Raw genomic sequence first — 103,547 nt, 5'->3', positions numbered from 1 at the left:
TGTTATTTGATTTTATGTCACTTTTTAGCTAAAGTGCCATTTTATTTCAACTTACATGTGGTTGTTCACTAACATATAACTTTGTGAGTTTGATTCCGCATTCTAGGATTCTTTTTCAACTCATATTTAAAGAATAATATGTCAAACAATACGAATAAAAAGTATATCAAATAATAATAATAATAATAATAATAATAATAATAATAATAATACGAATAGTCAATTGTAAGTTATTTCCTTTTATTAGAACTTATCAATGACGTCACTCCAGAAATAGAACTGAGGCTTCATTCTCTTTTTCATTTCTGGTGTAAACTCTTTAATACATTACGAATTTTTCTTTTTTTTTTTTTTTTCAAAATACAATTTTATAACAGTTTTTGATATTGTTTTTAAATAACTACAAATAAAAAAATTTAAAAAGCTAAACTGACCTCCTCCATTCTTATAGCAGAGATATGGAAATCGCCAAATATTTCCCAGGCCAACGATGTAGCCGATGGCAGAAAAGAAAAAATCCAGCCAGTTACTCCAGTTTTCTCGTTGAACATTTTTCTTAGCCATGACTGGAAAGAAGCAAACAATAATTTTTAAAAACATTTCCAATGTTTTTCTTAACAATGTAAATTTTTGTCTGATCACGAAAACTGAGCGTATCTTTAAATAAATACATAATATTGAAATAAACAAATTATACACACTCTTCTTAATTTACTGTTTTAATTCCATCACACACACACACACACACACGCACGTATATATATATATATATATATATATATATATATATATATATATATATATATATATATATATATAAGGGGGTGGTCACCGACAATGTGTATTTTTTAACATTATCTTATTATTCCGTGTCTTGGTTTTTCATTGAGAATTATGTTTAGATCATTGTAATAATGTTTTTAAATCATTGAAATCGTTTTTAACGCGTTTCAGACGTTCTGTGAAGCGTCCTCTTCAGAAATTATTTTCAAAATTTGTTGGAGATGTAAAAATAGCATTTTCGTAGTTTATTTGAAATGTTTCCAAGAGGTGGAAACGTGTAAGTGTCTACTATTCATTGGAATGTTCAATTTTTATTTCTGTGGACTGTGGTCACTCCTGTCTTTTGTTTCTCTCTCTCTCTCACTCTCTCTCTCTTTCTGCTTGTGTTTCTTCTTTTCCTTTAGGGTAGGATTTGTGTGTGTGTGTGTGTGTGTGTGTGTGTGTGTGTGTGTGTGTGTGTGTGTGTGTGTGTGTGTTTTCTTTTATTGGTTTGAAGAATGTGTGTACTGTTTTATTATTATGAAGTTATTTGCTTCTCTAGGAAGGTAAGGATGTGTGTACTGTTTTAGTATTATGAAGTTATTTGCTTCCCTAGGAAGGTAACTGTGATCCAAGGTCGTTACTAATGTGTATATATGAGGAGTCGAGGGGGCAGCTCTTCTAAAATAAGGGTAGGGTACTTTCATTCTATTTTGATATTTGTTTTTTGGATTCTTAGATTTTAGTATTGTGATTTTTCGTTTCAATCTTAGACTGTTCGGGTATTCTTTATATTATGTTTGTTTAGATAGAGGGGTGTATTTAAAAATATGTATAGGGGATTTTTTAATGTTTCTATTTATTTGTCTCGCCATGTGGGTATGGCAAGACCCAGGATCGGTTCCTAGTGTGGGGAAGATCTCGTTCCTCAGAGGGGAGGGGCCAATTGGAGGGGTATAGGTATGGGAGGGGGGATGATAGAAGGGATGATAGTTGTCTCAGTCATGAGAGATTTCTCCTCCACTGACTGAAGGGGGAGCGAGGTGTTGGAACAGATATTATACTATGGTTCTAGGTGTTTCCTAGTGTTGTTGGTTTCGAGGTTAAGTAGGGTTGGTATTGTTCAGTGTGTTGTATTAGAGATAGGGGTGTTATGTCTGTGTGTGGTTGTATGCGCAGGCGTGTGTATGTTTTAATGTTTCGGTTGTGATTTATGTGTGGGGGTGTATATGTATATGGATGTGCATGCGAGTGTGCCTTGCATTTCATGTTTTTGTGTGTTGATATTAGGCTCTGTTTAGTCCAGGAGTGAATCTTGTTATGAAGTTTTTTTCCTGTGTAAGTAAATAAAAATAATTGTCTGTTTGGAAGATTGGCATTATTTTGAAACTGTTTCCACTGCATGCGTGTACGTGTTTTGAAACATAGCGGTGTCTTTTATCTGCAATTTTGATGTTGCTCTTATGTAAGGCCACTCTATAGCTGAAATTTTTGGTGGCGCCTATGTAGGATTTGTTGCATGCTGTGCATCTTAGTGCATATACTACATTTCTGGAGGTGCAATTTAGATCCTTTTTTAATTTGAATGTTTGTGTTGGGTTTTTGAATGTGTATGTGTTTCCTTCAATTGTTATGTCACATACTCCACATCGCGGTTTGTTGCATTTTGTAACCCGCTTTTGTAGTGTGTGGAACGAGTTTTGAGGAAGTTAGGATGTGTTTTAAGTTTTTGGGTTGGCGTTTGCTTTTTATTATTTTTGTTGTTTTAAGTATGTTGTTTAATTTGTTGTTCTGATTGAGGAGGATAAGTTTTTTGTTATCTGTGTAAATAGTTCTGGGTTGTTTGTGTTGTGTGTGGAGACGTATGCTAAAATTTGTTCTTTGTTGTGTTCTTTTGGGATTCTTAGTTGGTCTGTTGGAATTTTTTCAGCCAGTTCAATACCTTTCTGTATTAGTGGTAGTGGATATCCTCTTTTCCGCAGTGTTATTTGTAGTTCATTCAGTCTAGTCGAACGGAGGCGTCTGTCTGTTACTATGGTGCAGACTCTACGTGCTAGGGAGTAGGGTATTGATTTTAGACAGTTTTTAGGATAGTGGCTTTTGAAGTGGAGGTATTGTTGAGTGTCTGTAGGTTTGTGGTAGATGTCTGTGATTATGTTGTTGTTTTTTATTGTTACTAGGATTCTAGGAAAGGTGGTTCTGTGGGGCTTTGTTCTAGTGTGAAGTTTAGTTTTGGGTGTAGATTTTGTAGCAAAGTGTGGATTTCTCTGATATCCCCCCCATGTGATTCTCCAGAGGATAAAGCAGTCGTCTAGGTATCTTTTCCAAGATTTTATGAAGAATGTTTTTATATTGTGCCCGTACTTTTGCTCTATCCTTTCATAAAGGGTCTCTTCTAGGAAGGCGAGTGTAAGGGTGGAATATTTCGGTGCCATTTTGGTACCCATTGCTGTGCCTAGTATTTGGATGTAGTTGTCTTTATTGAATTGGAAGGAGTTGTTATTGAGGATTATGTCAATGCTATCAATCGCGAATTGTTTATTGAATCTGGGGTGTAAAGTCTGTGTATGTTTGTCAATCCAATATGCGATAGCTTCTTTTCCTAGGTTGTGTGGGATATTGCTATATAGGCTGCTAACATCGAATGTAGCTAGTATTGTCCCATCGTCTACTGTTTGTGGTAGGGAGCTAAGGAAGTGTGTGTCATCTCTTACAAAACTTCTGACTAGATTGGTGAAGGGCTGTAATAGTATATCTATTGGGTTGCTAAGTCTGCTTGTTGAGCATGATGGTCCTGCTACTATGGGGCTGAATGTGAGGTCGTTGGGGTTTGGGGTGCTTATGTATTCTGACTTTTGTATGTTGATAGCATGTCTTACCTGGTTAGATTTATGTATTTTGGGTAGTCCATAGAAGATGTTTGTTTTTGTTGTGAAGTTTGTAAGGAAATCTTTTTCTTTTTTAGTTAATGTACTATTGTATGTTGTGCAGAGTTTTGTTATTTTAGATATGGCTGTGTCGTCTATGTTAGAGCTAATTGGTTTGTAATGATTTTCGTTCCCTAGTGATTCTAAAATTTTTGTTTTATAGAAGTTCATGATAACCACTGCACTACCTTTGTCTGCTTCCTTTATAACTAAGTTGTTATTGTGTCGGATTTTTTTAAGTGCTTGATTTTGTTTTCGTGTTAGATTAATGGTGGGTTTTTCTTTTTGTTGGGGGTTGAGGTTCCAGAGCGTTTCAAAGAAAGTATTTAGTTCTTTTGTGTTGTTATGTTTGTTGGGGAAGTATGTTGATTTGTTTTTCACTAGAGAATCGTCTGTTGTGTTATCTCTGTCATTAAGTATATCTATGAGTCTAAATTTGCGTTCAAATTCTTTAAGGTCTTTCTTTAACTCTGCTATGTTACTTTTGTGAGTTGGGCAGAATTTGAGGCCTAGTTTTAGTACTTCAATTTCGTTTTTCTAGTTTTAGTACTTCAATTTCGTCCTTTGTAAGTGTCTCTGGGTTTTTTGTTGTCTAGTCTGGTGTTGTCATACTGTGAAGGATTCCTAAAAAATGATTGTGAGGGTCGTTAGTTTCGTTGTTCCGGTTGGGAGGTTGGTTGTGTCGTTTTGTAGGGATGTATGGGTTACGATGGTACCTGGTGTATTTGGATTGGTTGTGTTTGTGTGGGGGGGTATTATATATATATCTGTGTATGTATGTATGTGTGTATATATAGAGAGAGAGGGAGACAGAGAGACAGAGAGAAAGAAAGAGAGTGAGACAGTCAGACAGACAGACATATTTCTGATTTTATACTTAAATATGTATTTTTATGGTATATATCCCTTATTATATCATCCAAATTGTTTCAAGTTCGATGACGTCATGTGTCCGCCTTCAGAGCATATATCTATATAATTATAAAACTAAAATGACCTTGTAACGGGTGTTGTAACCCAACATCTGGTTTAAGACTTCCGGTTGCGCATGCGTACATAAACATAAACCCATAATAATCAACACGACAATAAAACGCATTGTTTTACTGTATACATTTTTAGAGTCCCAATTTTTTTTCGCGTTCAAATCATCCAAATAAACAATTGTTAATAATTTTTTTTACATCGTTCATTTCCGTTTTACGTTCAAGTTATTTTCAATTTATTCTCCATTTTTTAATACACCTTTCTTAAAAAACATTGATATGTTTTTCTACACTACCAACATAAATAAATAATCCCGAAAATATGTTTTTTTTAATGTGCGTTACAAATAAATAATCACCGCGACAATAAAACGTATTATTTTACTGTGTACGTTTTCAGCGTTCCAATTATTTTTTTCGCGTTTTAATTTAAAGATATATCAAAATATGAATTTACCTTTAAGTATTGTGGTATCTGTTCAGTGTACATTTACCTATAAGTATGACAAACCACTTATAATTCAATGGTTACAAGTTTGTTTGTTTTTTTCAAAAATAAGCAATTATAAACAGAACGACTCATAGAAATCTATCTATATTCTTTTTTCATTTTAATATACTTTCATATAAATGTTTCTGTTATGTCACAAAAAACAAAAAACTATTTTCTTTACGTCACAAGTGTCACACTCATACATTAATTCCATAGCTAATATAACATAGTGACTCAACGGTTCACGGGTACTCTAATATATATATATATATATATATATATATATATATATATGTGTGTGTGTGTGTGTGTGTGTGTGTGTGTGTGTGTGTGTGTGTGTGTGTGTGTGTGTGTGTGTAAGGAACGGTGTGTGTGTGTGAGAGAGAGAGAGGGGGGTTACATATGAACTTCTAAGCGGCTAGACCGATTTTTATTTTAATTTCATGCAAATGTACTATATGTGGCTGGTAGTATTCTTAGATAGATTTTGCATCGGAATGTTTTCCATAAGTCTCGATAGTCGATCATTAAATAAAACGAGAAATGAAAGAATAGACACTTTTGACTGTAGTTAACACCTTATACAACCTAATACAACCTAACATCACAAATGTATTTTAGAAGTTTTATTACTGCACAAGCAAAAAGGCCGGCATATAAAATTAACTGTATGATCGCTGATATGACAGGGGCGCGTTCGAAATGAATTTTTCTGTTTAGAGCACCATTGAACCATGATACTTGACTTTTTTATTTTAAACTTTCATTCAAGCCATTATAAAATGAACAGTAGGTTCTCTACAGTTCAATGTAAACTACAATGTATTGTAAGTCACTTCGGGGAGACATGTGAAGCTTCCTCCTGGTGGACCGCTGTTGATCCCCAGCTAGAACAAACAATTAATCGATTTGATTCAAAATTGGACAATTTCACCGATTTCCATGACAAGAAGGAGAAAATGTTTGGTAAGTAAATTGTATAGCAGAAGAATAATAAAAAGAATAAACATCCGTGCGTTCGTGTCGAGTATTCATCACAAGATACTCGAGATACTTCATAAATTAAACAAATGAAAAAATTCAAGAATTTGGATTTAAAAAAAAAAGCAAAATGCACAAAACACTATACAGCCGAAGGATGATGTTGATCGACACTATATCAAAAGAAATCGAAAGACGTTTCGTAATTATTGAAGAATACATAGATACCAAAAATTAAAAGAAATAGAGAAATATATAAGGCCATATACAGAGAGGTTAATCATCACAGCCGAAATCAGAACTAAGTGAATCAATGCAGTAAAGATCAAAAGACATGAAACAAAACTGCGACAAAAGAAACCGGAAACGAAAATATTACATAAATTTTTAATATAATCGAATACGTTGAAGCATAGCTGCAAAAAGGACACCTAGTAAATTTGGCGAAATCGCTACTGAGAGCCGCATAAACAAAAATAGAAAATACCCAGGTAGTCATCAAAAGCAGTCTCTATGGACACAGAGACGAAACGATAAACTTCATATTTACATGTCACTTTGGACTTACCATATCCTGACATATAGTCCTAACCTTAATCCTTTAATTTCTATTACAATTATCAACCTAAATCTAACAATTTCCACTACCTTACTCAGAAAGTAGTCCACAGTTATTAAAGTGGTGGTAGATCTCTCCGCTAAGTTGTACCGTTAGAATTTTCCAAAACGTCGGTAAACAAGTTATCGGTCTATAGTTCTTTTCTCACTGTCATTTTGAGTAATTGTGTGCTTTTTTTTCTTCGCCTGTTCATCTCCGTATGATACTTAACGAGGGTCGCGTTTGAACGGAAAAGTTTGGGTGCTTGTGACTCCAGATGGAAGCCGCTAAACCAGGTGACATCCGGAGGAATATTTTCGATCTCCTCGCTGATGAGATTTCAAGAAGAAAAGATGTGTCCAAGGCACTGTTCCAACTAGGGCTTAGTGCATATAGTGTTGATGAGTATAGTGGGACAGATTGCTGAAACAATCTTTCACTTGATGCTTGTATCACTAAGTGAAAGATTTTTATGGAATATTGAAATAACCTGCCCCACTAGTATAGCGATATGGAATATTAAACTCTCTCTCTCTCTCTCTCTCTCTCTCTCTCTCTCTCTCTCTCTCTCTCTCTCTCTCTCTCTTCTTTCTTTTTCTTTTTCCCTTTCTCTCTCTTTCTTTCGCTCTCGCCTGTACAAATAACCTGTCACTCTGATATTTTTTACTGTCTCTCTTTTTTAGTAATCCATTTTATAAAACAACATCGGCGTTCGAGTGATTTTGCATTAGAAGACAAACAAGGGCCGTAGTTAATGACGACACGTTTATGAACGCATCGTGAAAGTAAAAGCGTTACACTTTCATTTTGTGATAATTTTTTTTATGTAGTCTAATTAATTGTTTATGTAGTCTAATTAATTTTTTTATGTAGTCTAATTAATTTTTATGTAGTCTAATTATTTTTATGTAGTCTAATTATTTTTTATGTAGTCTAATTAATTTTTTTATGTAGTCTAATTAATTGTTTATGTAGTCTAATTATTTTTTATGTAGTCTAATTATTTTTTATGTAGTCTAATTAATTTTTTATGTAGTCTAATTAATTTTTTTATGTAGTCTAATTAATTTTTTATGTAGTCTAATTATTTTTTATGTAGTCTAATTATTTTTTATGTAGTCTAATTAATTTTTTATGTAGTCTAATTAATTTTTTTATGTAGTCTAATTAATTGTTTATGTAGTCTAATTAAATTTTTTATGTAGTCTAATTAATTGTTTATGTAGTCTAATTATTTTTTATGTAGTCTAATTATTTTTTATGTAGTCTAATTATTTTTTATGTAGTCTAATTAATTTTTTATGTAGTCTAATTAATTTTTTTATGTAGTCTAATTAATTTTTTATGTAGTCTAATTATTTTTTATGTAGTCTAATTATTTTTTATGTAGTCTAATTAATTTTTTATGTAGTCTAATTAATTTTTTTATGTAGTCTAATTAATTGTTTATGTAGTCTAATTAAATTTTTTTATGTAGTCTAATTAATTGTTTATGTAGTCTAATTATTTTTTATGTAGTCTAATTATTTTTTATGTAGTCTAATTAATTTTTTATGTAGTCTAATTAATTTTTTTATGTAGTCTAATTAATTTTTTATGTAGTCTAGTTATTTTTTATGTAGTCTAATTATTTTTTATGTAGTCTAATTAATTTTTTATGTAGTCTAATTAATTTTTTATGTAGTCTAATTAATTTCTTAGACCAGAATCTATGTATTCTGTCGCATCCAGGTCCTTTCCAGTTCGGCATTTTCCTAAACATCAGTTTGAATTTCTATTGTAATTTCAGTTTCTTTATCTGTCTTTGTTTTTTGTTTTTTAAACTTTTTGTTTTGTTTGCAAACACCTATACTCTGAATAAAGAAATGGAACAAACTAGAAATCAGTATTGGAAAACAGAACACATAGTCCTCCCTTACATTGAAATACAATCAGACAAATTTATCCAAGCAAGAAAAGCAGACATGATAATAGTAACCAAGAATGAGAAAACCTTGCCAAATTTAGATTTAGCCGTCCCTGCAGATCACAGAGTCGAAGTAGGAAGAAAACCTAAACATCTATCATTTGAATTATTTGGATTATTCAGACTGTTGATCTCATCTTTGATGTTATTCTCAGAATATTTCGGCTGATTTAATCTCCGACCTTCAAGTACGTCTTGTTGAACTCGACAATCTTCATCTGCAAGGATCCGTAGCACAATGGATATAAGTACTAAGTAATAATCTGTTCTAAGAAACAGTCTTCTGAATATTAATTATTCAATCCCCAGAAAGGGCGATACTAAGAATACAATAACGGATTAAAGGTACGATCATGGCTGACGAAACGGGCGCAAGCTACCCCGTTGGTTAAATAAAGAGTTTCGTTCGAAATTCCATACGAATTTCCGAGTTCAGAAAATTGCCTTTGAAGAAGGAGGGGGAGTTCATTGGTCGAACGTTGTGATAACATCTAATATGAAGAGCAGTAGTTCGAATAATCCAAATCATCCAAATTATCAGTCTTCATATTAAAATATTAAGACATAAATACATGGACATTAAGAAAGAGTTGAAGAGAATATATTGAGTATAAAAACAACAGTAGTACCAATAATTGTAGGAACAATTCATAAAACACATTCTAAAACAATTAGACGAAATTGGAATAAAAGGGAAGATGAATATTATACAAATATAATGGTATTACTGAAATTAATTCTAAAATACTGAAAACAAGTCATATTCCCAGACAATTAAATGGCAGTGGAGATGTATCAGAAAAATACTATAATTCTCTCATCTCCACTAATAAACGCCTGGTTATTATCAGCGATAAGTCAATGGTAAACGGCTGTTGCGAAAATAGCACATTCGTTACAATGGTGATGAAAATGGTCGGAAACACTGAAAATTTGGTGAGACTTGCTGTCACTGAAACTAAAACTCAAGAGAAATTAGGAAGAGGTAGGACATTATCAAAAGAAAGAATGACAATGTTTCTATTTACGTGTCTCAATACGAAGGCAGTGTCAGACACAAAGTCAGGTTTAAATTTTTAGGGAAATCACTCCTGACAAGTCGTGAAGTCACTTGATGTAATGAGCGAACAAGATGATTATCGAAAAGACAGGAGATGAGCTTAGTCTTAAAAAGGGCAAGATTATAGGTAGGAGTAAAACAATTAGCAGTAAGAAAATTCCAAACGTTTGCAGTACTCGTAAAAAGAAAATACTGGCATAGGATGCTGTATTACAATAGGGTTATCAAAACAACGATTTGATGGAGAACACTAGACTAACGAGTTAAACGAGTTGGAAGAAAAGAAGGAAAAATAGATCAGACATTTCTGAAGAACACGTGCCATAATAGTATTTATAGAAAAGACTGGACTAGCTACATTACGTCTGTGAGAGAGGTTGCAGAGAAGAAGAAAACCATTGTGAGAGATTTAAGAATTTGGGTGAGGACCAGTGATTTCCCGTCCTTCCTACCAGGGTTTGCACAAAAAGTACAACCTCTACTCACCCAAGAATGGCACGATTCAAATATAAATAAATACTTGCCTCCGTTAATCTCGAGAGACAATCGATGCGTCCTATAAAGGTGCTTGAACAAGGAATCTATCATGAAACAAGAGTTGCACAATCCCGAATCACGCTTCTTCTGAATCGTCATTGCTTGAGTCTAGCGACAAGAACTTCAGAGGGAGATTAAACAATGCTGTATGAGGTTAAACATACAGTAGTTTATATGTCCGAATTGCAACTCATTTAGTACTGACCAATTACAGAGCAGGTTAACTTGGGTGATCAGACGAGAACGTGATTATGCTAATAAAGCTAGTATTTAAACGAAATCGAAATTTATTGTCTGTGTGAAAAGAACGAAAGAGTGGATGCGCACACAGGTGTTATGAAGTTAGTTCTGAGTATTGACAGCCGGGAAAAATAATGTAAAAATACAGACGACACTAAGGATGCAAAAGGTTGGGTTTAGGTAAGATTAGCTTAAAGTTGTGGGAAAACATTAGACCCTCAAGTTGAAAAAACTTCCTAAAATAACGAAGAAAACTAGGACTGGCTTAGGATGAAAACAGCAGTACACATGGTTTCTCCCTCTTCGCCGGATAACACTGAAGGTGTTTGTTCGGCCATCACCAAAGGCTTAAATTGACTTCAAAATCAAAACAAGTCCTAGAACTCAAAACAAAATGTCAGTTTCAGTTTTGAGTTCTACTTCCAGCATTTTATTCTTATCTCAAAACTAAAAACTGGAAAAACATTTTTCAATAAAAAATATTTTGTGTGTGTTTTTCTTTAAGGCTTCTTAAATTAAGTAAATTATTGTTTAACTGTGTTTAACACATTTTCGTTTTTATTGTGTCTTCGCTTCTCTGTGGAAAGGTCTGTCTGTTCATGCGATTATTCTGTTACGCATCCAAACATTTCCTTGGTCTGTCACGATTTAATTGAAATAGCATTTCTCATCGCTTTATCGTAGATTGAATGGACGTAACTTATTTAGATATGTCTAAGAATACTTAATGGAAGCTCTGTCCGTCAGTTAATTGCCTGAAATAATTTTTCAGTTTGTCTATCACGCTTACGTTGGAAATAACATTTTCGTTCATCTGTCAGGCTTAAATTTGAAATAGATTTTCATCGCTGAGCACACAAATTAGATGGACAAATTGTGGTCAAATTTTAACAAAGTCGGGGCTAGTTGAAATGATGGGTAGGACAAATATTTCGAAAAATAAAACTTACCTTCGTGACGAAGAAGCTCTCACATCGGTGTGAAAATAAAAAAGATACAAACTATTAAGAAGTTCTCACTTTTGCTGTAATTTCCTTTGAACGTTGAAGGAGGAGGGGTCGAAACAATCTCTCGTTTATAATGAAAACGTGTTACGTTGTTAACAGATTCAACGTTTTTATTCTGACAAACTTTCATTCGACAATTCTTAATGTGCGCTTGTATGAGAAAAATAACGTTCGATTTGATTTGATAACCTCGACAATCATCTTCAATTTTTAACAACCAATCATATTGGCTGAAATACGGGTAAATTTTCAGATTAGGTCCACATCCACAATTTTCTTTTAAATGATGACTTTTAAAGGTTTTCTACTATGCTGAATACGAAAATCTCAATGAAATTTTGCAGAAATAATTAGTTATTGAGATATAAAAAGTTGTATTATGCATCGTATTCTTTGGCGGCCATTTTTTACGCGCGAGCGCGCGGGCTATAAACAAATCTACTCATCTATGACTGACACTGCATGCCCATAAAAATGATGGCCGCCAAAGAATACGATGCTTAATACAACTTTTTATATCTCCATAACTAATTATTTCCGCAAGATTTCAATGCGATTTTCGTATTCAGCATAGTCGAAAACCTTTAAAAGGTGTCATTTAAAAGAAAATTGTGGAGGTGGACTTAATCTAAAAAAAATACCGAAATACGAGATATACAATCGGCAAAGGATAAAGAGACCTGTGGCGTGTTTATCGAACGTCGCGGTTGCAGATAATGTGGCGTGGTCCCTGACTTTGTTAGAGGCTATCTTGGAGCGTCTTTATGCATGGCCATGAACCACACCGACATTTAATATGAATAGGGGTATAAAAGCCATTGTTTTAGCGAAGGAAGAACGTGATGACGATATGGCACCTGCATGCTTGATGAAATGAAATAAAATGAAACATTGAAATAATAGAAGGATCACTAGATACAACGGATACTTAAAACATAAACATATTTTTATGATTGAAAAACAGAGAAATACGAAAGTTTATAAGTAAGCATTTTTATACAAGAAATAAGAATATAAAGGTTACTTTCATGTTAGTAAAAGTTCATAGTACGAGGGACGTTCCAAAAATAACGCCTCCTTTTTTTATTGCGCCCGAGTGGAACAGAAAGAATTGTAACTTGCATTTTTATGATGACTGAGCTTATGCATTCATGACCTAAAAGTTTCATTTCTCCTTTGCAGATATTGACTGTGTGAGAAAGCAACCCTTGTCGTGAACGTGCGTTGGAATGGAGATATGTGTTATTGAATTCACGGAGAAAAAAATTGAACTGATCAACATTCACCGGCGCTTGTTGAACGTTTGTGAAGCCGATGCAGTTGATGTCAGCACGGTTAGGAGATAGGTTCGTCGATTTCAAAGTTCAAACAGAAATATTAGTGACAAAACTCCCTCAGGACTTTTATGGCCGAGGCATCAATTGAAACCGGCAAAAGTGCATTGACAATAGTGATGACTATGTAGAAAAATCAACTCTGGAACACAAAATTTTCCTCGTTTTAGTTGTACCACTCCCGTCTTTGTAGCTCTTTAACGGTTTAGTTTTTTGTTAAAAAATAGGAGGCTTTACTTTTTGAGTGATTCTCGTACAACACGTGTTTGTGTAAAGAAGTTGGGTGAATACTAGTTACAAGTCAATACTCTATGATAATGTATTGGGCAGTGTGTATGCGCGTTTACCTTCGATCTTCTAGTTCGTATATAGCCGTGTTTGAGTGGAAGCTGGAATGTGGGTCACAGAGTTCTTTGTCATAGGTACACGGTGGGGTGTTGAGTAGTACTTGTTGGGTTCCTTTCGTTCGGTTGATTGATGTAGTCTCTTTCTAAAACTGGTTTTCTTGATCAGGCTTTATAGGAATTTCTAAATTCGCACTGGCTCATTACATTTGCATATAGGTGTTTAAAAAGATTTCCATTGGCGGAATATACTTTTGAGTTCACACGTCCATGTTAAAATTTTCTTGCTTTGAGGAGTAGGGATAAAAAAACGAATTCCGCAAAGCGGAAAAAAAATAGTGTACAACAAACATGACCATTTGAATTTTAGCATTCCTAGCAATCAGTTCGCAATTAAGTCACCATAGATTCTGTCTTTTTATGTCTATAAAAAAGAGCATTGTTTACGGCCTAATCAGGTTTGACACACTGGTTCCCGTCAGATCACTGAAGTTAAGCAACGATGAGCCTGGCCAGTACTAGATGGGTGATCATTTGGGATTTCCAGGTGCTGTATGTGCTCTCCGCTTATCTCGGTATTGTTTCCAGTCGTCCTGGACTTTTCCTTGCCATAGGACTCAAACAGGGCCGATTCAGGAGATGTGTGGTTAGGGATTGTGCAACCCTTGCCTCACAATTACACGCGCGGCTGCCTTTGCAGGGGCTATCTTTTGTCTTTCGAGACTGAACGGAAGCATCGAAAAAAGAACATTTTAAATGACCGAATATGAATACAAATTCATATATTTTTTTATGTAGAAAAAAAGCGAGATTGAAAAAATATATAGATGAGGTGTGGGGATGCGGGTTACTATGATAGAATTCTCATGGAAGAAATTACAATGTCGGTACCTTCTTCTCTTATATCCGGGTTCGTGTAAAATGAAAGAAGTGGGTGTTGAAACAATTCTTGTGTCCTTTCCTTTTGACCGCGCGGAGTAAAATAAATGTAAAATAAAATTTAGTAGCCTACTTTAAGCGAGCAATGCGTTCTTCTTGCGTGAACCAGTTTGGTAATTTTATCATACCTTTATGAACTGCCTTCGTTATAAATATGGCTTAACTGTTAGTCACTAAAAGCTTAGCTATGCAAGACGTATCGTTTTGTAAGGACACTACTATATTCTATAAATAAGGTAAGTGTTTGCTCGTGGGTTGTTTCACGCTATGAGAGAAGAAATTCTCATACTAGCTAACAAATCTTCAAATCGACAATTGTTTATAATTATTAATTGTTTCCCGCTAAAAACATTGGCTTGATTTTAGTGCCAATCATCTCCGACATAAACCCAGTAGAAGTCACAGTAAAACACAGTATTCACCTAAGAGATATAGAAACGTTTGGGACCAGCCTCGACACTTACCTCCTGATCATACAGCGCTGTCAATGGCAAACCATTATCAATAATTACAACGCAATAGACTAGAACAACGGTGAGGCTTCACTTGCACATTTTGGAACCGTATATATATGTGCGTATGTGCGTATATGTGTGTGTGAATAGTTCGAATGCAAAACGCGATAAACGCATCTACACACTTCCCCACACTCCAAAGTCATGCGTTATATAATATAATATCACCGAACAATACATCTTTTGCTACCAATTAAAAATGTTTTCAACCAAAGTCTAGATTTGAAAAATTGGATTTATCGCTCTTTGCATCCGAACACTTCGTGTATATATATATATATATATATATATATATATATATATATATATATATATATATATAAACTACTTAATTTACTCACAAAATTGATATACGAAAGTATAGATTTATGCGTAAACTTTAAGTATTTACTTCAAAAGTGCTCAATACGTAGGTAGAGCTAGTTAGTAATTTATAAAATATATATGGCGATTAAGCTTAATCGCCATATATATTTTATAAATTACATTACTAACTATATATATATATATATATATATATATATATATATATATATATATATATATATATACACTTGTGCCCGATATTATTCATACCCCCCCTTGAAAATTGAGTTTATTAGGTTTAACTTTGTAAGAATTTATTGTTTACGTCCATATTGATACATATTCTTAATAAACCTCTTCTGATCATTTTCGTCATTTAAAAATCTCGGGATACTTGTAATAAAAGAAATATACAGCTATTTATAAAATCTGCAATGTTCAAAAATAATCATACCCCCTTATTTTTTCAGTATTAATCGAGTTTCTGACTGTTTGTTTCCTGTTTGATTCTTATTTTGAATGCTTTTATACAACCTTTGATTAATTTCATTTCGTTTTTTGCATTTTTTCAGAAATTAAAATGATATCAACTGAAAACCAATAAAAGAATAAAAATTATTAGAATGGGGAAGAAAAAAGAGCTTAGTAATGATCTTAGGACTAAAATTGTGAATTCACATAAGGATGGTTTAGGTTACAAGTCAATTTCCAAGAAATTTGAGGTCCCTACAGCAACAGTACAGAGCATCATCAAAAAATTCCAGAGCCACCACACAACAAACAACTTGATTGGTAGAGGAAGAAAAGGAAACTGTCTGCTAGAGCCACCAGGAATATTGTAAGAAGTGTTAATGCAAATCCAACCACCACTACTAAGGACATTTTAGAAAATCTGGAGTCTTCTGGCATAAACATATCAAGGAAAACATTGCAAAGGACTCTGCATGAAAATGGTCTGAAAGAAAGAAGACCAAGAAGGACTCCATTGCACACCGGAAAGCACCTTGCAGCACATCTAAAGTTTGCTAGGACCCATGTGAATTCTCCAGAGTCCGTTTTCTCAAGTATTTTGTGGACTGACGAAACAAAAATTGAATTGTTTGGCCATATGGATGCTTCTTACGTTTGGAGGCATAAAGGAGAAGCTTACAACCCAAAGAACACCATACCCACGGTGAAACATGGTGGTGGTAGCCTAATGTTTTGAGGCTCCTTTTCGGCTAGTGGTCCAGGTAGTTTGGTCAAGATAGATGGAACCATGAAGAAGGAGCAATATTTGGAGATACTTCAAAAAAACATTAGACAGGATGCGGAGAAGCTCCATTTAGGACGAAACTGGGTACTTCAATTGGATAATGATCCAAAACATACTGCCAAAATAGTCAAGAAATGGTTTGAGGATAATCAAATTAATGTTTTGGAATGGCCTAGCCAGAGTCCCGACCTGAACCCTATCGAAAACCTCTGGCACATATTGAAAACTGAGGTTAAAAAGCGGAAACCTAGAAATTTGAGGGATTTGGAGAACTACTGCATTGAAGAATGGTCAAAAATCAGTGTTGATGCTTGTAAAAACCTTGTTGATAAATATCCAAAACGGTTACAGGCAGTTATTAAGAATAAAGGGCATGCTATTGACTATTAGTAAGAGAGGTATGAATAATTTTGAACTAGTGCCATTATTGTATTTCTTTGTATAATGTTTCAAACTTGCATAATTTATTTATTTGTTGAGTTTAAATTAAATCTTTATGCTTGATTTATTGTTTGAAATCCCTTTAATAGTGTCTAACTTCTGGTTTGAGCAATATTCTTATAGAAATCTCAAAGATCCGAGGGGTATGAATAATATCGGGCACAAGTGTATATATTGCCTTTTGAATGATTTTGGACCATTTGGAATTTACCCAGTGGATTGAAATTTTAAATTCGACCGTTTTGGATTTTACCACTTTTGGATCTTTACCCTTCACCGGACTATCCATTCATGTGAAATCTTTTTATTATTTTTCTTTTGCCTCCTGTTCCCCTTACCTCACCCTTTTTTTAACCAAGTAAGATCTTTGACTTACTTGAAGTTTCATTAAATACTTTTATATGCAAAATCCGATCCTGCATTTTGCTAATTCCTGCCCTCTGATGAGAAGGAGAGTATTTCTTCGAAACTCCGCGGATTAAGGACTATCCACTTATCTTGTGCTTCCTTTTTTAAAATTAAATATGTTTTTAACTCTTTTTCAAGATGTCTTTTAACATATTTTATTAATCATTTGTTCATATATATATATATATATATATATATATATATATATTTATATATATATATATATATATATATATATATATATATATATATATATATATATATATATATATATATCGGGGATATTATTCGAACTATTCAAAACAAAATTCGAAGTTACGAAAATATATATATATATATATATATATATATATTATGTAAAGTGTGATACTGAACATTGTCGTGAAATAAAAAGAAATATGCAGTATTGAATGTCATGCGCCAATGCAGAGCTGAAATATAGGTCAAGTTAAAACGTTTTTAATCTGGGAAAATATTTTTTCATTAAAATATGGTCCCAGTTTTGTATACGGAAATAACGACGATTGATTAAAATCTTAATCATGTGAAATAACCACGGATCCAGCTGTTGGATAATCGTTAATGAATAGCTATATAATATTTATCTTATCTCATACATGAAGTAATGTGAAGTGCTCCTCTATTACATTGACCGGAATAGCTTATTAAACAAACATTGCATAAAAAAAATGTTGTTTTTTTTTTCACTTTTAGTGCCAAATTAGTTGGTTCAATAAAATATGCACTGTAATTATCATTTTCATTAACCTATGTGATTATCAAGTCCAGGTCAATATTTACTCCGAACGTTGCTCAGTAGATTTAGTAAGTTTTGACAAACTTCGTGGCTTGACCTTTACTCCTGATTTAATATGGAATACGACAATCAAATCCGTTGCCAAGGTCACTGGAAAAATGATGTGATCATTCTATCGATCCAGTAGATATCTACCTGCTGGTGCAATTCTCTACATATATAAGAGTAAGGTACGTCCAAGAATGGAGTATTGTTGTCACATCTGGGCAGGAGCTGTTAGGAAGATCTTATTTTGCCATGACAGAGTTCAGAATAGACTTCGTAGCTTAGTGGGGGATGCCCTTTTCTCTTCCTTGCAACCTCTTTCTCTTGCGAGCTTGTCTGTTTTATCGTTATTGTAATGGCAAGTGCTCGTCTGAGCTCCAATCAATACTCCTTCTCGCTAAATATTTACGAGAAACACTCGTTTGGCTGTAAACACTATCAATAATTTCCCCCCACTCTTTATCTGTGCCTAAACCTAAACGTAGATTTCATGAACAAAGCTTTTTTCTTAGAACTGCACACAGGTGAAACTCTCTTCCATTTACCTGCTTTCCAGCTGTCTACAATATGACCTTCTTCAAGTTCAATATAAACAAGTTCTTGATGAGCCGTTCCCCTTAAGTAATCCAATTTACCAAATTTACAATTCTAACGATTACTATGATATTGTCCTTTTGACCACTGTACACTCTTTAACATTTATCCTCAAGTGACTCTGGGCCTTGATAAGTGGTGATACCTTTGTTCGCATTATAGGAATAATCTATCACGTTTATTAACATTAACGTATATGAATTATGACATTTTAAAAGCTTTACAACTACTTATTCATCTTACAACACACACCTACTAGCTGTGCCTCCCGTGATGTTTAAAACGAAATTTCCTTGATCAGCAGTTCATACCTTCCTTAAGAGTCTTGTATGTGTGTTGGTCTGGCATGCCCTCTCCTATTTGACCTTTGACTCCTTGCCTGTTTTAGCTTGTGTATGTTATGTGCTTATGTCAGAAAATTGTTGCTATTCCTTATTTATTTATTTTGCGATTCTTTCACTTCCAAATCTTTAGTTTATCTGCTTTGTATAAGGTTCATCTTCTTATTCCATGTTTTATATCCCATTCTAACAAATTTTGTGCATTCTCTTCTATTAAGGGAAACTCAAAATAAATGTGAACAAGAAAACTTGTTTTATTCTACAAGAATCATATGAGGCCAGGTGTGGCCGAAATAAAATTAGTAATTTGTATGTATTGGATTTTGTGAATCCTCAAGCTTTAATTCAAAATATTCACCCACGCGCACACATATATAAGTGTTGCGTATATATTTTGACGACTTCCATTTTTTTTTTCAAATCAAATTCTAAAGAAAGAGAATAAAAAAAGATATTATAGTTGTTTACAGATGTTTCAAAGCAATATTTATTTTAAGTCGGTGCTTATGTCAGAAAATTGTTGCTATAAATATATACATGCAAAAATATTTGCGTACATATGCTAACTGACTTAAGGAAGATTCATTTGTTCTTTGAAGATCTTGTTTTTAATTCTTATATTCCTACTCCTTATTGTGTGATTTAAGTGTATCTTAAAGCTATATGTTTAGAAAATATAAGTTTGATCAGGTTTATCTGTTTTACTGCATATCAACACTTTTAGGGTTGTTTAATTAATGTATGCAATCAATTAAACACCAGTTGCTATTTTACCCATGGCTGAGAGGAGATAATTTCACAACTGTATTAGTAATTAGACACAATAGTCGTTTGCATTGTTTTTGTTGTTGTTTTTTTTGGGGGGGGTCAAACTGTTTTCTTAACCATAGCTATTTATTTTTCGACTATTTTTCAGTTAATGCGTTTTCTATAATTCTTCAAGTGTTTGCGTTAGGGTTAGGGTTATTATGTTTCTGAAGGCAATTGATTATTCATATGATTTAAACTCTTTGTGCTACTGTTCTCATCTTAAGTGTATAAATAAATGAAAATAAATAACACTCAAGATGAGAACAGTAGTCCAAAAAATGCAAATCATACGGATGTTTATTTGTGTATTGAATATGATGGTGTTTTTTTGTTTGTTTTTTGTTGACATGGTAGTTACCACTTATCAAGGCCTGGAAGCCACTCGGGGATAAGGGTTATTGCGTGTACCGTAATCAATGGGAAAACACCGCAGTAATCGTTAGTAATGGAGATTTGATAAAGTGTCATACTTAAGGGGGCGGTTCATCAGAAATTTGTTTATGTTGGACTTGAAGACATCTAGGTTGTAGTCAGCTGGGAAACAGGCAAATGGAAGAGAGTTCCACAGGCGTGCACTTCTAAGAAAGAAGCTTTGTTCATGGAATCTACGTTTTGATTTAGGCACAGATAAAGAGTGGGGAAAATTATTGACAGTGGTTTCAGCTTGGCGGGTATTTATCGTGAAATATTGGCGAGGGGGGCAGAGATTGGTGCTCAGACGAGCACTTGCCATGGAAATAACGATAAAACAAGGATAGGCTCGCAACGTCTCTTCTGTTGGAGAGAGGTGGCAGAGAAGAGAAAAGGGCATCCCCCACTAAGCCACAAAGTCTATTTTGTACTCTGTCAAGGTAGGATAGGCTGTTTTTAGCAGCTCCTTCCCAGATGTGGCAGCAGTACTCCATCCTTGGACGTACTTGGCTTTTATATAGATAGAAAATTGCATCAGCAGTGAGATATCTTCTGGAGCAGTAGAAGGATCCTACCATTTTTCCAGCGACCTTGGCAACAGACTTGACGTACGTGTTCCATTTCAGATCAGAAGTAAAGGTCAAACCCAGAAGCTTGTCAAAACATGGAGCCTACCCTAGACGAGAGCCATCCATTTCAATTGATGCCAGATGGGGATCAGAGCGTTTATGATGTAAAGATAGGAGCTTGGTTTTAGATGCATTAAAAGTAACTAGCCACATCTTCCCCCACTGTACCACGTGCTCAAGATCAGAGGAGATAGAATCAGAGAGAACTTGGTCATTTACGGCCTTTGATGTATTGCCATAGATGGTCGTGTCATCAACATAGATGTCAACGAATGATCTAAGTATGTATTTTGAGAGATCATTGATGTAGATCAGGAAGAGAGTTGAGCCCAGGATGAACCTCTAAGGGACTCCAGCATTAATACTGTGGGCCTCTGATTTCTGCCCATCAACCACTACTCTTATGAGCCTATCAGAGAGAAACGATTTAATAATTGAGAAAACATTTCCAGTTATACCGTAGCTGGAAATCTTGTGAAGTATGCCTTTATGTCATACCTTATCGAAGGCCTTTGATATGTCAAGAGCAATTGCTCTAGAAAGGAAGCCTTTGTCAAGAGATTCACTAATCCTATGATATAACCGTTAGCACATCTTCTGTAGATCTAGCAGAACGGAAACCATATTGCATGTCACTAAGAAGGTTATTTCTACTGAGATGGTTAACTACTTCTTTCGATTTTCACAATCGATAAACTGCTAATTCTGATGTTAATGGACGATGAACAATGCCAATCATCCCAAATATTCTGAAAAAAAAAAAACGAATGCAATTGACAGGACGAGAACTTGGCATTTCTGATTTTATAGTGTGCCCCTATAGCAATAGCCGAGGATTTTGACAATAACGTACCTATTGGTGATTCAAGAGAAGCTGACAGTGGTTAAGTGGTTAACGACACAGACTGGGGACCTAAGTGTTCCGAGTTCGAATCCAGTTCGTTCCACAAAATTGCTTTCACTTAGAATGTTGGCAACCTTCATGTGGTCCCTCCCATAAGTACCAGATGGCTTTCTGGAAAGAATTCTGAGAAAAAACCTACGGTAGAGTCTTAAAGCACAATCGAACCATGTTACTTAACTTTTGCATTTTAAATTCTAATTCAAGGCATTATATAAAATAATTTAATAAAATCAACAGTAGGTACTCTACAGTACAATGTAGATTACAGTGTATTCTGTTCTGTGAGGAGGAATATGAGCTTCTTCCTGGTTTACCGCGATGGGTTCCTGAATGGATGAGGTAATCAATTGGTTTGATTGATGAATGTACGATTTCACCAATTTCGAAGACAAAAAAGTATTCAAAGCGTAGAACATTTTTCAGGGATGGCAGTGGCCGCCAACAACAATCGTAGTTTAATTTGCTTTCGAGGTAGGGTCCTTAAACGATTTTGTTTTGAATATGTGTCATGCTTCCACCGGGCAACGCCAATTAATGAGTCCTGCTAGTGTTTAATATTAAAACAAAATATGTATAAGGAAATTGAAAATAAATCAATAGTAAAAGATATTAAATTAATTCCATTGTTTATTAAAATCATTTTTTGTCTTTTTTGTTTGTTTGTTTGTTTGTTTGTTTTTTGTTTGTTTTCTCTTTTCTATTTATTGTCAGAAACAATATACATGCGTATTTAATATTTGAAATATTTAGCAATTTTTTTTATATTTTAAAGAAAATATAATTTTATTCTGATAAATATGAAAAATGTCTTCCATTCGAACCACTTTCTGTTGCGTCGAACTATGATGATAAAGAATGCATCTACCACCCACAATTATGACCACTGAGAGAGAGAAAGATCAGTTAGAAAATGAATCACAATAACAAAAAATAACAATAATAAATTTAAAATAACGGATCCATTGTACTTCACCGAACAGCACACTACTACAGTTAGTTGTTAACCGTCTGTGAGATCAAAGTAAAAATTCAAAAAGATTTTGGAAAAATGGATAAGATTTCCACTCCCACATTTTGTGCATAGTATAAAAACTAGTGATGGGACGATTCCAATATTTCCCCGATTCCGATACAATTACCGATTCTGTTTTGAATTCCTAATTCCGATTCTTTTCAAATGTCTAAATATTATAGAGACTTCTTTTTGTTCTATTTTCAGATTACCATAAAAACCCATGATGCAAGTACAGGAAATGCATTTGTGGTGTAATCTATGAATTTAAGTTTTACTGCTGATTTTAATTCAATAAATATTTGTCATTTTACCATTGGTATCAGCAATGGAAAATTAAGTTTTAAACAAAATAAACCCGAACAATAGACAATTAAAGGAATTGTTTTTGACATTAGAAAATAAGCACAGATTTTCCCGATTCCGATGCCCCAGAAAGTTCCGATTTTTACTATTCCCAATCCACATTCAGATTAATCGCCCCAACACTAATCAAAACCCAAATACAGTGGAGGGTATTTTGTTGTTTTGTTTTTGTTTCGTTTTTCCACCCTAATCTGCTCTAGCACATGAAATTAAATATCTGTTTCTGTGCAAACAACCGTGGATTACATCTAGTCGTTTGTTTATCATACCACATACTAATATCAAAATAAAAATTATAAATAAAACAAACGACTAGATGTAATCCACGGTTGTTTGCACAAAAACAGATTTTTAATTTCACGCACTAGAACAGATTAGGGAAAAAAACGAAACGTATAATAAAATGAAAGATAAAAGATGCAGGGGAGGTAATTCAAGATATAAAAAATTATTCCATGAGAGTGACCCCCCCTTTAAACAGAAGTATCGAGTAATAATACGAATTCAAACACCAAGCAAAACAGGAATATTAAAATAAACACGCATAAATGTAGAAATAAAATTATATAAAAGTATATGACAACTGGAAAAAAAACAAATAGAAAAAAGGGGAAATCAAAACAAGAATAAATAATTAATAAATAAAAAAATAAATGAAAAATAAAAATACGAAACTACGGGTTAAAACGGAAAACTATCTTCACATAACACCAAAAGATAGAGGAAGTGAGTAGGCATGGCTTTGGAAATCTTTTTACCCGAATACGATGTTCATCATGTTAAAAATATACCTTTTGTTGTAAAAAATCTAGTGGATAAACATCTGAAGAAGTTGGTAGGGACATGATATTTTTATGGATACATAAATCGTAAAATTGCCTACCCATTAATGAAACAGCTGTAATGGAAAACCCCAGGAAATAAACGAAGGTTATAAAAAAGAAAACGTGAGTCTTTGAATTTTCAACAAAATTTTACACTATATATGCTCTGCACCTATTAAATAAATACATTGAGCTTAACTCAAAATTAACGGTGACTGGTTTTAAAATAACAATCTAGACCCATTAAACGAAAACGGTATACATTGAAAGTAACCATATTTCAAAAACAAACTTTAAATATATATATATATATATATATATATATATATATATATTCAAGTTTATATGTTTAAATTTCATTTAAAAGGATCAATTTTCAAATAAAATTCAAAATCTATTGCTTGAATTAAAGAATACAAATTTAAAATGTCCTTAACTCATGAGTTTTTAATGTAAGCAGGGGAAAAATTTCTAGCAAAATACTAATATTTGGTTAATCATAATTTTGCTTACTAGCACATACAAAAAAAAATATTAAAAGTGAAATGCCTTTAAGTTACATAGATAAAATGGATGAATGTAGAATTCAAAGAAAGGATATGATGAATGATATCCAAATGCAGAATTATTCCTTGAAAAAACTTTAATATTTATAATGCGTGAAGGTTGGTGAAATGTGGAAAAAAAAATTAGAGTTCTAATATTCATTCTAAAAGCAGGCAGCGAACTTTTGCGAAAATTAATCCATTTCGATAATGGTAGTATCCGAGGATAGAAGTAAGTTCCTTTGAGGACCAATACTCGTTTACATCAGTCGGGAAGGACTTCTCCAAAAAAAAAAAGGTGTCCTACGCACATGTGGAACGAGCACCTTCAACGAGCGGACGTCGCATTACAACACAGACGTAACTCCAGCGATATACATCCACCACTAGAACTAATGAAAATAACTTCTTTATTCGAACGAGAATCCTAACAAATTAAATAGCATTTTCAAAGTATCTTGAACGCCAGAATTTATTTACAAATAAAATGATGATCAAGTCACAAGCATACCATCACACACCCGTTTCAGTTACCACAACTTTAAACTTTCTTCACTATATCAAAATATTTTTATCACCAGGTGCAAAATAAAAAAAAAATATTTCAGCTTTCAATTTCATCATAGAGAACGTGTGGCAACAAGCCCACGGAAAAACTCAAATAGCAATTTTAACGCTACTTCAACTCCAGTTTTCAACAATTATGGAAAGGAAAAACAGACAACCAGCCTCCAGCAACATGTTACGGCACATCAAGCCTTTCTAGCAACATGTTATGGCATATCAACCTTCAACAACATGTTACAGCATATTAACCTTCAACAACATGTTACAGCATATTAACCTTCAACAACATGTTATGGCATATCAACCTTCAACAACATGTTACGGCATATTAACCTTCAACAACATGTTACAGCACATCAACCTTCAACAACATGCTGCAGCATATCAACCTTCAACAACATGTTACAGCATATTAACCCTTTCCAGTAACACCTTATGGCATATCAACCGTCAATAACATGTTACAGCATATTAACCCTTTCCAGTAACACCTTATAGCATATCAACTTTCAACAACATGTTACAGCATATTAACCCTTTCCAGTAACACCTTATAGCATATCAACTTTCAACAACATGTTACAGCATATTAACCCTTTCCAGTAACACCTTATGGCATATCAACCGTCAATAACATGTTACAGCATATTAACCCTTTCCAGTAACACCTTATAGCATATCAACTTTCAACAACATGTTACAGCATATTAACCCTTTCCAGTAACACCTTATAGCATATCAACCTTCAACAACATGTTACAGCATATTAACCCTTTCCAGTAACACCTTATGGCATATCAACCTTCAACAACATATTACAGCATATTAACCCTTTCCAGTAACACCTTATGGCATATCAATCTTTTCTAACAACAAACGCGACGACCAACTCACAAAGATGCTCGCCAAACATTGTACACTTCTGGACCTTACCTCACCAGCTAACATGAGTAACTGCATCACGCACACTAATACATTCATCACTGGGCGTTCATGATCCGTGCTGAAACACTGGCTATATCGATCACCTGAACAATGGCAACACTAATTTCCTTGCAGACTCACTTGCGACCGTATGCACTAATCTCGACATGTTTTTGCTCGCAGACCCACTTGCAACCAACACAAACTAACTTCAACCCACTGTGCTGATCCTTGTGCATGCTTCATAGACTCTGTGGCAATACAGTCTATGACTGTAACACTCGCCCTCATAACTCACAACGTCGTCATAGTGACCATCCCACAGTTATACAAGTTTGGAACACTTTTTTCCTGATATACTTGCACGTCGCAACTTATTCTTTTCACCTTCATGCTTAATAAAAAATTCTTTCTCGTTCTGTACGCAGCGACCACACACACATATACATATATATGCATGTTTTTTCTCCATTGTTTTTCTTTCCTCTAGCTTCCTGCTTACTAGGAGGAGAATAATGCGGGATGAAATCTTCTAGTCAACGGACACACAGACACAAAACGGTACTCTTAAGCTCGATTATCGCCCTTTAACTCTGGTAACACATGCCTTGCCACCAGACGGCAACGCAGCTATGTCACTTCCTATTTTATAGATTTCTTTCTCTTTTTCGCTGGACTCTCGACAAGTCAAGATCTGACAATAATGCGCTCCGGTTGGCATGGCCAGCCAACTAGCTTTCCTGACTGCCATCAGGCTATCAGCAAATATAATATCGCAAGTAACGTTACACTTTTCTCTATCTTTATTCTTTCTCATGTATTTTTATGTAAATAAATCTACATTTATTTGTTATCGTATATCGGTATGTTTCGTCTCTTCATTATGCGACCCATGCTTCTCGATCACCTACCCATTTACAGCATGGAGGATGGGATCGCTAATTAAATAAGCAGACCATCCTATCCTCTACACATCTGAGCGCATCCTATACCTCTACAAAGCCACTAGTCACCCATGCATGGCGTATTGTTACTATATCTGAGCTGGTGCATCTACCACTAGTCTCTCCCTTTTGGAAAAGGTCTAATAAAAGAGTTTCCAATCTTATATGTCCCGCACTGTCAACTAAGCTCCAACCCATGTACCATCGCCGCATTATTGCGTTTCTGTGCCTGTTTTACAAGTATTTTAATGGAATGTGCTCTGATGAACTCATTGCACTTCTATTCTTTTGACGTATATACCAACAAACCTGTTTAGCAACAAAACCTAACTCCTTCACTATAGAGGTTGCAGAGTGAACTATATTCCTGGCCTCGATGATTCCAGTAAGGTGATCTATGAGCAGTACAGCGTAACTTACTACTATGATCCCTTCTCTGCACACACGCTTGATTTTAAAAAATCACTGGTGAGCTCACTAAGCAATGCTAGGAAAAAACGTTAGAGAGAAGTCGTCAGTAACATCGACATGACTTATAACAGCAAGGCGGCCTGGAAAACAGTAAATAAACTGCATGCAGTTAACCAATTACAACAGAGAATGACTGGGATAACTTCTAACCAAGTTGCCCATCAACTGCTGTGGAACAGCAAACTTTTGAACAAAGAAGGTGAATACCTGAATCAAACGAAAACTAAAATGAAGATTGCAATGGAACAATCAGATCACACCTTTCCACCTTTACGATGGAGGAACTTAAAGCTGCCATGAAACATCTTAAACCCAGCAATGTCTCAGTTATAGATGGCATCAATACTGAGATGATATAGCACTTTGGTCCAGGGACACTCGAGTGAGTTCTGGCACTCTATAACAGCTGCGCTACCGAGTATCAAATCCCTAAGATCCAGAGAAAGGCCAAAGTAACTGCCCTTCTTAAGTCAGAGAAAGGCCCGAGCCTGATTACTACCTACCAACTCATATATCTATTCTGTGTCCTATTCAAGCTCTATGAACAGCTCATCATTACACAAAATGCTTCAACTATGGAGTTGCATCTAACTCCTAGCCAATCTGGTGTTCGACTTGGTAGATCATGCATTGGCCAAGTATTGAACTAACTCAATAGATAGAGGGTGGGTTCCAAGCTGAACTGGTTATCGATACAGTTTTTATAGACCTTACAGCAATCTACAACACGGTTAACCATCGAGCGCTTTGGGTGAAAGTTAGCAAAATGGTTAAAAACATCCCAATAGTCTGATATTCAGTTAAAATCGTTTAACAAAGTGGAGCAGAAACTAACAGTAACATCGTTACCCATACATCCTGTACCTGATGCCCAGTTTTTACTGGTCGTTAATGCATCAGGCATAGCTGTAGGGCAAACTGTTTCAACAGCAGCACCAACAACTACAACCTCTTGCTTATTTTTTGAGACAGCTGAACCCACCAGAACAACATTGCAGTACATTTGGTTGTGAATTCCTGGTTATCTCACAGTGAAACACTTTCACATTCACGCTAGAGATGTCAAGTTGTGATCTCCCCCAATCACTGTCCGCTTACCTTCATACTGCATTCTAAGCCACTGGACAAATATTCTCTTCGCTAAACTCACCACTTGAACTTTATTACCAACGATATCTCTGGTGAACAGAATGCTGCCGTAGACGCCTTGTCCCACCTTCCTATCAATTTTGTCCTCACCTTCGGATATTGACTTAAAGCAGATGGACACTTTGGATCTCTCTCTCTCTCTCTCTCTCTCTTTCTTTCTCTCTCTCTCTCTCGTTACCTGAATTTGAAACTTGCCAATTTACATACTTGCCCGTCCACTTCGGACACGCAGATTATCTGTGATACCTCAACAGATTAACTTCGACTTTTTGTTCTAATGACTCACTGTAGGATTATGTTTGATACCTACACAATTTGCCGCACCTCAGTTTGCTTGTAATTTTACAAAAAGTTAAAACATCGTTGCATCTTATTTCTGGCATATACCATTTTTTTTGTTTGTCTGTTTGTTCAATTTTCAAATTTAAAATTTAATATATATATATATATATTTCTAAAAAATATTTTCCAGTTTTGCTAAATAAGCCATTTTATTTTGACAGGACAAAATGCTAACGTATTTCAAATCAATCAAAACAAAAATCTATTTAAAACATACAATTTCTAGGTGAAACAATAAATTTATCATTGATTTTCGTTTTTAACAAAATATTGGATCATTTGTTTTATTTGTAAAATGAAGTTATTTCAGCTGTTGACATACGAATGTGACAGTCGAGGAGGATTCTCACAGTTTCCCTGGGTACACATGTACAGACACCAAATGTTCACTAATATTCACTCCCATGAAATGTGAATTGCAAACAAAAAATTCTCCTTATCATTTCATAGATTTTTGTAACTTTCATATACCACGATGATATGAGAATTTTAGTTTAGTTTTGATTAAATAAGCATTCAATAACACCCAAGATTTCCCCTTTTTGGAAATCGCTTTAGACAAAGTATGAAGCCATTTGATGTAAGGATCTAAAAATAACTTTGCTGAGTTAGATGGATTTCAACCCCAAAAGTGAAAGATGGTTGGTGCAAAGATAAAACGTGCCTACTGACATTAGTATTGACAAACCTCTAAGTTATATTTAGGAAAAACAATCAGCAGAAAGAGGGTTCCACAAGCCTTCAGTTCTTGGAAAAGAGTTCTGAATTTAGGAGGCATCCAAAGCACTACTTAAATCAAGTTTCTAGCACTCCTTAGAAAAAAAATTATATTTCTATTGATTAATTTTCCATAATTTTGGCATTCATACTCATTTTGACACGACAAATAGGTAGTAACGTTTTCACCTGAAATGCTTCGGTTTAAAAGAACCCTATATTTTCTTGTAATTATTTTTCGATTGATTCTTTTTCCATAATTTTTTTTTTAATTTATACTAATTTCAGCATGACAAGTAAGTACGTAATAATGTTTTACTTGAAATGCGTTGGTTTACATGATCCCTAATCTACACAAACTCTCTATGGTTTTATTGTACTTTTATTGATTGGTTGCCTTCTAATTCTTTTATTCCGGAATAATATCATTCTAAATGAAGACTCCAGAACATGGCATCATTGTGGCATCACTAAGACAAATAATTTTTGGCACGGCATCAATTTCAGTTAAAAGACACTTAATTTTCAACATATAACAACAGCAAATGAATCGTCCATTCCTTTTAAGTAACTAATGACTGTTTAGCTTTTATGCTGAAATTAAAACATAAGCAAACGTACATTTACTACTAGAGACAATATGTATCTTCTAGATTCGTCTTTCTTACGGGTAGTTTTTTTTTCTTATGAGTAGTTGTTGACAGATATTATATCAGTCGCGATTTAAGTTTGCTTATTTTTAACCTACACGCATCTAATTTTACATGGTAACTAATTTTTTAAGATAATACTTTCTTTTCTCATTCTGATCCCCTACAAGTGGAGGACGGTGTTTGCACAAAATATATATGCCGCGGTTTGATGAATAATGTTCACTTATTTTTTATTTTATTTATAGATTTTGGACTCATGCATTTACTGAAGCACACTGAAATAATTAGAAACATACATATATAAGTAAAAGAAAAATATACATTACGTCTTTTAACACTCGATAATCGCACAAACATATAAAATTAAATAAACTTCTAAACATGATGCAATTCTGCAAAAAAAAAAACGTATGTAGCATCTTTGAAGTCTGCATAATCGACAAAAATTATTTAAATGAAAGACTAGAACTCTTACAATTTTTACAATGGTTAACTCTAACAAAACGTTTGAGAATTATGGGCATTTTAACACACATTGCTAACTCTTTCTTTACACAAACGGAACTACCATAACATGTAAACAAACACATATTGCTCTTTCCTTGTTCGGACGGAACACTCTCAAAATGAACACACAGCATTAGTTTGGGAATGTACTTATACACAAAATACCGATACGCCACTCTCCCCCTCCCACCCAAAATTGTCCGAAAATAAAAAAAATAAAAAAAATTCTTTTACAGGTACCAATATTAAATTTTCTATTTAGGGGCGATTATTAAGACTTTGATGATGCTTTATTTGTTTTTTGTTTGTTTGTTTGTTTGTTTGTTTGTTTGTTTTTTGTATTACTGTTCACAATTTGATTTAGTTTTATATTTTTGACAGATTACCTCGACTTAAAAGCTGTGACTTATCATGTTCACACTTTTTTTAGAACTGAATAAACGCTTTCAAATAAGTTAAAACACAAAAATATTGTGCAGGTAGGTTTCAAAGTAAATTAATGAGTTAATATACAGTGAGAATCCCTAGCTTTGAAAACTTCTGTTTTTACTTATTATTTTTCTAATGGAAAATTTTTTCTTAATTTTTGCAAGTAATACTGATTTAGGCATGATAAATAAGTATGTAATGTTTTTTCCTTAAATGCTTTTTAGAATCAGCCGATACTTGCAAGTTCTGAAATCACAGAGTGTGGCTTCCGTTAGCTTCCGCTGAAAAACAATACCCGACAGTGGAAGCCAGATTATCTCATTTGGGCCACAGTTACCAGTACCCACTGTTTCCCAGGGACGTCAGTGCAACCAACAACAACCGTAGTTCAATTTGTTTTCAGGGGGGGGGGGGTCCTTTAATGATTCTGCTCTGGATCTGTGTCCTGCTTCCACCAGGCAACGGTTCCTGCTAATATATATATATATATATATATATATATATATATATATATTGTTTTAACAAAATCAATACAACAAAGATTGGATTCATCGCAACAAGTAGTGTATTTTCATTGTTCGTTACATTTGTTTCGCGACCATTCGGACAATTTCAAACCTTATATCGTTTGAAAATATTCACAAGAAAGGCCACTCATCAGACGTTGGGAAAAACACTTCTTTTTGTAATGAACAATATGGAATCCATTTCCCTTTTAAGGAAAAAACTATGTGATAAAAGATTTACCTACATTCCTTCTTTCAGAGGTTTTTCCGTTTTCTGTTTGTTAATGATTCTATATGCCAACCTATTTTCGTATTTCTATTTTTAAAAGTTTCAATCGATTATTTATTTATCCTTGCATCTAATCGCCTATGTTCACTTAATTATTTTTACTATTTTTCTTATTTATTGATTTAAATTTCTTTCTTTCTATATTTATTTTTTGTTTCACTTCCGGGCCTAATATACTATGTTCCTATCATATTGTTGTGATTCTGTGCTAGTTTTGTATTTAAAGATTGTATTAGCTTTGCACTTATATCGGCTTACTTATTTGTGTAAATTCAACAACCGCTTGTTGTTTCAAGTTATTCCATAGAGAAGAGGGTTATTTTTACTCTTAATTCAATGCTAGCTCAGTTTTCATTTTAAATTTCGGATTTAAATTTTTTTCTTTTTAGTTTTTCCCTTTCGTTACAATCCACTTTGATGTACGGTTGTTTGTTCATTTCGACGTTGAAATGGAGGTATATATATATATATATATATATATATATATATATATATATATATATATATATATGAGAACAAATAATTAATAAAACATGTTAAAACATTTTAAGAAGAGTTAAAAACATTTAATTTTCAAAAAAAGGAAACACAAATTAAGTGGATTGTCCTTAATCCGCAGAGTTTTGAAAGAAATACTTTCCTTCTAATCAGAGGGTAGGAATTAGCAAAATGCGGAATCGGATTTTGCTTGCAAAGTATTTAGTGAAACTACAAGTAAGTCATAAAGTTTTAAAAATTATGAAGCAGAGGGAATGAGGAAAAAAAGAAAAATGATTTCACGTGAATGGATGGTCAGGTGAATAGCAGAATATTCAATAACGGTAAAATCCAAGAAAAGTTGGTTAAAGTTCTGTATCCAGAAGTAAAAATCCAAAGGAATCGCGTTACTGGAAGATATTTCGATATCATCCAAAAGGCAGAATTCCGTGAAATAATTCACAAATGGGTACAAGGAAAAAAGACTGAGTTCAAAATATTATTATTAAAAGAAAGATAAATTGCGTGTAGAATGAAGAAATGGAAAGATTTTAAGACACTTCTGCTGAGACTGATTTTTTAAATACGAATAAAGAAACAGAAAAGATGAGCAGTGATTGAGTAATTTTTAGAATATAAAATGTAATGTCACAATGACCCGGACAAAATAACGTTGAAGTGGTGCAACAATTAAAGCAGAAAATAGAGGTTAAATGAAATAGACAAGCATTGACTTTAAAATGAAATTATCAGCAAAAGTCACAAAAATGAAGCAAATCAATTGCGTGGAATGAGTAGTCATAAATTATAGATTGTTTCTAAGTTAAGAGCTATGAGTTTAATGTGGAAACGTCTATAGCTAATAGATTAGGAAGGTTATTTAAAGTTGCGATATATATGTATATACAAAAAATAAGATTTTAAAGGGGATAAGACAACATTTATATATATATATATATATATATATATATATATATATATATATATATATATATATATATAAAAGATTATGCACTCATGAGCAAAATAAAAATTGACCAAGAGTAAAAGAAAGAAGAAATCGATTTTTCAATATTTTTCCATGAATTTTTGTTAATTTTAACTGAAAATGTCTATTTTGCAGATCATTATTATTATAGCATATCATAAGTTGAAAAATGATCCTAAAAATGGTAAGACCGCATCTTGGCGAGGATATAAAAAAAACCGAATTGCAGGATTAAGGCAATCCAAAATGACTTACAAGCAGATTTTTGATATTTTAAGAAAAGAAAAAGTAAAAACATCTCTTTCTGTAGTGAAGCGAATTGGTCAAATGTTCAAAGTCGATTGCTTGGTAAAAGGGAAATCTGGATCTGGTCGCCCTAGAGCAGTCACTGTGAAAGACGACCACAGGCTTAAATTAACTGTTTTGAAGGATTGAAAGAAGACTTATGTTGACCATAGCAAAGAATTCAAAACAGGAGCTGGGAATTCTCTTTCTAGATTTACAATATCTAGACGAATGAAAGAAATGGGATTTTCTTCTAAAAGGTGTGCAAAGAGGCCATTTTTATCTAAGAACATCAATGATAGAAAGAGATTTTTCTCGTATTATGTCAAGAAAAATAGAGACTGGTTGAGGAATTTTTTCTGGTCAGATGAATCAAGATTTTGTCTTGTTATTGATGCTATCGCTGCTCTGAAATGGTGCAATCAAAGAACTAAAGAACGATTTTCACCAAGTTGCATAAAAATGACAAGTAAACACCGGAATGGATGGATAATGATATAGGGAACTTTTATTGTAGCAGGAGTTGGGGAACTTATTAGATGTGAGAAGTCAATTAATGCATTCGAATATTAGAAACAGGATTGTTACCAAGTATTCAGAAGCTGGGAATATCTCAGAACATTATTTTTCAACATGATAATACCCCTGCACACACTGCTAAAGTCATAAAAAATGGTTTTCTGATAATTCAATTAATGTAATATTTTGGCCACGTCAAAGCCCCGACTTAAACCTAATCAAGATTATTTGGTCCATAATATCTCATGCATTGGATGTAAGAATTTTTCGAACAATGACAAACTGTGGGAAGCTGTGCAAAGCGAATGGAATAGCATCTTCTCTTCACAGTGTTCCACTTTGGTTCAGAGCATGTCTAAAAGGATTGATCTTTTAAAGAAATCAGAAGGAAATGCGATTCCACCCTAACCATTTATTAAAGTAAATGTCTTGTTCTGTGTTATTAGTCTCGTTTAAGTTTCCTTGTTAAATTGTTCTTTGTTCAATATAGCATTTAGTGCGATAAAATGAATAAAATTTGTTTGGCCCATTTTTTTTTTTTTTTGCTCATCTATATATATATTGAGAAATTTGTTTCATACACATTCAATTTCCTCCCTGCAGTAACAAATGAATTCCACAAACAAAAGCCATACCTTTAAACTCAAAATTTATTCACAATGTAACAGCAATGAAAGTTCTTTGGTTTTGGTAAGTCCTTTTGCAAAATGGTGATCTGATTTGCTACCATACGCATGGAGCCTTTAGTATGAATTCCTATTTTTGGAATGTTAGTTCATTGTTCCTTTGGAAGGATCCATGAAAATCATGGAGAACATGGCGGGAATGAAGACGCCTATAATCAGGCATAATGTGAGCCCCATGGGCCTCAAGAAGAAATAAGATAAGTTCCAATAATCGGATAATAACATGCCGAACAGTAGTAGAATGTCCTCCTTGATTTGAATAGGTTCAGCAAAATAAGATGTCTCCGCTTGTAGAGATGAGTCCTTCATTCACCGACTGTTTGGTGTCCATGAAGGAACTGTCTTGGCTCCCTAGTGAGGGAACCACCGGTTTGAATCTGTATCGTTCCGTGTTCTTTTTCAGACTGAAAAATAATCACACGAATTCAAAAAAAGACGCCAAGTCAAATCACCTGCCACATTCAAATTTAAGCCAATCTCAGACCGCCTACCAAGCCGTGTAGGCGGCCTAAAAGAAACATGGCGGTTGAATATGAAATTTCTCACAATATATACATACATATAGATATACATACATATATATACACACATACACACACATATATATACACATACATATATATACATATATAGATTATACATATATACATATATATAAATATATATAGATTATATATATACATATATATATAGATTATATATATACATATATATAGTGCATATACCAATAAATATATACATAAAATAAGATACATATATACATAAGGTTATATATATGCATATATAGAGAGAGAAGATTATATATATGCATATATAGAGAAAGAAGATTATATATATGCATATACATATATATGAATTATTTTTTATTATTATGTTCATCACGATTTCATTATCATTATTATTATTAATTGATATTGCTAATATTATTACTATTGCCAATAACCCTTTAATTTTTTACTGATGCTTACAAAACACCCTAGGGTTTCCTCTAATTTCTCTTAAGATTAGCTAACCACATAGCAACCCCAAATGTGAAAATCTATCTGTCTGCTACATTTCCGGTCGTCTGACACTCGTTACCATGACAACGCGTAAACCATTTTCAACTTTGCGTTCCTTTTTTATTTCTTTTTCTTTTCCCCAATCAATTTCAACTTTTAATCCAGCCAAAATGGAAGCGGTCTTTTGGCGGTCTTCAAATTTTTGAACTCCAATTTCTGACGCTTTGATTTTCAATTTCAACAACGGAAGTGAACCTGCAAATAATAACCTCCATTACACTGGACTTCTTTAATTACGGTTGGTTATTTTTATTTTAATATTGAACTCTGTATGAACTTTTTTCCATATTTATCTTCTTATGTTTTTTAAGTTTTGTGACTACAAATCATAAGACTTTTAGTTTCATCCTATGCAGCAACCAGCAAATACATGGGATGTTAAATTGGATTATTTTGCTAACAGTTTTTTCCTCTGATGAGAAGAATTTGCATCCTTTGAAACTCAGCGCATTAAAGAGCACCTAGCTGCCAGCTTTAGAGTATTCTGCCGAACAGTAAAAACTGATTGTAAATTTCTACTTTACATCTCTGCTTTATTATTATTATTATTATAGATTATACACACACACACACACACACATATATATATATATAATCTGCTGATTTTCATTCCAATAACTAAAAAAAAAAAATCTATAATCATGATTTTAATTTTTTCATGAATAATTATTTTTAGTGTTAAATATACACTAGCAGAACCCATGAAAATTCCATAGTTGTATCTTTCATCTGTTATTGCTGCTGGGCCTAAAAATATTCCCATTCTATGCACATTAGGTACAAACCTTACAATATTATTGTACTGTATTTGTTCAATCTAAAACATACTTTTCTGGGTTAAAATATTTTTCAGAATATATCTACTTGAGAATCACTCTCCAAAAGCTTTGTAGCAGTTTGTAACATATTTCCACTCTATAGACCTCCAGTTTGAAGGCACATATCACAATATTATTACATCATCATTGCACAGAAGGCCAAGAATGTGTATTTTTGTTCGATTTTCACATTTTAGCCGACGTCAGATTTATTTATTTTAAATACTTTTTTGTATTGCATCTTATGATCAAACGAAAAATAATATATATAAGTGTAGGGTGATAACATACATGATATTGTTATAGCTTATCATTATTATCATTATTATTATTATTATTATCATTATCATCATGTAAATATGCCTGAAATGTTGATATTGCCATCATTATAATTTCATACAGCTCTTAAACGAAAGGAAAATTGAAGGTTCAATTCTCAGTATGAGCGGCACTGTGATAAAGCCATGCGTTACCCCAGCTTGACAATTGTCAACCCCAATGCTGTTTCGGTGGTCTTTTCCTTTATCTTCTCTTCTTGTTGTGTCATCATCTTTTACACAATTGTGACTGCCAAGCAGTTGCACTTGCTCACAAGTATATAAAAAAAATAATAAATAAAAGCAAAACACAAACTCTAACATATTCAGTTGCACTCTGGGTGGGTGTGTGACACCATCGATTTTCTACATGTTAAAGTTTATATCTATGTTCTGACGAGGCTGAGTTCATTAGCTGATGATAGTTCATGTCAATCCGAGTCATGACTTGCATTCAACTGTGTCAAACTCAAAACTCAACTCTGGTGTCAACCATTAAAACGCGAAGACTGTCCACAAACCGTTCCCAATTGCCATAAACTGTCACAAAATCCATTGGTACATCTTGATTAATCATCTTATTCAGCTTTCGTTGTGTATCTTGGCGAACAACTTTATCTTCATTGTTTTGCTTTTTTTTTATGAAATACTTTTTGTGTGAAATACTTGTGAAATGCTTTTTTTGTGTGAAATACTTTTTTGTGAAATTCTTTTCTCTCCCTTTTTTTTTTTTTTGTTATTTAACATCCTAACACTTAAGGGGAGGGGTCGATAGTATCACGCTAAGAATACAATTGCAAATTACTTAAGACTTCTACCCGGTTATGGCTGATGGAACAAGAGCAAGTTACGTCCATAGATGAAATTAATCTTTCTATTCAAAATTCTGTAGAAATTCCAGATTTCTACATGAATATTTCAAAATTTCAACAAGATACACCTGAAGAAGAATAGAAGTTACATCAGCAAAAACTTTGTAAGAAAAATATCTAAGATGAGAACAATAGTCCAAATAATACAATTTATTAATCCTCATCTCAAAAATTCTGAAATAAAAAAAAATTATTGCATTTCAAGCCAAAAGAAATGTTAAATTACACTGAATGGAACCATTATCAAATTAATTATTATTATTTTTTTATTTTTTTTTTTTTCAATTAAAAAAATCATTATGAATGAAGTAAATCATATAGTAAAATGAATGCTTTACTTATTTAAATTTCATCCATTGTTTGATGGAAGAATTCCTTTGGTTAGAATGTGCCATAATTGGCCTTTCATGGGCATTTTTTTTCAATAGGAAACTGGATCATTAAAATATGGATTTGAATATAGATGCATACCCTCACAAGATCAGTTGTAGTCTATTCAGTTTTATGAAATATATAATCCAGAGAAATGCGACTGGTTTGACTTTAAATGTTGGAGTAAATTTGAAGAGCTTTTGTTTTCCTAAGACAGAAAAATGATGACTTGTTAGTTTGATATTGGCATATTAACCCTAACACTAACTTGATAGGAAACTGAACAACAAACTATTCCACCATTACCAACAAAAATATTAAGAAAATTCCAAAAGCCATAGAAAAAAAAGATGTACTTGTGTCATTCCAATATTATCATCTGCAATCTTTGCCATGAGGATGGGGGTGAGGAAGAAAAATATTTGTATTCTGTCAATCGAAAATCATGAAGCAAATTGTAGACATGAAAATATTTAGTAATTTATTTATTATCAAATATTCTCACACCTGTGCACCTATTTCTGCATGTGACTGTTAACAACTTATCACTTCCTATTTTAAATTTTGAATCAAGAAAAAGAAAATTGATTCTTAAATAATGAATTATTCAAGTACAATCATGCACTGAAATATTGTAACATTTCTATATCATATTTCTCTTTGTTTATCCTACGTCTCGGAAACTACTTAACCAATCTGGCTGAAATTCTGTATGGAGCTTTATTAGGATAAGATGCAAGCAAACAAAGTATTATGGTATCTGTTTGATGCACAGTTAGAGATTAATAGGGATTTAATGCAAAAATGAGTACAAATTTAACAATATTCAACCATCAATTTGGTATCATCTTTTTAAGGCAACAAGCTATAACTTTTGCCCGTCTAGTTATTTTTATATATTTATTTCTGAGTTTTGCTACTTTTCTATTTGTTTCTTGTCTCTAATGAAAACGAAATATTGATATCAATTTGAGCTTGCCTGTTTTCCTTTTTGTAGTTTTCACATCCTGCCAGATTTATTTCCTAAATATTCTGTCCTCTAAATGAATATAAAAGTTTATTTCATTTATGACACCTATATTACCATAAAAAAAGGAGTTATTGTAATTTAAATTAATAAGACAACATAATATTTTGAAATACTCTCTCTCTCTCTCTCTATATATATATATATATATATATACACACACACACAGAAGAAAAATCCAAAGACTCTATTTAAATACCCAACTTACATAACTATTTTTACAGTTCATAATAAATTGTTTCATGATATTCATTTGTAATTTTATTGTTTTATATATATATATATATATATATATATATATATATACACACACACATATATATACATACATATATATATATATATATATATATATATATACATATATGAAATTTATAATGAAGGCAGAGAGACCTAGAGGCTTGACGTTTCGCCCATCTTATGCAGGCTTCTAAAGAGGGATGGTCAATGACATATATATATATATATATATATATATATATATATATATATATATATATATGCCCATATGCATACATATATATGCAACTCTATATATATCAAGCCCGTCTTATGTGAGCTTTCTCAAGCCTGCATTAGACGGGCGAAATGTTGTCTCTAGGTCTCTCCACCGCCATTTTAAATTTCATATGGTCGGATTTTTTTCCATTTTAATAATCATTTATTTATATATATATATATATATATATATATATATATATATATATATATATATATATACACACACACACACATAGAGATAAAAAAAAAAGTTATGTGTTCATCAATATTTCGAAACTTCACAATAAAGATGAAACGTTTGGTTTGTTCTTTCTTATTTTTATGTATGTATGTATGTATGTATATATAAGAATAATGGAAATAGTATTCCAATGAAATATCGTTGGAATACTATTTCCATTATTCTTATATATACATACATACATACATTCACATATATATATATATATATATATATATATATATATATATATATATATATATATATATATATATATACACGTGTGTGTATGTGTGTGTGCAAAATGATGAATTACTAATGAAGGTGAAACATTGATATTAATTTGAATTTTTCAGGTTTTCTTTTCTTAGTTTTTAAATCTTGCAAGATTTATTTTTCAAATATTTTATATATATATATATATAAAAGCGAAAATGTATGTGTGTATGTTTGTGTGTTTGCTAAAAACTTTCGACAGGCAGAACAAAAATTCACAAACTCAGTATCATATTGAAACTTCATCCTTCGCTCGAAAAATATCGAAAAATTGGCCAAAAACGTTCATTTTTTCACCCCCGAAATCGACAATTTTCAACAGGGAGAGGTCAACAAAAACGGTTCTCTCGTGACGACAACCGGTTCTACGCATGCGTCAGATGACGTCATGACCTGATTTACTTTAAATAGTTGAAAAACTGACTAAATTTCATGTACATCGCGTTAGGTCAGTTGGTTAGCGGGTTGGTTCATTATCTAAATCTTTTGGGTTCGAATCGTGGTGTGAGATGTCTTTTCATTTTTTTTCGATTTTTTAAATTTAAATATTTAACCAGTGTTATTTAAGCCATTTTTCATGTAACGTTTGTTTTTGTTTGTTTTTTTTTACTTCACTTATTCACCCCCGACCACACACCCAAAAACACCCGGGTACCCACCGATTTTTTAAATTTTAATATCGAAACAGGCTTATTCAAGCCATTTTTCACGTCTTCGTTTTTCTGTTTTCTTTTTTACGTTAGTTTTTTTGTGTTTTATTTCGATGTTTTGATTACCCCCCCCCCCGCTTAAGTTTTAACGGTCGTTTTTATGTTTTCTTTTTATACTTCGCTTATAACAAACAAACCTGGTCACTGACCTCATTTGCTGAATAGCTTCCATCGTCGTAACGCTCAATGAATTCCATGCGCACACCTGTCAATTTGGTTCTTACTTAAATAAATTCAAACATCTTTCAATAACTCATTCTGGCTGGCCGATTTTATTTTCAAACTTCGCCTCAGGGCTTCGGGTTCGATCCTACCCCCCCCCCCGGTTTCTTTTTTATTTAACACCACACACACCTCCAACTACCCGGGCAACGCCGGGTACCCACGCTAGTCATAAATAAAAGGCCATGCTGTGTTAAAAGTGTCAAATCAATAGGTTTACCTTCAATTTCGATTTTAAATAAAATGCAATAACTGAAATGTTAATAGTTATTTATGATATTTCAAGATAGATATCAAATAAAATTGCTTTTTTTACTGTATCTTCCTTGTATTTACTGAAGAGCTCCTGACTCAACTGAACAGGTTCTATTTATACTCTATATAGCAGAAAACACATCTGCTTCGCATTCAAATTACTTTACTCTTCCAAACTACTGCTTGCATACTTTTAAGGTTTTCTTATATGGTGTTCTGTGCATTTGATGGATATCAACTTATTTTCAATGTTAATCATCCGAGTGGCTTTTCACATGGTTGCAAAGAACCGCTTGATCTTTCCTTTAGTTTGGGGCTCCATTCTTTGTAGAAATGATTGAACTCTAAGAACTTGAATTGGGATCCATTATGTGAAACGATAATTGTTGGAATGCCACGTTTGTAGAAACACTTAAGATCACAGTGTAGTATCTGTTCAGATGCTACACTTCACCTTTTCTGTCCTCGGTCAGTGGAGGAGACATCCTTCATGATTTAGACAATTTCTATTAGTGTTCCTATCCAGAGTCCCTCTTTTTGGGAGCTGGATTTTCTCCACGTTAAAAACCGACCTTGTGTCTAATTGCCCTCGTGCAGAGGCAAGTAAATAGGAACACTTGTGGATTGTAGATATGATTGTATCAGTCCTGGTGGGTTTGGTAACAAGTGCATTGATTATTTCGATAACATAACCTCCCCCCCCCCACACACACACACACAGAAATGTCCACAGATGTCCATGTATAATATTTTTTGTTTCAGTTGAGTCATATGCAGCTGATGATGGTTTATCTTTGGGTTTCGTGCTATGCATATTTCCATTATTCCATATATGTTTCATGCACCAATTTTAAAATTAGTTTCTGCAAGTTTTGAAGTGTATGCCTTGTTTTGTTGTTAGTTCATTCCTCACATGCTTAAAGGTTTCCGTTAACTTATTTGTCAAGTTTGTTGTATTTCATTTGTCACTGTTGTGATGGTTGGATCCGATTGAGATATCTCAATTATCTCTGATAGTGTAATTATTTTGGGAATACTCTTACATGAGATTACCTTTTAATACTTTATAGGTTGCGGGGAGAGTATGCCCAACAGATTAACTTTACCATTAATGTATTTTATTGTGTAATCACATTGTTGTAGGCATAAACATCATTGCAAAATTAGTGCACAGAGATTATGAGTAGGATTGAAGATAATTGTTTAATGCTTGATGGGCAGTAATTATAAAAAAGGTTCTTTCCATAAAGATAAAAGTGGAATTTTTTGCAAGGGCTTCTTTCTATATCTGATAGTACCAATGTTTGAGTATTGCTCCTAGTCCCACAGGATTGGCATCTACAATGACTGATGTTTGTAGTTTTGGACCAAAGTGCATGAGCAGTTTGCTCTGAATGACTGCATCCTTCAACATAAGACAAGATTCTTCTTCCTTTGTCTACTGCCATTCCATGTTTGTTCATGTTAACCTTTTTAATGGTTGGTTGAAGGTTTATAAAAATAGAACTTGATCAATTTACATAATTTTTGGAATATGATATTTTCATTTCATCATCATATCATACAGATTTTTTTTAAATTTTGATGTTTTAATATATGAGGAATTCTGAACAAGAACCAGATATTCTATGTTAGGTGAAAGTCTCTTGAATACCTGCTAGCAATCATAAACAGATGTACCATTATGATTATCTATTTTCACTCTAATAAGAGAAGGGTTCAACTTATCATATTATTTACCTTCTCGCCAGCAGGTTAGACACCACAAGTGTAGTATTCAGATATCACTGCACTCTAACCTACAAAAAAATGCTTGTGCATCTCTGTCGGCATTCCTCGGTAGGGCTGCCTCCATGATTTGCAATAAACTAATCCTTTCTCAAAGAGAAGGTAAAGCCTGGTAGAATGAAACTTCTAGGACTGGACAGAACAAAAACTCAGTTGAAAGCAACAAAACCACTGTCGGACTAAAGAATGTTACGTAATTTTATGAAAATCTAAATTAGCAGTATCCAGTATTACTAATGGCTACAAAAGTCATGGCTCTCCAATGGACTAAATTGTTTATAAAAAGGGAGGTGATGGTAGCTAAGTGGTTAACTACATGGACTGACAATCTAGGCGTGCTAAGTTCAAGTCAAATTTGTTCCACAGAAACACATTCACTAAGGATGTTGGCAACCTTAACATGATCCCTCTTGTAAGTACTCACTGTCTTTCTAGAAAGAATTCTAACTAGAAAGATATCAGGGAAACGAATGTCAATAATAAAATTTCATTCATACGAAATGAATAAATGACTACAAAAAGTTTGATTGGGAAAACAGTGTTCACCATGACCAGAGGCAGGCTTACTTAAGGATGGAAGGTGATGGCAAACCTTTGTTAGATGAAGACTTGCTTTGTCATATGAACACACTGTGCCACTATTAACCATCTCTTAACAATCATATAAGAACGATGAATCATAAATATGACATGCAATGAAAATACAAATTTTCAAAAAATAATAATGAACACTTAAGACAACAAATGAATAATGAACACTTAAGACAACAAATGCAAACTGCATTCTTAAGAGAAGGAAACTATGGGGCAATACTTTAAATCTTGAACAGAATATATTTAAACTCTATACCACAGGGCTGCACTCTAGCTGACTACAACATGGTCGTTTTCAAGTCCAATGTTAACAAATTCTTCTTGAACCGTTGTCTTCAATAATAAAATTCTACCCAATTTCCACCACTACTGACCATTATACTGTTATCTTACCAACCACCTGACATTCATTAACCCTTATTCTCAAGTGGCCTTCAGGTCTTGATAAGTGGTGACTCTCAAATAAACTTTTTTTAAGAATATTCCAAGTGAAAAAGAGTCGATTTATGTTGCTCTAATATTAACCACTGTAACTTTTTTCTCAAGAAGAAAGCAGGAAAAAGAAATATCTTGATTTTGTCAATCCCAAATAATGATTAAAGGATAAAAATAATCATTAAATTAAAAATAAACAATGAATTATTAGGTTGGTGCCAAAATTAATATCGTTTTCTCACATATGTTAATTTTATATATGATTTCTGAATTAATTCATTGATATATATAGCCATGTTTTATATATGATTTCTTAATTTATTTATATATATAGCCATGTTTTATATATGATTTCTTAATTCATTTATATATATAGCCATGTTTTATATATGATTTCTTAATTTATTTATATATATATAGCCATGTTTTATATATGATTTCTTAATTTATTTATATATATAGCCATGTTTTATATATAATTTCTGAATTAATTCATTGATATATATAGCCATGTTTTATATATGATTTCTTAATTAATTCATTGATATATATAGCCATGTTTTATATATAATTTCTGAATTAATTCATTGATATATATAGCCATTTTTTATATATGATTTCTGAATTAAATCATTGATATATTTAGCCATGTTTTATATATGATTTCTTAATTTATTCATATATATAGCCATGTTTTATATATGATTTCTGAATTAATTCATTCATGTATATAGCCATGTTTTATATATGATTTCTGAATTCATTCATATATATAGCCATGTTTTATATATGATTTCTGAATTAATTCATTCATATATATAGCCATGTTTTATATATAATTTCTGAATTAATTCATTGATATATATAGCCATGTTTTATATATGATTTCTTAATTTATTTATATATATAGCCATGTTTTATATATGATTTCTTAATTTATTTATATATATAGCCATGTTTTATATATGATTTCTGAATTAATTCATTCATATATATAGCCATGTTTTATATATGATTTCTTAATTAATTCATTGATATATATAGCCATGTTTTATATATAATTTCTGAATTAATTCATTGATATATATAGCCATGTTTTATATAAGATTTCTTAATTTATTTATATATATAGCCATGTTTTATATATGATTTCTTAATTCATTTATATATATAGCCATGTTTTATATATGATTTCTTAATTAATTCATTGATATATATAGCCATGTTTTATATATGATTTCTGAATTAATTCATTGATATATATAGCCATGTGTTATATATGATTTCTTAATTCATTGATATATATAGCCATGTTTTATATATGATTTCTTAATTTATTTATATATATAGCCATGTTTTATATATGATTTCTTAATTTATTTATATATATAGCCATGTTTTATATATGATTTCTTAATTTATTTATATATATAGCACTGTTTTATATATGATTTCTTAATTTATTTATATATATATAGCCATGTTTTATATATGATTTCTTAATTTATTTATATATATAGCCATGTTTTATATATGATTTCTTAATTTATTTATATATATAGCCATGTTTTATATATGATTTCTTAATTTATTTATATATATAGCCATGTTTTATATTAATTTCTTAATTTATTTATATATATAGCCATGTTTTTTATATGATTTCTGAATTAATTCATTGATATATATAGCCATGTTTTATATATGATTTCTGAATTAATTCATTGATATATATAGCCATGTTTTATATATGATTTCTGAATTAATTCATTGATATATATAGCCATGTTTTATATATGATTTCTGAATTAATTCATTGATATATATAGCCATGTTTTATATATGATTTCTGAATTAATTCATTGATATATATATAGCCATGTTTTATATATAATTTCTGAATTAATTCATTGATATATATAGCCATGTTTTATATATGATTTCTTAATTCATTGATATATATAGCCATGTTTTATATATGATTTCTTAATTCATTGATATATATAGCCATGTTTTATATATGATTTCTTAATTTATTTATATATATAGCCATGTTTTATATATGATTTCTTAATTTATTTATATATATAGCCATGTTTTATATATGATTTCTTAATTAATTCATTGATATATATAGCCCTGTTTTATATATGATTTCTGAATTAATTCATTGATATATATAGCCATGTTTTATCTATGATTTCTTAATTCATTTATATATATAGCCATGTTTTATATATGATTTCTTAATTCATTGATATATATAGCCATGTTTTATATATGATTTCTTAATTTATTTATATATATAGCCATGTTTTATATATGATTTCTATTTATTTATATATAGCCATGTTTTATATATGATTTCTGAATTCATTGATATATATAGCCATGTTTTATATATGATTTCTTAATTCATTGATATATATAGCCATGTTTTATATATGATTTCTTAATTCATTGATATATATAGCCATGTTTCATATAGGATTTCTTAATTCATTGATATATATAGCCATGTTTTATATAGGATTTCTTAATTCATTGATATATATAGCCATGTTTTATATATGATTTCTTAATTTATTTATATATATAGCCATGTTTTATATATGATTTCTTAATTTATTTATATATATAGCCATGTTTTATATATGATTTCTTAATTTATTTATATATATAGCCATGTTTTATATATGATTTTTGAATTAATTCATTCATATATATAGCCATGTTTTATATATGATTTCTTAATTAATTCATTGATATATATAGCCATGTTTTATATATAATTTCTGAATTAATTCATTGATATATATATAGCCATTTTTTATATATGATTTCTGAATTAATTCATTGATATATTTAGCCATGTTTTATATATGATTTCTTAATTCATTGATATATATAGCCATGTTTTATATATGATTTCTTAATTCATTGATATATATAGCCATGTTTTATATATGATTTCTTAATTCATTTATATATATAGCCATGTTTTATATATGATTTCTGAATTAATTCATTCATATATATAGCCATGTTTTATATATGATTTCTTAATTAATTCATTGATATACATAGCCATGTTTTATATATAATTTCTGAATTAATTCATTGATATATATAGCCATGTTTTATATATGATTTCTTAATTTATTTATATATATAGCCATGTTTTATATATGATTTCTTAATTTATTTATATATATAGCCATGTTTTATATATGATTTCTTAATTTATTTATATATAAGAAATGTTTCAAGAAATTTTGCTATGATGACAAGAGCCTCAAAATTGAAGATGGTTGCAGTCAACCGACTGCGGTTGATAATGAACATTTAAAAGCCTTAATTGAAACCGATACTCACAAAATCACACGAGAAGTTGCTGTTGAACTCGAGGTCGACCATTCAACAACCATTCGCCATTTAAAGCAAATAGCGAAGCCAAAAAAGTTGGATAAATGGATGCTGCATGAATTGAACGATAATAAAAAAAAATTGTCGTTTTGAGGCATCTTCTACATTCCTTCTGCACAACAAAAATGATCCATTTCTCAAACGGATTGTGATGAGAAGTAGATCCGCTACGACAACCAGCAATGTTCGGCACAGTGGTTGGATGCCGGAGAAGCTCCACAACACTTCCCGAAGCCGAAATTGCACAAGAAAAAGGTTATGGTGACTTTTTGGTGGCCTGTGGCTGGTCTCATCCATCACAGCTTCTTGAATCTGGGCAAAACAATTACAGCAGAGAAGTACTGCCGACAAATTGATGCACCAGAAGCTCCAATGTATGTGCCCGAAATTGGTCAATATGAAGAGACCAACTCTCCTCCATGACAACGCTCACCCGCATGTTGCTCAACTGATCCTTCAGAAGCTGAATGAATTGGGCTACAAGACTACCTCATTCGTCATATTCATTGGACCTCTCCCCCACCGATTATCACTTTTTCAAGCATCTCAACAACTTCCTGCGCGAAAAATGTTTCAAAAGTCAAGATGATACCGAATCGGCCTTAAATGACTTCATCGCTTCCAGAACTCTGCATTTCTATGCAAATAGGATAATTAAACTTGTTTCTCATTGGCAAAAATGTGTTAATTCTAATGGTTCTTATTTCAATTAATAAAGTTTATTATGAAAGGAGTTATGATCTTTTGAAGTTGAACAACATTATTTTTACACCAACCTAATAGTTACAAAATGGTGACATAAAAATAAACATTTACTAAGCTGGTCTGATTTTAATCATTCTCAGATCAGTACGATTATTTATTGAATGATGATGATTGACTTAAAAATAGAAAAATGGATATAAATAATGCAGTTTTTGTCTCATGATAATTGAGTTTGCCAGACAATCTTTACAACTTTTACAAAGCCACCATTCACTCATGCATGGAGTATTGTTGCCACATCTAGATTGATGCATCTACCACTTGTCTCTCCCTTTATGACAGAGTGAAAAAAAGACTCAAATCTAATAACTCCTGCACTATCAACCAAGCTCCAATTTCTGCTTCACTGCCACAATGTTGCATCCCTGTGTCTGTTTTAATTAATAAGTACTTTAATGGAATGTGGTCTGATGGACTCCTAGCACACTTGGGCCCCCTCGACTCCCGGCTTACCTGAAAAGTAGCAAATTCCCACCCCTTCACTGTTCAAATCCCTAAATGTGGAAAAGCATTTTACTCTAACAGTTTTTATCCTTTAGGCTGCTAGACTTTGAAATTCCTTCCCTGTTTCCTTCACTGTACTAAAATGCAGAAATTGAAAAATAATATGAACAGACATCTTGCTGCTCAACTCCCCATAGTCCCCTGTACGATCCTAAATAGTAGACCCTTACATCCAAGTAATAATATGCCTTGTTTGGGGTGAAAAGAAGAAAAAAGATGTTTGTTTTATCTTAATTTATTTATACTCAGATCCGTTGTTTGTATGACGTTCACCAATCTGTCACTTCCTTTTTCAAATAAACTAATCCATCGACTAAAAAGAGAAAATGTTGGTTTTTGAATAATGAACTATTCAAATGCAAACATGCATAAAAAAATTGGAATTTTAATCATGCATTCACAGGTGTTGAGACAGAGATGCCATTTTGAATAGAATTATTCAACTCTTTCAAAATAGAAGATTTTGTTTCATTATAATCTCGACATTTTAGGGATGAGATAAGGAAAAATTTTTAAATTGATTATAATAAATTAATATGTACAATTTAGATTATTCAGACTACTATTCTCAAGATGTAACCTCCAACCTTACTCATTCAGGTGCACCGTTTTGAACTCCAAAATCTATACAAAATTTTACACTGAACCTTTTATGCAATTGACAAGGGTAGTTTGTCCTTATTGTATCAGCCATAAATTAATCGGAAGGTTAAGTATTTTTTTTTTCTTATTGCCTGTAGTGAGTATTGAACCTTCAACCTCCTTATTTAAGATTTCAACTCAATCATAACTGATGGAATAAGAATTATCTACCTTTACAGAGTAACAAAAAAGTTCAGGTTGAAATTCTTTTAGTTATAAGTTTGGCCTAAAACTGAAGAAGGTTAGAGATTTTATCAGCTCAAACGTGAAAATAAAATCCAAATAATACAAATTATCAATCATCATCTCTAAAATTTGAAGAAACAAATAATTCAACATTAACAAAAAATATGTCAAAGCATGAGGAATTTATTATCTGTTCCCAACTTTAAATTTTACTGTAAAATTTAAATTACTTGCCTAGCACAACTAAGCAAGGAAATAGCTTAAATTAATCCAAATCTGAGTTAACTAAAAAAAAAAAAGATACTAACTCCAACCTAAAGATTTTTTTAGTCTCTTTGTTAAACTAACCAGATTTTATTGCATTACTATAAAATAAATAAAATAACTGATACAAATTTAACTGTAATTATTCTCATTTTCAGTATTATTTTCACAATGTTCTGACGATGTAGATTCCAATCTTTTTCAAGTTTATCTTATCTAACTTGGGAAATCTTTGTCAAACTCAGAAATCTTTACAGAATTTCAAATGGAACCCTTTATTTAATCCACAAGGATAGCTTACTCCTGTTCCACTAGCTACAACTAGGTAGAAGTCTTAAGTAATTTGCAATCATATTCTTAGTATCGTAGCATAACACAAAATTTTAAGTAAAATTCAGCTGAAAAGTTAGTGCAGACGATACTAAGAATATTATTGCAAATTACTTAGAATTTCTACTCAGCCATGGCTGATGGATTGAGAGCGTGCTACACCATGGATTGAGAGCGTGCTACACCATGGATTGAGAGCGTGCTACACCATGGATTGAGAGCGTGCTACACCATGGATTAAATAAGGGGTCCTGTTCAAAATTCCATCAGATTCCAGAGTTTGACAAGGTACATTTGAATAAGTTTGGAGATTACATCAGCGAAAACATTGTGAAAATAACACTCAAGATGAGAACAGTAGTTCAATACAAATTATCAATCCTTATCTCAGAAATTCAGAAACACAAATCCAACTAGTTTAAATGATTTCATTAACTAGATCTGATTGTATGAAGGCTATGGAAAATATAATTGTTTCAAACTTAAGCATGACAGGCCAACTGACAGAAAGGGAAGAAATTTGAAATAAGGATCAGAGTGTGAGAAAGGAAGAGAAAGGGGGTAAGGGTGGAGCAAGAGCAGGTGAGAAGATAAAGGAGAAAAGAGCAAATGAAAAAGAGGGGTGAGTAAGGATGATACTGAGAAAGGATAAAGAAAGTGAAAGGAAAATGAAGAGAGAAAGGGAGAAGAAAGATGGAGAAAGAATTCATGGTGATCAACAGTTTAAAGGATAATTAAAGTGAGATAAATTAACTTGAGTATAACCTTCAAATTAAGGTAATTTAAAATAATATGGATCTAATTTAAATGATCCAAATAATACAAAGTTGAGACCATCAACACTATAATTTTAAATTCATTCACTTATATTTTTATAAAATAACTTATTACATAAATGTTTGACTATGTTTTTTAATAAAAGTAAAATAATTCAACAAAAGTTTCAAAAGGTTTTTTCTAACAGATGAAAAGGCCCTCTTATAGATATGATGGGAGAAATATAAAGTAAGTCATTCATTTGATTTATGGTGATGACCAGTTTAAGGACCGATTAAAGCAAGAGAGGTTAACTTTAGTATAACTATCAAATTAAATTTTACTGATTAATAGAAATGATAATTTGCCACAGATATTGTTAACTTCCATGGCCAGCAAATTTATTAAAAAAATTTTTAATGCATGTGCATGATAATTAGATATCAAAATACGAATTTTAAGTAAAAACATTATTCTGTAGTTATGTGTAATGTCAAAATTAGTAAAAAAAAAAAAAAAAAAAAAAAAAAAAAATGATGAAAAATGATAGAGTAAAAGATCTGTGAAAAATATTTTTATGAAAATAACATTGTTATCATAGATTTTTGATTCACAATTTTCTAATATGAAATCATGAAAGTTTGCTGAAAACAAGGGAGATAAGTCCGTTGCTCACCTGGAATTGTCTGCAATAGAAGAAACTGATAAAACTGCATTCGATAAATTTTATTTTTTCTCAATTATTTTTTTTACTCAATCATTTTTCATAATTTTTGGAAGTTGTACTAATTTCGACATGACACAATTAGGTAATAGTGTTTGTATTTCAAATTGCATTTTTATATACCCAATTATAATGCACAATGCCCAATTTTTTTAATGCTACTTAAAAAAAATAGGATCTAAGGTATGTGTCAGAGATCTCTCCTTAATGCGTTCATAACCTTGCACCACACTTAAGTTTAGATTTTCAGCAGTGAAGTTCCAATTTCTTATTAGAAGTAAGATGTGTTTTTTGTGGACATTATTTATAAACTAGTGAAAGAGCATGGCCTCTTAGTAAATTAAATAGTTGATAAAATGTCTGATGTAACGTTTCGGCTATTATCCAAAATTTCCACTATATTTAAAAACGAAAATGAAAAGTCTGATGTATCATATTCCAAAAATTACACAAATTAATCAAGTAGTTTTATTTTTTATAAAGAAAATGATTTTTAAGTAATTAATGGGAATTCAAAGATATCGCAATATAAATCTAGTACAAAGTTGAGTTGTCTCCCTTGTTGTTTTTTTTTGGGGGGGGGGTAGGTTGTTTTTGAAATGACAGGCAAGACAGCCACTTCTCAGATACTCATAAAAAATAATTTTCTTTATAAAAATAAAACTATTTTATCAATTTATGTGATTTTTGAAATATGATATTTTCGTTTTGTCACAGGTATGTACATCATACAGATTTCTTTATTCTTATTTTTTAATATAGGCGGAATTCTGGGCAAGAACTAATGTTTCTGACATAAGGCATTGTAATTTCATACTGCACTCATCATTCGACTTTCATACATTCATGGCATTTTCAGCTGACCTTTGCTGTCATCCAACGGTTACCAGTTACAAACAAAAGACACCCGAATAACAACCAACTTGTATAATGGACGAAATGTTATGTACATACCAACCAAATATGAGGGGAAACAGTCAAAAACATAAGACCAAAGCTTATTTAGCAAGTTTGATTCTGACTAGATGCTCCTGATATCATAGCCTTATGTCAGACTATAAGAATCAAATGTGAACAGACAAAATGCATGGTTGAAGATACCTGCTCTTCAATAAAATTCTTTCTTTTTTTTTTTTTTTACGTTAAAAGCCCTCACCCCTATAAACACAAAATGAGATATCTCCTCCCCCAACTCAACCATAAAGTAAAAACTGTCTTAAGTACTATTACAACTACTGCTACTTAAGAGTAGCAGTAGTAGATTTTGAGTAGTAGTCTTTGTGATGGAAATATGTTGCAATTAATACTACTAATGGTACATAGTAGTAGTCTTTGCAAACAAGGCATAAGGCCATTTATTGATATATCTTGCATTTTTACCAGTTTCTTTTGTTTTTGTCCTTGTTGGTTCATTCAATGATATGGCACAGGCATGGTCAAGAAATACTATTTTTCTTTGATTTTGAAGCACAAATGATCCATGATACTAGACTTTCATATTTAAACTTTAATTCTAGCCAGAAATTACCTTTTATCCACTGATTTAAAGGCCTCAAAATGATATGAATGTGGAAGAATTATGAAGTTAACAAACACTGGACATTGTTTTTCTATTAATAATCGAACAAGTCCAGCATTCATTCAGTTTGTGGTTATGTAACATTCGAAATTGATTTCAAAACTTTAATTCCTGGTTAGAATAAAGTCAAATATTATTGTTCAGTGGTGCTCTAAATAAAAAAAAAAGCATTTTTGTCCATTTCCTGTCTAATCATTCATATCTTTTTTTATGTTTTTGTTTAATGTCTTTTTCATTTTTATAGCTTTTTCTTTTCTTTGCCAAAGAAACTGTCTAGACCGAGTCCAGAGAATACAAAAACAGTGCCAAGCCATTGCCGTGATGACATTGGGTTCTGGAAAATAATAACGGAGCCAAGAATGGTGAAAAATTTGCGAGTGGTTGTGACGATCGAACAGGTCAATGGTCCAAATTTGGCTACGGTAATGAAAATAAAAGTCTGGAAAAAAGAAAAAAAATTTGAATTACAACATGTGCAAAGAATTCATATTTTAACGTATGACAGAAACAATGTACTGCTATGTATTAAAGATATATAGCTAAATATGCGATGAATTGATATATATATATATATATATATAGCAATTTATAAAACGTATATGGCAATTAAGCTACATTGAATATTCCGCGTTTCATCCACTCTAGGATTATATGTATATGTATTAAAGGTACTGCTAAATATGCGATGAATTGCTATATATATAGAAAATTCATGCATTTTTTCAATAATATCAATTATCCACTAATGGTTATGTGGAACTTTCATTCTCCTGGATAAACCACTTCAGATGCATAGATGTCTTGAATAGCAGGAAGGTTGAATGCTAAAGAAAAACTTGGAACCAATGATTAGGCAAGACCATTCAGAATATAATTTGACCCACTGAACCATGAGCTTGCAAAATGTTAAAAATAAAATTTGACTTCTATACAAAAGAAAACGTCACATTAAATGGAAAGAGAGAGAGAGAAAGTAGATATTCTGATAATTAAACACATTTTCTAAAATACTTTCTTTTTTTTTTATAGAAAAATCAATGAGTAATATATATAGATATATATAAAATAATGAATCTGTTATGTAAACTATTCATGCATGCGCATTCATGGAACAGTTAGCAAAGAGATAAAAATCTGACTACCTCCATATATCAATTTTGACCCCTTAGCAGTTAATTTTTCTGGATGAAAACTGACTAAAACAATTTTTCCACATGCTTGAATATCCTATATACCAAATTTCAGGTATGTAGCTCAAAAATCTGTTGAGTATATCGGTTGAGAAGTGTCCTCACACACACATTCTCACTTTTATAGATATACATGTCACTTTGTACACAGACACCTTGTTAATATTTACTAAAAAATATTATAGTTCTAAAACCCCTTTGAGAAATTAAAAGGGAGCCCTATTTAGAGAATTAAGAAAAGGCAGTCAACTTTTAACAAAAACGCATCATTCTGACTTCCTGTCGTTGAACATTCTGACTGTCAACTGTGAATTCCCACTGAAATGGTATTCATAGGTACTTAATTTCCTTCCATTCAAGTATTAGTTGTTAGTGGTCTGGAGGAAAGCCACTAGCCTATGAAGCTAACGGTGGCTTTGTGATTAGGTTCAGAATCTCTTGACCAGCAGTAATTATCACTTCATACATTGAAGATTGCATGCGTATGAAACTGTAAGTATAAAAATTGTTAATATGTATTTAAAAATATTGCATACTAGCAGTTCAGCCCGGCTTTACTCGGTTGGTTGGTTGGTTGTTTTTGTTTTACGGCATATCAACCTTTTTCAGGTTATTTAATGCCGAATCTAGTGATTTTGAGGAACGATTTTTTAATGGAGTATATTTTTTTTTAAGTCGGATTCTATTTAACCCATAGTTGAGACCCTAACAGGTACTACCACTCCGCGTCAGAGTGGACCTGGGAGCAATGACAAAGGGTGGCTCCACACTCCCCAAGGCCTGCAAGCTGGGGCCTCACCATCGGATATAGTTTTAGGTCATATCCAGGACCATTGTATTAAAGAGTTCTTTCTAAAATTTTTTATAAAGGCCAATTTTTTTAAGATATGAGAGTACGGTGTGGGGATTGTTTTTATCAAATAACTCTTTAATATTGTTTTCTTTGTAGAATCGATTTACTGTTACAAAATCAGTACATTCAATTAATGTGTTTGATTGTGAGTGGTGTTTGACAAGGTATACAGATGGGTTGGCTTTCTTTTTTTAGGAGAAATGAGTGGGTTAAGTGAGTATGGCCTATTTTTATTCTTGTTAGTTTGACTTTTTCTTTTCTGTTTAGTTTCGTATTTTGTTCTTGTTTTTGATTTTTGGCATGATTTTGTGAAGTTTATTGTTAGAATGTTCATTCCAGTAGGTTTGCCATTTCTGTTGTATATGCGCTGATACATCTTTTTAGATCTATGTATGGAATTTTAAAATTTGCATCGATTGGGAGATTTAAGGCGTTTTTTGCTGCTGAATCTGCTAATACTGGAATGGCTCGGTATCCAGCAGAAAATGATTTCTTTTTTACTGTTTAATTCAGTTAATTTTTGGAGTAATTTTGCAATTAGGGGGTTGTCCATCTTTTTATTTTTAATCGCTTTTAGAGTAGATTGGGGGTCTGAAAGGAAAATTATAAATTTGCTTTTTTTTGTTATTGGAGGAGAGTTTGAGAGCTAGGATTAGAGCATGTATTTCAGCACTGAAGATTGAGGTTTCTTGTGGGAGGTTTGATTGTTTTTTGATTGATTTATTGAGTATTACTGCACTGGCTGTTGCGTTATTTTGTTTAGACCCATCTGTATAGATGTGTGTGTGGTCTGGATACTTTTCTTTGATTTTATCGAGATCATCATGATAAGTTATTGGATGAGTATGTTTCTTTTCATATTTACTTAAACTTAGGTCGATGTTAGGAGATATGATTTTCCAGGGAGGGGTTTTGAATAGGACAGTTTCGTAAATTTTGGTTATGGGTAGATTTGCTTCTTTGGAAATCGATTTTATTTTAAGTCCAAAGGTTTTAATTGCATTTTCTTTTTGGTCGAAAAGGTGTTTACGGTTTGGATTTAAAGTGTTATTGTGTGCTGGGTTTGTGGGGTTGGCTGTAAGTTTTGTGTAGTATTTTAGACCAAGGTTTTGATTAGGAGTTGTAATGCTTTATTACATTTGGTTTTGATGTGATTGATGTGTGTAATGAAATTTAGTTTTTTGTCAAAAATGATTCCCAGGTGCTTGGGTTCGTTTACGAATGGAATTTTTTCACCTTCAATCTGTAAGGTTGGGTCAGAGTGGAGTTTGCGTTGGTTACAGAAATGGATGCATTTTGTTTTAGTTTTGGAGAATTTGAAACCATTTTTAGTTGCCCATTTATTAATTTTATTTATGTTATGTTGTAGTTTTCTTTCAATAGTGTGAGTGTATTTAGATCTGTAGCTGATTGAGCAGTCATCTACATATAAGGAGCTATGTATATCAGGAGAGAGTTCTTTTATAATGTTATTGATTTTTATGTTAAAGATAGTTGTTGATAATATGCTGCCTTGGGGCACTCCTTCTTGATTTTGTGGGTCTGATAAAGTCGAGTCTATGCGAACTTGGAAAGATCTGTCTGTTAGGAAGTTTTTTATGAATTCAGGTAGTCTGCCTCTTAGTCAAATATTGTGGAGATCTTTTATGATACTGTGTTTCCAGGTAGTTTCATATGCTTTCTCAAGATCGAAAAAAACAGATGTTACGTGTTCCTTATTGGTAAAAGCTTCTCTGATGTAATTTTCGAGGTTAGTGATGTGGTCTATACATCCTCGATTTTTTTGGTATCCACACTGGATTTTAGAAATTATTTTGTTGTCATCTAGATACCATATAATAGTTATGTAGTTTATCATTCTTTCGAACGTTTTGCATAGGCAGCTTGTGAGAGCTATTGATCTGTAATTTTCTGGGTTTGATGTATCTTTTCCCAATTTGGGTATCGGTATTATTGTTGCTTGTTTCCATGAAGTTGGGAAATCTTTTGTTTCCCATATTTTATTATAAATTTTGAGAAGGAGTTTTAATGATTCGGGCGGAATTTCTTTAAGGAAGCTGTAGTGCACTTCATTTGGTCCTACAGCTGAGTTATGGGATTTTTCTATGGCGGTTTCTAGTTCATTGAGTGAGAAGACATTGTAAGGCTCTTGGTTTTTGGAGTTAAAGTTTATTTTGTACTTTTCTTCATGTTTCTTAAGTATTTGAAATTGTCTTTTGTAGTGTTTTGATGATGAATTTCCGGCAAAGGTTTTAGCTAGTGTGTTAGCAATATCTTTTTTATCAGTTATTTTCTGTTTGTGAGAAGGTGTTTGATTGGATTCGGATTATATTTTCCAGTTATTTTCCTAATCATTTCCCAGACTGTTTTGGGTTTCGTGGTGATCTTGATTTTGTTGACAAATTGTTGCCAGCAGGATCTTTTGGATTCTTTAATTGTTTTTTTAATTTTAGCTCTTTGGTGTTTGTATTCTATTAAGTTGTTCGTTGTGGGTTGTTTTTTAAATTTTCTTAAGGCTGCCTTTCTCTGTCTAATGGCTGTTTTACATTCTGGATCGAACCATGGTTTGTTTTGTTTTCCAGGAGGAGAATTTTTGGGTATGCATTTTTTGGCTATTGTTATGAGTACTTCCGTGAATTTTTCTATTGTTTGGATTTGATGTTCTGTTAATTTTAGTGAACAAAGTTCTTTAAATTGGGCCCAGTTGACTTTGTTTGTGTTCCACCTGGGTATGTGGTTTTGGATGGAGTTATTGTAATTGATTATAATAGGGAAGTGATCACTTCCACAGGGTTCTTTAAAAGTGTTCCATGTATAATCCAAGAAGCTTGATGGATCACACATGGTAAGATCAATGGCATTTGTTGATCCGTTTGTTGAATTTAAGTACGTGGGATTTTTTTTGATTGAGAAGGCACAAGTTATTTTTGTTAATTAATTGTTCAATTTTGTTTCCTTTTGAGTTTGTGACTTCACATCTCCATAATGTACTGTGGCAGTTAAAGTCTCTTAGGAGAATGAATGGTGAAGGTAGTTGTTTTATTAAATTTTCTAGTTCATCTTCATTTATTGGTTCATGAGGAGGGAGGTATATTGAACAGATTGTTTTGTGTAATGTGACTAGAGTTGTAATTGCTTGGAGATTTGTTTTGACAGAGAAATTGCTTTGAGGTATGTTATTCCTTACAAGAATTGAGGTGCCTCCATTAGCATGAAGGCCTGTGTTATGGAAATAGTTGTATTGTTCATAGTTTGGTGTTTTGAAATGGTTATTGTTTTGTAGCAAGGTTTCTTGTAAGCAAACAATGGCTGGGTTGAAGAGTGAGATAAGTATAAGAAGTTCATTATAGTTAGATCTTATTCCATGACAATTCCATTGGATAATTTGTTGCGTTTTATTTCTATCCATGAGGTTATTTAGTTTTCCTCTATTTTCATCTCTTTAGTAGTAGAGGGTTTATCTTTTGGCGGAGTTTGTGTCTTTGGTGAAGTGTTTTGCTGGGTTTTTCTTTTTTTGTTTTGTTTGGATCTGGACGTCGATCTGGATCTTGCTTGAGATGTTGCTGTTTTAGCTTCTTGTTCATTTTTTCCCTCTTGATTACTTGTGTTTGGTTTCTTTCTTTTTTTATCTAGGGTGATTTCGGTTTCCATTTTTTCTAGAATTGGAATCTATTTGGAGTGTCTATTGTTTGGTTTTCTTCTTTTCTGGAACATTCTTTATTTGCTGTTTTATCATTGCTTATGTTTTTATTAATTTCTGGTGGTTGTTTTGTTGGTTTCTGTGATAATTTTTTTAATGGTTCTGTTGTGGATGGAATATTATTTTCTTTGTTTGGATTTGTTATTTCTATTTTGTTTCCCAGATTTGAGTATTTTTCTTTTAAGCTATTTTGAAATTCTGGACATTCTTTAATTGTTTATCAGTTCCCTATATTGATCATGTATTTCATTATGTTGGCATGGTTTAGTTGTCTTTTTTGTTGTCTCAGCATATGTGTTGTCTTTCATGTACGTCTCAACTAGTTTTTTGGCTTCTGGAAAGATTGTGTTTTTTTGTACTTTACTTCTATAATTTCTTTTTCTTTTTTATATGTTTTGCATATTTTAGAGAAGACCGGGTGATCTTCTTTGCAGTTTGCGCATTTCACCTCATTTATGCATTTTTCTTTGGTGTGGCTCTTTGTTGCCGCATTTTCCGCATATTTTTATTCCTTTACAGGCTTCTTTATGATGTCCATATTTTTGGCAATGGAAACATCTTAATGGAGCTGGGATATATTAGTCTACTTTTACATTTAAGTAGCCAATTTTTATTTCTTTAGGTATTGTTGGTTTGTTAAATGTTAGTATGCATGTGTTGGTGGTTATTATTTTATTGTTTCTTTTTATGTTTATGCAGATATGGTTGATTATTCCTTGTTTTTCTAATTCAGTTTTTATTTCTTCTTCAGTTGCTAGCAATAGTTCATAACTTTGAACTACTCCTTTTGAAGTGTTTAGTGTTTTATGGGGAAAGACTTTGCACTTGTACTCATGGAAGTTCTTCATTTTGAGTAGAGATTGAGCATCTCTAAGATTGGTTATCTCAACTAGTAGATTTCCATCTTGTTTTTTTTTTTATCATTTTTGGTTTACTTTTTGTGGATAATGTCTTTTCTATTAGAAAAGGTGATAAATTTCCAATTTTTTTATTTTCGATTAATTCAATAACCAAGAATCATGGGAAGTTTCCTTTGTCTATAGTTGGAACGGTTTTTCTAGTTTTGAATTTTTGTTCTTCATCTGAGCTTGAGAGGTCAGAGCCAGAGGAATGGTTTCTTTTAAGGGTTTTGAGGGGGATGCATTTGTTTTTATCAGCCATAGATTTGGGGATTTATTTTTCATCAACCACGCTCCCTACCTACCTCGGAGTCCAAAATTGGGGCATAGTAAAGGGGAAACCCATTCGCCTTGACCATGTTGGGGCTACCTGGAGGATATACTCTTATGGTAAGGAGTTCTCAAGCACTATTTTTTGTTCAATATGTCCTCAAAAATACATTTGTTCAGATGGAGTGTTGAGTTCTGGTCTTTCCAATTGATTGACCTTTGCAACCGCCTAGCACTTACTTGGTTTGCCTATTTTTGTAGTGGGGGAAAAAAATTAAAAAAAAGATGGGAGTGCCTTTAAGTTTCGTTCTTTGTTGTGGTAGTTGGTACTTTGGGTGTAAGTGCTAGGACTTGGCGTGACTGGCTGATTGGTCGGATCAGGCCTCTCCGACCGTCCGTCTAGCTGAATAAGGGCCGAAGTAATGTGTTGCAGTGCCTAGACTTTTATGCACCTAGGTCTAGGTTAGCTCAATCACCAGGATCACGTCCTAAGGCATTACGGGTAGCAACCCACAGCTAACTGGTTGCCCCATTGAGGGATTTTTACCCTCTGCAGGAGGGCAGTCGGCTTATTCTAATGCCCTACCAACAGGGCAAAAAAATAAAGGGGGGGGGGGGCGACGGGGTTGGTAAGTATGGAAGGAAAAGGAAAGGAGAGAGGAAGGGGGTTGTTGTTTTTGTTTTTGCAGAACATAATTAAGTTTTACAAAAGAGAATAGAAAACAAAAACAGAAAATCGATGTAGGTGCATTTTGTCTCAGGAAGCCAATAGACAGCCTGATCTGGTAGCACCAGGGCTTTGCTCGGACCCTATGTACTGTTCATAACTTTATGTGCATATATATATATATTAAAAAGTTTGACTCATGTCCAGGTAACCTACATCTAAAATTTCAAGTGTTTAGACCCAAAATTGACTGAGGAGTTTGGTAGAGTCTGCAAAGGTCAACTCTGTAAACAGCCAAATTTTTGCTCAAAAACTGATTAAAAAGCTGCATGTCTGAATACCCTTTATGTAAAATTTCACTGTTTAGACCAAAAATTGGCTGAATAGTTTGCTAGAGACCACAGAGGTAAAATCTTTTGAATTTTGACCCATTGGCAGCCACATTTTTGGCAAAAAAAAAAAAAAAAAAAAAAAAGAACATTTAAAATGCTTGCCCTATGTCTGAATATACTTTATGTAAAATTTCAAATGTTTAGACCAAAAATTGACTGAGTAATTTGGTAGAGACTACAGAGGTAAAATTGTTTTTAAACTTTGACCCCAATTTTCACTCGTTAACATTTATTGCTATGGGCTCAAATAAAATTAAAAAGTTTGTATCCAAGTCCAAATAACCTACATTTAAAATTTCAAGCGTTTAGAAATTGGCGGAGGAATTTGGAAGAGTTTTCAAAGGTCAAATCATTGAACTTTGACCCTTTGACAGCCAAATTACTGACCAAAAACTGATTAAAAAGATTTTCCCAAATCTCAATACCCCTTATGTCAAATCTCAAGTCTGTAGACTGAAAATTGACCGAGTAGTTTGGTAGGTAAATGTACAGATACAGATACACACACAGACAATTTCACTTTTATAGATTACTAGCAATTCAGCTCGGCTTTGCTCAGGCCCTATGTACTGTTTATACTTTGCCCAACCTGTGAATGTAAGATTTCAAATGTTTAAACCAAAATTTTTCCGAGTAATTTGGAAGAGACCGCAGAGGTCAATTTGTTTTAACTTTGGCCCCAATTTTGACCCCTTAACATCTATTGTTTTGGGCTAGATATATAGATATATGATCAAAAGATAACTATGGGAAATATCTTAATTGTTATTATTAATGTATTGAGTGTACTACCTATGAAGAAACAGCTGTTATTTTTAAATAAAGACCATTCTCACTTGATACAAAGCATTGTTTTTGTCGGAAAATATCTAGATTTATATAATATATAAGTGATAAAAATTAAGAATAATTTTTTTACAATAACTAATCAAGATACAGAAAGTTTGACACTGATAAGTGAAGCAAATAATATAAAATAGTCGATGTAAGTTCAGAGTAAAATAAAGTTTATTTGATCATCAAATCAATATGGAAAAACATGTGAACTATCAAAAACCTCTTTACAACATGGTATTTTAAAGCTTAATGCTTTTCATCAGATGAGAAAAGCAAGGTCATATATAAAAAAAATATGACATAAGATCATTAGCCTAGAAATAAAAAAATATATATAGGTATATAGAGGCTGAATAGATTGTAAAAAATAAAGATAGAAGAAATATACAAAAGTGTGTGTGTGTGTGTGTGTGTAAAAATATTGATTAAATTTCACAGAACGTTGACAAAAGAATTGTTCAATCGTGAACTTGTAGATTTTCCATGGTCAGTCATCCATTATGAACTGGTATAACTGCAGAATTTGGGTTTTAAATCATCAGACTTAGCAACCCAAGGATTTTTCACAAAAAAAAAAAAAAAAAAAAAAAAAAGGCTTTCCTCTCAAATAAAAAATAATAATATTGTGTGATTTGCAGGAGTTTGACTGATAAATTTATATTTTTTAAATGTTTGATAAAATGTCAAATAAATATGTGCTTTCCACTTCAACGTCTAAATGCAAAAGTCATGTATACAAGGGAGTGTGCATTCTTATTTGAAATTGTTGATTACTTACCTGGCCCAAGGCACTAGCTATGCTAAATGCAAGTATATTGTAAAAAACACTCGGATAGCGATAGGCAAAACCAAGAAAAGCAAGTCCTTCCCCTGTGAACACCAAACCTGAGGAGAGAAAAAATAAAAATGAGGAAATAATAAACACTAGGGTTTTTGTACATAATTCTCCCTATATTAAAAAACAAAGAAAAATCTGTATCATGTACATACCTGTGACAGAACAAAAATATCATATTCCAAAAATCATATAAATTGATCGTTTTATTTTTATAAAAGAAAATTAAATTTTATGAGTAGGAGTGGAACGGCTGTTTTGCATCACCATCTTGAAAATAATCTCAAGTAACAAGGAGATAACAATAATTTAAACTTGGAAAAATTTTTGTTGTAATGTCTATGAATTCCCATTAATAACTTAAAAATTATTTTCTTAGTTAAAAATAAAACACTACTTGATCAATTTATGTGATTTTTTTAATAATATACCACTTTTGTTTCATCACAGGTACATACATCATACAGATATTTATTTTTGTTTTTTTGTATTATGGGAGAATTCTGGACAAGAACTGACACTAGATATGCAGAATATATATAACACAAAAATTCTGTTTCTCACACTTTCAGCATCAAATACCGACTTAAAACTCATACCAAACATAAATCATTGCAATGCGAAGATTGTTTCTTTTTTTTTTTTTTTTAACTCTTTTTACTCCAAAGAAAGTGTATTGCGACTTGAACATAAGGGGTTACTGGAATTATGTCTACCATGGGAATGTGGTGGTTTTAGCAGTGATATATCTGTTCACATTACATTTAAACGTCTGCATGTCAGTACAATCAAGGAAGCAGAAAACAAGGAGGGAATTCCAAAATCTAGCAGCCTGAGGGAATAAACTATTAGAATAGAACACTTTTCAGCATCAGTGAAGGGGTAAGATTTTGCTACTTATCAGGTTAGTTGGGAGCATGTACATCAACAGGCACAAGTGCTATGAGTTCATAAGAACGCATTCCTTAAAGTCCTTGTAAAACAGGCACAGGGATGTAACCCTGCGGTGATGTGACAGAGGTTAAAGCTTGGTTGATGGAGAGGGACCTATTAGATTTGAGAGTCTCTTTTGGTCCCTGTCTAAGAGGGAGAAACTAGGAATAGATACACCAGTCCAGATATGACAACAATACTCCATGCATGAGCGAATGGTGGATTTGTAGAAATAGAAGATATTCTCAAAACAAAAACAAAATGGGATTAAGATTTTTTTTACTTTTTTTATCACAAACATGCTGAATTGCCACTATATAAAACATAAGGGGTCACTTGTGGTCGGTTTATTTGGGGGGGTGGGGACAGCAACTGCATGTTTTAACAGAGAAACTTGAAGGTGAAACGGAATTCCAAAGGTCCAAGGAAAGAACGTATAAAAAATAGAAATTCGAAAATGAACAGGCGGGATTTTGCTATGGTTCAGCAGCAAGTTCATTAAGCAAGTTTCATGGATGTACTTGTAAAACACAATGATGCAACAGAGGCTGCAGTTAGGTAGACAGTGCAGAACCTGTTAGGCAAGAAATTCTTTTTTGCATACTGTCCAAGGAGCAGCTAGTAGTTGGTGCAACAGTCCAGAAATGGAAACAATACTGTATGCACATGCAAATGATGGCTTTATAGTGATATAGGAGATGAACAGATGTGAGAAGTTTTCTAATCTGATAGAGGAAATCTATCTTTGCAGCAGACTTGGCAACATCTTCCATGTACTTATTTCAACTTATTTTACTTTCTCAACATGGCAATGATAGGATTCAGTGTTTTCATTGAAACTAACTTAAGAACCAATCAAGGTTAATAGAGATAATGCTTTTAAAATGTATAAAAAAAAATGAGTATCTTTTTTTCTTTTTTTTTTGTAAATAAGTAATTTTTTCATATCAAATTTGTATCCATTCTTTATGGTTCAATTTAAAATTGAAAATGTTTTACAAAATGAATTTAAAAAATACACATGTCACCTCTGTTGTGGATATATGATGTGCTTTAGTTTATTTTTAAAGTAAAATAAAGCAAATTTATTAAATTAATTATGATATGCATTATTTAGATTATTCAAACTACTGTTCGAATCTTGAGTGTTATTCACACAATGCTTCAGTCGATGTAACCTCTGACATACATCAGGTGTATTTTGTCAAACTCAGGAATCTTTCTGTCAAACTCGGGAATCTGCACAGAATTTCAAACAGAACCCTTTATTTAATCCATTTGAAATTCTGTGCAGATTCCAGAGTTTGATAAGATAGACTTGAAGAGGTTACATCAACTGAACATTGTGCAAATAACTGAAGATGAGAACAGTAGTTCAAATAATCCAAATTATCAATTCCTCATCTAAAAAATTTAGAAACAATTATTTATTTTTTAGAATGCAATATCAACATATACATTGATAACAATCAAACCTAGTAAAAGAATTAAGAGGGAATTATATTTTTATAAATAATATTTTGGAGTAAATCTCCATTATCAAGTTATGACAAGATAGTTTTGTCATTTTTTTTAAAGATGTGTAAAAAAAAAAAAAAAAAAAAAAAAAAAAAAAAAAGTGTCAAAACCATCTTGTCATCACTAAATTTTAGAGTTTTACCCTGAAATATTGTTTAAAAAAATATAATTCTCTTAATTTGTTACCAGATTTTCTTTCCACGACATGCATCGATATGGCTTTTGAAAATGTTATTTTTATTTAAACAATAGAGAAGATTTCTTTTTATTTAATGATTAGTTATATATTATTAGTTTATTATAATAAAATCTTTTAATTATTTTTAATATAATTTAAAACAAGAACAATGTTTTTCCCAGTTAAGAAGAAAAGAATGAAAGGGAAACATCCAAAAAAGTCAGCCGAGACAAGTACATTAATAAAATGATTTGCATTTATATTTACTTGTCTCTCCAGGAGGGTATATAGTAGTGTGGCTAGAAGAACATCATAAATACACGATAAAATATCTATAAAATTTTCTTTTCCTCACAAGTAATAATGTTTGAGAAATTAATCCATGAATCTGCACATCCTTCAATGGATAAAGTAATGAAAAAAAGCAATGACTTACCAATAAATAGCCATAGAACTGAGAATAAATTCATGAAAAACATCATATTGTGGGCACTAGTATGAGCCTCTGCTCGCATTCTGTCTTGAACAGCACCGGTCAAACCATCCATAGTCAGAGAGATCAACTAAATAAAACAAAATCATAAAATTAATAATAAAATCAATATATAAATAAGATTAGTTTTTCAACTTTCAAGATTCTTTCTGAACCAATTTCAGTACTTATGCAGAATATGAACTACATCATTGTTGGCATATTCCAAGCAGGTTCTATAAACGGCTAGAAGGTGTCAAAATGCTTAGCCAATGAAATCGCAACAGCTGATAATTGTTTATTAAATCTTTTTACAGTATCTTGTGTTCATTAAATTGTTAGGTAAAAGTAAAGAATACTTAAAAAGCCACTCCATGTTAAGAATGGCTTTCTAAATGTTATTATTTCAGCACAGTGAGTAAAATGCACAAGTATTTTTTTTTTTGATTGAAATTAAAATATAATGACTGTTTTTGATTATAAGTTTTTTTTTCTTAATTTTTAACTGTTTGCTAGTGTTTTAAACATTGGCCATCGTTTTTAGCAAAAGAAAAAAAAAAACACAAAGTTTTCATTTGGCAGTTTCCAATGATTTACATAACCTGCTTAGAATATGCCAATGATAATGCGGTGTGTATTCTGTAGAAGTTTTTTCTAAATTAACCAAGTAGAAGAAGGTTATGTTCAAATTGTTTTCACTTTTTACCATTGTTCAAAATCAACATTCGTATAAGTTATCACTAATATTGCTACTTTCTACAATCATGCTTCTCTGTTATTAAAACTGTTATGCATTTGTGTACATTTTTCCTTGCACTTAAATTCAATGAAATGATTAATCTGATGTTAATTTTTAAAACTATGCATGATGTGATGCAAGAATGTTTGCATCATATTTTACACAACCTCTTAAGTCACTTTATATCTCGGGGACGAGAGTTGCCAATGGAAAACAAAGCTGAATTGGGATGAATATACCAACTTGAGGAGGGAGAGGCATGGCTCGTGTGTGACAGGACACAGCAAGAAACAACAACTAAAAACGATTTGAATGATGTACTAGTAATAAGTATATAGGTTTTAGTCTCATGGAATTATTAAATGTTCTATGCATGTCTCATTCTTAAGAATCTTGCATAGGATAGGTACACCAACAAGTAGGTAGGTTTGTGGAATCCAAAAGTATAAGGTCGGCATACTTCAGATATATCTTATCAAACTATGAAATCTTTCTGTCAAACTCAGGAATCTGCACACAATTTAAAACAGAACTCTTTATCAAATCCATGAGAGTAACATGCTCTCGTTCCATTCCAGAGTTTGACAGGATACACCTGAAGAAGGTGGGAATAACACTCAAGATGAGAACAGTCATCCAAATAATCCAAATAATACGAATTATCAATCCTCATTTCAAAACTTCAAAAACATGTTACGTATTTTAAAGCCTTCCAATATTCTGTTGATTCTTTAGAAATTAAAAATTTGACTTCTAGCATTCTTACAAGCTTGATTTCGACTCCTTCCAAAATTGTTGCAATCCTGCTCATAAGTACATATAAATAAACTAAATTATTATCATTGCTTACCAACAGAAGTTCCCCCATTCCGTAGATATGAGGTTTGACTTCATTCGTCTTCTTATCCTTGTACATAAATAAAGCCACACCTGTAACAATAAGCAACACACACACATATTTGGCAGCTGGATAACGTTTCCTTGCCAATAGCACACCAAGAATCATCACCGGAATGGGTTTCACAGATTTTCCGAGAACCTATAAAAAAAAATAGAAACAATTAAAATGTCAGTGACATTTACATGGGTTGTGAAATCATAAAATCTCATTTACATCAGCAATCAACAACACTTAATAAAAAGTAATATTATTGTACATTAGCAAGTGATTGCCTGTCAAGGTCAGAAGGTCATCTTTGATAATCATGGGAATTGAGAAAGTGGAAATGGAGAGCATGTAAAGAGTGACATTGTTGAAAAAAATTCGAAAAATATTGTGGTGGTGAGAAATTGACAAGGAATGCACAAAACGAGCTCTTTAGGTTGTCTCTCTCTCTTTCTCCCTCCACCATGATACTGTAACAATAACAAATAAGAAAAAGTTGTCAATCATTTGTTTATGCGAATTTGTTATATATCAGGGCCCTATATTGGTAGGTATAGATTATGTCAACTTGCATGAATTTTAAGAGCATGTCATTAAGTACATGTCAGGATGGCCTGGCAGCTAATGGAAATAAACTTAGTGTACCCAGCAAGTAAGACAATAAAAAGTCAAGAGTTAATTCCCTAAACGAAACAGCTGAACACAGGTGTTGATTCTATATGAAATTAGATCATGTGTTTGGAGTATTGGAACAGAGTTTGCGAGGCAGTTTTGTATCAATAGAGCCAAAGAGCCGACTATGTAAGGACAAGTAAATCTCTTCAAGACTGTTCATTCATCAACAATTTTAAATTGAGTAGGGAAATGAAGATTGTTATGAAAATGTCACAAATTTATTCGAATTAACAGCAACTGGAAAGTTTCCTTTCAATGCATCATCATCTGGACAGCCCTACTAAAGAAGTGGAATTCCAATGCTATTTAACAATACAGGGTGAAACAATAAAATTATCGCCCTAAAAAAGACGATATGATTCCATTTCCGTTTGATGAAAACCGGTTTTCTTTTTTTTGTTGCAGATCATCTACTATTTAGCGCCAGTTGTATACAATTCCCAAGAGCAATAGAAGCCTTCTAACATGTCTGAAAGTGACACAGTGTTCAACGAGCGAGATCAGAGATGTGCCACTGTACAACTCATGCTCTCTGCAGATCCAAGTTATAACAGGACCATTGCCAGCACCCTCAAAATGCATCGCTGGATTGCCACGAATAACAGGGACATGCCCAGGTTGATGAAAACAAAATTGTAAAAAGTGTCCCTGAGCTTTGTTAATGGTGATTGCAAACAACAATCGAATTGGGAATTGCAATATCCTAAATGGAAATGGTGTATCCAGTGGAATCATTGGAATGCATGGAATGAGGACATCTTCACCTTTGAAAGGTCCTATCAAAATTGTTGCTTCTATGATGTTGTTCATTAATTTTTTTACTGCAAGCTATGTGGCATTGCAAAGCTTGAGTTGGTTTATATTTCGATAATTGATATGCCAATTTTCAATTGCAGTACATGCAGTAGTATCCCTGGCAAATCTAGTGAATTCCAAAATTCTGTTGGATAACTAACCACTTCATCTGCTTCCACAACAGTGTTGATTGGCTTGTATGCGACTACCTCACTTGGAATTTCAAGCCGAATAATATCGTTAAGTTCATGGAAGTCTTTCTTTTAAATTGCAAGAATAGCTTGTTCACACAGCCAAATGGAATTCTTATAATTAATTTGAATATCTGGAAAACCTTTTTTACCAACTCTTCTTTTGATGTAAATATGATGTAAATTATGAGACAACGAAATTCACTCTTAACTCAGATCAGCCAGCACTTTTCCATTCTCAATTTGCAACAATTGATGCAAAAATTTCTCTGCAGATCGATCGTTCTGCAACTGGACTCACATATTTTGAGTCAAGTTTAATGTCTTCACATGGCACCAAAATTGTAGAGTATTTGAGGCAAGCATTTATTTCACCTGCTAGTGTTGATTGAGGGATTATAGGTAATGTTTATCTGAAATCTCCTGCAAGCAATATTACTGCATTCCCAAATGGTCTGACATTGCCACGAAAATCTTGCAAAGATCGATCAAGAGCCTTAAGTGATTTTTTGTGTGCCATTGTGCATTCATCTCAAACAATAAGTTTGCATTTCTGCAATATTTTTCCCATGCTGGATGTTTTGGAGATATGACACATGGGAGTTTTGAAAAATTTAATGTTTAATAGTAATTTCAAAGCAGAATGAGCAGTTCTGCTACATGGTAGTAAGGTTGCATAAAGCAAGAGCTAAGGCTATGTCATTTTGTGATATAATGACTGCTAAAATTACTTTAATTAGAAAGATTCTACCAATTCCCCTGGTGCTGTTTTAATTAGCAGTAATTTTTAAAAAAAACTTTCTATTCTCACTGTAAGTAATTTAGGTGACTAAAACAGGATTTATCCATGTTTTGACAATATCTTATTCACTGCAAATGATTTAGGTGATTAAAATCGGATGAGGATTAGAGAGAGATAGATAGAGAAAGAGAACAGAGTGTGTATGTGAAAGAGAGAGAGAGAGAGAGTAAACTTGGAACTAAAAAATACACCGGCATGTTCAGTTTTAAATAACTGCTATTCATTTATGCTTCTTGTACAGTTCTATTGCAGCATTAAAAATAAGTTTTTAAAATATTATTTTTTTATGCTGCATTGTAGTTGTGTAGGAAGTATGAACAAATATATTTGTTAATTTAATGTTTAAGAAATATATTGGTAAAAAAACAATACACCGGCATGTTCAGTTATCAATAATCACTATTCGTTTATGCTTCTGACATGGTTGTATTGCAGTATTGTAATTTATTTTTTATGTTGCAATGTGATTGTGTAGGAAATATAAATGAATATATTTGTTAGTTTAATGTTTAAAAATACTGGCCGCTAAAGCAATAAATACGCGATTGGTAAACAAAGTTTTTTTTACACACATGACTAACAGTAAAGTTACAATTGATATTTTTCAGCATTTGTCAAGCAATAGGAATTTTTTTTATTATTATTATTTCATAGTAAATATATTAAAATAAACCATGTTAATGTAAAGCGAAATAGTAAAACAATTGCTAAGAAAAAAATAACAAAACAAATTTTTGTTGTGTCCAAAATGATTGGCTTTTGCCAAAAAAGAAACTATTTTGAAAAAAAAAGGTTTTTTAATATTGTAATATTTTTCATCTTAAATATATAAAAACACACTTGGATTAGATAAAAATGCTATCACAAAATGTCATATATATTTTTATTTTCATAGATTATATTGGACCCGTAATGATTTAAAAAGTTTTTTAAAAAAATGACTTGTGTGCCATCATCACCAAACATTGAAACCAAAACGTTTAGCTTATGATTTATTTTTTCCTTTGATGTTAATGCCCGAGCAATGAAGACATGTTTGTGCTGCAAGGCTAAAAATTACTGCATGAACCAATAGCTATTATGTTACACATGCATATTCGTAATACCGTTGTTCGACCTTCACCTGGCATATTCCATTATTTAATTTTCATTTTTGCATTGATTTTCCCCGGCTTAAACCAAAATATAAAGTTTTGCATGGGTTCGAATATTCTAAATATTAAGTTTCATGTCTGTACATTAAAACCTGACAGAGGAGTTTGGTAGGCAAAACAACATATATACACGCATACATAAATATATATAGAAAGGGGTTTGTGTTTACCAAAAGCTTTTGACACAAAAATTACGCAACTATAAATCATGTAGAATATTTGCATGAATATAATTACACGTAAACTGAAGATGATCATCTTATAAGAAAATCGAAAAAACTAATAGGGAATTAATTAAAATGAATGTTTAAAAGAATATGCAAATTAGATAGATCTTTTGTAGACGAATGCTATTCAGCGATCCATATGTAACAAAGTTGTATTTTCTTTTTAAATAAATAGAAAAAAGGGTCTTTAATATGAATATCAATACACAAAAAACTTCTAATCTATAAGAGTCTGGATATATAAACAGTTATCTCCCCTTTAATTATAAAACAAAAAGTCAAAACACCTACAAATCTTAAAACAACGATATTAAAACCAGAACTGCTGAAAATAATTAAAAATAAATAAACGGATAAAGACAAAGGTTAAATATTAATTATAAAAACTCTAAATAATATTGAATACCAACACAGTAATGATATTAATAGTAAAACTATAAAGAAAAAAAAATCAAAACACCAAACGATCTTAAGAGAACCGCAGAAAATAAAAATTTAAAAAGAACAAAACTGAAGAAAATAAAAAATAAAGAAAATAAATGAATAAAGATTAGTCAATGACACAAAGATAAATAATTATGGCTAAATATTAATAAAACAAACCGTAAATAATATTAATACATGTCCAATGTTAATAAATTATGCATCTGAAATATAGATTAATTTACAATTTCTGCAAACCTGCTCCATCTAAAATAAAACCTACCATGCGCATTTGAAAGTCAACACACACCTGGAAGAGAAGCCCTCCCAAAATATAGCATCATGGACACACGACTTGATGCAAATAGGAACATCCTACATGTAAAATATTGTATGTTTATGCATATACACAAAAATTGGATGAATAAAAGTGAAACTACATAGCTGGTTCCACCATTATATCTTAAGTTGTGTCAGTTTGAGTCAATCCGTCTCACCTTTGCATTGTTCTGCTTTCTATGAACACAAATTTCTTTTTTTACTAACATCCATGTTTTGTGCATTTTAGGTTAGGAAACCAGTATCTTCAGACATCCTAATCAGGGAGCATCGAGTGAAAGGCCCTCAGAAATTTACTTTCTCAGAATTAAGAAAAAAAAAATTCTGCTAAAAAGTGAAAATTCACATTCTTCAATGATGTTTTCAAATGTCAAATAAACTTATCTTATATGCAAAAAATGTTAAATTAAGGAGCTTCTAACAAAACAGTTTTAAAAAATAAAATAACAAATAAAAAACTAGCAACATCACCATTATCATGTGACTAGATTACATTTTGGCAAGGTAAAAGTGATAAACATAAATGCACATACCTGTGTGGGGTAATTAATATACTGCAAGGACTTATTACTTGCAATCATAGCACTCAGGTAAGTCAGAGAGCAAATTGCATACATACTCTTCGAGGTGGAATCTTTTGGAGAACGAAAGATTGCAAGAGCTAAAAAATAAGATTCATTTATTAGTAGAATTTATTAAAAAATGAAGACATTATACTAAGTTCTATAAAAATGTTACAGAAATTAATCTTTGGCAGTCTCTAGCATTCCTTAAAAATACATCCAAAATTTTCACAATTCTATAAAAGTAAAATATTAATTCAAAGCAATGGTGGGAAGTCAGAAGTTTATAAAATTGATATCTCAACTAAAAAAAGAGAGGATCAATATTATGTTTCTGAATTTTTTAGATGAGGATTGATTATTTGGATTCTTCAAAATACTGTTCTCATCTTGAGTATTGTTTTCACGTTTTGTAGAACTTGGAAATCTGCATGGAATATCAAATGAAACCCTTGATTTAATCTACGAGGGTAGTATGCTATCACTCTTGCATCCATGACTGAGTAGAGGTCATAAATAATTTGCAATTGTATTTTGAGTGTTGCCAGCATCGAGGATTAAACGTTTAACCTCCAGACGAGTGTAACTTACAACTGAATTTTACTAAGTACTTTATCCATTCACCACAGATCCACTACTCTCATGGGTTAAATAAAGTTCTGTTGAGAATCAGTGCAAATTTTATCATTCAACAGAAATATTCCAGAGTTCAACAAGATACACCTGAAGAAGGTCAAATATTACATCGACCAAAACGTTGCGAAAATAGCACTAAAGATGAGAACAGTTGTCCAAAAAATCCAAAAGATTATGAAGATCAAAATTGTTTTTGTTTTTTAAAATAGGTTCTTAAATGAATCTAGGTAAGGTTTTTCTTTTGAAAACTACTATTTACTTGTTTCTCCATGAAGACAGAATGTGATACAAAATCGGTTTTAATATGGAGAAAGTACAGTTTATAAAAAGGGATACTCTGGTCTGGTTAAAAAAATTAAATTGCCTCCGTTTAGAAAGATTTCCCCTTCACTGACCAAGGACAAAAAAGATGTAATGCAGTATTAGAACATATACTACACTTTGCTTATAATCATAACACCAAAGAGTTTGAAGATGAATTTTTTTTTTTTTTTTTTTGCCTATTTATTTTTGATTTTTAAATAAACAAACATTAATCTGAATTGATTTTTAGCAGAATCACGAAATTTTAAAGGATACTGATTTTTCAACCAAAATCAGAATGAGGAATTTTAGTCGATTTCCCATTTCCGATTCAAAATCAGAAAGCCATAAGCCATTTAGAATTAATTCTAAAAGCATGCAACATGTTTCAACATGAAAGTAAAATATAAAATAACATTTCTTTTGTATTTTCTTATGATTAATTTGTTGCATGGTTCTTTTAACATCTGATTGGCTTAAAAAAGTATCATTTTTTTTTCAGATTGTCAGACTTTTTGGTAAAAGTGTAACCATGCCTCCTATGCTAAATTACATCCCCAAAAATGGGATTCACTTATATTAGGTGATTACAGATAATTCAAGGACACAAAATCAAATTTTTATTTTAAATAGACACATGTCCTTAGTTTGGTTTGGCTGTTTTACGGCATATCAACCCATTTCTGCTTATTTAATGCCGAATCGTTATTTTGGAAAAAGTATTCAGTTATTTTGTAGAAGGTTTTTATTCTTCAAGCTCTTTGTATCTTCAATTGCTAGTTTGTAGTGTTTGGTTTGGTTGTTTTATAATGGATTTTATCATTTTTGTTCTCTGCCCTGCAGAACATGAATGAGTTTTGCAATGGGAGAGGGAAAAGGGCTACAGTATTAACATTTGGTGGGGGAAATAGAAAGAGAAAGGGGAAATGGGAAGAAGGAAAAGGAAGAAAGGAGGATTGTTATTTTTGTTTTTGCAGAACATAATTAAGTTTTGCAAAGGGAAGTAGAAAAACAAAAAGCATCAATGTTAGGTGTATTTCATCTCAGGAAGCCAATATCTTCAGACAGCCTGGTCTGGTAGCACCAGCACATGTCCTTAAAAACGTGGTTCTTCTAGTAGGTGATATTATTTATATTAAAACTGATTTTTTTTTATTATAATGAAAAATAATCAACCACTTCCAGACAAAATGTTATACTTTTTTTTAACATAAAAATTTGAAATAAATAAATGGCCTGTATAAAAAAACACACACAAAAAAAAAAAAGATTTTCTGTAGTATATTCTAATTCCTAGCACAAAATACACTTATATGGTAAATTTTATTGCTTAATCTTTTGTTTTAACAAAGACATAACATTTTTACTGAAAAAGTAGTGTAAAAATGTAATAAAAAACGCATATGGTCTTAGGTCTTAAAGAGGGAAAACTATCCAAACATGTGAGGCACAAAAATAGTCATAACTTCCTTAATTTTAATTGGATTTTCAAAATTTAAAAAGCTTTCTTAACTCATGAAGCTTATATATATATATATATATATATACACCAATATTGAAATATTTTAAGCCATTTAAATTTTTCCATGTGTATTGCTATTAGTAGGTGATCATCTTATATACGTTTATATTAAAACTGATTTTTAATTTTATTTTAATGTTAAATAATCAACCACTTCCAGACAAAATGTTATATTTTTTAACATAAAAATTTTAAATAAATAAATGACATATTTAAAAAAAAACATGAAAAATAAGTTACTTGTTCATAAGTATTGCATCTGGTCTGGAAGATCAGTTTAAGTTGACTTTTTATGTGAAAATTTGAAAGGATTTCTTTTTTCTCTTTTCCTCTAATCTATTGCTGATATAAAGTCGGCAAAAAAAGCGTAAACTCATTGTTTTTTCTTTTTGGTTTTGATTTCAGTCAAAATCTTTCAGTAAACATGTATAATCATGATGAAAATATCAGGAAAGAAAAAAAATTGGGTTGTTCAAAATAAACTTCTGCAGGACAGTTTAAATTAAATTTTGTGCCAAAAAATAAAGTAACAATTTTTTTTTTTGTAATATAATTATCTCTATTCATATAAAGTTAGCTTTGTGCATTTATTTATGCATTTGCATATACAAGATTCATTCCAAAACTGATTAACTGATTATTATGAATTTTGGAACACAGCTGCTAGGTGTAAGAGTGGATAGTATGGGCTATATTTAATTTAATTTTATACAAAAATGGTAAAAAGAGGATAGAATCTCTTTGAGAAGATTCAGACAACTTTGATATTTTTGTGAAATTTAAACAGTATGAGACATCAAAATTAATGAATATTTCTGAAGATTGTTTCTTTAGAGTATTTTAGGGTTTTTAATGGTCCTAATATGGGTACAACCTTCCATTTGAAAATTAAAATATTTTAGATTTGCATTAAATTTGATCCATATCCATTAGACACATTAAGCAAGATTCCCAGAATTTCAAAATATTGGAATTTATTTATGTCCGCTTTACTAATTAGCCTTTTATTTTTAGGGTCTCATTTGCTAACATGAACCAATACTTACTACCTTAGGGGTCATGTGAATTAACCTATAAAAGCCTTTGCACACAAAGTTCTGACCTCTTTTCCTATTCTGCTCTAACAAAACAAAAGTGCTTGACTGCAATCACTGAGAACCAACCCATTCTTTTGTCATTATCCTCCATCTTGGACTAGGGTTGACTATATCTCACAAAACTCTAGACGGCAGTTCGTATTTAGTCATTACTAATTCCCGGATTCTAAACTTTGGTTTACAGCAAGGAGACAGAAGCTTACAAGCCACCATTCGCCCATGTATAGAGTATTGTTGTCACATTTGGGCTGGTGACAGAGTTCAAAAGAGAGTTGCCAACCAGATAGGTCCTGAACTGTCATCTAAGCTTCAGCCTCTGTTCCATTAATGAAATGTTGCATCCCTCTGCCTGTTCTACAAATATTTTAATGGTGGATGCTCTGACAGAATTACAAGCCCTTGTACTCCTCTCGACATAAATACCTCCGACAAACATGACAGATCACAAAATCCCACCCCTACACAGTAGAGATCCCTAAATTTAAGAAGGTCTTCTACTCTAATAGTTTCTTCCCCAAAACTGCTAAACTTTGGAACTCCCTTCCGGGTTCCTGTTTTCCCAACTGTACTGACATGCAGAAGTTCAAGTGTAATGTGAACAGACATCTTGCTGTTCAACTCCCTACATAGTATCCCTGGAACTTATGGCCCCGATAGTAGCGCCCTACATCAAAGTGGCACTGTGCCTTGTTTGCGGTGTAAATGAAAAAAAAAAAAAAAAAAAAAGGCTTACAAAGACAGTTTGCGCAGAAAAGTCTTTACTTCCAGATGAAAAAAAGAATCAGAATTGAGGGACGCCAACATACAAGCTGTTACTCAAACTCTTTAAGCAGACAAGACTCACAAATAATTTACCTCTTTTCTGTATAATTACTATTCTGTCATGTATGTACATAATGCCATAATTGCTTACCAAGTAAAATTGCTCTAAAATTACATGCGTTTCTTCTCACAAAAGCTGTCGTCAAATTTCTGTTTTAACATTTATCTACAGGATCGTTAATGCATTTTTACATAAGAAAATGGAAATTAGTTCTTGTCCAAAATTCCCTCAATATTAAAAAATAAAAATAAAGAAAAATCTGTATGATGTACATGCCCGTGACAACACGAAAATATCACATTCTAAAAATCATATCAATTAAGTTGTGTCATTTTTATGAAGAAATCATTTTTAAGTGGTTAATAGGAATTTGTAGGCATTACAATATAAATCTTACAAGTTTGAATTATTGAGCTGTCCCCTTTTGTTTTTTAGATTGCTTCAAAAATGGCAGACAAGGCAGCTGCTCATAAAATTTGATTTTCTTATTTAAAAAATACAACTAATTGATCAAGTTATGTGATTTCTTTTTTAATATATTTTCATTTTCATGGGTACATAAATCATACAGATTTTTCTTTATTTTTCTTTTCTAATTTAGGGGAAGTATTGGACAAGAGCCTGCAAATTTCTTTCAAGGTAGAATTGAACTCAATAAAAAAAACCTAAGACTCCTTAAGTTCAAGCCTTAAATTTTAGACATTTTCTAGAATTAAAATCATGTAATGAATTTTGATCAAAATTAGAATGAGACAAAGTTTAATAACATTAATATTCGTTTTAATCTGTTTGAAGATTAAAGTGGTCTGTTTAGAGAATTCATTTTACTTTTCCTGGGACGAGTATTCTTTTACTTGTATATAAGCAGGAGAATTTTAAAAAAGAGATCCCAACCTCATAAGTATAATCAATCTATTATATCTATAAAAGTGAACGTGTCTGTCTGTCTGTCTGTGTACATTTCCCTACGCAATAACTCTGTCAATTTTTAGTCTATAGACTCGAAATTTGAAATACCGGGTACTGAGATTTGGGAAAATCGATGTGACGGGTGTCAGCCAGAAATTTGGCTGTTAAGGGGTCAAATTTCAACGATTTGACCTTTAAGAACTCTACCAAACTCCTCCGACAATTTTGGGTCTAGACACTTGAAATTTTAGATATAGGTTCCTTGAACCTGGATCTAACTTAATAAAGTGATTTGAGCCCGAAACTATAAATTTTAAGGGGTCATAATAGGGGTCAAATTTTAAAAAAAATTGACATCTGCGGTCTATACCAAATTACTCAGACAATTTCTGGTCTAAACATTTGAAATTTTACATAAAGTGTATTCAGAGATAGGGCAAGCTTTTTAATCGGTTTGAGTTGAAAATTTGAGTTGTCAAGGGGTCAAAGTTCAAAAGATTTGATATTTGCCGTGTCTAGCAAATTACTCGGCCAATTTGGTGTCTAAACGTTTGAAATTTGTACATAACGAGTATTCAGGCATGCTGCAAGCATTTTAATCAGTTTTGGGGCGAGCATTTGGCTGCGAAAAGGTCAAAGTTGAAAGAGTTGACTTTTACAGATTCTACCAAATTCCTCCGCCAATTTTGGGTTTAAATACTGGAAATTTTGCATGTAGGTAACTTGGATATGGGTAAAACTTTGTATTTTGATGTGGGACCAAAATATTAAATGTTAAGGGTTCAAAATTGGGTCAAAGTTAAAAAAAATTATCTCTGCGGTCTCTACGAAATTACTCACCAAATCTCTTGTATATCTATAAAAGTGTATGTGTCTGTGTATGTGTCTGTCTGTGTATCTGTGTGTCTGTCTGTGTGTGTACATTTCCCTACGCAATTACTTGGGTCAATTTTAAGTCTACAGACTCGAAATTTGATATACAGGGTACTGCAAGTTGGGAAAATCGATGTGATTGGTTTTCGGTCAGAAATTTGGCGATAAAGGGGTCAAAGTTCAACGATTTGACCTTTGAGAACTCTACCAAACTCCTCTGACAATTTTGGGTCTAAACACTTGAAATTTTACATATAGTTTCCTTGGATATGGATCTAAATTAATAACTTGATTTGAGCCCAAGACAATAACTGTTAAGGGGTCATAATAGGGGTCAAAGTTTAAAAATTGACAGCTTTTTTTTTTGCTCAACGTACACCTCCAAATACCCGGGCAACGCCGGGCACCCATGCTAGTGTACTAGAAAGTAAGAAAATGGCTAAGATTACAGAACTCAAAACATTAATTACATATTCTTACAAAGCAATCTTCATCATAAATCATATTAAGTTAAATTTATATGAAAAACTGATAAGCCACTGTAAAATCTGATTTTTTTTTGCTTTTTATTGATTTTTACTGCCCATTTTTTGAAGGCTGTTGGAATGTAATTGCCTAAAGATAGTGGAATTACATTTTTCTTTTTTATTTAAATTGGCATAAGTTGTAAGGTTTCAGTAAAATCAGTTTTTTTTTGTTTTTGTTTTTTTTGTAAAGCATTTTAAACAAATTCTTAAAAAAGAATGTCCTTGCTGGGATTTATTTCAAATCTATAAATCAAAATCATCTATAGTCAAAAAAATTTGCAATAAAGAATTCAGAAGCAGTTAATTTTTGTATAGCAACCAAACATATGCATCCAATGTTAAAAAGGAATATTTTATTGTGCAAATCAGCTAACATTTTTGTTTAAAGTTTGGTCACTAAATGAAATCACATAAGGTTTTGCTGCACGCATATTAGTGTTGGAATGAGTATCAGTGTTGAGAGAAGCTGAGAAATGGCGCCAGAAGGGCTCCAATGTGTCTATAGTAGACTTGCGGAAGGCTTATTTGCAGGTGCGAGTGGATGAGACATTGTGGCCGTTCCATACAGTGTGGTTCCGGGGTCAGAGATACTGCCTTACTCGACTTGGCTTTGGGCTGAATGTGGCACCGCAAATCATGAAGACCATTGTAAATGCAGTGTTGTCCCAGGAAAAAACCACTGAGGATGTAACATCGGCCTATGTTGACGATGTGTACGTCAATGAAGATATACAATCTGCGTCGCACGTCAGAGAAAAGTTAGCTCAATTCGGGTTGGAGTGCAAGGATCCCGAACGTCTGAGGGATGGAGGACGGGAATTAGGATTGGACGTCTGCGGGAAAGACGGTACCTTACGATGGAGGCGTGGCAGTGAGATTCCAAACATCCCTGATGTTATTACGCGGCAGACTATTTTTTCCTTGTGTGGGAAACTTATTGGTCACTTACCAGCGTGTGGCTGGCTCCGAGCAGCTGTGGGCGTCATCAAACGCAGGGCAAGTTTAGTAACTACAGGTTGGGATGATGTATCTGATGATGCTCTTCTAACTCTGATGATGACGGAAACCCTAGAGAGAGTTGACAAGGACGACCCTGCCCGTGGAGAATGGTGTGTCGATGGGGACATTGTGAATGTGTGGGTTGACGCTAGTTCTTTGGCATTGGGAGTGTTATTGGAGCAACGTGGAAATGTAATTGAAGACGCATGCTGGCTGCGACCCGTGAATGACGCTCAACACATCAACCTGGCAGAACTGGATGCTGTTGTGAAGGGTTTAAATCTGGCACTGCAATGGCAGTCAAAGAAGTTGCACTTGTACACAGATTCTCTCTGCGTCTACCACTGGATGTCCGACACTCTTTCGGGACAAACGAGAGTCCGCACTAAGGCAGCCAGTGAGATGTTAATCCGGCGGAGGCTAAACACCCTGAAGAGTCTGGTATCGGAGTATGACCTGTCGGTGAGTGTAACGCTCGTGGCATCACACTGTAATCATGCAGACCAACTAACCTGCGTGCCTCACAAATGGTATGAAGCTGTGAAGACAGGCGTGGAGTTCGCTGCTCGATCTTGTGCAGTTGGCACGATTAGCTCATACCAAATACAAAGAATTCATGTGCAGAGTGGACATCCAGGTATCAAAAGAACTCTGTATTTTGCGAGGCATGTGGACCCGGCAGTGACAAGGGCAGATATCAGGCAGATCATCAAGCACTGTGAGGCATGCCAGTCTATCGATCCTGCACATGAGCAATGGCAGAAGGGGCAATTGGAGGTTGAGCATGTTTGGCAACGAGTAGCGACGGATATTACCCATTACAGTGGTAAGCTCTTTCTAACCCTTATCGACTGTGGACCCACTCGTTTTGCGTTTTTCAGCGAATGTTGTCCGCCAACTGTCATCTATCTTTTCTGAGTGAGGTGCGCCGGAAGAGATATTGACGGACAACGATGCTGCTTTTTGTAGCCACCAAGTTCAGCAGTTGTTGAATGAGTGGGATGTCCGACTATGACTGCGATGTGCTCATGTGCCATCAGGAAATGGCATTGCTGAGAGGAGCCATCGCAGCATCAAGAGAATTGCTGCCAGAAAGCAATGCACCATTACGGAGGCCACGTATTGGTATAACATCACACCAAAGGATGGGAAGACACTAACAACAGCACCGGCCAATGCCATACACACATACCGTGTTAGGATAAAGGGCATTGACACTGTCCAGCCAATTGACGAGGAGAGTCATGACAAATACAAGGTAGGGGATCCAGTTTGGGTAAGACCCCCTGGAAACCGGTGTACCACCAAGTTCAAGCGAGGACGAATATCTGGAGTGGTTAGCTAGCAGTCGGTCCTTGTTGATGGAACCCCACGCCATGTGCACGATCTTCGCCCAGCTAGTGAAGTACATCCCACAACTACAGAGAGCGATGAATCATCAGATGATGAGCTGCTGATAAGTGAGGTCACCGAGCAAGAGAGTGGTAGTTGTAGTTCGTCTGATCAGGCAGGATCAAAACCACAACCACAACCACACCCAGAACCAGAACCTGAATCCGAGATCGTAAATACCACCCTTCGCAGAAGCCAGCGAACTAAGAGGCCATCCCCGGAATGCACTCTATGTGATCATCAGATCAGGGGGGAGTGTAGTACCTACCAACAAAACAAACGCCTACATGTTTGTGCCTTGTGTAGGCATGCGCAACAACAAAACTTGGGTTTTTATAAGCGGAAGTCTCAAGGTTGTCAGGAATCTCCGGGCGCATGCGCAAGAGGAGGGATTGAGAGAGTGGTATAAAAGGCAGGTCGAGTGAGAAGGTTGTTGTTGATGTCATTGGACATTACAGTGACGCATGTGTTAGCAGTTGATTAAGAAGTTGTTTTTTTTTGTGTCAAGTCGTGCACCTCAGTGAAGGTCATACAGACTAAATAGCACAAGTTCATAAATTGGAAAAAATGACAAGTAAAAAATGTAGATGAAAATTTCACAATGAATTTATCAATTTTGGATATAATACTAAAGGAAAAATGTTAAGTTTATCAGAGTAAAAATTTAATTAATTATATTTACATTTAAAAGAATTAACTTGAGAGAAAGAGTGATAATAAAGACCTGGCCAACGATAGATTTCTTTGGAAGTCAATTTCTAGAAGCTGTTCACATGCCAGCATGTAAAGCAAATGCTAAACAGAATATGATGTTACACTCAATAAGTTTGAATGTTGAATTCTCAGAAAATGTGCTATCAGCCATAATGATCAGTGATTGGTAAAGTTTCTTACAATTGTTAAAGAAAAGGAGTTCTGTCTTAGTAGCATTGAATATAACCACCCAGTTTTGGCTCCATTCCACTACAGACTAGAGGTTATTTGCTAAGAATTCAGCAATTGTCTTGGAGATGTGTGCATTCGATGTGCTCTCATGTTGAGAGGAGTACACCAGCAAATATACCTATTTTGAACACAATTGCATTAAGGAGATTGTTTATGAAAATCAGGAATAATAAATGTCCAAAGATCAATCCCTGGGACACACCCGTATTAATGTCATTGTTGAATCTTTCTTTTAGCTAAGAAGGAAATGATTATATTAAATATACATTCACTAATACAGTACAAATTGATTTTTATGCAAGACTTAGTCAAAGACTTTGGATATATTAAGTGTTACCAATCTAACTTCACCTAACTTATCCAGTGTATGATATATGCATTTAAAGTAGATATCCACAATAGAACAGGACTGTTTGAATCCATATTGTTGTATACATATATTTCGATGCTCATCTACAAACTGTCTATAAAAGGTTACCAAAATTTCCTTCTTGCATTTTCCTTCCTTTCTTACTAACTCTCCTCCCTGCTCAGTAATTTGATTAAAAAGGCAACAAAAAATTGAACTTACAAAACTTTGCAAACAATGTGTTGACAATGCATTGTATGAAGACCAATGCAAGGGTGTAAGTGAATTTCTCTTTGTTTTCTCCTTCTCCATATTGACCTCTCGTTCTGGAAAAAGAAAATACAACAAATACACAAAAAATTAGAGAACAAATAAAGTGAAAGATTAAAGACAAGGTAAAATACATTTCTGAAGTTTTGAGATGATGATTGATTATTTGGAATCTACAGACTACTGTTCTCATACTGAGTGTCATTTTCACAACATTTTGGTTGCTCAAGAGCATGCTACCCCGTGAAGTAAATAAAGGGCTCCATTCAAAATTCCATCCAAATTCCTGAGTTTGACAGAAATATTCCAGAATTCGATAAGATACACCTGAAGAAGGTTGGAGATTACGCCAACTGAAAAATGAAAATGACACCTCAAGATGAGAACAGTATTATGAAGGTTCCAAATGATATGAAAGTAAAATATATTTCTGAATTTTGGGAGAGGAGGATTGATAATACATACCATTGGATTATTCGAACTACTGATCTCATCTTGAGTCTTATTTTCACAACATTTCAACCAAAAATTCCCAAGGCATAATGGATAAACTACTTGGTACAATTCAATTGTAAGTTACACTCATCTGGCAGTTAATGGTTCAAGGCGATACTCAGAATGCAATTGGAAATTATTTAGGACTTCTGTCTGCTCATGGCTGACAGAACAAATGCATGTGAACCCGTGTGCATTAAATAAAGGGTTCCATTCGAAATTCCATGCAGATTCCCAACTTAAACTAGATACACTTAAAGAAGGTCAAAGGTTACATAAAAATATTGTGAAACACTCAAGATGAGAACAGTAATCCGAATAATGCAATAAAATAATATACATTGTGGTGAAAGGCCATAATTTTATATAAAAATTTTAACTTCAAATATTGCTTCCATGCTTCCATCGTTATCTTTACAGTTGGAAACTAATATTATACCAAAACTCAGATGGTCTTGTTATCTTGTCACCATGCATACTTTTCATCTTTAATGATGATAGCAGAGCAAATATATATAAAATTATTGAATGCAAACAGCTTCCAAAAATATATATTTTTAAAGCATTAGTGGCTTCTAATTGCTTTTGAAATTCAAAAGATTACAATGCTTTCAAAACAGAAGAACTCTAAAATTTATCTCAAGATGTGCTTAATTTACTACCGAAATCAATTTTTGGACTGCTGCCGTTAATAAAAACAGATTTCTACAATCTTTCTAGTAGTGTCAGTTGTCACTAAAAAGGAAGAAAAAACAGAAAAAAATGTCTTATTACATTTCTGATGAAGATGTTTTGTGTTCAAAATTTGGAACTTTTAAATAAACATTTATTAAAAAAAATGCATTGTTGGTTTTTAAAGTCAATCTTTCAATTAAAGTATTTGCTAAAAATTTTATACGACTAGTATGCGTCTACTGTAAAGAAACAGTGGCTACACATTAACGTGAACTTGGAATTACCTGACTTCGATTTTGAGGCAAATATCAAACACGATTATGCAAAATTGTTGCTTTTGGCAATGAAAGAGTTCAATAAAACAAGTGATATTTTTTGGGAAGAGATCTTTTTTATATGTCACACAGCTAATGTCAATCATATGCATTTTATTTTGTTGGCAGTAATATCATTTTGCGGCTGTCACTATTTATCTGAGAGCTTACAATTGAACAGAAATGATTACTGCTGCCACTGTGATACTATGAAGGTGACCCATGAGTCACTAAGTGCTGAGGGAGGAACAATAGATAGGAAGTGTCATACAAATGTACGATGAAATAGGAAATAGCAAACAATGAATCTGTAGGTATTTTTTAGATCGAGCTTTTTAGATTTGACAATGACAATAGAAGCCTGCAGAACAGATTACAAGGGAAGGGCAGCTTCCGGGTGGCCGGATGTGGGGGTGACTTCAGATACCAACACAGAGAAGACAGTTAGTTGACATCGAGCTGCCGGTTGCAATGGATGAGAGCTGATAGTGACACATATGTACAGTTTTTAGAGCCGGATTGCGACTGACAGATGAACGTAACATCGATAGAACGGGGAGAAGACACACACACTCTCAAATCCAACCGTCAAATATATGTGAAATATTGGCGGTTTTTTTCCTTTCTTGTTCCATGACTTATTTTACTTCCACTTTGTGACCCACATGCATTCCGTCAGCAGCCATCAGTGTGAACCATAAGATGAGGACACGGCCAACAAGAACAATGAAGAGATGGAAGTAGTAAACCGGGGCACACAACTATGGGGTCGGCGACTTGTCGAAGGGAAGGCCACATGCTGTCACACCACTATTAAAACAAATTTTTCTTTTTTCTAGTGAAAAGAAGGAAAAACAAGTGAAGCATGTATGGTCCCCGTGAATGCACAGTGAGGCATAAAAAAAAATGAAGTTCAGTATTTGCCCCCCCCCCTTCTCATTTAGCTCCAAAAGTCCCCAGGGACATCAAATCCTGGTGAAAATGAACAAACGGTGCAGTTTAAGACCTTAACATATGTACATTTGAGTTCTTCACCATGCAAAAAAGAAAATAACTAAGTCCATCATTTGTCTCCCCCCCCCCCATTTAGCCCCAAAAGTCCCCAAGGCTTTAACATATTTGAGTTTAGCACCATGCAAAACTCCTATATAGACATACACAGAAAATTTTGGACAAATATGGTAAAATAGTCCCAAAAATGGAGTGTTTTTATTAGCCCTAAAAGAGCCCCTAGGACACACCCAAGACTTATCGCAAAGTATAGACAAACAAAATTATATAGAAATCAGTTACAACTTTTGAGAAAGTTTTATAAAAATCCAAGGCATCAATTTTTTTTAATAAGCATAAAAGTGTCAATTTTAGCTATTTTAACCTGAAAGGCATCCCTAGGGGGAAAACCAGAGTTTTCTCAGAAAATCCGTTCCATTACTTTTTTACTCACATGATGTTTAATGTTTGTACAAAATTTCAAAAAATTCTAAGGCATAGTTATTGAGAAAAGTGCAATAAGGCGACCGGAAGAACGGTCAAGAGTGAATTTACAAGTCCAAAAAAGCAATCTGGCTTCAGAAAGAAGTTGAGAGTTGATATTCTGGGTGTGTTCTCAATTATTGTTTCCACTTGCTTTCACTAATTTAAATGGTTTCAAATTTCCAAGTATCATAGAGGAATTCATTGTTTCTTTTAAATTTCATAATTTATGTTTATTACATAGAACTTTTTAAATTTTCATTTTATTTTACACTATGGCTTTCTTTATTTTCAAAGTAAACAGTGACAACGACTGCTGGCTTATGACTTAGCGATAATAGCAGTGTACACAATCAAATTGTTTACTTTCACTGAAAAGAGGTTAATATTTTTTTACGGATAGGGTAATTTAAAATTGCTACTACAAAAGGCCAGACTATTTGCCAAGAACTTTGCAGCTAATTCTACCCTATGCGACAATGACCATCAACTCCCTGTATTTCCTCCTATAATAGACAACACGCTATGCAACATACAAATATCTGTGCGCAAGGTCGCCAAGCTAATCAAGAACCTTGATTCCAGTAAAGCAACTGGCCCTGACGGCATTCCAGTTATAGTGCTGAAAAAGCTCCAACCAGAACTTGCTCCCATACTTACAAAACTGTTTAAGCATTGCCTTAAGGAGAAGTGCTTTCCAACACTCTGGAAAACCTTATCAGTATGCCCTATATTTAAGAATTCAGGTGAAAAGTCATCTCCCTTTCAGTACAGACCAATAAGTCTCCTGTGTGTCATGAGGAAGTTGTTGGAATCCATATTAAATAAAGAAGTAGTCAACCACCTCAACAGAAATAACCTTCTTAGTGACATGCAATATGGTTTCCGCTCTGCAAGATCTACAGCAGATGTGCTAATGGTTATATCACATAGGATTAGTGAATCTCTTTACAAAGGTTTCCTTTCCAGGGCAATTGCTCTTGACATATCGAAGGCCTTCGATAAGGTATGGCATAAGGGCCTACTTCACAAGATTTCCAGCTACGGTATTACTGGAAATGTTTTCTCAATCATTAAATCATTTCTCTCTGATAGGCTCATAAGAGTAGTGGTTGATGGGCAGAAATCAAAGGCCCACAGTATTAATGCTGGAGTCCCCCAGGGTCCATCCTGGGCCCAACTCTCTTCCTGATCTACATCAATGATCTCCCAAAACACATACTTAAATCATTCATTGACATCTATGCTGATGACACGACCATCTATGGCAACACATCAAAGGCCGTAAATGACAAAGTTCTCTCTAATTCTCTCTCCTCTGATCTTGAGCACATGGTACAATGGGGGAAGAGGTGGCTGGTTACTTTTAATGCATCCAAAACCAAGCTTCTATCTTTACATCATTAACGCTCTGATCCCCATCTGGCATCAATTGAAATGGATGGCTCTCATAATGGGGAGGTTCCATGTTTTGACAAGCTTCTGGGCTTGACATTTACTCCTGATCTGAAATGGAACACGTACATCAAATCTGTTGCCAGGAACGCTGGGAAAATGGTGGGATCCTTCTACCGCTCCAGAAGATATCTCACTACTGATGCAATTCTCTATTTGTATAAAAGCCAAGTATGTCCAAGGATGGAGTACTGCTGCCACATCTGGGAAGGAGCTGCTAAAAACAGCCTATCCTGCCTTGACAGAGTACAAAATAGACTTCATGGTTTAGTGGCGGATGCCCTTTTCTCTTCCCTGCAACCTCTCTCCCACAGAAGAGACGTTGCGAGCCTGTCTTTGTTCTATCGTTATTTCCATGGCAGGTGCTCGTCTGAGCTCCAATCCCTCGTCCCCCCTTCGCCAATCTTTCACGACAAACACCCGTCTGGCTGAAACTACTGTCAATAATTTTCCCCACTCTTTATCTGTGCCTAAATCCAAACGTAGATTCCATGAGCAAAGCTTCTTTCTTAGAACTGCACGCCAGTGGAACTCTCTACCGCTTGCCTGTTTCCCACCTGACTACAACTTGGACGTCTTCAAGTCCAACATAAGCAAACTCCTGACAAATCGCCCCCTTAAGTAAGACACTATCAAAACCCTCAATACTAATGATTACTACAATACTACCTCATTGATTACTGTACACGCAATAACCCTTATCCCTGAGTGGCCTTTGGGCCTTGATAAGTGGTGACCCCATGTAAAAAAAAAAGAGAAAACAACTTGAAATATTAATTTTAATGCATAAAAATAATAAAAACATTGATTTACTTACTAGGAGCGGTACAAAAATTATTTTTAAAAATGTTGCATACTCATGTTGAAGTTTTATTTTAATACAACAAAACAACGAATGGGCCAGTTTATTTCATACCCCAACAATAAGTGAGATTGAAGTTTTTCCTAATTAGTTTCTAAATTTCATTATGAAATTCCTCATAGAAACGTGGTACAGATCATTTAAGGAACAGAAGGGTTCGCAAAAAAAATTACCAAAAATTGCTGTTTAATAGCGTTAAGATTTTCATCATTTTATTTGCTCAGAACTCTTTCAATATATCATGTAGATTATTATTTATTAAACCATTTGAAAGGATTTTGAGTTCCAAACAAAATGGTGGTATTTAGAGGACTTAAAGTGCGTTGGGTTTTTTTTTTTAAATATGACCATTCAAGTAGAACTGCATTGAAATCTGTGATAATCCAAAGCTTTTTATGACCGATGGGTAATAAATATCTGATAATAATTTTAAATAATAATTCACCGTGTAAATATGAAAGTTCCACTGATGTGGTCGCATCATTTTATTCATTTGGGAATGTTTAACAAAAAAATTACACAGAATAATTTATTTCTTTTAAATAAAATGATATCCAAATTAATCTACTTCTGGCCAAATCGTTATCTCCCCATAAAATCCATCCTTATCACATCCTCTCAGGATTTCCTTGGCTTTCCTATTCCAACTGAGTCTGCTACCTCATCTACTAAGAATTCTCATCCATTTTTTTCAATGTGACCAAACCAATGAAGTATCTTATTCTGCACACATATCTCCAGATTTATATATATATACATATATTAGTGATAAAATTAGAGATTCCAATTGTTTTAAAATTTCTAAATGTTTAATATTTAATTAGAGATTTGATGTTTTTTCAAAATGTTCAAATAATTGTAACACGCCCGCTCCTGTTTGTATGAGCCCTTTCTAGTCTCGCACAAAAACGTGTTCACATCTCAAGCCATTTTTCTTGTCATATACATACGCACACACAAACATATGCGCACACATACACACACGTAGATATATTCACGCTAACGTACACACATGTACGCACACATATGCGCACACGTACGCACACATGGGCAACGTCACTTCCCCTTTAAAGGAAATCCACACATGCGCAAAAGACCACCGGAAACAACTATAAAAGCAAGAGATATAAGCTGTTTTCCTCTTTTCAATTCGGCTTCCGACCTGACAGGTCGACCAACCGGCCCCTTTCGGCGCCTGCGTGCCTCACGTCCCCTGCTACTATGTGTGGGGCAAGAGCCAACAGACAGTACGTACACCTGACACGCTTTCTATCTCCATGAACTGGATTGACTTTCTCTCTCTCTCTTTACAACAATAGACTTTCCCTCTCACCAGCTAACAGCGAGAGACGCACGCCAAACTAAACACGTGCTGTACCCTTTTCTTTCATTCGTTTCTTCACGAAATAAATCCTAGTTCGTTTAATTCAATTTAACACGTTGTACAACTGTATTTTGTACAACTGGGGGGATATATACTTCTATATCCACCAGTCCCACTACATGTTTAATGTCCGCGTGTATTTTGCAAAATGTAAAAAGTACATGGGGGGGGGGGGTTATATATATTAAAAAGTAGATTTTTTTTACTGCTTTCCTTGTAACTGGTTAAAAATTGGAAGACAAGATTTGTTTTTTCTTTTCAAACAAATCTCATTTGCATTTGCTGGTTGTATGCTATTTGAAATTTTCATAAATGATTAAAAAAAATCAATGATTGGTATGCAAAATAAGAAAACAGTGTAGAAACAGAATAGTTAACAAAGCTCGTCCTATGTCAAGAATAACTTATAAGAAGAATAAGAGTAACATGTTACTATTTAGAAAACCATTCTTTACATTGAGAGGGGTCTCTGTTAACTATTCTCAACCTCCCCTTTATGAAGAAATATTCATTTTTTTTTTTTTTTTTGCAATTATAAGGATTTTGTTGGTTATTAGATTGATTTGCATTACTACAAATTTTTTTTTTTTTAATAAGAAAAGATACAGATAAAAATAATATTAGTAATACTATTATTAATAATAATGGCAAATAGATCCACACCTTTTAACGAAATCACTCCCCCCAAAATGAGATTCTACATTTTTTAGATGACTACTTGGCAGAAAAAAAATAAACAATTATTTTAGAATTTTGAATAGGAAAGCAATTTTGCACATAAATTTAACATAAAATAATCATTTCCGACCCATTCTAACTTAATAATCTTGCCTAATCACTCAAAAATCTAAAATTAAACAAAATACTGGTAGAACATAATATTTTCACTTGATTGATGACATTTATTTGATGTGTTTCTACCAGCATTTGTTTAATTTTCGATTTTGAATAGTTATCAGCAGTCCTTTGTGCAAGGTTTATGGGGCAGGCATATTTTATTCTAATTCAACAGAGTAGACACTAAGTTCGTTTTGAATTAAAAACAATTTTTAAAATAAGTTTAAAAATAAATAAACTTATCCAGGTAAGTAGAAGAGCCTTGCTTTTGGTAATATTTGTTGCATTTTTGTTTTTCATCTCAGTTTTGTTCTGTTGATTACAGTAACAAATGCCCAAAATCTTATTACATTTTGGAGGGGAGTGGGGATGTATAAGTTTAAATGTAGATATAATTTCCTTTTTAATTTCAAAAACTTCTAAATGTTTTTCTTTTATGTAATTTATCCATGATTTTCATAAACTCATTGTGAGATTTTCATCTTTATTTTAACTTGTGTCCAAAGCAAAGAATACCATAAAACATTATTTCAGAAGAAGCTGATGACAACAAGTGTCCAACCAGTACCAATGAAAAACCTTGTTCAGAGTATTTAAAATCTTTTAATAATCAAGTGTGAACTCCCTTTCTGAGAGACATATAGATGTTTAATGAACAGATGCAAAAACGTTTACAAAGGAATATGCAAGGAATGTTTTTCTTTACAGTAATTTACCAATAAAAGAAATAAGTTAGACTCTGAGAATCAATGTTAAATCTGTGAGTGGGATTTATAACTCACTCTACAGACCTTATTCTTATATTGCAAATGAATCACTTCTAATAAATAAATTTGTGCTGGTTTCATTTTGTTTTTTTTTTGGCAAGAAAAAACTTTAAAAAATCATTTTGGAATCGGAAATTAGGCTCAAATTTTTCAGATTCTGATACCCCAAAAGATTCAGAGTTTTCTGATTAATCCTCCCAACACTAATATATATTTCTTTAATTATATTCAGAATCCTGTGAATATCCTGATTGTGGAAAATCAATTTACCCATTTACTTGGTCCAATATGGTTTATTTTGCTTGAGATTTTCTCTGAAAATACATATTTCAGTTAAAAAAAGTTATGATAAAACATACTTTTGAGGTGCCAATGTCAATCAGTATAACACTTAAGTTATTTTTTATAATATTTACAAAATCCATACATAGTTTGCTAAATAAAACTTAGCAATTTACCCATTTTTAAATACTTTAACATGTCATGTTACAATTATATTTGATATTAAAAACGAAATTATAAAAGAAATTGTTGTCTTCTATTCACTTATTCCTATATCAAACCTTTTCTGATATTATACAAGCTCACTCTCAAATTCTCATAGTTCATCAAGTCAACAGTCTTGTAATTCTTTCTAATCATTTGCTTCCAAGTTTTCTTCGACCATTCAATCTTCCTGCAATTCAAAACATTCATGTTTCTGCAAGAATTTATCCAGGCAGATAGATTGCTTCATATTATCACACCAGCATAACCAATTTGTCTTTAGAATAACTTCTACGTTGGACAAAAAACAAAATAAATCCATATTATTTTTATTATTGGGATCCTTTTGAGATGAGTAAGTTATATATTTATTTTATTTGTTTGTTTGTTTGCGGACTGTTATCCTCATCTTTGTAGTTGTTGTTTCACAAAGCTTCCTCCAACTATTCCTCTGGTCTTTGTCCGGTGGTAAACCATGACAGAATAAGAATGCTGAGTCTCTTCATTGTATTCTCAGTAATCACTGCCAGTAATTATTTTAATTAATTTATTATTATTTATTAATTAATTTATTATTATCATTTATTTATTATTTAATTGCAGGCAGTAATTACGGAGGATACATTTAAGAGACTCAGCATTCCTATCCCATCATGGTGATGAAGGCCAGAGAAATAGTTGGCCGAAATATTGTGAAACAACGATTATAAAAGATGAGGATAATAGTCTGCAAATAAATAAATTTCTTATCTCAGAAGGATTCCAATAACAAAAATAATATACCACTGGGTACGAACCCGACGCGGAAAGATAAGGGAAAAAAACTTGGATATACAAGACCAAAAAATCCAACCTTGATTGCCCTTCGGGACCCGTGGCACAGTGGATAGAGGCATTGAATCTCTACGGTTCCAGGTGAGCATTGTCTGAAGATAACGGTTTCAGTTCTACCCAAAGCAGGCCACCAGAGGATTCGTTGGTAAAAACGTGGTGAGACAACAACAACTATGGAAGGCAGTAATTACTGAGGATACAGTTAAGAGACTCAGCATTTCATATCCCGTCGCAGTTAACTACCTGACGAAAGTCAAAGGAATAGTTGGCCAAAACGTTGTGAAACAACTACGAAGATGAGGATAATAGTCCATAAATAAATAAATAATATAAATCTAATATAACTTGCAACATGTTCGAAGTTGAATCATTTAAACTTTTTAGTTATGAAATTAAAATAAAGTGATTTTCAACAAACAATCTATATATCTATGAAAGTGAAAGTGTTTGTCTGAGTACATTTCTCTACGCAATAACTCTGTCAATTTTCAGTCTACAGACTCGAAATTTGATATACAGGGTAGTGAGATTTGGGAGAATCTTTGTAATCAGTTTTCAGCTAGAAATTTGGCTGTTAAGGGGTCAAAGTTCAACGATTTGACCTTTGAGAACTCTACCAAATCCTCTGCCAATTTTGGGTCTAAACACTTGAAATTTTAGATATAGGTTCCTTGGACATGGATCTAACTTGACTTGATTTGAGCCCAAAACAATAAATGTTAAGGGGTCATAATAGGGGTCAAAGTTGAAACAAATTGACCTCTGCGGTCTCTACCAAGTTACTCAGATAATTTCTGATGTAAACATTTGAAATTTTACATAAAAGGTATTCAGAGATAGGGTAAGCTTTTTAATCGGTTTGGGTCGAAAATTTGAAGTACAAATATATAAATCTATGTATGTTTGCATGTCTGCCTAAAACTTTTGACAAAGGCGATGGATTTTCACAAGATCAGTATTGTTTGGAAGCTCGACAAATACAAAAAAATTGGCTAAAACATTAATTTTTTCAACCTGAACTGGGCACTTTTCTACAGGGAGGAGCCGCATTTTTCACCGATATTTTCAAAAGTCATCCCCTCTTTTCGATTGTCTAGCCTTAATTTAAACCTACGTCACTTCCGGTTTGGCGGTGGTCATAACAGCAAAGACGTCACTTTTTTTTTTTTTACGTTCTTTTCCTCCTTCGCAGTACAGGTTCGAGCCTACCTTCCTGCCTTCCTACTACCACTTTTTTTTTTTTTTGCTCAACACACACTGCCAAACACCCGGGCAACGCCGGGAACCCATGCTAGTAGAGAATTAAAATTGCTTGGAATTTTATTGTTGTTAACATGTTGGCTGCATTTTGTGCAGATTATTCTATTTCTAATTTGTATAATTTGGATTATTCAGACGACTGTTCTCATCTTGAGTATTATTCACATAACATTTTGGTTAATATAACCTCTGACCTTCTCCAGGTGTATCTTGTCGAACTACTAGAAACACTAGATGACCTCCAATCTATAGTGGAATGGGGACAAAAATGGACGGTCACATTCATTGTTGCTTCCTTCAATAATTACAAAAAACCTTGTCTACCACCATGTGCAATGGCCACGAACACATTACTCGAAAGTACTTCCTTTAAACTCCTCGGCCTAATGTTTACAGAGAACATGAAGTGGAATAGATATATTGAGAGCATTGTCAAGGCTGCTGCAAAGAAGATGGGCTCTCTCTACCGTGCTGGAAAACTACTTACGCCTGAAAGTATCCTGTACCCCTATAAGGCCACCATTCGCCCATGTATGGAGTACTGTTGTCACATTTGGGCTGGTGCATCTGCTACTTGTCCCTCACTCCTTGACAGAGTTCAGAAGAGAGTTGCCAACCTGATAGGTCCTGAACTGTCATGTAGGCTTCAGCCTCTGGCCCATCAATGAAATGTTGCATCCCTCTGCCTGTTCTACAAGTACTTTAATAGTGAATGCTCTGACGAACTGCAAGCACTTGTACCCCCTCGACGTGAACACCCCTGACAAACCCAACAAGCAGCTAAATGCCACTCCTTCACAGAGATCTCTAGGTGTAAGAAAGCCTTCTACTCCAATAGTTTCTTCCCCAAAAACTGCTAGACTTTGGAACTCCCTTCCGGGATTCTGCTTTCCTAACTGTACTGACATGCAGAAGTTCAAATGTAATGTGAACAGACATCTTGCTACTCATCTCCCTCCATAATGCCCCTGCAACTTATGTCCCCGATAGTAGCCCCCTACTTCAAAGTGGCATTGTGCCTTGTTTGGGGTGAAAATTGAATAAAAAGAAAACTAAAAAAAACTCGGGAATCTTTTTTTCAAACTTGAGAATCTGCATGAAATTTGGAACGGAACTGTTCCATCAGCCAAGACTGCATAGAAATCCCAGGTACTTCACAATTGTATTTTGAGTGTCCTCCGCACTGAGGATTGAACCTTTAGCCTGCAAAAAAGTAACTTACAACTGAATTTTACCAAGTATTTTATTCGTTTGTGAACAATTCTAGTAAGAATTTTGGGAGCCTTAAAACTATGTTTTCAGAACTGCAATCTTATTACTTATCGTTATTTATTATTACAGATTAGCAGCATAGATCATGTATAATTATTGTTTCTTATATTGTGTTAAATTCTATACTAGGTCTGCTTAGTAGATGATCATCATCTAGCATATATGCTGTTTCTTTGAGTCTAACTTTCCACCATTCCTGTTTGTAATGTTTACTTAGTCCCAAAAAATTCAGAAACATAATATCTTTCTAAATAGTTGCAAATCTATACGGCAATCAAGCAATTTTCAAAGTAACTTGATTTGGCTATTCATTATTTATACAAAGTGTTTGGGAAAAAAAAAAATCAATGGAATAACTTTGCGATGTAAATGAGTCTTTTTTATGGAAGGGTTGCTTTTGTAATAGTACACCATTATTTGTCTAATTTTCTTTGTGGTCCATTTCCTTTCATAGCAGCCCACTTTTGCAGATCCTGGGAGATATCATACAATATGGCCAATCGAAGACTAATTACTTATTGGCCTGATAGTGTCTTTATTCAGGTCTCCATCTACCTACCAGCACATTTGCATGAACCAGAACTGACAGTAAGAGTTGGAGATTCAGATTCATATTATTTGGATTCTTTGGACTAATGTTCTTATCGTGAATGCTACAACTTTTCGGTCAATGTATCTTGTCAAAACTTGAGTATATGTCTGTTGAACTTGGGAATCTGGACAAAATTTCGAATGAAACCCTTTAATTACTTCATGGGGGTAGCATGCTCTCATTCCATCAGCCATAAGTGGATAGAGGTCCTAAGTAATTCGCAATTGTATTTTTTGGTTGCCCACACTGAGAATTGAACCTTTAACCTTCAGGAAAAAATCATTTTTACAATTGATTTTTTCTAAGTACTCTAACCACTGAGTCACAGGTCCTTGCGAACAATTCTAGTATGCATTTTGGGAACCTTAAACCTATTTAATTTCTAGTTTTATATATTACTATTTATTATTAGTGTCCTGGTCATCAGTGTCCTAAGTCTTTAGTGTATCTTTTCATCTGTGTACCGGTAATGTCTATTTTGTTGATGTTTTGGCCCCACATAAAGACAGGATAGTGACCTCCAGCCTTAAATAAAACGTACATACAAACATCATTGTTTTGCTAAGGGTAAAAAATATGAGAGGAAACTTAGTCTTACTCATATTACAACTAAAATTTACAATACATGTTATATCGATGTCAAAAAAAAAAAAAAAAAAAAAATACATGCAAATACAATTTTTAATGATTCCAAACACATTAACGGTACACAAATGGAAAGGGACACTAATGAGCTTGATCCTATTATTGATATATAATATATATATATAGTTTTATTATTGTTTACTTATTGCTCTACATATTATCTATGATCTCAAAAATTCACAAACTGATGCAGATGTTGAGTTGGTACTCGATCCATAGAGTGGCAGCATAAAATGAAGCAAAGGCAGTTGTTGCCTATGTGGATATATATATATATATATATATATATATATATATGAGAAAAAAATTAAAACTGTAAGTTGAAATTTACAATCAAATTTATTGTTTGACTGAATACTCCACAAAAAAAAAAAAAAAAAAAAAAAGTCCTTATTTCATGGCGTTTCAAAGAATGCTATTCATGCTATTCTTCTCACCAGAGGACAGAAAGAGATCAGCAAATTATATTTGTAGCAATGCTAGAATGTGTTGGTTATGGCATTACATGAAACCGCAAATTTATTATAGTCATAAATTGCAAAGATGTTAAACTTTAAAAACAATGAGTGAAAAAATGTAAGAAATGTAAAAAAATAATAAAAACAAACCGGGCATAAAATTGCATGAAGATTCTTTCAAAGGTAATCCGAAAGGCGAAAATAATTCTTTAGAAAGAATCAAATCCAAATTTAAATCCAGTTGAATATAATTAGTCTGGTTGGAAAATTTTTAACGCAGCTGAAATTATGGAAATTGTTTTTGCGAATAGTGTAGTTGATCCCCAGTTGAATGGATTCGAGAAATAAGATGGACAGAAAATCAACATGTCATCTTCCATCATTGGCTTAATTAGAAAAGATTTCAGACGAATTTTTTAAAATCATTATATATATATATATATATATATATATATATAGATAGATAGATAGATAGATAGATAGATAGATATGACGTCTATGCAAATCAACCGTTTTCATTGACCATGTTTCATAACCATAGAACAAGATCACCCACCCCTGCTTTTTTTTTTTCCTAATTAGAAATCAAGCAAATAAAACGTACTTTATGCTTTTTTGCATATGAAGTTTTCTCCTAATAAAGTTAAGCATATCTGACCATAACAGCCCACTTTTGCCAATCCTGAGCAAAGATCATGCAATATGGCAAGCCAATTCCGATTCCATACATGTGGGTCTGGGAGTGTTGCTAGATCATCTTTTATTATCACTGCCCAGGTCTTCAACGACTATTCACTAACACATACTAGATGTGTATCATGGACACTTGCTATAAAAGAAAGTGTTTTTAATGTTATTTTTCTTATCAAAACATGATGCAAGCAAGGTTGTTTGAGAATCGTCCTGAAAAACTCATTTCACTCTAAATAATTCATGTGATTGAAATAGGAATCAACCCAAAACGTCAATGATTCAACGTTTTAATTAAAATGAATAAACTTTGTTAATTTAAAATTAATACATTTTGGAAGCCAAACAAATAAATGTTTGGTAATAGTTAACACTAGAGATTTTGTAAACCATAATTTATATAAAACGCATAAGAACGAAATTCTCTACTGAATATACCTTGTTTTAACATATGGAAACAATTCGTAAGATTTTTTAGTACAGGATACAAACATTAACATGTGGAGAGTAGAGACATTTTGTAAGTATTCTGTATTTTCACTTAATGATTTAATAAAAAGATATCGTAAGAATTGAATTTAACTTGAAAATCCTATCCGTATTCTGCATTACTGATTTTTCAAACGGTGAAAAAAAACTGTCAAAATCGTTTCCACACATTAAAACTAGACACGTTAGGTACATTATTTCAATGCTTGTGTGTTCTTGTTTTGATGGTGGGCTACGGGCTTTCGGGTGTTAACTATTCTGTATTTTTACAAAATGAAAGTGAAAACATGAAAAATTAAAATGTGTTATTAATTTCCACTCCATTTTCATTCCCTATGATTTCCATTCTCCTTCATTCCCTATGATTTCCACTCCATTTTCATTCCCTATGATTTACATTCTCCTTCATTCCCTATGATTTCCACTTTCTTTCATTCCCTATGATTTCCACTTTCTTTCATTCCCTATGATTTCCATTCTCCTTCATTCCCTATGATTTCCACTTTCTTTATTCACAATTCACAATGATAACTAGCTTTAAAGTTTGACTTTAATATTCGAAAATCAATTAATTTAAATATCAGTAAACAAAAAATTAGGAACATTTCTTTTTTGTATACAAAATGAAACTAATTTGACATTTAATTAACAAAAACAAAATAAAACCTGATCATTAAAAGATACATTTTGTCATTTTTTTTTATACGGTAAACAAAACAATCTATATTATGATAACTTCTCTCCTGTGACTGTGTTTCTCGTCTCTACATGAGTTATGATTTCATATATATAAGTCAAGATTGTTTTCTCTTTTTCATTTCCTGTTTTTGTGATGCCGATAACGACATGGTCCGTTCTGATTAATGATTAGTACAAAATCTTTACCATAAGCTATTTTGGGTTTTTTTTTTTATTATTACAAAAATTTTACTTATTGAAAGTGTAAGGTTTTTTTCTTTTCATATCAAATATTCAAACGAATTCGTCTGTTTGTCAGATTTTATTAATAAAATGTTGGTGCTAATGCACTTACTGATCCGCGCTATTTTTCAAATCTTATTTCCAAGTTTAATTAAAGTTTTATGGTATATGTTTTATTCAATTGTAAGGTTAAAGTAAAGAATAGGTACAAAACACCCGCCTATGTTAAGAATGGCTTTTTAAATAATAACGTTATTTCAGCACGGATCAATAAGTGCACTAGTACCAAAATGTTAATTATAACAATAGATTTTAAGATTTTTTTTTTGGTATTATTATACAAACACCGTGACAGCGTTAGGGTTAGGGTTAGGATTAGGGTTAGGGTTAGGGTTTAGGGTTAGGGTTAGGGTTAGGGTCAGGGTTAGGTTTAGGGGTTAGGGTTAGGGTTAGGGTTAGGGTTAATTCGCTGTCACGGTGTTTGTATAGTTTTACCTTTTTTTTTAACAAATAATCAATCTGATCATTTTTATTTTTTTTTTAATAAAATGTTTCATAATAAACATACATTTTCTTTAAAATACAGTCGGTGAAAGTTGAGGATAGTTGACAAAAAAGGGCTCTCTTCCTCGAACATGTAAGAATGGTTTTCTAAATAATAACGCTTCTTTTTATAAAACAATTCTTAACATGGAGAAGTGGGGGGGGGGCACGTTATCTGAGGGGAAGATAATCCTGAGAAGAGATCTTAACCAAGTTGTCACCGGCATCCAGTCTGATCGGTAGAAACTAAAAGTTAAATAGAGTGGATAATTTTGACAATCACGAAATTAAATCCACCACAATGCATTTCGTTTTTTTTTGGGGGGGGGGGGTCATATAAATAAGTTAGCAATTTTAATCATTCATATATTTGGTAACTTCAATGTCAATATACTAATTTCAATAATAATAATAATGGGTTTGTATTACTGTACACAGATTCGAAAAAGTTGTCAAAAAACAAATATATAACAAATAAATGGCAAGATAAGTAACTTTTCTACCAAACTGGATATATTTTTTGTGTTTTTATCTATGTAACATGTTTATTCAGCTCGAAAAACATGCAGTGTTTACCGATGTATTGGAAAATTCAAAATGGCGCCCGACTCTTTCTTTAAAATAAGTTTGGGAAAAGGTGTTATAAATAATAAACTAGACAAAATAATATTTTTAAAAAAAACACCGAATATATGTCAACTTATGTCACAGTAACATATATTGAGCGAATTTCTAACAGTATTTTGTCTAGTTTATCAGTTATACAACCTTTTCCCGAACTTACCGTGTTAAAGAAAGAGTCGGGCGCCATTTTGAATTATCCAATATATCGATAAACACTATGCTTTTCGAGCTGAATAAACATGTTACATTGAATAAAAACACGAAAAACATATCCAGTTTGGTAGAAAAGTAACTTACCTTGCCTTTGATAACATTTATTTGTTATACATTTGTTTTTTGACAACTTTTTCGAATCTGTGTAGAGTAATACAAACCCATAATAATAATAATTTCGTAAAAATTATTTTAACCGGTATAATTAAAAATAGATTAAATAAAATAAGTTCAACAAAAATCAAATGCGAGTAAAAAAGAAACAAAAATGAAAGTAAAAACACTCCCCAGTAACGCCGGGTCCGTACATATGGTAAATATGGGAGAAAGAAGAAGAAAAAAATAGGCTAAACTTACATTTTTTCTTGCAAAATTCCGTAATAGAAGAAACAAACTAGAATTCCTAAACAGCATATGAAAAGCATTTTATTGCTACCCTCGGCCATGTCGATAGTTTTCCGGTGGACGGTGACAATTTGGGATGCTGGTAACTCAGTGACGCTAATTTCTTTGAGCACGTTTGTATCTTTGTCTGTCTTCTGCATGGACGCCAGGTGCGCGGCTTATGCTACGTCAACTTCCTGTTTGGCAATACAGCCATGGGGCGCTGCCCCTCTCCAAACACTACGAACTCCTGCCTTAAAATGCTCAACAAAAGATAAACACAAGCGTAGAAATCAATTTTGTTGCTGGATTCCCTGTCGCTATGTTAAGCCACGTCAAAACGGAACTGAGGGGGGAAGTGAATACGTGCACAATTTTCATTGGTTAAAATCATGCCATTATTTTCCTCCTCCCTTCTCTATCGTTCCATATTAATATTGAATGTGTATATAGTGAAAACATTATTTTAACAAGACACAAGGTTTTTAATGTGAGAGATATCCAGCTTCGCAAAAGGGCACTCTGGTGTAAAACAATTTTTTTTTAAATTGCCTTAATCTAAAATAATTTCTCCTCCACTAACCGAGGACAGAATAGACCAAGTGTGTAGCATCAGAACAGATACTACACTTCGCTCCTATTCTTGATTATTAATCAATCAACAATGTTAATATTGAATGTGTATCGAGCGGAAATATTATTTTAACAATCACTTATAATTGTAATGATATGGTGTTTATTTAGAATTAAACCTATTTTCTATAAAAAATACTAAAAAATATTTTTTTAACTTTATGTTGACGTACCCTGAAGTAAATAAAGATGGCATATTCCGAAAATCACATAAGTTGATCAAGTAACTTTATTTTTAACTAAGAAAATTAAATTTTATGAGTTAGCAAAAAGGGACTCTCTTGCTTTGCCAATGTTGAAAAAAATAAAACAAAGGCAGATAAGTCCACAATAATTCAAACTTACGAGATCAGCTTTGTAATACTAACAATTTAAAATTAAGCCCTAAAGATCGTAAATTTTGATTTCCTTAGAAAAAAAAAACTTTATCAATTTACTTAAGTTTTGGAATATGATATCTTTGTTAAAGTTTTTTTTCCTGCAATATAGTTTGTAGAAAACAGTTTTAATGGACCTCTATTATTCCTAATACCCATAAATGACCTCCTTGACAAAGTTGTCTGTGAAACTCACTCCACAATAAAAACGTAAACCCTAACCCTAACAAAAACGACACCATCAAAGTAAAAAAAAAAAACAACTACACACTAACTACAAAACAAATGAAAAAAATAAAAACAAACCTAATTAAAAGATACACCAGACCAGAACAAAAAGATTAAACTAATAATATATTATATTATATATTATATTATATTATATTATATATGTCTGGGAGATGGGTATATATGCTGATGACACCACGCTCTATAACAGACACGACAGGAAAACAAATGAACATATATCTAAAGAAATGGCAGAAACACTAGAGGATGACCTCCAATCTGTAGTGGAATGGGGGACAAAAATGGATGGTCACATTCAATGCTGCCAAGACTAAACTTGTTTCCTTCAATGATTACAAGAAACCTTCTCTACCACCAATAGCAATGGCCAAAAACTTTTTATCTGAAAGTACATCTTTTAAACTCCTCAGCCTAACGTTCACAGGAAACATGAGTTGGAGCAATTACATTGAGAGCATTGCCAAGACCGCTGCGAAAAAAGGTAGGTTCTCTCTACCATGTTAGAAAGCTACTAACGCCCGAAAGTATCCTGTACCTCTATAAGGCCACCATTCGCCCATGTATGGAGTATTGTTGTCATATTTGGGCTGGTCCATCTGCTACTAGTCTCTCATTCCTAGACAAGGTTCAAAAGAGAGTCGCCAACCTAATAGGTCCTGAACTGTCATCTAAGCTTCAGCCTCTGTCCCATCAATGAAATGTAGCATCCCTCTGCCTGTTCTACAAGTACCTTAACGGTGAATACTCCGACGAACTGCAAGCACTTGTACCCCGTCAACATAAATACCCCTGATAACCCAACAAGCAGCTAAATGCCACTCCTTCACAGTTGAGATCCCTAGATGTAAGAGAGCCTTCTACTCCAGTAGTTTCTTCCCCAGAACCACTAGACTTTGGAATTCCCTTCCGGGTTCCTGCTTCCCCAACTGTACTGACATGCAGAAGTCCAAGTGTAATGTGAACTGACATCTTGCTGCCCAACTCCCCATATAGTACCT

General features: G+C 32.9%; 2 protein-coding genes and 1 pseudogene across 2 annotated transcripts in view; 1 reads left to right on the top strand and 2 right to left on the bottom strand.

Annotated features, from left to right (window-relative positions):
- The window catches only part of LOC145258251 (sodium- and chloride-dependent glycine transporter 2-like), a 69,623-nt gene extending 57,926 nt beyond the window's left edge, over window positions 1–11,697 (bottom strand). Inside the window, exons 1-2 of the mRNA XM_080116226.1 lie at window positions 11,501–11,697; window positions 435–566 (exon numbers count right to left, since the gene is read on the bottom strand). Coding sequence (XP_079972352.1) covers window positions 435–564 — 130 coding nt within the window. The 5' untranslated portion in view covers window positions 565–566; window positions 11,501–11,697. The remainder of the gene's footprint in view (window positions 1–434; window positions 567–11,500) is intronic.
- A 1,979-nt stretch (window positions 11,698–13,676) lies between these two features.
- On the top strand, window positions 13,677–13,794 carry LOC145258407 (5S ribosomal RNA; annotated as a pseudogene).
- A 39,222-nt stretch (window positions 13,795–53,016) lies between these two features.
- LOC145258250 (solute carrier family 35 member B1-like) lies at window positions 53,017–101,656 on the bottom strand. Its single transcript, XM_080116225.1, has 7 exons — window positions 101,264–101,656; window positions 83,570–83,673; window positions 72,943–73,070; window positions 67,768–67,956; window positions 66,143–66,269; window positions 63,021–63,127; window positions 53,017–53,873 (listed from the first exon to the last, which is right to left on the bottom strand). The coding sequence occupies exons 1-7, from the start codon at window positions 101,449–101,451 to the stop codon at window positions 53,673–53,675; spliced, it is 1,044 nt and encodes a 347-aa protein (XP_079972351.1). The 5' UTR covers window positions 101,452–101,656; the 3' UTR covers window positions 53,017–53,672.
- Window positions 101,657–103,547: the final 1,891 nt, after the last annotated feature.

Source organism: Euprymna scolopes, chromosome 33 (assembly GCF_053919585.1).
Source record: "Euprymna scolopes isolate OS-2025 chromosome 33, ASM5391958v1, whole genome shotgun sequence".
Taxonomy (NCBI): Eukaryota; Metazoa; Mollusca; class Cephalopoda; order Sepiida; family Sepiolidae; genus Euprymna; species Euprymna scolopes.
Note: the sequence above shows the minus strand (reverse complement) of the source record. Positions and strands in the feature narration are given on the sequence as shown.

What these genes read in the sequence shown, in the direction of transcription:
- LOC145258250 (XM_080116225.1), bottom strand. Translation starts at nt 101,451, where the DNA reads ATGCAGAAGACAGACAAAGATACAAACGTGCTCAAAGAAATTAGCGTC. An exon ending in GGAATTTTGCAAGAAAAAAT is followed by an intron (nt 83,674 to 101,263) that starts GTAAGTTTAGCC and finishes TTCTTTTTCCAG; the next exon opens with AACGAGAGGTCAATATGGAG. An exon ending in TAGCTAGTGCCTTGGGCCAG is followed by an intron (nt 53,874 to 63,020) that starts GTAAGTAATCAA and finishes TCTTTTTTCCAG; the next exon opens with ACTTTTATTTTCATTACCGT.